The sequence below is a fragment of the Staurois parvus genome, unplaced genomic scaffold (genome assembly GCF_062004578.1).
Source record: "Staurois parvus isolate SC_StPar_1 unplaced genomic scaffold, SC_StPar_1.0 ptg000750l, whole genome shotgun sequence".
Lineage (NCBI taxonomy): Eukaryota > Metazoa > Chordata > Amphibia > Anura > Ranidae > Staurois > Staurois parvus.
The window spans coordinates 1,213,831-1,323,593 of record NW_028318546.1 but is presented as its reverse complement, the minus strand read 5'-3'; the positions used below and the strand labels follow the sequence as shown (position 1 = coordinate 1,323,593).

The window sequence follows — 109,763 nt, the reverse complement described above, 5'->3', positions numbered from 1 at the left end:
GACTCAGGGAAACGCAGGATTCAGGTATAGTATAATAATACAGTTTATTATTAGCCACCCAGATATATATATATATAAACGCACAGTGAACAAACCAACCTTTCACTAATCTTAGTGGGTGCAGGAACACAGGCGTAGTCAGGGCTGGAGAGGTGGAATGGTCAGGCCGGCCGTAGGGTTCTGTAATGACCGTTTGGTGGTACCTCCAGTGGTCCCCAGGACAGGATTCCCCAGGGCGCGGAGTCTAAGGCCCAGTCTGCTTATTCACCAGGGCCCCTGATGGTGGGGATGGACTTGGAGCAGACAGGAACCAGGTCGCGGCCCCTGAGTACACCTGCTAGTGGTAGAGGGATCCGCCAGAGGTATGTGCAGGTATGGCTGGATCCGTGCAGGATGGATGGATGGCAGAGTAGTTAGCGTGGTCAGACGGGCCAAGTCAGCAACATGCGGGCAGCAAGGTACCAAAGGAGCAGGCAGAGAATGGTCAAGGTCACAAGCCGGGTTCAGTAACTCACGGGCAGCGCGGTACAGGGGATCAGGCAGAAGGATGGTCAGGCAAGCCAGGGGTTCAACGGGAGACGGTCAGCAGAGGTCAGGATCAAGCCGGGTCAGCAACGAAGCAGGAACACAAGATACCAGGTACAGAGGCTCATGGGAAAACATACACCAAGGCCCAGATCACAGGCCTGGTCATGCCTTAAATACACCTTTCTGCAATCAGCCCCAGGTTTGGCTGATTGCACGTGTGAGCTTCTGGCTGCTGAGAGCACCCGCTGGTCAGCTCTGGTACTGCAGCCCACATGGCAGATGAGTCCCACCACCAGTGCTGAGTCCATTCCTGACAGTACCCCCCCCCCTCAAGGAGCGGCCTCAGGACGCTCCAGACAGTCCTTAGTGGGCAAAATGTTCCACCGCCCGGGTCAGGTAACTGGCTGAATATCCAACTGCCGGAGAAAACCGGCTGGCTGGGTTTCCTGCTGGTAGACTTCTCTTTGTGTAGGAGAACCCAGGAAGGCAGGTCACTGGGCACAGGATTTCCAGGAGCAGGCTGGGTATCAGTTATTGGCCAGTTTAGCTGGACATCAGGGGCTGGCATGTCGGGCTGTGCAGCGGGCAGAGGCACGTCAGCGGGCACTGAGTCATCTGGCACGACAGTGGGCACCGAGTCACCGGGCATGTCAGCGGGCACCGAGCCATCTAGCAGAACCGCGGGCACAGAGTCACCTGGCAAGTCAACGGGCACCGAGTCACCGGGCATGTCAGCGGGCACCGAGCCATCTAGCAGAACCGCGGGTACCGGGTCACCAAGCTCGACAGCAGGCACCAAATTAACTGGCACAACAGTGGGCACTGAATCAACTGGCACGACAGCGGGCACCAAGTCATCAGGCATCAGGTCATGTGGCTCAACAGCGAGCACTGGGTCCTCAGGCATCAGGTCATCTGGCTCGACAGCAGGCACCGAGTCAACTGGCACGACAGCGGGCACCGAATCATCAGGCATCAAGTCATCAGGCTCGACATCGGGCACCGAGTCAACTAGCACCAAGTCAACTGGCATGACAGCGGGCACCGAGTCAACTGGCACGACAGTGGGCACCGAATCATCAGGCATCAAGTCATTCGGCTCGACAGCGGGCACCGAGTCAACTGGCACCGAGTCGACTGGCACGACAGCGGGCACCGAGGCAACTGGCACCGAGTCGACTGGCACGATGGTACAGCGAGTGGGAGCAGGGTACTGACATGTGGTAGATAGCAGGGTATACTGGGCTGTCACTGGGGGTGCTGTCTGGAATGCAGGAAGAGAGCTTTGAACAGAGGAATGATGAGAAACAGGACTGGTTCGTTGCAAGCTAATTGAGGCTGGATGTAACAAGCCTGACCATGTCTGCAGTAAGGGTTGGACAACGCTCAGCTTACACAAGGCCTGTCTGGTCAAAGATTGCACTGCATTTATACACTTCTTTAGCACATGTGGTGAACATGCTGAATAATGCTCCAAGAAGCAATCCGGATCATCCTCCAACAACCATACCAGTGATATTATTTGACTCACCCTGAATGGAGGAAGGAATTCATCCCTGCTTTCAGGGGTACTAGATGAAGCCAACTCAACACAAGCCTGAATCAATGGTTGCACCTCAGAGAGCTCTAGGACCTGACCTACTAGGGAATGAGCGACCCGTATGCACTCTAGCAGCTGATCCCTGGAATACTCCCGCAGAGTCTGATAGGCATATTCTCTGTCATCAAAGACTAGCATAGACAAATATATAACCTCATCAGGATGCATCCTTCACAACAAGTCAAGATGGCTTCCCTGTGCAGCCACTTCTGGTCAGGAAAGGCCTTGGTGTGATGTCAGGAATCTAGGAATGACCAGAAAGGTGTGGACTGACACAGGGAAACGCAGGTTTCAGGTATAGTATAATAATACAGTTTATTATTAGCCACCCAGATAAATATATAAACGCACAGTGAACAAACCAACCTTCCACTAATCTTAGTAGGTGCAGGAACACAGGCGTAGTCAGGGCTGGAGAGGTGGAATGGTCAGGCCGGCCGTAGGGTTCTGTAATGACCATTTGGTGGTACCTCTAGTGGTCCCCAGGACAGGATTCCCCAGGGCGCGGAGTCTAAGTCCCAGTCTGCTTATTCACCAGGGCCCCTGATGGTGGGGATGGACTTGGAGCAGACAGGAACCAAGTCGCGGCCCCTGAGTACACCTGCTAGTGGTAGAGGGATCCGCCAGAGGTATGTGCAGGTACGGCTGGATCCGTGCAGGATGGATGGATGGCAGAGTAGTTAGCGTGGTCAGACGGGCCAAGTCAGCAACATGCGGGCAGCAAGGTACCAAAGGAGCAGGCAGAGAATGGTCAAGGTCACAAGCCGGGTTCAGTAACTCACGGGCAGCGCGGTACAGGGGATCAGGCAGAAGAATGGTCAGGCAAGCCAGGGGTTCAATGGGAGACGGTCAGCAGAGGTCAGGATCAAGCCGGGTCAGCAACGAAGCAGGAACACAAGATACCAGGTACAGAGGCTCATGGGAAAACATACACCAAGGCCCAGATCACAGGCCTGGTCATGCCTTAAATACACCTTTCTGCAATCAGCCCCAGGTTTGGCTGATTGCACGTGTGAGCTTCTGGCTGCTGAGAGCACCCGCTGGTCAGCTCTGGTATTGCAGCCCACACGGCAGATGAGTCCCACCACCAGTGCTGAGTCCATTCCTGACACAGCACCTGCTATCAACCCATTCATTGCCCAACCTGGAATTGAGGTGGAAACAGCAAATTTAACAACCTTGATTTTTTGGAGCTGTTTTTCACAGATCTGTAGCAATTGATTGTGGGCCAAAGCAATTTATAAGCACAACAATAGATCTTTGCCCACCCAAATTCAACTTTTGCCAGATGATTCACATTGAAACCTATCATGGTTTCTGAATTTAAAACCTATTTGGGCCTAACCCTTAACATGGGCATTACAAAAAAGAGTGAATTGCGGTCATATTATTTCACAGACCCAATTCATCATATGCCCATGTTCTGTGCTGCAATGGCCAAGCATAGATATGGGTCAATAATGTGTTTCATGCATTTTAGTGATAACACGCTCTGTCGTTCTCGGTGTGACCCTAAAAATGATCAGCTCTATGATTCTTCCCTTTCTTTTATGATTTTGATTCTTCCCCTCATAAACTCCTTCACTGAGAAATTCACAGATATGTATACTCCCCAACCAGGGGTGAACTGACCATTTGGAAACTCGTGCACTGCCCGAGGGCCCAGGGTCAGTAGGGGGCCCCATGAGATGCCCCTGGTACCTTTTTCATAGGCTTTTTTGAGTTTGGGCAAGGACACAGGGGCCCCATGATCCCCTATTGCCCAGGGGCCCCATGAGTTGTTAGTCCGCCCCTGTCCTCAGCAAAGCATCTGCATAGACGAGTCCCACATGCATTTTTACAGGCCACCTTACAATAAAGCAATATCTCCACAGCAAACATGCCAGATCTGGGGTCAAAATGTATAAGCTCTGTGAAAGGACAACGAGCTATATATACAATTTTAGCGTTTATGAGGGAAGAGACAGTGAAGTAGAGCCCCCTAAATGCCCAGACTACATGGGGAGCAGTGGCAAGATAGTATGGAATTTGGTGTTATCTTTGTTCTGCAAGGGATACCACTTGTATGTGGACAACTTCTATACAAGCATGCCACTTTTTAGATACTTATACAATCTTGGAATTGGCTGCTGTAGCACCTTGCAACCTAATCGCTGGGGGCTTCCCCCAACGGCTTGTAAATACCCAACTTAGAAAGGGGGAGAAAGCCTGCTTGAGGAATAATGAATTGTTTGCAGTGAGGTGGAAAGACAAACAGGATGTTTTTGTCCTGTCTTCCATTCCGCAGACATGATAGTCCAAATTAGCATGGCATCTTGCGTTGTTGAGAAGCCTCTTTGTGTCCAGGACTATAACCTTAGCATGGGAGGGATGGACTTCAATGAACAAATGATGAAGCTGCATTTAGTTTCCCGCAGACACTGGTACAAAAAGGTGTCTATTAAAATTGGCTATATACAGTATAATGCATTTGTAATTTACAAAGCAACTGGTTGAAGTGGATCCTTACTAAAATTTCAGGTTTTGATCATCACAGTCCTTTTGTATCCAGAAGGTGTTAGATAGTCAGAAAACTGTCCATAACATTTTGAGAGACCCTAAAATCAAAGGCTGGAAAGTTTATGATTACAGTTCTGAAGTTACTAAAAAAGTTTTTAAAAAAATAATAAAGTGAAAAAAGAAGTAAAAAAAAAGTTGTTTTATTGAGTTTATTTTATATTGTTACTGTGTTTTATTATTAATAGTTCTTGTTTGCTTTGCAGGAATGTCAGTCAGCTGTAGCACTGATCTGTTTTTTTTCTCACAGTAACTGGGTGTTGCTCTCAGAATAAATACATCAGTGCTTGCAGCACTGCAGGGGGAGATTTCTCATCTGCAGTTAAAAAGAATATATACTGTATGCCAAAGCATGAGGAGCCTGGGGTGGTCAGTGGGCAGACCGGTCCTATGCTTCTGCATATATTTTTTTTTCACATTGATTGATGAAGAACATTAAATGTATGCCATACATTAGAAGTGGGTGGATGAAAGATGGTTGTTTCCAATGGTGGGAATACCACACCACCAATCCACATCGATCAACGTGAATGGAGTAATCTGTTGTTTACTAAGAAGAGTATGTGAACCACCCATGAGTCAAAGGTTGCCAGGTCCCTTGACTAAATTATAAAGAAACGTGTCTCCCATGGGACTTTAATGCAGTCAGCAACACAACAATATATAAAAAATATAATTTTATTGTACAAAAGTTTAATAAAATCACTCCATAAAAACATCTGCATATGAATACTCTGGTTTTGAACATTTACTTTCATGTAATGTGTACCCCTAAATTATGGGAATGTAGTGAATCATACATATACTGTATGGTATTCTCAGAATCTTTATTAGCCACATATCTTCAACGTGTTTCAATCTATGTATACAATCTTCATCAGGGGAGCAGTAGGGGCATCTGCACTGCAAGAAAAAATTGAACTACCAAAAATCCATGTAATGGTATTCATAATAAACCAAATACATTGATTATAAACTCACACAAAACTCAGAGTGACAGAAGAAAGTCATTCAACATCCACCTTAAAAATCCCAGAGGCCCATGTGGGCTCAACATCACATCCCACAAAGAACAACGATGGCTCTATCACAGCAGTTAGAGCAAAAATTGCCCACAGCAATTTCTGTACAAAAAAAGGAAGAATATATAATAGACAGCAGTCTAAAATAAATAATGGAAGAAAAAAACAGAAGAAAAATCAATATAATAGCAATCTGACCCTATTGGTCAGATTTTATATACCTTCAACCATATGCTGCATCATTGCCATCATGCGTTAAGAATACTATAAATTTCTTTACAGTTGATTGAAAATCTGATTTTATTTTTTGCCACAATTGTTTTTTCTTACACACAGTTGTCACTTTAATGAGATTTTTCTCACACATGCCATGGATATATTTGGAATTACACTCCAAAACACATTCTGCTACTTCTCCTGAATACAGGGACACCACACGTGTGAGACTATTTTGGAAGCCTAGCCACGTACAGGGGCCAAAAACCAATGACCACCTTCACGCTTTCAAAGGGCGTTATTTCCTCATTTCACTCCCTGACACACATAGCTTGAGCTTTTCACACATAGTACAGTATATGATCTCTGGCATGTATAATACAACACTGCCATCTAGAGGCTGAATTGGGAATTTTTTCCCATTAAAAGGCAGTATTGAGAAAGGGGCCACACCCATGTGGGGATGGTAAAACATTCCAAATAAAAGGGCTACAATGTAAGCTGACAGGAGGACTGTATATCTGTCAGTCTATTTCTAAAATTGTAATAGATTGTATGTACAGAATTTTTGTTTAGTAAAAGCACATTAATACACTACAGATGTCTAAACTTCCATGCTTCTAATGCAAAGAACCTTAATAGATACAAAGCAAAACACAGAGACCCTCAACAACTAGTTAGATATTTTCAGTAAGTTTCAGACTGAAACCCCTACATCACAGACATGACTGTCACCAAGTTTTTTCTTGAGTTCTTTTATCTCCCTCATGATCACATACTCAGGTGTACCTTTATCTCCACTGGAAACCAAAGTAATAGCAGAATATACTTATGTATACCCTATGCCTCCATTTTCTGAAAGAACTTTGTGAATGATTCAAATTTTTGTGTTACTATATCATTATCTGTCTTCCAGGGCCACTGATAAGGCAGTACAGCTGGTCCCCCTGTCCGGGCACCCGCCAAGCAGAAGGGATGGCTGTACTACTTTGTGACTCTTGTGGATCCCCCTGCAGCTCTGCTGGCTTTCTTTTCTCTGGCTGTGCTGCAGGGGGATTTGTTCTAATATATGAACACAGTAGTGCTTGTGCATTACTGCCTGCTCAAGTGTCAAGAGGCCATTAAAATCCTTCAAATTACAATTATTCCCATTTAAATAATGTTCACATGGTTACAGTTTTGTAAAGTGTTGTACTTGCAGTGGGGTGCATTTTTGGAAGTGTTTTAAATGTATTACCATTCCTTATTATAGAAGATGAGGTTTTGCTGGAAAAGTACTGGATCTTCTTTTTGCATTGCACTAAAACTGTGAGGCATTAATTTTCTGCTTTGCTGAAACACACCACTTTCCATTACTTACTCTTTGCTGGGCAAACTTATTTTTTTTTCTTTAATACCCTTTTGTAATGCATGAACTCTATAATTAAAAAAATGACACTGTTGACTATGTACATTCCATGAAATGTACACAAATGTTTATTAAAACTATATATTTTTTTCAGAAATACAAAAACAAAAAAAATCCCGAATAAATACAAAAGGTAAAACTGCATTATGTTAATAAATAACAAATATCATTTACACTTGCTTCGACTTTAACACACATTAAAGCGCTTACCGCTTCAACATACTTTTTTGTTGTGTCTTTGATGCTTCTGTGATGCTTTGATGATGCATTGGTGATGCTTTTTTGAAGCTTTATTGAAGCTTGGCAAATGCCCTGTGTGTGTGTTCATTTTCTATTTGTTTTAAAGGGATCCAGTAGAACCCCAGCTCAGTAATACCCCCCAACCAGCAGATCCCCAGCTCTTTAGTACCTCTGTTCAGCAGAACTCCAGCTCATTGGTACCCTCGTTCAGCAGATCCCCAGCTTCTTAGTACCTTCATTCAGCAGATCCCCTGATCAGTAGTACCCCCAGCTCTGCTGATGCCCCACTCAGTAATTCCCTCAGCTTTGCTGATCCTCTGTCACCCAGACCTCTCTCCAGTCTGTGCTCACCTTTCACTATAGGATTTTCATGTTGCACACCACATATGCCGTCTGCTAGTTGCTCCATTTTAGTTCATATTCCGCTCACCTTCCTGCTGCTCCACGCTGCACAGAAGATGTGATATCTGCACGAGGCACTCCCAGAATACAAAATAATAAGGGATCCTCCTGCGCTCATGGGAATAATTGACAAAATACAGCTGCTGTCACTTAGCTGATACCAATAAGTGCAAAATAAAATTAAAAATTAGTGAAGCGCTTGTATCACATGAATACAATCATGTATCTCCATATAGTGTAATTATAAATCAAAGTGACCACTATATATAATAAATGTGTGTTGACTCCCTCTAGTGAAAAGAAAAAATAGTGTCAACCAAAATAGCTAAATAACACACATTAGGAAACTAAATATATAGTGCATAAATCAAATATAATGAACAGAATATATATATACGTGAAAACAGAATATTGGCCACATACAATGGTGTCTAAATTATACATAAATGATATATGCCATAGGTGAACAAGACAATATCAAAGGTGAAAAAAATATTCCATGCATGTGACTGTGCTTTAAGCTGGAACACACACGTGATCTCCACTTCTAAGTGCAAGTACTCTCCTTCAAATGGCAGCAATGCCTGCTCACCTCCCTTCCTCGACCCACACAGGGCCTCAAAGCAGTTACCACCTCAGTGGTGTATTCCTCTGGCAGACTCCTTATTCCTCCTCCTCTCTTATGCAACTCATAAAAAGACAAGAAAGCCTTCCATAGTGTAGTAAATTTAATAGGCAAAGTTCATCAGGGTTCACCCTGATGAAGTCACGACGCACGTGACGCTACGCGTCGGTTTGTCTACTTCCTGGTGACGTATGTCCGGACACAGTGGCCATATTGGATTCCCCCAGGTGCATGCATATCTACCCACAGGCTGGGAAAAACGCTTTTTTATGGAAAGGAGCATGTGAGTGGAAAACTTTGTAATTTTTAACTTTGCCTATTAAATTTACTACACTATGGAAGGCTTTCTTGTCTTTTTATGAGTTGCATAAGAGAGGAGGAGGAATAAGGAGTCTGCCAGAGGAATACACCACTGAGGTGGTAACTGCTTTGAGGCCCTGTGTGGGTCGAGGAAGGGAGGTGAGCAGGCATTGCTGCCATTTGAAGGAGAGTACTTGCACTTAGAAGTGGAGATCACGTGTGTGTTCCAGCTTAAAGCACAGTCACATGCATGGAATATTTTTTTCACCTTTGATATTGTCTTGTTCACCTATGGCATATATCATTTATGTATAATTTAGACACCATTGTATGTGGCCAATATTCTGTTTTCACGTATATATATATTCTGTTCATTATATTTGATTTATGCACTATATATTTAGTTTCCTAATGTGTGTTATTTAGCTATTTTGGTTGACACTATTTTTTCTTTTCACTAGAGGGAGTCAACACACATTTATTATATATAGTGGTCACTTTGATTTATAATTACACTATATGGAGATACATGATTGTATTCATGTGATACAAGCGCTTCCCAGAATACAGTTGTGCTTAAAAGTTTGCATACCCTGGCAGAAATCATGACATTTTGGCATTTATATTGAAAATATGACTGATTTTGCCAAAGAAACTGTATTTTATTTAAGGATAGTGATAACATGAATTAATAACACATAGTTGTTTGGCTCCTTTTTAAATCATAATGATAACAGAAATCACCCAAATGGCCATGATCAAAAGTTTACATACTGTAAAATGTTTGGCCTTGGTAAAGACACACAAGGTGACACACACAGGTTAAAATGGCAATTAAAGGTTAATTTCCCACATTTGTGGCTGTGTCTGTGTATAAATAGTCAGTGATTTTATTAGCTCTCACGTGTGTAGCACTACCCCCTTAGGAGTTGCTGAGTTATTTTTGGGCTCCCTCTTGCCCTGAATCCCTCTGAAAGCCCAACCCCTGCTGACACCACAGTACTCTTCTGACCCTCTGAAAGCCCAACCCCGGTTGACACCACAGTACTCTTCTGACCCTCTGAAAGCCCAACCCCTGCTGACACCACAGTACACTTCTGACCCTCTGAAAGCCCAACCCCTGCTGACACCACAGTACACTTCTGACCCTCTGAAAGCCCAACCCCTGCTGACACCACAGCACTCTTCTGACCCTCTGAAAGCCCAACCCCTGCTGACACCACAGTACTCTTCTGACCCTCTGAAAGCCCAACCCCTGCTGACACCACAGCACTCTTCTGACCAGAGCAAATTATCACCAAAAAAATAGACTGAAACACAGATTAGAGCGAACTGATATGATGTTTATATTAAGCTTGACTGTAATCTCAGTATAACAGCATAAATTGGTATATGTGTACATAATGGCAATTGCCACTCTTTGCAACTCTAGGAAAAGAAAACACATACAGCAAAATCTCAATCAGTGTTGGCAGGCCTGCTATTCAGAAGTTAACCCAAAACCTCAGACCTGGTGTGTTTCTAGTCCCCAGTGAGCAAGAAATAAAAGACAGTTTTATGGCACGATCAGCCATATTTTCAATATCAATTCCAAAATGTCATGATTTCTGTCAGGCTATCTAATTTTTTAGCACAACTGTAAATAAAAATGAACTGAAAGTGACTGCTGATGACATCTCTCAGGTTTACTTGTTGGTTTCCCAGTGTATCCTTGGATATCTCATATCTGCAATACCTCCAAAACAATGCACAGCTAAAGCTGATTAAAAGCCTCTCAAAAGCTGCATGTGCTGTAAGCAAGCTTTGACATTGACTTCTGTGGACGCTTTGGAGATGCTTTGAAGCACCAAGAAAGCGACATGATAATTTTTGAAGGAAAGCAAAGCCAAAGCAACGTGTAAGCAGGACCGATCTGTTGGAGAGATTCCTTCACTTCCTGTCTGGTAAAATGGTTGTCCCCAGGATAAATGAGGGGAAATCTCTCTAACAGCAAGAACCCCTGTCAGCTTTTTATAGTTGTCTTCCACCTGCACTAGTGTGAACTGAGCTTGAGACCTGGGTCGCAATAAAACCTGACAGAAGTTCCATCCTTTCCCCATTCTATACAAAACTAAAAAGAATATACCCTTTAATTTCTTTTGAATTATACCAAAATGAGGAGTCACGGAACAGTTGGGTCTGTGTTTACAGTGTTTGGCATCCCAGCCTTTGAAACACACTGGTCCTTCAAGAACCATTGTGTTCTATAGTTGAGCCTCAGTTTTTTCCAGCATTTAACACTTGTATGCAACAAATCTAGGTCAAGAGCCATAGCAGAAGGGAGGTTGACACATACAAAATGAAACTATAAGATTTTTTTAAAGTGCACCTTTAGTCAGAGAATTAAGTCCTGTTGGATCTCTTCAGGCTGGCTCATTTTGCAGGTATACTGTAGCTATGTAAAACATTGTAAATAAGTACCTATACTATCTAAATTCCAATAATACACCATCTCACTCTACTCTGCACATGCACATGCTCTCTATTTTTAGGTACTGTGCCACATTTGTAGAGACCAATCTGCTGACATCCTAAAGATTTACTGCTCCTCAGGGGCACTGGGCTTCAGCAAAATGGCAGCCTCCGACAAGAAGCAATAGGAACAATGGTGGAGGAAATTTATAGCACACACTAATTATGGTAGCAAAATTATTAATGTGGAATGTATGTTCCTTGCTAAAGAACATTTTTTGTCAACAAACTGCCATGGGTAAAGTTCAACTATTATTTTTTTTTTGTAGGAAAGAATAAGAGTCTTCACAAAACTCGTAATTTCAAGCACAGTATATACACCCTTACAAGTAACACACAATCCATCAATCAACTATGCATTTCATCATTCTTGTAGCATGGATTACAATAGACCGCACCACTGTTGTCTTCACATTGTGATTCAGCATATTGTGTGATATTTACAGGAGGCCAGCTGGGATCTTTCTGAAGAGCTCTATATAGAACCCTGTACTTGCTATGGGACTGATATCTAAATATTCTTTTCAAAAACAGCCAAAGTCGTCTATTTTCAATGATGGCTTCCTGAAAAAAAAAAAGAAATACAGGTAGTTTAGTTATTTTCTTACTTAATCTACTATTCTACTTTATTATTTGATTTCCTAAAGTTTTTTCTTGTAAATAATTCAGTGTTTTAGTGTTTTACTAATGGCTTCTAATAAATGAGGTAAAATTGTGTGACAAATAATCTGTATACTGTGTGTATATATATATATATATATATATATATATATATATACACACGGTATATATAGTATATAGTTAGGTTGCCTGCAATGTGTTAGTTAGACAGTTGGCTTTCCCAAGCTGGGAAGGGGTTAATGTTCTGCACCTCAGTTCTTGGGCTTTTTGGTCCCCGCCTATCCGCACTGTAATATAAATAAGGGGAAGGCTGGGTTCAGGGGCCTTGGCCCACTCAGGAAGATGTTGTCATCACTGTGGTGCTCCCAGGGGTGACTGCTGTGTCCTGCAGTCTGTCAGAATTCTGCAGGAGCCTAGAGAACCACGAAGCCTTGGAAAACACCAGATATGGACTATCACCTTGCTATGCCTGCCTACTATCACCTTGAGGTATGCCTGGGCAGCTTAGTGAGATGGTTGGGAATGTTGTATTAAACTCTTCATATTGAACTGTGTTGCAGAACATTCAATAACATTACATCAACTGTTCTAAGCTTGGTCTGAAGTTACTTTAAAGGGGTACATGATGGTTCGTGGCATATGAAAAAACTAGGATCAGTAAAGCACAAGTGGAGTATGAAGCAAAGACACTACAAAAGGTTTCCTTGACAAAAGGAGCAGGAGGAGACTTGCAGTTGCCGTGGGTGACCCAGAACTGGTGCTTGGTAAAATGCAGCCTGTAATGAAGATCGGTACCTGATGCAGGTGACGGGTCCTCTGGTAGCAATGGGGTTGGTAAACTGGCTCCCGCCCCAGAGGTCAGTTTCCCAAAGTAACCGGGACCAAACCTGTGTTACCTGTGCTAGGAGGCCCGTAACTTGGCCACCTAGTACGGAAGTGAACAAGTTAACAAATGCACACATGAGTTTCGGCTAAGTGCATGGAGGGACCCTATTCTGTCACTGGGTGTGAAGTGGAAGAGGAATGCTAGATGGGTGGAGTGGGCACAGGCTCAGCCGTGTCCTTCCTAAGTGCAACAGTCACAAAGACAAGGTGTGTAGCGACACTAGTTGGAGGACGCATATCACATTGCTACACACAGTGCACAGATCATCTCTAAGCTGGGGAACCATCATAATGTTTGGCTTTCACATGGATGCTGTCCCCTCCTGGTCCTGGTTCCAGTTATTGATGAGTGTGTGCACAGGCCAAAAGGGCAAGTGGCCCAACCCACAACTATATATATATATATACTGTATATATATACACATACAGTATATTTAAATAATTTCACTTCCATACAGCACATACAGGTAAAGAACAAATTGTGAAATATATGAAGAATAGTTGAATAGTACTATACAGCTGGAGCATAGTTTAGTGCATCCACTGTAAACAGAAAACAATGTCTACTTTATGATTCTGTCTACTCATGTCACATCACAGGATAGGTGCTCTCAGTCTGGCTCCAGCCATATTAAAGAAGGGGGTGAATAGCTTTTTTATGCAATGGCTGTGTGGTGCAGGGCCACACTGTAAAAACTTTGGAAGCAGTCTAAAGTTAAGTGTTTACCTATGTGGCTTTTTCATAGCATATGTGAAAAAATCTCCCAAATTGGAACACAGATAGCAACAAAATCTAGACTTGTGCTAGCACTGTCTAAAACTCTAAAACAGTTTAGGCTTTATTTGTAATAGAAAAAAAAATCAGCACTGTGTCTTTACCCTTGTTTAGCTGAAAAATATCATATTTTTTGTATACCACCTTACCTCAACAGCGTAGGATAAAAGAAAGAATATGAGCAATAATACGAATATAGCAATTCTCCAGATGTAAGGAGTGCACAGAAGCTGAAACCAAAGGAGATAAAACAAACATTTAATCAAATACATTTGCGAAAATATAAGCAAAACCCTGTGCTGTGCTAAAATATAAACATCAAGAAAAGCCATATTTCGAGCACTGGATATAGGGGTAAAAGTAATCCTCTGTAATCTGCCAAAAGATTGCAAAAGAAGTAATGTAAAGCTGCTCTATCCATCTGTTAAATGCTATTCAAAATTAGGAAAAAGAGTAACACACTCATGCTACCAGTTTTCCCTAAAGAAAAAGTAAAATGGTGTTTTAAGTCTGATTTTTAACCACTTCGATACTGGGCACTTTCACCCCCTTCCTGCCCGGGCCAATTTTCAGCTTTTACTGCTGTCACAATTTTAATGACAATTACTCAGTCATGCAACACTGTACCCATATGAAAATTGTATCATTTTTTGAGACAAATAGAGCTTTCTTTTGGTGGTATTTAGTTGCAACTGGGTTTTTAAGAGACCCAAAAGTTTTTTAAAGACTGAAATTTTTGAGAAAAAAACTTATTTTAGTTTCTGTTATAGAATTTTGCAAATAAGTACAGTAATCTTTCTTCTTCACTGATGTTCGCTCATGAGGCTGCACTGATGGGCACTGATGAGACTACACTGATGGGCACTGTTGGGCACTGATGAGTCTTCACTGATGGGCACTGATAAGCTGCAATGATGGGCACTGATGAGGTGGCACAGATGGACACTGATGAAGCCTCACTCATGGGCACTGATGAGGCTGCACTGATGGGTGCTGATGAGGCTGTACTAATGGGCACTGATAGGGCTGCACTAATGGGCACTGATAGGGCTGCACTGATGGGCACTGATGAGTCTTCACTCGTATGCACGGATGAGGCGGCACCGATGGGTACTGATAAGCTGCACTGATGGGCACTGATAAAGAGGCACTATTGAGGCAGCACTAATGGATACTGATAAGCTGCACTGATAAGTTGCACCAATCTGCACTGATTGGCACTCATAGGGCTGCATTGATCATCTGGGCACTGATGATCAGTGCCCTGATTATCAGTGCAAACAATGTACTGACAACCTTGCTGGTTATCGGCTCTCCTTTCTCTCACATAGACACAACGCATGAGGAAAGGACTGTCGATAAAACCTGCAAGTCTGTTTACACGTAATCATCTGTGATTGGACACAGCTGCTCACATGGTAAAGGGCCACTGTGATTGATCCTGTACCCTAATCTGTGATCAAAGGACACAGTGGTTACAGAGCACACCCAATGCTCTCCCCAAGGCATGCACGGGAGGTATGATTCTGGGAGGACGTCCATGTATGTCCTCCCAGAATTGGACGACTGGACTGTAGCCATCTTTTGGCTATAGCATGGTCAACAAGTGGTAAAAGTGATTTTTTTTTTTTCAAATAACAAACATGTCTATACTTACCTTCTCTGTGCGTTGGTTTTGCATAGAGCAGCCCGCTCCTCCTCTTCTTGGGTCCCCCGCTGGCGCTCTTGGCTCCTCTCCTTCTCTGAGTGCCCTCATAGCAAGCTGCTTGCTATTTAGCGATGAGTGGCAAAATGATTATCTTGTAATCTTGATTTATGTGTGTCAATTTCATGAGTGATTAAAATAATACTGGAGTATAACACTTACTTGTAATGCATTGTATATGCGTTCAATATCAGCAAAGAGTATGAAGAGACACACACCCAGCTGTATAGGTAGCAGGCAGAAAAATATATCTGCAAAGAAAAAAGCGATAGAGACAGTATACTAGAGATTACATTTAGTGCTGTGGTATACATTATTTTTTTCTCTTGACTCATGCGTTACGTACTCATCATATGGCACTCTGTTTTTAGTTTCTTATTCTGTGTCTTTACTCTCTCTCACCTTTCTGTGCAGTGGTGTATTTAGGTTTCATGCTGCCCTAGGCAACACAAAAATTGGCTCCCCCCACAGACCCTGGCACCGACCAACACCCCCTACCCCACAAAGAGAACCTGACATTGATCAACAGCACCCCAGCCCCACCCCCACCCCCACCCAAGAGAGCTTTCCACTACCACCGCCCCCCATGCACTGGCAACCACATTCCTCACCCCATTAAGAGATAAGACACTCACCTTCACAGCTCTGGACATCCCCAGGAACAAGAGTCAGGCTCTGCATACACCATCAAGCAGCCTGCAGCTCCCACCTGGTCCCGGAGCTGTGTGTGTCTCTTTTTCCATTCCTTCTTTCTGGGGACGGCGCTGACCCCCTGAGAAATACTGCTGCCCCCCTGAAAAATGCCACCCTAGGCAAATGCCTTGTTTGCCTTGTGGTAAATACTCCCCTGTTTCTGTGTGTTAGGTAATGTGCACCTATTTTGGATCATTTGTTACTGTAACCCTTTGAATACATTTTGCCATACAAAAACACAAAAACAATCGTTTCACTGTGGCATCTCTTTACATTTCCTTCTCTAAGATGTTATCTAAAAGCTAAAAAATGGAATGTGTTTTATGGTTAAAATCATTTCAGATGAGCAGATGGGATTCAATAAGTTTTGTACAGGGACTAAATATATCACATGTGCTATTGGATCAGTGTTGGCAGCTTCACTAAAAGACAATGACATTGCTGACCTTGGACAGTGAAAATCTTTTGCTAATATACAGTATGTAGGATAACATTTAAAGCACGGCTTACATTTTACTTACTATACTTTCTTGCCCCTGTTTTTTTATCAAATCCCTGATTTGGAAACTGAAAAACAGCTATTGCCTGTAAAGAAGATTGTGACTACTTACCTCTCCTGCTGCAGACGCTGCCCAACACAACTCCATTAAAGGATGTTCTAAGAGTTTTTTTCTTTTTTACACTGATCAAATTGTGTGGGAAATCCTTCTATTGGAGCATTCTGCTATTGGCAGGATATATAATATCCACAAAACGCATTTGACTCTTAATCACTGAGAGTCCACTATTTTTGGTGAGTTCAGTATATGTTGGTTATCACGAATGGTGTTAATACACTGAAGTTTTCTGCATACGGCACTTTTTTCATTTATTTCTTTGGAGCACATTGGATTTAAGATATCTTAATTTGTTGGAATGGGACTTTTATTTGTTGCACTTTTATTTGGATATTATTTTATATATTATTATATATATTGTTTATTTAAGTTTTGTGCTTTTATTTATTTATATATATAATAATTTTTTTTGCGGTGAGCTTTTTATTTTTATATGATGTATGTGAATTAATTCTGACAATTAATACGTCTCTGTTTAGTGTCACTTTTATGTTTGTGTAGTGCTTTCTATTCTACTTCTTGCAGTTGTATATACATATTAAAGATGCTTTTGAAGTTACAGCAAAAATAAATACTTACAATTGTTATATATTGGTTTTCTGAATGGTTTTCCTTTGGAGAACACAAATGCAACAATTATACAGCTAATTGTGGTTATTGGCCATAAGGTCGTAGTTTCATAATCTTGATATTCTGAAAATTCTTGCATGGTGCTGTTCCCATCTGTGCAAGCACTATATTTATGAAACTGTATTATTGTTTCTCATAAAATATAATAGTTCAATTCCAATAATAAAACATGTGTGCACAAGATATTCTCATTATTTCATTATTTAAAAAAAACATGGTATTTGTAATCCTCTTATGTGTAATAGGGTATTTAGCAGTTGATTGAGGCACAGGAGGCTGTTTACAACTGAAAATTGCACTTTTGGACAAAATTCAGATACAAAAGAATGGTGGTTACAGTCAAGTATGGCCATAAAACAGGTCTAAAGAAGATTCCAATGTTAAATAGAGCCCATAAAGAAAACTGTACACATTGAGATGGCTGTGTCATAGGCAGAGGGTGTGACTGAACTAAGGGGTATGGTTGCCTGTCCACTTTCATAGGAATATGAGCATTGTATATTCCAAGGAGCAGGGCCCTCTAATCCCTCTTGTATTGAACTGTATTGTTACTGTACTGTCTCCCTCCATAATGTAAAGCGCTGAGCAAACTGTCGGTGCTATAGAAGTCCTGTATAATAATATAATAATTGCATATTAGGTACATTAAATATTTCTTGGTTATGAAGGGTACAAGAAGAGAAGAAGTTCTTTGTACAGCTGGTGAGAATTCAGGAGAAATACATTATTATTATCTTGCTTGGGAATCTGCTTGCCTTTTAAAATGTTTTTTCTTTATTCTGTGTGGAATAAGGACCATGTGAGGATTGTAGTATTTTTCTGTCCCCTCTCAGGCTCTAACAAAAAGCAATGATGCATGTCTCCTGGAATAGAAGACCTTTCACAATCACCCCTTTGGTAGTACCTTTCCTGCACCCTTTGTAAGATCCTTTGACTCGTCTGAGAGTGCTGGATGCCTGTTTACCACACCTTGTGTTGTTTCCTCCTTTACCCCCTACATTGCTGCTGAGCCCTGTATTGGCATAAGGGTTGGAAGAGGAAACCACAGTGCATAGCGGAGTACACTGGCCTCTGACAACTTTGGAAGTGTCAACAGCTGAGGAACATGATGGAGACTGCAGCCTGAAATGGTGGGAAGGTAGAAAACACAGGCCAAAAGAGAGGAGAGGATAAGAATTATTTTATTACAGGAGACATGCATGATGATTTTTTAGAGACTGCCATGGTCTCTCTAAAGGGTATGGTGGAACCACAGTGTAGTACATTTAGTGTAGGATATTAATATACAGGTGCTTAACTTGGGAGAAAACAGTAAAGTCTGACAGCTGGTAGAGAACAGGATGAGAAGATAAGAGACTCCACCATAGAACCGGTGGGCGATAGTAACAAGAAAGAGGCTCAAGAATTCCTTAATGTAAGCTGCAGAAACAAGGCAGAGATGGTGAACCTTGCTATAAAGTATATCTTGTACTGTTAAGAAGTGTCCATGAATAGTTGGAAAGTCTTCTTGGTTGATATTAGATTAGTAAAGATTATTTGCTGCTGTTACAGAGGAAACTATGGGGGGGATTTACTAAAACTGATGCACTCAGAATATGGTACAGCTGCACATGGTAGCCAAACAGCTTCTCACTTCAGCTTGCTCAAATGGCAATAAAACCTGTAAGCTGATTGGTTTCAATGCAGAATTGCACCCTCCAGTTTTAATAAATAACCCCCTATGTAAATCTATATCAATGTATGTAAATCGATATCAAGTAAATTATCCCTCAGTCTGACTATGTTATCTTGTATTAGGGACTTTGTGTTAAGTCCCACGTGCTGTAAGATAAGGTTCATTGCAGCCACTCCGAGAACTGCACTGTACTGTATATACAAGATTGTGTACCTAATAGTTAAAGTTCAACTTTATATGTCTAAACAAGCCCCAAATCCAGTTATTATGTGATGCATAATAAATCGTCCTGTACCTTCCCCTACTGAGACAAATTGTTCATCATTTGTATTTCACATGTTCCACCTCTCAGACACTACAACTCACAGTGGGAGGTTATAGAAACAGAGGCAATGCTGTCTAACCCTGGTAGTACCTGTATAGAAATCTAGTTGGTTGGATTTTAAGGTCTGAATTCCAATCTTGATTGGTGTGTATCTTCAATTAACAATGTATGTCACACAGGTTCCCTGTTCTCTAGCACCTCCTTAAAAGAAGGGCTTTGCAAAAAAAACAAAAATTATGCTCACTTAGGTGGGTGCAGTATTGATCAGATGCTGCAGCTGTCCCCCGCCAGCTCTGCACCGAGAACTGAGCGATCAAACACTGCTGATAGCTCAATTCTCCCCATCTGCTTTGAGCAGAGAGCAGTGATTGTCAGTCACCAGCTCTCTGCTCTGCCCCTCTGGCGCTCACTGAAGGGGGCAGGGGCAGCTGGCTCAGGCAGCAGCTTGTTGAGAGGCTGATACAGGTGCCAATCTAGGCCTATGATCAGGATCTTTTCAGAGCCTGGACTGGCTCTGTGAAGTCAGCCAACCGTGGGCCTTAGCCCACTGATGACTGAAAACGGGTCACAGGAGTGTAGTACGAACTGCTTTGGCTATACTTCTCCTTTGATGTATGTTGACGTTGCAAGCATTTAGCACTCAGTGATTCTTAATTTGTAACAAGTAAACTCCATATAGTGCCTGTGGGTACCGTTAGTACAGGCATTTAACAATTTACAGCCACTTCATATGAACATACCTAAAGTTGGATGTGCTGTACCATGGTTGCTGCTGCACCAACACAAAGCCACATGTCTGGATGGCTGTATTTAAAAGCACATTAAAGATGACTGACAGCAAGAGAGGTGGTGAGATCAGCTGTGCTGGAGGTCTGTATGGTGCCAGTTTTGGATATGCCTGTGACAAGCTCACTGTAAAAGAGAGAAATATTGGGTAACGCCTGGAGCACACTAATTGCATATCAAATGTCATCAACAGTTCAGAAGACTATCATTATTCTTTATATCAAATGTAACATGATCTAATTGATTGTATGCCAAGAAAAGGCCAGTATACTTTGTAACTAACAAAAGCTGCTTTGTATTGCTGTTTTCACTAATCTTTGAAGCAATTATCTTTCCTATTGTTTTACAATATATTTTCACAGAACTGCTGCTACATTCATTGTTTAATGACTTTGCAGCATGTGCTAGAAAATTATTGAATTCTAGGAATAACTTATCTGTTCAGCTGCATGGATCAACATTCTCTGCAAGCCTATTGTCTACTGTTCTTATTAAGAAGAGCAAGCACAGTGTGACCTGTTTATGAAGGGTAGTTTAAACTGAATTAAGAAAGCACTGAAAACTTAATAGCTTTATTGAAAGATTCAAGAACAAAAATGTCGTTTTTGATGACCAAAAGAAAAATGTTACCCAAAGCTTAAAGTTGAGCTCCAAACAGATATTAACCCCTTGCCCTCCTGAGGATTTACCCCCCTTAATGACCAGGCCTCTTTTTGCTACTCGGCGCTGCTTAATTTAACTGATAATTGCGCGGTCATGCAATGCTGCACCCAAATGAAATTTATGTCCTTTTTTTCACACATATAGAGCTTTCTTTCAGTGGTATTTGATCACCTGTGCGCTTTTTATTTTTCACGCTATACACAAAAAAAGACCAAAAATTTTGAAGAAAACTGATATTTTTTACTTTCAGCTATAAAAAATGTATAGTAAACTCAAAGTTAGTTATAAATTTAGGCCAAAATGTATTCTGCTACGTGTTTTTGGTAAAAAAAAATCCCAATAAGTGTATATTGATTGCTTTTTGTGAAAGTTATAGCGTCTACAAACTATGGTATAGATACTGCAATTTGCGCCATTTTTTTGCTATACAGCGCTTAGCTAGTTTAGCGGACAATTGCGCGGTCATGCAATACGGTACATAAATGAAATTTACATCCTTTTTTTCCCACAAATTGAGCTTTCTTTCTGTGGTATTTGATCGCCTGTGCGTTTTTTATTTTGCGCTATTAAAAAAAAGGCTGACAATTTTGAGGAAAAAAAACAATATTTTGGACTTTTTGCTATGAAACATGTCCAGTAAAAAAATGTAAAAATCAAATTTAGTCATAAATTTCTGCCAAACTGTATTCTGCGACATGTCTTTGCTAAAAAAAAAACAATACGTGTAAATTAATTGGTTTACGTGAAAGTTATAGCGTTTACAAATGGCGGCAAAGATACTGGGATTTTTAATTTTTTTTACTAATAATGGCGGCGATCAGCGACTTATGGCAGCGATCAACAACTTATGGCGGTGATCAGCGACTTATGGCAGGACTGCGGGACTGCGGCGGACATTCTGACACTGGGGGGGAACTGACTTGGGATCACTGACATCCCCAGTGACACCAATACAGTGATCAGTGCAAAAAAAAAAACTACTGACACTGTACTAATGGCACTGGGGAGGAAGGGGTTAACTTTTTTATTTACTGAAAGGGTTAACTGTGTGAGGGGAGTGTTTTACTAGGGGGCGGGGGATGTACTGCATGGGAACACGCTGATCTGGAGAGATAAACTCTTCTCTCCGGATCAGCATGTCAGGAGCTGACAGGGGACTGACAGAAAGCACGGCTGCAGTGCAGCCGTCCTCTCTGTCAGTGATTTCCGCTAATCGCTGGGACACGGTAGGTAATGACTGGCCGTGACCCGGCGACTGACACCCGCGGTCGCGATCGGCGGGCGCCCCCTACCTGTTTTGCAAACGCACGTTTTAAAACGTGGTTTTGCCTATCAGTGCCTACCTGCCACCATATTTCTACAGTGGCTGGTCAGCAAGAAGTTAAAAGAATGGATAAAATGATGCATTTTTTTTTTGTTTACAAATGTATTTATTAAGGGATAGACTACAAGAACAGCACAGCTTCATGAGGTATAGTATACATCAAGAAAAAGGCACATAAGTAAAAAGCAGTATTATAAAACACAATCATAGAAAAATAAAATTTAAGTACATGAATGAGGTAGGGAGTAAGATATGCAGAACAACTACACAACCAATGAAGATTCAATACCAATCAATCAAAATGATGCATTTTTAAAATAAATAATGTTTTTTAAATGCAACTAGTATAAATACCTAAATTTGACTTTGTATACATTTTGTAATCTCACATACGGCAGCACTGTGAGAGAGGCAGCACCTAAACCAGTTATGTGACCAGCATTTACAGGAGCGGAGAGATGACCTAAGCCTGTCACTGCCCCTTCACTGTCCAATCATAGTCTGGAGACAGAAATGAGAACTAGCTGTGTTGCTGAACTACATTTGAGAAAAGTCCGATCTCCAGGCTGGTTGTATTGCCTGGAAGGGCTGTGTAAACGTTAGGAGTAGATGGCCAGATACAAGTTTTTGACAGCTTACACAATTCCTGTATACAGTAGGTATTTCAACAATTTATTTAGTTGATTGCCTGGAGTTCCACTTTAATTATCAATTTTTGGTTGGGTATTTAGTGAACCAACTAGAAATTTAAATGAACAGAATTAAGCTACAAGAAGAACAGAATATCAACAGTGGTGCAACTGAACACCCATAGGACTGAACTCCACTCCCTTAGGTAGTGCTGCCAGTACTGTACAATAAGATTGCTCTGCCACCTTCCCCTTAAAGCCATTAATTATACAGAGGGAAGAAGCAGACTGCACAGTCACTATAAACACTACTGTCAGCAATGTTTTGCTGTGTCACAAAAAGGAAATGGTAGAAAAAGAAAAAAGGGGGATCATGCTTAAGACCACTTTGTACTGATCCTGGTAAGTGTGAGGCCCCTATGGTGCTTGTTGTATCATGCATGTACCACTGAATTTGCTTTTCTTAAAGTGTTACTAAACCCACAACAGTAAAATCAGTCTGTATATGCAGTAAAGCATATTTGGTATACACACTGTGAAACTTAAGGGGTTAATCCTCTACATTGTGTAAAAAAGACCTGTCTTCTCTGATCCTCCCCTTCTTCCACTGTCCCCCTTTTATCTCTTGATAAAACATATTGTGTGGAGTCTCTCTGCACATGCTCAGTTTGGTGTGTATTGCTAAACAGTTTTTTTTCTTGGGAGAGTGCATGTGATCAGCATATGGCCAATCAGCACTGTCCAGACAGAGGGCAGGAGTTCTACATCCTTCTAGAGCAAAATGAAAACTCCTCCTATAGGCTTTAACCAGTGCTCGGCTGGACACTGATAGAAGTCACAAGACTGCTCTAACTGCTGATGAGAAAATGTATTTAGCAGTTTATATTTACTAAAATAATTGTATTTCCATGTTCTGTGTACTGTGGGAGACCAGATATAGTGAATGCAGGGTCCTGGATTTAGTGACATTTTAAGTGTTCCTTTAGTTAGAAAATCTCAGCTGAAAAAAAGATATGAAATCACAGTTTTTTTTCCCAATGATTCTTCAGAAAATCAGCATGTTGTCTGCAGAAAATAGTATGCAGAGGAATCCAATACATCTGGTACCATGGGACCCTACTAGATCACAAAAAATCTATACATGAGACAAATAGTTTCCACCAGTTAGAAATAAAACTTTTGCAGAGATCTAAATGAAATAGAAGGGTATGGCCACGTAGCCCATATGTTAACAAATATTATTTATATTCTATTCACATGTGAGCATAGAGACTTTGATGCTGTGTTATATAAGCCATTTAGCAGATCATGTCTATGGCTCTCCTTCAGCTAACTCTGCATCCTTGGCCTCACATCAATTCAAAGTATAGCATGGTGTTTCCTTATTTTATGGTAGAATAAAAGATAGCCAGAAAGCAGGACACTTGAGTGCAGCTGACTATCTTAAATATGTATTGCACTACAGGGCAGAGGTAGTAATGTGTATGTTTGATTGACAGAGGGTTAGTTGCCTCAGAAATACTTAGACTGTACATGGTACACAGATTATTACATCTGGTATACACAGATAATTTTATTAACTCTCAAAATGTGTTTTGTCTCTATAGATTCATGCAACAATAGTAATGCTATTGTTTAACCACTTCATGTCTGGACACTTTTACCCCCTTCCTTCCCAGGCCAATTTTCAGCTTTCAGTGCTGTCGCACTTTGAATGACAATATTGCGCGGTCATGCAACACTGTACCCATATGCTTTTTTAGCATTTTTGAGACAGATAAAACTTTATTTTGGTGGTATTTATTCACCACTGGGATTTTTATTTTCTTTGCTATATAAATTAAAAAGTCCCAAAATTTTGAAAAAAGTGTTTTTCTTATAAAATTTTGCAAATAAATAATCTTTCTTCATAAATATTGGCCAAAATGTATTCAGTTATCGTTTTAGTAAACAAAAATAATCCAAATTAGTTTATAACCAAAAAGTATAATTAAAAAAAAAATTTTTTTACATTTTTATTTTATTTTTTATATTATTATTTATGTTTTTTTTTTTTAGATACTGTCACCCTAGCAGTACAGTGTCACCATAGTGACACTGTACTACTTGTTGGGGGTGATGAAGATTTTTTTTTTTTACATTGATTGCTTTTTTTACACTGATTGCTTTTACACCCATAAAGGCTGTAAAAGCAATTATTTCTCTTTCTCTCTGGCTGCATTCTTGCAGAAATACTGTGTGAGCTATGATTGGTCACAGCTTGTCACATGGTACAAGGCTGTTGTGAATAGCCTTGTACCATGTGATCTCTGTGATCATTCACAGATTTCACATGTAGTAAGCAATGATGTCAGAAGTGAAATCTTGCTTACACCTATTCATGTGATCACTGATTGGCCAATCGGTGATCACATTATCGGGACCTCACACAGAGGTCCCGTACAGCGATCGGTGTCCCAGGGAGTGCGCACAATCCAAAATGGATTATGAACGGCAACCCGCCCCTGCACTGCATCCGTCCGGCTGTTTATATACAGCGGCAGGACGGGAAGTGGTTAAATGAAACTGCACTAAACAGCTAAATAGATATGCTGTATGAAATGTGTATGTATTGACTGTTTTATCTGAAAAAGAATTTGTATAGCCAGGAAAATTACTCTGCTTTTTCCTGTTTTAACTTTTCTGTCTGCTGGATCTGTTTCCTGAATAGTGATGCTGATTAATTGTTGTTGCTGTTGATTAATTGTCCATTTAACAAGCTGGATAATATGTAACTTAAGGAGGCTGAATTGCTGAATCAGGAAATAAGTGTGTCACTTGCCTGGAAATGCAGTGTCACAGATTACTGAATGAAAGAATTACAAATCCTTTATCAGGTAAACAACAAACCTGCAATTATGCATTTAAACTGTGTAATTAGTTGTTTATCTACGAGTTCTGCTTTAATTTTTAGAATAAACATACTATACATACCTGCTCTATGCAATGGAACTGGACAGAGGTGACCCGAACCTCCTCTTCTCGGGTCCCCTGCTGGCGCTCCTCCCTTGCAAGTGCAGGCTCAATACTGAGCTATGCTGCCTGCGTTCATAGACATGATCAGTATGGCTTGGCCCCACCTCCTCTTCCAGATCTCAAGATTTGACTGACAACAGTGGGAGCCAATGGCTCCCACTGCCTCAGCAAAGCCTGTGAAAGCAGGGAGAGAAGATAGCCATGGATTGAGTAAAGAACGTATAAAGGGTAAGGGGGGAGGGTGATACTGCTACGTAAATTTTGTACCTTAATGAATGGAATACATTAAGGTAAAAAAATTTTTAGGCTTTAAAACCATTTTAAAGTGGAAGTATTTGCCAATATAAGTCTGTTTAAAAATGTTGCCTCCCTCCTCCCACCTTTGCTGTAAAGCATCTATAAAAGAACATAGTGTGAATCTGTTTTTTTCAGCTTGGGAGTGGTCACTTAATTGCAAAACAATGACTCCCCTATGTCAGTGAGAGACTGCTGCAGCAGTAGGAAGGGAGCGCAAACAACAGAGGGGCAATGGAAGCCAGTGGATAACATCGTGGCATTGTTGAGTGCTTACTGACACAGGGGAGATGCTGTTTCTGGAGCAACTGACAGCACCTGAGCTGAAAAATAGGCTACTCTTTATTATTGCAGCATAGATATGAGGGGGTGGGAGGCAACATTTTTAAGCAGACTTTTATTAGCCTTTGCATTTCCATTTTAATACATGTCTGTTCTTTGAAAATGTACTTTGAGGTATATAGAATATTTTTTCTCAATTAACAAACAGATTGTCATATGATACTTATTATATATGAAATGTTGCTTTTTATAAATGAAAAAAGAAACATGATGACCTTATTTGTAAATGTAAAACATACTTGTTAGGGTTACCAATATTGTAATTCCCACATCTTGGATGAGATACTGATAAAGGCCAACTATCTTCAGTTGCTGAAAAATACAACAGTTGTAAGGTGTTTTTTGTCCTTTTACTGCAAGAGATTAGCAAGTTATAGCGCATTCTAATTATTGGTATGCAGAAAACACAGAATAAAAACTTAAACATAAATCAAATAAGCAATGGTAAAAGTGCTATAGGTTCAGAAAAAGACTCCTAAACCATAGCCCCCACTTTTGCGGGTTCTATAACAGAATTATCAGTGTGTCCTCCACACTATAGCAGGGCAAGCAGCTTTCCTGTGCAAAATCATGTACATATATGTGATTTTCCACCTCCGCCACGTGGGGGGGGGGTCGTTTCTGCTGTGAACTGTCACAGCACAAACCGACCTACAAGTTCTGGCGAAAAGATGCTTGCCGGCACCTGCAGATCATCGGTCAGGGAGGAAGAACAGAGCTGTGTCTATGTTTACCTAGGCACAGCCCTGTTGTTACATGGGGCATTCATGGATCGTGTGTCAATGCAGAGCTGAGAACACGATCCATCACTTCCCATAGTAAAAGTACAACCTAGTGTACACCAAGCACATATCTAAGCACCCACTTAGCCCTTTGATCACCCTAGATGTTAACCCCTTCCCAACCAGTGTCATTAGTACAGCGATTAGTGTATATTTTTAGCACTGATCACTGTATTAGTGTCACTGGTTCCCACAAAGTGTCAGTGTAAAAATGTTCACTGCAATATTGCAGTCCCACTATAAGTTGCTGATCGCCACTATTACTAGTATAAACATTTTTCTTTAAAAATTCCCCTAGTTTGTAGATGCTATAACTTTTTCAAACTAATCAATATACTCTTATTGGGATTTTTTTACCAAAAATATGTAGCTGAATATATTTTGGCCTAAATTTATGATTTTTAAAATTTTTTATTGGATATGTTTTATAACAGAAAATAAAAAATATTGTTTTTTTTTTTCAAAATTGTCAGTCTTTTTTTTTTTATAGCGCAAAAAGTAGAAATTGCAGAGGTGATCAAATACCACCAAAAGAAAGCTCTATTTGTGGGAAAAAAGGACATAAATTTCATTTGGGTACAGCATTGCATGGTCGCGCAATTTTCAGTTAAAGTGATGCAGCGCCGTATCGTAAAAAATGGCCTGGTCAGGAAGGAGGGTAAATCTTCCGGAGCTGAAGTGATTAAAGAGCTTTAGTATAACACTACCCATGGAGATAAACACAAATGAACAATATACACAGACATTTTTTTCTGGCACTGAAGCACTTTTTTTTATAGGGCTCTTTGACACTGTTTTACTCTTTTACAAAAGCACATCTTTAGGAAATTGATTTTGTCTTTAAGAATTTTCATTAATAGCATTTAGCTGATCACACTGCTTATAGAACATTCATATATTATAATGTACAGTTCATTAATCAGCAATACATTATTTCTGCACTATGCATAACAATAAATCTAGAATTACTTACCCAGTAGAGCAGGAGCAGACAAACAAACTGTATCATAGCGTATAGAGTGACATATTTGAAGACAGCAAATGAACTCACAAGAGCCGCTCGACCTTCCCTTTGCAATCAGAAATCAACAAAAGTTATGTCAGAAGTTTATTAAATGCACATGCAAGGATGTAAATTAAAAAAATGGTCAATCAGGTGGTCAGAGTTTTATAAATGCACTGGTTGGGTAATGCCAATTTAAAAAGGAAGCAATTGGGAGACCAATCTCTGGCCTTGAGGACTTTTCTGTGTACAAAGAACTTCCTTAGCTGATATGGATTCTTAAGTGACACAGTGTAGCTACAGATTTTCATTTACAGTGACAGTAGTAGAAGAAATAACACGTGTGTGTGTTGTGTTGTTGGTGGAAAATGAGTAACAGGAATCTGGAGCAGTGGATTGCCATAAAGTTTTGTGTGAAAATTGGCAAAAGTGAAACTTCAGCTCTTTTACAACAGGGTTATGGTGAACATTCCATGAGGAAATCAAGTGTTTTTGAATGGTTTAGCTGGTGTAAGGAGGGGTGGGAAGATGTTCATGATGCAAGAAATGAGCAGCCAAAAACACAAAGGACGTATGCTGTGTACATTGTGTGAACCCTCATATCTTCAGATCAAAAATCGAGTGATGGCAGAAGAATTGAACATGAACATGGAAACACATTCTTACAGAGGATTAGAGAATGATTAAAAGATTTCTGAAAAGATGGTGCCTTGAATCTTCACAGAAGATCAGAAAGAATGTTGTCTTTAAATTTGATCTTTTGAAGAATGCAGTGTTTGACATTTGTTTAGTCTATTCCGGGAATTAAATGGTCACACCTCATATGCCTCTGTGCATTAGATTAATAGCTCAATATAGGGCATTTCATGTCAGAGTATAGGTGCAGGTACTCAGCTACCCTCCACTCCCCTTCTCTCCCTTAGTCACTCTTTTTTCCACCCCCCTCAGCACAATAGTGGGAGTGGCTAAACTTCACTGAATGTTGGGGATAAAGGCTTAGTTCATCTTTTCAGAAAAATTGCTGTAGTTACCTCCGTTGGAGATGAGCTGTCAGTACCAGGGGCGGACTAACCATTTGGAAACTCGGGCACTGTCCGAGGGCCCGGGGTCAGTAGGGGGCCCCATGAGATGCCCCTGGTACCTTTTTCATAGGCTTTTTTGAGTTTGGGCAAGGACAAAGGGGCCCCATGATCCCCTATTGCCCGGGCGCCCCATGCGTTGTCAGTACCCATAAAGCTGGTGCAAATTTGGGAATTTGAAATCCCTGCTTTTCTCCGCTTTCCCTCTGCAGGGCTTCCAGAAAAGATCATATTGACACTCTGTGTCGATGGTGACCAATCAGCTATTACATATTTATTGTGAATACCAATGTACCAATGATCATATAACTAGTTCTTTGCAGTTTTGAATAAAGTGGGGAAAATTAGAACTTTTTTGTCTTGTTTGTACTGCTATCCATGCCTTCGGGTATAGTGATGATTACACAACAATATAACAATACCATCACTGTATACCTTCATTAACCCTACCTCTCTTTACACTGCTGTATACTACCTCTCCTTACACCTTAACTGAAATGCTCTGCTGTTAAGTAGGCTATACTTTTAGTAACATATGCAATAACAAAACAAAAATGTATTCACAAAATGAATTGATAAAATAACAACTTACTTAATAAGCTCAGGAACACACTGAATATTAGTTATTTGTGATGTAAATGGAGAAGCGACAGAAGCCTCTTGTTCAGATAGGGATATACCAGCATGTGCTACTTTTAAAGCCTAAAATATAAACCAATATAAATGTGCAAAGTCAAAATTTGGTAATGTAAGATTTAGCAAACATAAGGATGCAGGAATTAGGCAGGAAGTTCCTTCTGTTGGATTACAAGATGCATAAGAAGCCAGGACCTAATGGTCTAACCAGGCTCTACCTATCTAAAATATCATTTTTAAATTTTCTGGCCCTTTATTATCTTCACATAGTCTTTGAGCCATAAATAAAATGATTATGCACTGTGACTATACTCATTTTATAAAAGAGTTCATTTGACATTCGAAAATGTAGAACTTAGTACACGTAGATATCGTGACTACTTACTTACTGTATATACAGTATTTAGTGTTAGCATACATCTAGTGTAAATGAAACACAAATGATGCTGCGCTACTACCATAAGAATTCTTCACACATAAATGGATAAGTGAAACAGTGCAAAATTAGTGACACAAATAACATAAACACACAATATTAACTATTAACTATTTAATATTGTGTGTTTATGTTATTTGTGTCACTTTGTGTGAAGAATTTTTATGGTAGTAGCGATGCAACATTTGTGTTTCATTTATAATTTTTGTCTATGGGTATATGACTGTATGTAGCAGCTTTACCTTTGTTGGTAGGTATTAGTTTTTAGGTAGGAGCACAGGAGTTTGTCACATTGATAAATCTAGTGTAACAATTGGTAAAAAATGACAAACATACATTGTATTATTTGCACACTTACTCCACAATCGTTGGCTCCATCTCCGCACATAGCAACATAGTAACTGCAAAAGAAAAAGAGTTGCTGGTAAACTATGAATACCACATGAATACATATTTTGTACTTTATCTAAAATGTATTTTTTGTGCTAGATATCACAAGTATTTAGAGTGAGCTTAGGGGCAACATTTGAATCAGAAATTCCAATGACACAGCTGATCACAATGTAAATTTCACAGCATGAGGAAAGAGGAGAGCTGATAATTGGTAAATGCTTTTAAAAAATCAAAGGCAGTCCAGTGCAGCCCCCAGCCCCAACAGTGCCCATCAGTGCAGTCTCAACAGTGTCCATCAGTGCTGCCAGTCAGTATCCATCAGTGCTGCTAGTGTCCATCAGTGCTGCCAGTGTCTATCAGTGTCACCAGTCAGTGTCCATCAATGCCATCAGTCAGTGATGATCAGTGCTGCCAGTCAGTGTCCATCAGTACCTCCAGTTAGTGTCTATCAGTGCCGCCAGTCATTGCCCTTCAGTGCCGCCAGTCAGTGCCACCTATCAGTGACCTTCAATGCCACCAATTGGTGCCCATCAGTGCCGCCTACCAGTACCCATCAGTGCTGCATGTCAATGCAGCCTCATCATTGATGCCTCATCAGTACCCATCAGTGCAGTCTCATCAGTGCACATCAGTGGCCTTTTTTCATTTTTTTTTTAGCAAAAAAGAAAAACCCAGTAATGATTAAATACCACCAAAAGAAATCTCTATATGTCTCAAAAAAATTATCAAAATTTCATATGTGTACAGTGTTGCATGATCAATAGTCATTCAAAGTGTGACAGCACTGAAAGCTGAAAATTGGCCTGGGCAGGAAGGGGGTGAAAGTGTCCTGTAGGCAAGTGGTTAATCCAGAAAATTGATTCTTTTTCTAAGTGCAGGAGATAGATACCTTTTTTATTTCAACACAGGTTTAGCATGTTGCTGCCCACCCACACATCTGTGTGGCAGCAAAAGGGTGGGCTTTAATGCCCACATACTGCACATTTGCATCAATGGGCAGCCAATGTAGCCGTGCTGAAAGCAAACTTAATGTGCATTACCAGCTCAGAAACTGAGCTGTCATAGACAACCCAATAACAATCGGTAATTGGGTGGACCACTGTGAAGAATCACGTGACCACTGTGACAGCCAAATACAGTGGTCACATAATCAAACGCCCTCCTCTCCAGATGTAAAGACCCTATTAAAGGAATGCCGGGGCTGGACAGAAAAGGGATAAAAAACATCAAGTGAAAACAAGCATCCAACATCCTTTTTATGTCTAGAAAAACAATAGGCTGGAACTTACTCCATTTTCTGAAATTCTTCTATGAGATTAGATTTCTGTCCAGGGGACATCCTTGCAAAAATGGCACCATCCAACAAGAGCTATTTTGAAATGAAATAGTAGATATAAAGTGTTAATGCAGACCTCAAACAGTAGTGCAATGTTAGTTTTGTTATTTTTCTAGTCAGGCTACATTATTTGTATGTATGTGTTCATTTATAGAAACATATGAAGCCTATTATGTCTAATACCTTTGGCAGTAGGTTGTAGAAATATTGTGCTATGACTTGATAAGCTTTCCCAGTCATGGCAAAACAGAAGTTGGTCTTTTCATGGTGCTTCTCAATGTCAATTGCCTGGTGGTAGAATGTGAGGAAACTTTATTTACAATTAACAACAAGTTGAATTATATCAATTATGAACAATCAGGTTTGTTATGTTTTGTTTTGTACTTGCTTTGTTTAGTTTCATGCTTGTTTTATAAAGTGTAGATTTTGTTTTCTAGAAGACAAATATTCAATATCTGCTCTAAAGAATTTGAGATGCCCAAAGTGAGGCTGTTCACTTAGCAAAGTGAATGTTAGTGAATAAGCTGAAGCTGTGTTAACTTTAAAGAAAATCTATTTTCACAACATGCACTTTCAATTTATAACATCAGCATTGTAATATCAATATAAACAATAGTTATTTTTGACAATCCAGTATGAGCTTACATGAAAAATCTAATTTCATGTTGCATGTTCTTCCTGTCTGCTGGCCATCACTTTCCACAACTTCCTGGGTTCCCTGCTTTGCAGGTTCCCCAATGCTGTTCACTTTCAGTTTCTAAAGACTACATACCTTGCTGCCTGCAAGCTGTGATTCCTGTACTGACTCCACCTCCTGCAACTCCTCCCCTTAAAACCTATGTAGTTCAAAAGGCAGGCTCTGTGAAATGCTTGACACATCAGTGTCTTTTCAGAGGGCATAGTAAATAGGTGTCACAGAATTAAATATGTAGGGATCTTCACAAAGTAAGTTTACATTTTTTTAAATCATTCAAATTATAACAGTAGACTATAAATAATCGAAATACAATACAGTGATAAATATATGATTTTACATTTTGACCATAGATACACTTTAAATACTCAATCATGTTCTAGAAAAAAAATCCTTAGACATAATTGGTTATTCAAAGACATCTAAAAAGCTAGGGGATAACTCAGCCTGTTGGGCTCCACCTATACCTATAATATATTTTTTTGAGTGACCAGTCCTTCACAGTCAAGATGAGTTTTACACAAGATCATCAAAACTGTCTGTTGATGACCCTAGAATAGAACCAGATCTGATTATTTTTCCCCATACATACTGTATCTATTACAATATTATAAAGAAAATGCTACTTATCTAAACTCGCTGACCAGCTGTTGCCGTTATTCACAAACAGATTTGCATCTTACAAAACAAAGGTAGTTCATTTCAGTCTTTGCCATAAATAGGCCTAACATACTGAAACATAAAAGAGTCAGAGAAGAAACAGACCAAGCTGTCCATTGACTCTGCTCCATTTTGGTGTTTTCTTGTTTTTGTTGTTTTGACTTTTTGTAACCTTTTTGTCTTAGTATAGATCAGGCATCATTAAATGGTGGACCGTGGTCTAGATTTGGACAGAGTCACTGTCCCATCTGGACCGCAGTGGTCACCACTTGGGATTCAGCTCTTTCCCCAAGCCTCCACCACTTTAATTTTCACAGCAGATTGGCAGATTGGCGGGCAGAAGGCACAGTAGCACTGGATAGAGGGTGAGAGCAGGACCTGCCCAAGTTAACTTTTTAAGTTAACTGGCAGGGGATTGCGTCCTAGCAACCAATCACCAGCTTACTAATATGAAAAGTTAGCCCCCTCTCCACCCACTGCTGCTGTGCCTCCTGCCCTCTATTTTGCTGTGTGCCACTGTGAGGTAAGAGAGTTAAGCGACTAGGACACAGCTGTGAAGGATGGGGCGACAGGTAGTGATGTGAAGGGGGCAATGTTAGGACATTACTGTGGGTGTGAAGGTGGGCAGAGGAGGACACTGATATGGGGGGACGGTCAAGAGAAACAAAGGACATTACTGTTGGGGTGAAGAGGAGCAGAAAAGGACATTAATGTGGGGGGTGAAGGGGGCAGAGGAGGAAATTAATGTGGAGGTGAACGGGGGCAGAGTAGGACATTACTGTGGGGGGGCGTGAAGGGGGCAGAGGAGGACATTACTGTATGGGAGTGAAGGGGACAGATGAGGTCTTTACTGTAGTGGAGGGAAGGTGCAGAGGAGGACACTGATGTGGGGGGGTGAAGGGTGACAGAGGAGGACATTACTGTTGGGGGTGAAGGGAGGGAATGGGGGGACATTGCTGTTGGGGTGAAGGGGGAAGAGGAGGGCATTACTGTGGGGGTGGGGTGAAAGGGGCAGAAGAGGACATTACTATGGGGGGGTGAAGAGGGGAGATGAGGACAATGATGTGGGGGACTAAAGGGGGCAGAGGGTAGCATTACTGTAGGTGGTGAAGCAAGGCAGAGCAGGACATTACTGTGGGAGGGGTAAAAGGGAGAAGAGGAGCACATGACTGTGAAGGGTGATGTGCACGGGAGCAGAGGACACTACTTTTGGGGGGTCATTGATGTGAAGGAGGGTTCAGGCAGAGGTGTAATTAGAACCTTCAGGGTCCCGGGGCAAAAAAATGTGAAGGGTCCCCCTGATCCCCGATCAGAGCCCATCCCACTGATCCCAGGGCTCTTTATTCCCATTGTGGGACCCTTTACAGTTCCTGTTGCCTGTTAAGGTCCTGGTCTCGATCTTTGCGACCCTGGTAGTTCCGCCTCTGGTGCCAGTAGTTTTTATGTTTGTTATTTTATTTTTTTTAATTATTTTTGACCATTTTATTTTATTTATTTATTACAATTTTATGTTTTATTATTTTTTTAATTTTTTACTTTTTATGAGCCCCATTGGGGAGGGGGGTTGGTGAAATATCAGGGGTCTACACAGACCTCTGGTCTTTCACCTTTGAGACAAAGAAAGAAGATTAAGGACACAGTCTTAAGACAAATAAGGGGCAAGTAAATATGGCATTTACAGGCCGCTTCCCAGCTCTCCATCCTGACAGTATCCCCCAAAGAAGCCAGTGGGAGGTGAAAGGGGGAAATCTGACAGTGCTGTGGGGGGAAAGGAGGGGCCCGGAGCAGCAGGGGTGGCAAGTAGAGGAACTGATGCCCTCCATTTCCCTCCTGCAGCCTTTGAATGTCTGCAGGATGGAAAGGAGGGGAAGCAGCATTCGGCGACTGCATGGAGGAAACGGTTTCTCTGCATGCCACCGCCCCTTCTATTCAGGTGCACAGGGGGGCCACACAGGCCCCCTGGAGCATGGGGAAGGGTCAGAATTGCAATACTAATGTAATCTTTTCTATTCTAACTGATTCTATTCTATTCCTTTATTTTCTGTTCTATGTTGCTCTGTTTTACTCTATTATTTTCTATTCTATTATTCGATTTTTTTCTATTCTATTCTAATTGATTCTATTTTTTCTATTCTATTCTTTGATTTTCTATTCTAATCTTTTGTATTGTTTTGTATTCTATTCTTTGATTTTCTATTACACTCTTTTCTATTCTATTCTAATGGATTCTATTATTTTCTATTCCTTTATTTTCTATTCTATTTTGTTCTGTTTTACTTTATTTTTTATTATTTTTTCTATTCTATTCTTATATTTTCTATTCTATTATTTTATAATTCTTTATTTTCTGTTCTATTTTATTCTATCCTTGTTTTCAAATTCAAATTGGTTTTTGAATTTGTTTTCGAATTGGAATTTGTTTTCGAATTTAAATCGATTTGACAAATTTTGTTTCGTTATTTCAGATTTGTTTAAATTCGTTACTATTGTAATTCAGAATTCGGATACATCCGAATCTTCAAATAATGGAAATTTGTCCGAATTTTGATTCAGAACAAAACAAACTGCACATGTCTACAATGCCAGGGGGACTGAGGACACTGATTTAGAAGAGGGATTGTAATATAAGAGGAGGGGGCTGTGATGTGAAGGATGTGAGTCATTGCACAAAAGTTAATTTTGAAAGTTCCTCTTGCTAGTTTAAGGTCATTTCCCCATGTTCTTGATCTTTCCTTCATATTAAAAATTCTGCCTTTCTAAACTTATTCAAATTCTTTTTGTATTTAGAGATTTCAATCATGTCAACCTTCCCCATCTTTCCTCTAGGCCAGAGGTTCTCAACCTTATTGAGACCAAGGACAGATACATTCTTCTAATACCTTCTATGCCGCAACAGAAAAAAAAGTCACAAAATTAAAGCATGGCGATACAAAATCCATATTGAAGTACTGGAAAGCTGTAAAAAGGGCTGGATATCAGTGTGGAGAGATTGGGGCTCTGGAGGGGGCTTGGGGACTCTGCAGCAGACTTGGTGACCTCGCAGGAAATGAGGTTTCTGGATGAAATATATTTGGCCTCCTTTTGTCTTTTTTTTACTCCTCTATCTCTCTGATTCCTTTTATCTCCTATATCTCCTGATGTTATCTCCTTTACTATCCTATTTACCTCTTTAGTGAACCATAATGGATTTCTCTTCTGTTAATTCTTACTAATTTGACTGACATATAAACTTGTTGTCTCTATGATGGTAGAGTACACTAATTAGTGGCCCCTGTAGAGAAGCTCCAACCTTTTAATTAATTTTCTAGAAAAACACCCATTCCATTAAAAGTTGTCCTTTTGAAATCTAAAAGTGAGTTTTTGTATATGAAATTTCAGTGCTTGTTCTAATATCAAACCAAAGACAAGTTCCCTCACTTCATTAACTCCAGTTAAGCTTGTTGAAGACACCAATAATTAAAACCCCTCCCTTTATTGTCACATACTTCTATAATGATAGCACTGACACTGCCCATAATCAAATAAATTAAAATTGCATATCATACTAAGCTAGACACATCCCAACATAGATTTAATATTTTGCAATATATTAGAAGATAATTTTTCTTGTATTTGCCCAGTGGCTTGGTACACATTAGGAAATCATCATGTGATATAAAAACGATGCGATGATTAAAAGTCACAGGGGTTGATAGGTGAATAAGTAAATAGGCCGTTCACTATGCAAGAATATTTTCTCTTCGCTTAGTGAATGTAAAAAAAAATTACTTTGCAAAGTATACCCAGTCATGTGCAATTAAAATAAAATAAAACAGTATTTTCACTTCACATGACTTAATGAACGAAGTCAGCAGGGCTTCTTCACCTTCACCAAGCCGAAGGAAAATGCTTTTGAAAAGTTAACAGCCTGTTTGCCTTTAGTAAATCAACCCCATAGTTTTGTATACGTATATTATGTCTGCTTTGCTGTTCTGTAATTTTTTTTAAAAATGTAATTAAACTTTTTTTCTTAAGGAAAAGTGACAATATCTTACTGTATTTTCAATGCTTTCGCCATTACGACCTTCCATTTGTTTCCATGTAATGGAGGCAGGATAGCCTTTCATCGGCTCACATGCTTCAATTAGGATAACTCTACCATTCTTTTGTACAATGCCAGAGTTTTGTGCTACAGTAATTGCTGTTTGAAGATTATCACCTATGGCAGAAATATGAAGTTATTTGGTTTCAGAAAATATTATTATATTTAAAATAAAACTGGTCAAACACAGTAAATCAACAGAAAGAGCAAAACATATATGTAGCGATTGGCTTGATGAGTCGAACATCGAACGAACACACGAATGGTAAGGGCGTTTGGTGGACTATTTGCCCGCCGTATTACGCAATGCGCTATGCTCTGACATTGCATTGTGATTGGCCAAAGCAATGCACATGACCACAGGTCAGGTGCAATGCTTTGGCCAATCACAGCACAATTAGGCTGAGCTAACGGTGACATTACCCATAGCTCTGTGCAGTTGTGTGAGTGCTCAGCGGGTGCGGACGGGTCAGCGGGTGTCAGGTTTTTTTCATTTCAGCAAGTCGGCATTGCCATGCCAATGCTGGACACCATGATTGAGGATGGATTACAATGATGGAACCATTTTTATATATATATATATATATATATATATATATATATAAAGGACTTGCAAAAACTGTTGTTTTTATTAACATTTTACACTTTTTTGGTGAAGGGGTACTATGTACCTTATACTCATTCACATGAGGGATCTGGGGGCCCCCTTGTTAAAAGGGTGTTTCCAGATTCCAATAAGTTGACCCCCGCGGATCCCCGCAGATCCCCACAACATGTTGAGGGCAACCCCCCATGTTGAGGGCATGGGTCCTGGTATGGTTCAAGAGGGGGTGTTCGCTCATCCCCCCCCTTTCTTGACCTGATCAGATCAAGAGTCTGGTATGGATTTTTGAGGGAACCCCACTAATTTTTTCCCCTCATTTTTTGGAGGTGGGGTTCCTCTTAAAAGTCCTACCAGGCCTAAAGGGCTTTCAAGGGGAACCTCACGCACTTTATAAAAAAAATACTGTGGGGTCCCTCCTAACCTTCCTACTGGACCTTAAGGGTCTGGTATGGATTGGGGGGGCATGCTGTTTTTTTAAACTAAAAATGTAATTCAAAAAAAAAAGTCAGTCCTGCTGTAGGAGGTTCTATATATTGTACAGATGTGCAACTTTGCAGGTAGTTTAAGGGGATCCCCCAAGGCATGATATTTAAATGCATTTTTCTTTTCTATTACTTTCAGCAAAGAAAAATGAATGCCTCTTTAAAAATGGTACTGTGGGAATTTGTTTTTCACTGATTCATGTCCCTTAGGGTAGTACCTGAGTCCCCATACCCTTTTATGGCCAATAACTTGCATATAAGCCTTCAAAATGGGCACTTTTCAATTTACAAGTTCGAGTCCCATAGTCCCATAGACTTGCATTAAATTTGAAGTTCACAATTGAACTTTCGTTACATTCAAATGTTCAGCCGCGAACAGGGGGGGTGTTTGGCTCATCACTGCATATATGATAAATGATTTATCATAAAGCAACCATTCACTTTTCAGTAGGCTATGGTTAGACAAATAACAAAATGAATCAGTCCTCCTCAGCAGTGCCACCCATCAGTGCTACCCAGAAGTTGCACCCATCAGTGCCCAGCACTGCCGCCCATCAATACTGCCCATCATTGCCTAGCAGTGCCTCCAATCAGTTCCATCAGTCAGTGCTGCCAGTCAGTGTCATCAGTCAGCTCCAACCATCAGTGTCGCCCATCGATGTCGCCTATCAGTGAACATCAGTGCCGCCTATCAGTGACCATCATTGCTGCATATCAGTGCAGCATCATCAGTGTCTCCTCATCAATGCTCACCAGTGCCGCCTCATCAGTGCCACCTCATCAATGCAACCTATAAGTGCCCATCAGTGCTGCCTATCAGTGCAGCCTCATCAATGCACCTCAGTGAAGGAGAAAAATTACCTGTTTGCAAAATTTTATAACAGAAACAGAGAAACTCTTTTTTTTAATTTTTTGCTCTTTTTTTGTTTATACTGCAAAAAATAAAAAAAACAGTGCCAATTAAATGCCACCAAAAGAAAGCTCTATGTGTGTGAAAAACATGATAAAATTTTCATACGGGTACAGTGTTGCATGACTGCACAATTGTCATTTAAAGTGAGACAGTGCTGAAAGCTGAAAATTGGCCTGGGCACGAAGGAGGTATAAGTGCCTGGTAGGCAATTGATTAAAGTATATATAAATTCATACTATAATATATATATATATATATATATATTTATTTATATATATATATATATATATATATATATATATATATATAACTGCAAAGATTACACATTCTCTAAACATGCCCCCTAGATGAAAGTTATAAAACAACACTGTAAATATCTTATTTTAGATTTTTTTATAGGTAGTCACATGACAGTCTCAGAACGACATTCCTCATTTTTTTTATTTACTAATACTTTAATATTTATAACACTAATCCTATTTACCTAGCACATACTGAATATGCATTGAACATCAGAAATATTTTTGAAACAAGTTCAAAAGGGAATACATACAATTTTAAACATCTTCAAAAAAATAATATATTATGTTTTAGATTTAATTTATTGTTAACTGGTAGGTTGTTTGTGGTAAATCCAGAGAGACATGATACTGCATATACCTGTGATCATCACAGTCCTGATTAAGGCATTGTTCATCTCACATAATACAGGAGCTGTCTCTGGTTTCAAACGATTTTCTAATATCAGAAGACCAATGAAAAGAAGCTCAGACTCTACCTCCTCCCTTGTTAAAAAAAAAAAAGACAAAATAAATATTTTTTTGAATCAAAGTATATGTATATACATGGAGACATTAGTCAATGTCAATAAAACTGAAAAGCACTTTAAAATAAACCCTTATTCACCTCTGTACTTATACACATTGCAGAAAAAATCATTTTCAATGTTCACAGCACAGCCATTAAAATCGTAGTTATTTTCTATGTGTACAGAATATATGCAGTCTACCAGCCCTCTAATGTAAAGAAACCACTGTAGTTTCTAAGCTGTTAGAAATGGACTGATACCAGACTCTAGAATTTATTTGTTGTGATTTTTGAGGAGTTTGATGAATACATGTAATAGAGAGAGGTCAAAGATGGCTTCTTTTAGTCTTAGTTTACACTACTGCGACCTGAAAATTACGCAAATTACAGAGCGACTTTGCCAGGCAACTTGAGTACTACTTCGGAGTGACTTTGAAGCAACTCTGAAACAACTCTGAAGCAACTTTCAGGGAATACCTGGGTAATCTTCCTGTAATGTCGGATCCAAATCACATCAATATAGATGGAGGATCTGACTTAGAGGCGACTTCCATTAAAGTCTATGGGCACAAGTCGAATAGAAGTCGCCTTGAAGTAGTACAGGAACCTTTTCTAAAGTCGGAGTGGCTTCAGTAATTAAGACAGCTCTCATTGGCTAACACAGGATTTCACATGTTATGCAACTTGGTATCTCACATGTCAGATCCCAAGCCATGGCAGTGTGAACCGAGCGTTAAGCTCTTTTAATGCTTGTTAAGAAAATGTAAATAATGTCTAAAGTTTTGGCACGGGTGCACTCGAATGGGTAAACCTTGAGCATAGATGATACTTAGTATCCAGTAATATTTTTTGTTTTAGTAAATATTGTATATATAAATTAGAAATAATTTCCAATCTGAGGAGGCATGGTAATCATAAATAATATTAACACACACTAAAATTAAACTAAATCTATGCACCCAGTGCTGAAACAAGTGTGACTGAAATAATCTTAAGTGAATAAAACCGAAGTCCAAAAATTGTCAGAAAATATAAACATAAATGAACCAAAGTGCAGGAAATATTCCAACTTATAGTATGCCCATGGATTCAAACTATCTTCTTCCACCCACCGACTGTATATACAGTATATCATATTATATATCTCAGCGCACTTTCAGCTTCACATTAAACTCCTCCTACTCCGCTCCTCTCCCTCTTTCCATTGGGGTACCCCAAGGTTCTGTCCTTGAGCCCCTCCTTTACTCTCTCTACACCTCCTCCCTGGGCCAATTGATAACCTCCTATGGCTTCCAATACCACCTTTATGCTGATGACACCCATATCTATCTCTCCACTCCCCAGCTCACCCCCTCAATCTCCTCACGTATCACAAATCTACTAAGTGACATATCAGCATGGATGTCACATCACTACCTTAAACTCAATCTTTCCAAACACAAGTTTGTAATATTTCCTCCCCCTCAATCCCCCACTCATGACTTTACCATTAAGATCAACAGTACAACCATTGGTCCTTCCCCTCATGCCAGGGTGTTAGGTGTCATCCTAGACTTTGACCTCTCCTTTGGGCCCTACATCCAATCACTGGCTAAATCCTGCCACCTCAACCTCCGGAACATTTCCAAAATCTGCCCCTTTCTGACCAATGACACCACAAAACAACTTATCCACGCCTTGGTTATATCCCGCCTTGATTACTGCAACTCCCTCCTCACTGGTCTACTGTTACACAGGTTATCCCCCCTTCAGTCTATTCTGAATGTTGGTGCTAGACTCATACACCTTACCAACCGATCAGTGACTGCTGCCGCTTTCTGCCAGTCTCTTCTTGGCTTCTACTAACCCAATGTATGAAATTCAAAATACTAACCACAGTTTACCACAACACTGTCCATAGCTACATCGTCAACCTCATCCACAGATATTGCCCAAATCGCCCACTCCGCTCCTCCCAAGACATCTTCCTCTCTAGATCTCTCATCACTTCCTCCCTCACTGGCCTCCAGGACTTCTCCAGGGCCTCTCCCATCCTCTGGAACTCCCTACCACAGTATGTCCGGTCAGCCCCCACCCTGTCTGCCTTTGGCGATCTTTGAAAACTCACATTCAGGGAAGCCTACCCCACCTCCACTTAAGAACTGTACTTGAATCACCTCCACCAGATCATCCCCCACAGCTATCATATTTTGTATCACCTCCACCTTCCTTTATATTGTAAGCTCCACGAGAAGGGCCCTCATATTCCTTCTGTACTAAATGTATTGTAATTGTACTGTCTCTCTTATATTGTAAAGCACTGTGCAAACTGTTGGTGCTATATAAATCCTGTATAATAATAATTATATTGTATCTGAGATTTTATATTTAAATATATCATTTAAATTAAAATTAATTGTGATGTTCATTTCAGAATGTGACTCACATAGTTATTCAGCTGGTAGTGTAGACATTATATACCTTAATGTTTGAAATTCTCATAAAACATTACACAATAGCAATAGCAGAAAAACATAATAAATGTTTCAAATTTCAAAATGTCTTACCTTGTGTAACTCTCTGTGCTCAGATCTTTAGTTTGTTGTATTGTCTTAAATGCCAGGCCAATAACTCTGAAACCTTGCAAGGTGTATTGCTGGAGTTCATCATAGAAATCCTCAGGAACTGAAGACAGAATTATATAAAGAAGTTGTGTTTTTTACTTTATTGCTTCACATACTACTTTCAGAACAAAACCTATCAAGTAACTGTGTCCAAATTTAACTTTTCCAATGCATTTTATGACGTATTTGTGTCATAGATAATCCACTCACTCATTCTTAGAAACCAACTACAGTGCTTTACGGAACTACAGTATTTATTCCCTATTGACTTTCCAAATTGGAAAATGTAAAGATCTATTTATCATTGATTCGATGATCAATTTACCTAACCTGTTGTTTGTGAATATACAGTATTTGATCATGTCCATTCTGCCCTTTTATCATAGTGGTTTTCACCCATTATCAAGGGAGATTCACTTTATATTAGCAGAGTGAAAAAAGTCATTAGCCCATATTCACCCACATCTGTTCTTCATTGGGAAAATGATTACTGCACTGTTTACCCTGTATTTATCAATCAGTAAATGTAGATTCATTATGAAATGCATCCAGGATTTGCCCATTTTTTTGCTTTATGATGTTTAAACTATTTCCTGATTTAGAATGCAGGAATGTGTATATTAATGTGCTTCTATCTTAGAAACTGTTGATATTTTTTCTCTATTCAGAGAGCTGAACCTGCATTTTTAATACTCGTTCAACACTTTCATGTTTTTTGTTTTTTTTTTAAATGAAACAAAGGATTCCCCCCACCTTCTTCGGAGTAGGGAGGAGCTCGGATCGACCATGAGTTTATCCTGAACCCAGCTTGTTCGCAGTTTATCAAAATGGGAAAGCTAAGTGTACAGATTTGGCCACTTCACACACATGTCCAAACCTTTGTCCACTGCATCCAGAAATCATTCATTTAAGGAAAATATCCCTACTGCCACTAAATGACAACTTCCAGTCTGCTGGCTTTTTTCACATAGTAAACAGGTAGATATCAGGTGTGATATCATTGACAAAATGTCATCATGACCATATGTAGCCAATGATGTCATCCTGCATCCCAAGCCAGGTTATTGACATTCAGCTACCTGCCCGGAACCTGCCATTTGCATCAAAATTGACACTAGATCTGCATTGTTGGATGATCTGCTTGACATGGTAATTACATCATGGGACATTGTTTATTTATTCATATTTTTTGTAAAATACTTTTTTTTATTAACAATTTCTGTTGTGCTTTTTCAGTTTTTTTGTAAATGAGTAGACCCCAATATCTATATTCATATTTGTGGGAGTACAATTTACAAGTGCACCACTTTATGTTTAAGTTAAGGCATCCTGCAAGGGTGCTATTTAAAGCAATTACGTATTTTTAATGCTGTCCTTTAAGTCACACTGAGCTTGCAAACTTGTATACCATACATAGGTTAGTATATTTTTCTTCCCTTCAGATAATACAGAAATTATGAAATGAGCTTGTGTGTTAGCCTTGAAAATGCCAATGTTACTGTAGACTAAAGGTAATATGCAATGTATCATTTTGCCTAACATATTTTACATTCAATTTCCATTTAAATTTATTACAATTAATATCTTTCAGATAAACACAGCCTAATGTGAAAAAGAACCATTTAGTAAGGATACCCAATAAACCCTATTATGACTGTTTAAAAAAAGTTAAAATTTAGATAACATTGGTACATTTAACTTAATTAATTTTATGAAAATATTAGTAGCTGGTAAGAACTGAATATGCAAATTAATGGGAATTTTATAGCGCAGTTTATCTGTACTGAAAACCTAACAAATATCCAGGCACACATAAAAAACAGGACTATCACTTGAAATCCTGACCCCACCACAAACCCAAGGCAATGTGCATTGGTGTACATTGCTAGGTGAGTATCTCAAAATCCTTTGAGATCCTACTTTATGCTATAGACCTGATTCTGTATACCTGATTCTGGATGGCAAAACCTTATCACCATTTCCGGGGCCCCTTTCAGGAAAACTAGATGTTCCCCACTTCCAATAACCTGTGATACTACAGACATGCGTTGTAGGCTGGAGGAGAATGGAAACTGTTGTAGGATGGCAAGGCCATCTACTGGAAGCTGGGAAGAAAAAAAAATGCATGTATACAAAATTATATCACAATGTGACAGTGGCCACTATTAAATACAGTTTTGTTACAGTCATACATGTGAGTGAGGGCAGAAAAAAGAACAAGTGGACCATCAAGTCTGACACAATTGTTTATTTGTTTATATATTTATATGTGTTTTTGCCTCTTTTTGTTTTGTTTTTTTTTTCCTTTTTTTTGTCTGAATAATAATTTGTTTGTCCTAAGCATGTTTGAATCCACTTACCGTTGACCGACTCACTACCTGCTGAAAGTCTATTCCAAGCATCAGCTACTCTTTCGGTAAAATAATACTTTATAAAATTAGTTTTGAACTTTCCTCCTGCTGGTTTGAGTTTTTTTCTTGCTGAGTTTTGTGTTCTTGATATTGACATCATATTGAAAATACTACCCTCCTGAACCTTATTCACCCCCTTGATGTACATATTTAAAGGTTTCCTTCATGTTGCCCTTTCTCTGCATGCTGTACATTTAACTGTCAATTAATTGTAAGGATCGCAAAAGCATCTCAAACTGATGTCAAATTGAAAGCCTAACTCTAGGTTTCATTTCAAATAGTTCACTTGGGCAGAAAAGCCTTGAAGCCAGAGAAACAAGTCCAAAGGGCATTTGGTGTTTAATGCGCTATATTACTTACTGAACCGATAGTTTGTTGTGGCTTTACGATAAGATAGTGTTTCCTTGTAACCTCCTCACAACTGTCCACTTGGCAAGACTCATCTATTTCCTGTAAAAAAATATATTTTTATTTCTTAAATTATAAATAAATCACATTAATTCTAGAATATCAATGAAATGATTTATCATTTCTGAGTATTTAATCATTGTTGTCATAGAAATAAAATATTTAACATTAAAGTATTGTTTAGTAATTTTACCCAGTTTGTTCCTTCAAACATTTTCAGATCCAGGGGATCACCTTGAATCTTCCCATCAAGAATAATCAGTGAGTGACAACAGGCCATTGCCCCTAGAAGTGGACTCCAGGGCAAACTATTACCACCTGTAAACACGTGAACTTTCTGAAATCTAAGCAACAAAGTTTATCAGATGCAGTAGGTAGACACTGAGTTTTTTACATAACATTATGCTGTTATTTATTCAAAATAATGCTTTCCAGGGTTAGCATTGAAGTTTCTTCTTGCTAGTTTGAAGTCATTCCCTATGATCTTCATATTAAAAACACTGCTCTTCTGAACGTACCACTTTCCTTCTTTCCCTTTTTTTCCTTAACACTGCACATATTAAGTTCCTGCAGTCTCCCCTGAATTTTTTTAGCTATCCCTTGCACCATTTTTGTTCTCCTTCTCTGGACTCCTTCTATCGTATCAATATAATTTTGTGAGGTCTCCAGAAGTAGACACAGAGGTGGATTTACTAAATACTGAGAGTGCAAAACCTGGCGCAGCTGTGTATGGTAGCCAATCAGCTTGCAACTTCAGCTTGTTTAATTAATCTTTGCCAAAAAAAACCTGGAAGCTGATTGGTTTCTACACAGAGCTGCAAAAGATTTTGCACTCTACAGCTTTAATAAATCAACCCCACAGAATCAGAACCTGCTTCCTACTGCTAGTGATGCCTTAAGTGATTTAATCCAGAATTCTTTTTGCTTTCTCCAGTGCCTGGCCGCACTCATTTTGTAATTATTTGTAATAAGCACCCCCAGATATTTTCATTCTGTAGCTCTGACTGAATTTAACCCCAATTTTATGTATTTAGAAAATATAAATGTAAGTGTGGACTGCTTTGACCAATTTTTCCAGTACTGCAAAATCACATCCCATGTTACAAGAACCTCCAGAAATATCAACCCTGTTACACATCTTTGTGCCATCAGCAAAAATGCATACTTTACCTACCAAACCTTCAGGCATATCAAAATACAACATGACCTAGTACATAGCCATGTGGTACACCACTAGAGACTAGTTTTGATGGAAACTCTTTTACTTTCAGAACCTGGATAACCTTCTGGTGGCACTATGGTTTCCAGAGTGGACGGTTGCAGTTCCAGTGGCCACCAGCACCTGTCTCCCAGCAGCCAGCAGATCCCATAATCAGTCTTCACCTGATGCTGGCTGCTAGGAGAGTATTTAGGCCTGCCTCTATATTTCCCTGGTGCGTCAGTATTTGCCATGCTAGCCAGACACTACTTGATAATTTATCCTAACCCTGCTCCTGATCTTGCTCTTGCCATGCATCCTGTAGCCTGCTGCCTTGTATGTGCTCCCTTGTTCCTGATCCCAGTGCTTGTTCCCCCCTGCCTTGCATCACTGTTATTACCCTGTTCCCCACATTGTATATATTGTATATAGTTAGTTTGCTAGTTAGGCTTTCTAGTACTTAGTTAGGCTTTATTGTGTATTTTGTCATTTGGTTATGGTTCTCTTGCATGTTCACATTTGCTGTGTATCCTGTTTGCTGATGTTTTAAGGTGTTTTGTTTCACTGTTAATGGACTTACTTAAATCATATATAGTCTGGTCTCAGTTTCCTAAGTGTAGCTACGCAGATCTTCCCATCACTGCAGTCGGTATCCCTGACATATACAATCATACTCTGATATCTATCCTTTAGCTAACAGTGCATCCACTGAACCAGCCAAAGGTTATAATTTTTATGAGATCCTTATAAGGAAGTACAATAAACTGTATAAAATGGTTAAAAAAATCTTAGCCTGTAAACACAGCATATTGTGTAAGATAGTGTAAAACAAAATAGAGGTACTTAAGTTGTGGACAAATAATATAGCTTACTGTATATGAAACTGCTTACCTGCTTTCACTGGAAGGAACAACACCCCACAAGTCAAGCCCATCTTCTGTTAAAGTACCAGTCTAAAGATAAAACAATGGATAAAGAAATAGACTTATCACGGTCCCCTAATACTGCTGATTTATCAATTATTAATAATATATTAAGTTTGTTTCTTAAGGAATTATAAGATAACTTATTGAGAATAAAAAAGAAGAAAGAGGAACTACTTACGTGTAAACTAACAGTGTGACTTTGAGATGGTGATCACTCAAGTCTATTTCTTCTGCACATTAAAGGCTCATGTACACTGCAGCTACTAAACTGACATTCAGGAGCTGTTCAGCATTGTTTTCAGCAGCCCCTGAACTCTCCCTAATGTTTTCCTATGTGTCCATGTGCACATAGTCGTTTATGGTCATTTACATGCAGTTGAGTTTACAGTCGTTTTTTTGAACGCACCAAACTTCAGGAGTAGATTTTACCAGCGCCTCAAATGCCCAAATGCTTGTAAATGCGTGTAAATGCTTGTAAACGCATTTGTAAGTGTTTGCTTTTAGAAGCATTTTTTAACTGTTCCATATCCAGATGCTGTCCAGAGCCTTTTTTCATCATCAGATGTATGCAAAGCATTTTCCATCTATTCAAATGGACCTAGTACACCAGCGCAGTCAGTTGCAGGTTTTGCAGCAAGGAAAAAATGGTAGAACGTGCTGCATTATGCTCATGATGGGATCCATAGTGAATACAACTAGAAAAGATAGGTAATCTCAACACATACTGCTCTCTCTGCTTCTGCACTCTCTATTTTTCTCAAAATGTCTGAAATTGTTAATTATTTACTATTTTTCAGTGCATTCTGGGCATTTGGGAAGGTCTCCTGAGGTTATCTTTTAAAAACACTTCTAAACGCAAACGCTTCTAAACGTGCATAAACACAGTATGCAAACGCAGCTAAACTGACGTTTTTAACCTACATTTTCCAGCAGTCAGTTTCCATCGTTCAGAAGAGTTTTCCAAACGCCCCGTGTACATGAGCCTTTATGGCATAAAATCTTAATTTACATATGGCAGAATTCTATGTAAGGATTAATGCAAACAAATGTACATGGTAATGTTCAGCATTTAAATTCATGTATAAGATCCCATTGCCAGAAAGACATATTTGAAAGGAATACCATATTATTGTGCAGCCGCAACTCTTCTATAGTATGCCATAAGCAGATACAAGTCTGCCCTCACAATACTATATATACAGTTTATTACATTTATTCTCCCTTTTTAACAATACTTTATGAACCACTGAGTGTGAATAAGATATAATATCTATGGAGTGTGACAGGAATAGCACTGTCGAAGAGTGGGTTTTCAGTTCTGCATTTTTCCCAGTTTTAGGCTTTGTTCACATCTACGAATACGACCAAGCCCAAGCACATTTCCGCAAGTTTTTCAAGCAATTTTGTGCACATTGCTGATAAACATAGATGTGCACCTAGCCTTATAGCCTGTACATTAACTGATCTAACATTGTAACAAAATAAGATGTGTCCTAATTGGTTATATTACTGACTCCAGCAATCCTTCATTTTAAATCACCAGTCAGGGAAAATGTATTTGATAACATTTACAGTAAATAAAATGCCAGCTGTGTATGCCTATGACATTTCATAACTGTAAAAAAAGATATAGATATTGAAAATTATATTTTAAAGGTGAAGCACAAATAATAATTTTGTTAACACGCAACATACCTATATTAACCTTAAGTCTGTCTTGAAATTAACATGTTACTCAGTACGCCCAAAATGAGGGTGAGATTGAGAACATCAATACTGTCAACCAAAAAAAGTGCTTTTCATTCCACAGCAGGGGCGGACTGACAACTCATGGGGCCCCCAGGCAATAGGGGATCATAGGGCCCCTGTGTCCTTGCCCAAACTCAAAAAAGCCTATGAAAAAGGTACCAGGGGCATCTCATGGGGCCCCTTACTGACCCCGGGCCCTCTGACAGTGCCTGAGTTTCCAAATGGTCAGTCCGCCCCTGTTCCACAGTACTGTCATCCTATCAAGTTTCCAACTGTTGAGGCTGGAAAGAAGGTTGTATAGATGGGCTTATAAAAAGAAGAGTCACAGGGAGGACCTTACTGAATGTAACTAGTAAGCTGTCTGAAGCCAGAAAGTTGATACATTATGTATGAGTGTGGGTGTCACCATTAAACTTTACAAAGTGGCAGGGGTATGTAAATCGCAAGACCAGATGATCAGAATTACATATATTTTGGCAGGGAAAACATCTCATATATATGTTGATACATTGGGGATTGATTTACCAAAACTGGAGAGTGCAAAATCAGGTTCAGCTGTGCATGGAAACCAACCAGCTTCCAGTTTTTTTTTTTTTGTCAAACTTAATTGAACAAGCTGAAGTTAGAAGCTGATTGGCTAACATGCACAACTGCACTAGATTTTACACTTTCCACTTTTAGTAAATCAACCACGTTTTGTTATTACCAATTTATTGTTCCTTTTACAACCCATTTGGCTAGATCAGGAGAGGGTTTCATTTCATTGGTTGCTGATTGTTCTCAGGAAAATTGATGAGCCAAATCCTGCAGCAGATGTACAAACCATCATCCCTTCCCATGTACTTTTCAATAAGCATGGATGATTATTTGAATTATTGTTCAAATCATCACATTTGACCATCTTTCCATGTCTTTTGCTGATTAGAATGTTGGCAGTATTTTAACATGGGATTACAGGAAATTAAGTCAGCTGCTCATAGAAGATATTACTTTGTTAACCTTCGCAAATTCATTTCTTATAAGCTCTTTAGTAAATGTAATGGTAAATGTTACTACATATCTTCAATATGGCCCATTGTGTAGTTTAATTCTCAGGCCCTTTACCATGATTGGTTCTTTTAAATATATACAGCATTTTTGATACTACTATGGTTTTGTCAGCCTCAAATTCAACACAATTTGCAAGCAACTGTAACCGATTACAACCACTTTTCAATGGCTAAAAAAACACAAGAGAATAAAGTGTTACTAAACCCACAACAGTAAAATCAGTCTGTATATGCAGTAAACTATGCTTGATATACTCACTGTGGAACCGAAGGGGTTAATCTTCTGCATAAGACACATTGTGTGGAGACACTCTGCACATGGTCAGTTTGGTGTGTATTGCTAGAGAGGTTTTTTTTTTCTTGGGAGAGTGCATGCGATAAGAATAGGGCCAATCAGCACTGTTCAGACAGAGGTCAGGGGTTCTGTATCCTCCTAGAGCAGAAAGAAAACTCCTCCTACAAGCTTTAACATGTGCTCTGCTGAAAACTGATAGAAGTCACACGACTGCTCTAACTGCTGATGAGAAAAGGTATTTAGCAGTTTATATTTATTAAAATAATTGCATTTCCATGTTCTGTGTACTGTGGGAGACCAGTTAGAGTGAATGCAGGGTCCTGGGAGACCAGTTAGAGTGAATGCAGGGTCCTGGGTTTAGTAACACTTTAAGGTAATCTACTACAAAAACATAACCAAAATCAGAAGACTTTATTGGTGATAGGTTGCCTTTATCAATTTGTTTTTGATCGACAGTGCTTCAGACTGCCTAAGAACTGCTATGTCCACCCAAGAAAAGTTGAAAGGGAAAAGAAATGATTTTAGTGGTGTTATAACTATTTTTTTTTTCATTTGTTCTTACTTTATCAAAACAAACCAGGTTTATTCTCCCACACACATTGATCCTTTGGGGGCTGATGCAAAATATATTTTTCTTTTTAAGCCGCTTCTGGGCATATATGATGCCTGTTGCCACTGCAGCAGGAAGTACAGGAGGAATGGCAACTGTGATGACAATGAGTGACTTGACAACAATATCCCTTGCAGATGCCTAGAGCATAGAAAATTCAAAACAAAGAGAAATTAGTAAATACAAATGATATTGACAACAACACTGATATGGATTTTTAGCAACAGTAGTAAGTATCTTAAATTGTGGTCCTGTAATAAACACAGCCAACACTCCAGATTTTTCTAAATTTAAAAATCCTAGATGTTTCGAGACAGAAGTAGATTACTAAACAACAACAAAATCTCAAAGACAAATCTTCATAACCACTTGCCCTCCTGAGGATTTACCCCCCTTCCTGACCAGGTCATTTTTTGCGTTACGGCGCTGCGTTACTTTAACTTACAATTGTGTGGTCATGCAACGCTGCACCCAAATGAAATTTACATCCTTTTTTTCCCACAAATTGAGCTTTCTTTTGGTCTTTGATCACCTGTGTGCTTTTTATTTTTTGTGCTATAAAAAAAAAGACTGACAATTTTGAGAAATAAACTATTTTTTAGACTTTTTGCTATTAAACATATCCAGTAAAAAATTTTTAAAAAATCGCATTTCATCCTAAACTTATGCCAAAATGTATTCTGCTACGTCTTTGCTAAAAAAAAATCCCAATACATGTAAATTAATTGGTTTATATTAAAGTTATAGTGTTTACAAATGGCGGTATAGATACTTGATTTAAAAAATTTTTTTTACTAGTAATGGCAGCGATTAGCGATTTAGAGTGGGACTGCAGGACTTGCTTCAGGCATTCTGATACTCGGGGGAACTGACTTGGTGTCAGTGGCATCCCCAATGACATCAATACAGTGATCAGTGCTAAAAAAAAGCACTGACACAGTACTAATGACACTGGGCAGGAAGGGGTTAACATGAGGGGCGATCAAAGGGTTAACTGTATGCTGGGAGTGTTTTACTAGGGAGCAGTGTGTTGGTGCTTCACTGTAAGCACACTGCTCTGGATGGCTGCTTTGGGACCCAGTGATTGACAGCCATGGCCCCAAATGGCGGCGCGGGTAGGGCGCACACGCGGCATGCACGTGCTCCCTACTCGGAAATACAAAATCAAATATATATATACGTGATTTTGTGCACCCCTGACGCCCTGTAGCAGTATATCTGCTATAGGGCGGGCGGGATGTGGTTCATAACAGTACATACGAGAGACCAGACAGGAGATTAGAATGTGCTATATTTTTTTTTTCTGATAGCTTTAAAGGCATCATTAGAGTTCTGTCATAGATGTGGATATGCTAATGACAATACAGGCAGAGTTAAGAGGTAATAAAAGCTCATAGTTATCAAAAATACATTATACCTGCACCCTAATTGCATTTTTTGATTTTGAGACATTAATCTGCCGACTGACAGTGTGACCAAAAAACATGTTGCTTTATCTTTTATCATGCTCCAGTCAGTCCCTGAAAGGAGGTGTCTAAAAGGTGGCTGGGGAGGTGACAAATGTGCAGGAGGCCTGAATAGATTGTTTGTTCCCTCAAGGGAGGGTTCCAGTCTCCTGGGGGCTGTTTCCCCTGAGAGATAGCCAGAGAAACAAGAAGTCACATTGTGGGCCTCAGCAGCTGCTGGACTGAGGGCCTGAGGAAGATTGCTTGAGGATTACCTTTGCTGGAGGACATTCACTAAAATCCTGGGTCTGGAGAAGGATCTTGTTATCTCCCTCACTAAAGACTTACCTGCGGATGATGGATGGCAGACAGCTTCTGGGACACTATGAGTAAAGACCTTTTTGGGGACTGATAGCAGTGTGAGTGCTATAAAGGACCTAAGTGCCAGAAGTGTCCTACAGCGGCTTTTCTGACTATTCCCTGCTACCTCCAGAAAAGCTGCTGTTGAAGGTGCTCCAGAAAAGCTGCTATTGTCCTCCTACTGTTGTTACTGATCATTTTAGAGTATCTTGTGACCCTAAACCCCTCTCCTGTTAAAGTTTTTTCAGCAATAAATATAAAAAGACATTCCCTAGACTGAGCCTGAATTATCAGTGTGTGTGGGGCTATGCTTGTGTGACTGGCAGTCTCTGAAATATTTGGGAGAACCTGGGCAAATTCTCAGCAGCCCCTTTGGGGGTGAGAACTACACATGTTTTATGTGGTATGCATTCATCTTAGTCTGTATAACAATTATATTTTCTGTGAGAAATATTTATACAGTGTAAATAAATTGCAAGATTTGAAATACAGAAATGTTCATGTCCTCATTCACTTACCTCTTTAACTACAAAAACTACCACAGAGTATATGAATCCAATAATAGCTATAAAAACAAGGCACATCAAGAACCTAAATGCATCTCTATACAGCTTGAAATTCATAGGTTTGGGGTACAGAATGGATCGCACCATATCTCCTTTAGCTGTGTTAAAACCTGGATGAGAAAGAACAGTATAAGTAATGATAAACAAGCAACACTGTCATTCGTTACACTGTTAGAAAATAAATAGGGAGTCTAATCTCCCAAGAGTATAGAAAAAAGCTGCATTCAATTCTCTACTGCATGTAAACATTTTTAATACTAAATAGATTAACACCAGGTTGTTGCAGTAACACAACATGATAATGCAAGTTACTTGTTCCAACTCACTTTCCCAATTTACCGAAATTGCAGCGACCGATAATACATGGTATAACACCACCGTGTGTTGTGCTGCAGGAGTGATTTTTTTGTCCTCTGTGGTGTATTAGCAACTCACTCAAATAAATAGGCTGCCTTAATGAAATGCTCATTAAGGCATGTGTGTTATATACACCACGATAAAACGTCTCAATGTGAATGAGCTCTAAGACACTCTCCTATTTAGGCAGATCTTGAGTTTTAAATAGAAAAGCTGTGATTGTGCTAGGCCCTGCCACTGTGTGAGTATAGGCAGAAGACACACAGGGTTCTCAAAGATACAACTTGGGGGGCTCCATAGTGTTGTGTCTGAGTGGAGAAGACTGGGTTTTCAGTTTTCTCTGGGTTTTGTAATCCCAGATCAGGGTCCAGAGTCTGAACGTTTCAGGGTCTTGGGTGGGTAGAAGGCTTCAATCCTGTGTCAAGGTCTTACTGGAAACCTGAAGGCTGTGTGAGTGTGCAAGTGTGCTCCATCTAGGAGACAGGTCTGCTCTGTTTAGGGGATAGGTGTGCTCCACTCAAAATCAGGAGGTCTAAGGTTAGGAGACAAGAGGGCTTAAGAAGGGCGCCAGGAGATCCCCTTCTGAGAGGCCAGTGCATAAGCATATGTAGCATTGTGTTGCAACTAAAGTCTCAGAGCCAAGGGAACCCAGAGAGCCAAGAGAAATGGCAAAGATGGTCTGAGGGGCCAATTAAAAGACAGGTACAAAGGTTTGGGGCCTAAGCAACAGTGCTGCTGAAGAAAGAGCCAGGTGTCTCAGTGTTATTTTGACTGTGTCTGGTTTTTATGAAGAAACCCAATGCATGGGCAACTGCCTTTCTGTGGAGTGTTCTTTTTTTTTAATAAAAGTGGGTTGACAAGACCTAAAACTGACTTCCTGACTAGTGTGGTCTCACTGGAAACACTCAACATCATGGATATTATACCCTTGAAATTACAAAGCACACAGGAATAGGATTTCAGGCAAAAGCTAGGTAAATAAGATACAAGCTGCTACATTATGGATATGGCAAAGCATTGGTGATAACAAAGATAAGTTGTATGAGCTTAAAAACAGGTTTGTTGTAATTTATTTTAATTCCCTGGTATCATAAATGATTTGGCACATTATTAGAAACTGGAATTGGAAGGCACCGGTGCATACGCTCTGAAAGAACGGCATACCCGGGCCATTCCTTCAGAGCCCTGTGCCACAGCTGAGACTCCTAAGTGCAGGAGTGGCATCATCGTGGCTCAACCAATCAAGTCGAGAGAGCCTGCAAACCCAGAAGGAAGACTGGGTGAAGATGGATGCCCTGTCAGTGGTGACAGGCAAGTCTTTCATAATGTGCTAGTGCGATGCATACTAGCGCATTATGCTATTATTTTGCATTTGTTCTTTTTTATTACCGCTTTAATAATCAGAAGTGAATATGCTAACATAAGGCAGAGATTTGTTATCAGAGATGAGACTTATGGCAGCCATAGTTAATTGTAGCTTTGGCTAAAGGAAGGGATATTCAAGAAAATACAATTGACTTTAACATCCTATAACTAATTATTTGAAAAAAAAAAAAAAAGCTTTAGAGCTCCAAGAGCTTATATTTTTTCAGTTAACACCTAAAATGCATCACTTTGACACCACTTTTTTGCCTATGAAGATTTAGTTATCAGCAAGTTTAATATCTACGTATTTTAAGGGGACTCTGTTATGTCGGTACAATAGTTCAAAAAGTTAAATGTTTAAAAGGTTAAGTGTCCAAACATAGCCACTCAATCAAAAAAAGAAATGGAGAACTAGACTGACTGAATATGCAGTAATTAAAAAAACTACTAGTAAAGCTACTAATAATTTTGTATTTTTTGTGAGTTGTAAAACTTCAAAGAGGGAAGGTACTTTGGATAATATATTACTAAAGAATGAAGCTTTGCAGATTTCACAGGTTATTGCTTTAGGAGCATCAGTTTACAATGACTATAATGCTTTAAATATATTTATGTATGATTATTACCTTTATATACCTTAAAACAGTTACTTTGCATTTGCTTTTCAAGTGAATGAGCACTTGGTTATTCGAATGTAGGGGCTAAGGGATAGTCACACCTTCAGTATTTTCAGAGGGTAAGTCCACTGATGGATATATCTCTTAGTTGAAAGAAAAATGCGTGCCGCAAGGTGTTGGTAATATATCTGCCTTTATGGATTGTTGGATTATTTATCAATAAAATGAACATCAGGAATTTAAACTTTCATCTTTTAGCATAAGCTTTCTGAATATTTACAATCCCATTTCTAAACATCCCATAAAGTGTATGAGTCAAACTTGTTTTAGGGTGTGGCTTGCCTGTACTCTTTCCTGCTATGCATGGAGCAGTAAAACAATTCTTACTTAATGTGAACTTTATCTGGCCTAAAAAGTGTCTGAGATATAAAATATTCTTGAAGTACAAGTATCTCTTCAAGCCATGATTTAGACCTGTCCCTTTCTGACACAAATACTTGCCCCCAACTGTCAGATGCAAAAGTCTCTAGAGCCCACTGAGGTTTTACAAATTGACCTCTACATAACAGGGGGTGGGCATTAAGGTCTTGTAGAGAAGTCATCACCCTGTGCATAGTTCAACCTAAGATCCAAGGGCCTTCACTAGGACAAAGAGATTTATTTACCTATTCCTGACCTAAGGTAGTTGAGGGATAGATGCCCACGTTAAACTGGGCAGTGTCAGCAAGCACTGATAAATTTGAGTATAACTGTATGACAAATACTTAAAGTGATACTAAACCTAAAAATGTTTTTTACTTTAATGCATTGTTTGCATTAAGGTAAAAAAAAGTTTTCAGTTTCCCTGTGTGAAGGGGAAGAGAGTGAAGAAGAGATCAGTGCTGTGCATAGTTCCATCTATTCTCCCCTCTCTTCCTCTTCACACAGGGACTCGAACAACAGCAGGAGCCATTGGCTTTTGCTGCTGTCAATCAAATGCAATGAAGAGGAAGTGGGTGGTGGGAATAGATCCTGCTGGGTGTATCTACGGAGTGCAGCTCCGTATACACACAGGTTGGGAGCAAGCATGCACCATGTGCCCCCTAGCAAATGGTTTGCTTAGAGGACACACAAAAAAGAGGAGGACCAAGATGGCTGGCAGGGGACCCAAGAAAATGAGGATCAGGGCTGCTCTGTGCAATACTATTGCACAGAGCAGGTGAGTATAACATGTTTGTTATTTTAATTTTTTTAAAAATCAGACTTTAGTAACACTTTATGTTTTATATATAAGTACATATAATGTATTTTTTAAACTTTTTTAGTACAGACTGCAAAATATGCAAAAATTAATTTTACAACAAACAAATTAATTAAACAAATAAATATGTTTAACCACTTCAGCTCCGGAAGGTTTTACCCCCTTCATGACCAGCGCTACTTTAAATGGCAATTGCGCAGTCATGCAACACTGCACCCACATGAAATCATTATATCAGTTTTTTTCACACAAATAGAACTTTCTTTTGATGGTATTTGATCACCACTGGTTTTTTTTATTTTTTATTATAAACAAATAAAAACTGAATATTCTGGAAAAAACCCACAATTTTTTTACTTTCTCCTATAAAATATATCCAAATAAACATAAAATAAACACATTTCTTTACAAATATAGGCCAAATTGTATTCTGCTACATGTTCCTGGTAAAAAAAAAATCCCAGAAGGTGTATATTAATTGCTTTGTATGAAAGTTAAAGCGCCTAAAAAAATGAGATATATACTGGAATTTTTATTTCTTTTTTTTTAATACTAGTGATCAGTGACTTACAGTGGGACAGGCGGAAGGCAATCTGACACTAACTGTCACTGGATGGGAACTTACTAAATGACACTGAGATCTTCAGTGACACTAATACAATGATCAGTGCTAATACTATACACTGTCACTGTATTAATGACACTGACTGGGAAGGGGCTAACATCTAGGGGCAACCAAAGAGTTAACTGTGTCTAACAATGTTTACTGTGTGTATTATATGCTGTTTTTACTAAGTAATGTGCCGGTTTTTACTCCCTGCTTTGCCCTGAGTTTTTTTTACCATTCCCTCAGCTGACCAGCGTGTTCCGGCCATAAATAATTGTATTCTATTTTGTATGATTTGCCTGTGTATTGTACACTGTACTCAGTGTGCACATGGCACTTATATTTTTTTCAATAAGTCTGCATTCTTTCAAATCATGATAGAAATTAGCCTGCCTATGTTACACCCATGTTACCATAAAAGCACAATTATAATATTAATGTGATACCTACATAATCGTGTATAAAAGACTTTCAATTGTGCCAAATAAACAGAACAGTTATTTAGAAAGAGTTGAGTGTATCTTTTTGTGTCTGTTCCCTGCTGCAGTAATTATTGTTAATTTGGAACCACCAATCAATATGAGGATAGGAGTTGCCTATCTATAAAATGTCAGTATTAATGTCCAGGGCAACTGGGACCTGCTGATCTGCTTGTGCTGTAGCGAATGATAGCAGAGCGGGGTCGCGGGCGCTCGCACACGCCCCTTACCCAGAAGAGCCGGATCACATGTAGGCAGCGCCAAGCAGCTCATTATTATTGTATTATTTTAATGGTATCTGAAAGTTCTAGTATTACACAGAGACACACTGTCATCTTCAGTCTGCAGTGGCTTGCGAAGGCTGAAAGCTTATTTTGTGAATTGAGTCTACCGCCTGCTTGTCCCTACTATGTCATAGTTTACGAGGTATACATACTGTATGTTGTAGTGTTGTCAAAGGGATTCTGAAGCACCACACCCCTAAAATGTACTATCCAGTTTTAAATCTAAATGCCAAACTGGCACAATTGGACTCCTCTAATTGGGGATCGGAACTGTCAGTCACAATCAGTTCTAAGAGGTTCTAAGAGGTGCACAGTGTCAGCTGCTACCTGTCATCATACATTAACCTCTTCATGCCAGACGTACGCAAATGTGTGGCCTCCCGGCGTCTGGGCCTAGACGCCAATCGGCTGCACATTTGCGTTCTATTAAGGAAAAACTTATGTGTCGAGAGCGTACGCCTTGCGCGCTCCCAGCACACATGTCCAGTACTCACGGAAAGGTCCCGATCTCCTCTTTCGATCAGGACCTTTCCCGATCATGTGACCGCTGTAACGATGCATCACAATGGTCACATGATCCCTAAACCCCGCCCGTCCCGCCTCCCGGCTTCTGAAACTCTTAAAGGGCCGGGAGGCACCGGCGTGAAGGGGTTAACATTCTTTCAGCATTGGGCATTATGTAGGGTAATTATACCCATGTAAGCACTATTAAAAGTACTGTAGGCACTCCAGTAACATTGTTGCCTTTTAGGCTAGGTCAGGTTCACTTTAAAGCAGGCTTCAGCCAAAACCTTTCTAATTTGAGTTGTTGGGAGCATATATTCAACTTACTCCATTTGGTTTGGGAAATTTAGAATATAGAAAGAATATTTCTTTCATAGAAAGGACTGTAGGTATACTAACATTACAACTTGGTTATATTATGTGGCTATTCAGCTGCAACAATACTTAGTGGATGTCTTATTTTAAATGTCTCCCTCCACCCACACAAACTACTTTGTAGATCACCCAGAACGAACCAGTTTGTAGTACGACTGCTGTGACAGGAGTAGAACCAGATGGTGTAGCCTGTATGACCTCAGTTCCACAATATAGCACATGTCTCTTGTAATCTTCCCCACTATGGACTTTCCATGGGAGGCAATCCGTAGCATTGTCAAGTGGAGTTTTTGTGACTGGGATGCTTTCTCCTAAAAAATACCATTTGTGTTAAAATGAGTTACAAAACAGCTTCCTTTAATTCACATTTTAATGTAATCAAATATTTTTAACAAATCAGAAGAGACAATTTCTCTTATTCACACATACAAGATTTAGGCTGGGCCACTGGGTGTGTACATATAGACCACAGTAAATGCTGGAATTACCCTACTTAATTATGTTAATCTGTAAATGATTTCAAGGCTTTTAAACACTTCTAACCATCTGCCTGTACTGGTTTTCTCTGCAAAATCAGCTGTTGACAGTGACAGTTTCAGAAAACAATGCCATTATAATCTGCATGAATACATCTTTATTACCTGTTAGCATGCCTTCATTGACAATGCAGCTGCCTCTCAGCAGAATGCAGTCACATGGAAGAAAAAACCTTTTTCCCGTAAGAACAATCAGATCTCCAGGAACCAAGTGCCTTGATTCTATATCTTCATTACCTAGAATAAAGCACACCAGAAGAAGAAATAAACATGTATTATCTTCAAATACCTAAAGACAAAATTATATTTTAGCTGATGATAAAAGTATTTTACAAAAATATATATGTCTATGGCTGGTTCCAGTTTACATGTTTTAACTAAATGCAGGAGACCATCAGAAAGCCATAATCATAGAGAAATAGCTGTATATGGTAGTTGATAAATTAGATATACTGTAGCACTGATTTTTGTCAATCCTTGCTCTTTTTGTTGATTGTTCTGCCCTGTTTCAAAGTGGACCCATGATCAAAAGTGGAAATGGATTAAAAATATATTAGAAAGTCCAAATGAGTTAACTTTTCTCAAGACAATGTGGCTCCAAGCTTCCACTCAATGTCTGAGTATAGAAATGAAAATCTTGTTTCTTGCATTTGTGATTAAATGATGTGTTTCTATTCTAAGCAGGCAAGTCCACACTTTACTTGTATGCCCAGTATTAACACTAGAGATGAGCGAATTATTCAAAAATTCGATTCGGCTGATTCGCCGAATTTGAGGAAGAAATTCGATTCGATGCAAATTAATTCGCTACGAATTTAACTTATTAAAAGGGTTTCTAGGCTTCAGAGAGCCTTTAAATTAGTGCAGAACACTGTACCTTTAATTTAAATGCCCTTGGAGATGAGGAAGGACAAGGAGAAGGAGAAGGATGAGAAGAAGGAGAAGGAGAAGGATGAGAAGAAGGAGAAGGATGAGAAGAAGGAGAAGGAGAAGGATGAGAAGAAGGAGAAGGATGAGAAGAAGGAGAAGGAGAAGGATGAGAAGAAGGAGAAGGAGAAGGATGAGAAGATGGAGAAGGAGAAGGATGAGAAGAAGGAGAAGGAGAAGGATGAGAAGAAGGAGAAGGATGAGAAGAAGGAGAAGGAGAAGGATGAGAAGAAGGAGAAGGAGAAGGATGAGAAGAAGGAGAAGGATGAGAAGAAGGAGAAGGATGAGAAGAAGGAGAAGGAGAAGGATGAGAAGAAGGAGAAGGATGAGAAGAAGGATGAGAAGAAGGATGAGAAGAAGGAGAAGGATGAGAAGAAGGATGAGAAGAAGGAGAAGGATGAGAAGAAGAAGGATGAGAAGAAGAAGAAGGATGATAAGAAGGAGAAGGATGAGAAGAAGGAGAAGGATGAGAAGAAGGATGAGAAGAAGGAGAAGGATGAGAAGAAGGATGAGAAGAAGGAGAAGGATGAGAAGAAGGAGAAGGAGAAGGATGAGAAGAAGGAGAAGGAGAAGGATGAGAAGATGGAGAAGGATGAGAAGAAGGAGAAGGAGAAGGATGAGAAGAAGGAGTTTCAACTTCTGTATGGAGGGAATGTCACAGAACTGTCAGAAATAGCCTATTTCTGACAGTTCTGTGACATTCACTCTATACAGCGGTTTCAACCGCTGTATGGAGGGAATGTCACAGAACTGTCAGAAATAGCCTATTTCTGACAGTTCTGTGACATTCCCTCCATACAGCGGTTGAAACATTGTATCTATTTGTTTCCATAAATGGAAACAAATAGATACAATGTTTCAACCGCTGTATGGAGGGAATGTCACAGAACTGTCAGAAATAGCGGAGCTCTGCAGATACACTTAGCGGAGCTCTGCAGATAGATACAGCGGTTGAAACATAGGCTATGTTTCAACCGCTGTATGGAGTGAATGTCTCAGAACTGTCAGAAATAGGCTATACAGCGGTTGAAACATTGTATCTATTTGTTTCCATTTATGGAAACAAATAGATACAATGTTTCAACCGCTGTATGGAGGGAATGTCACAGAACTGTCAGAAATAGGCTATTTCTGACAGTTCTGTGACATTCCCTCCATACAGCGGTTGAAACATTGTATCTATTTGTTTCCATTTATGGAAACAAATAGATACAATGTTTCAACCGCTGTATGGAGTGAATGTCACAGAACTGTCAGAAATAGGCTATTTCTGACAGTTCTGTGACATTCCCTCCATACAGCGGTTGAAACCGCTGTATGGAGTGAATGTCACAGAACTGTCAGAAATAGGCTATTTCTGACAGTTCTGTGACATTCCCTCCATACAGCGGTTGAAACCGCTGTATGGAGTGAATGTCACAGAACTGTCAGAAATAGGCTATTTCTGACAGTTCTGTGACATTCACTCCATACAGCGGTTGAAACATTGTATCTATTTGTTTCCATAAATGGAAACAAATAGATACAATGTTTCAACCGCTGTATGGAGGGAATGTCACAGAACTGTCAGAAATAGGCTATTTCTGACAGTTCTGTGACATTCCCTCCATACAGCGGTTGAAACCGCTGTGACATTCACTCCATACAGCGGTTTCAACCGCTGTATGGAGTGAATGTCACAGAACTGTCAGAAATAGGCTATTTCTGACAGTTCTGTGACATTCACTCCATACAGCGGTTGAAACATTGTATCTATTTGTTTCCATAAATGGAAACAAATAGATACAATGTTTCAACCGCTGTATGGAGGGAATGTCACAGAACTGTCAGAAATAGCGGAGCTCTGCAGATACACTTAGCGGAGCTCTGCAGATACACTTTTTGCCGGCTTGGAATTCTTCTTATTTTCATCCTACTTCTTCTTCTTCTTCTTCATCCTCATCCTCATCCTCTTCTTCTTCTTCTGAGGATGAGGATGAGGATGAAGAAGAAGAAGAAGAAGTAGGATGAAAATAAGAAGAATTCCAAGCCGGCAAAAAGTGTATCTGCAGAGCTCCTCTAAGTGTATCTGCAGAATAGAGGAGCTCTGCAGATACACTTTTTGCCGGCTTGGAATTCTTCTTATTTTCATCCTACTTCTTCTTCTTCTTCTTCTTCATCCTCATCCTCAGAAGAAGAAGAAGAGGATGAGGATGAAGAGGAAGAAGAAGAAGAAGAAGAAGAAGAAGAAGAAGAAGAAGTAGGATGAAAATAAGAAGAATTCCAAGGCGGCAAAAAGTGTATCTGCAGAGCTCCTCTAAGTGTATCTGCAGAATAGAGGAGCTCTGCAGATACACTTTTTGCCGGCTTGGAATTCTTATTTTCATCCTACTTCTTCTTCTTCTTCTTCTTCATCCTCATCCTCAGAAGAAGAAGAAGAGGATGAGGATGAAGAGGAAGAAGAAGAAGTAGGATGAAAATAAGAAGAATTCCAAGCCGGCAAAAAGTGTATCTGCAGAGCTCCTCTATTCTGCAGATACACTTAGAGGAGCTCTGCAGATACACTTTTTGCCGGCTTGGAATTCTTCTTATTTTCATCCTACTTCTTCTTCTTCTTCATCCTCATCCTCAGAAGAAGAAGAAGAGGATGAGGATGAAGAGGAAGAAGAAGAAGAAGTAGGATGAAAATAAGAAGAATTCCAAGCCGGCAAAAAGTGTATCTGCAGAGCTCCTCTAAGTGTATCTGCAGAATAGAGGAGCTCTGCAGATACACTTTTTGCCAGCTTGGAATTCTTCTTATTTTCATCCTACTTCTTCTTCTTCTTCATCCTCATCCTCAGAAGAAGAAGAAGAGGATGAGGATGAGGATGAAGAGGAAGAAGAAGAAGAAGTAGGATGAAAATAAGAAGAATTCCAAGCCGGCAAAAAGTGTATCTGCAGAGCTCCTCTATTCTGCAGATACACTTAGAGGAGCTCTGCAGATACACTTTTTGCCGGCTTGGAATTCTTCTTATTTTCATCCTTCTTCTTCTTCTTCTTCATCCTCATCCTCTTCTTCTTCTTCTGAGGATGAGGATGAAGAAGAAGAAGAAGAAGAAGTAGGATGAAAATAAGAATAATTCCAAACCGGCAAAAAGTGTATCTGCAGAGTTCCTCTATTTCTGACAGTTCTCTGACTTTCACATTTACAGCGGTTGAAACATTGTATCTGTTTCCGAATAAAAACATCTGTATCCTAAATGGAAACAAATAGATACAATGTTTCAACCGCTGTACATGTGAAGGAACTGTCAGAGAACTGTCAGAAATAGCGGAGCTCTCTGCAGGGACACTTTTGCCGGCTGATCGGGAAAAATCCGATTCGCGCACCCGAAGTAGGCTAATATTCGGATTCGACGCGAATCAAATTTTTCCTGAAATTCTAATCGAATTCCACTTTGCCTGGTTTGATTCGCTCATCTCTAATTAACACTTACAAATGGAAAAAGCACACCAAACCAAAAGATGCTAGTCTAATCTTTTGTGGCACTAAGCAGAGAAACTACTGAAAGGTCAGTCTTGAGACACTTCCAATGGCTCTCCTGTACTTAATAATATGAAAACTCAGATGACCAAGGTTGCAAGGTAAAGCATACGCAAGACCTGCAACAACCCTTAACCACTTTTCAGCACAGCTCTGCAAGTGTTATCAACACTCTTTCGTAAACTACATTGTCCCTAAAGTACTAATGCATGAGGAGGTAAAGGGGAAGAGAAGCCTAGGCTGTGAGCACAGTCCATACAGCACAGGTAGCAAAGGCAATCATTTTGAACCTAACCAGCTTTCCTAATATTTTACCATGACATACAAAGTATAATGAACAGATACAAGAGCACAGTTTTGGGAACATAAATTGTTCCATTTGAGCTTGCTTTTAATTTAAAATAATTGAATGTTAGAAATATAAATAAAAAAATAAAGCGCTAAGGACACTAAAGCTTAGTTTACACATGTGGCAGCCTTTGCCACTCCCCAGAAAGCAATCTGCTATGGATCGCTTTTTAGACATATTTTACAGGTGGTGAGAAAGCGATACATGACCAAATTATTACAGGTTCCACACTAAAAACACTAGCAGAAGTATGTATATATACATGCAATATATATAATAAAATATACTGGCCACTTGCTGCACCCACAGTTTGATATTCCATAGAAATATTGAAAAGCAAATCATTAAACACATTGAAAAGTGTGTTGATACCATTGGTTCCTGAAATTATACTTTTACACTAAGATACAGTACAGTGAATGTTTGGTGAACACCAGACTCATTGCTTCAGAAATATACCACGTAGAGAAGACCTGGGCAAATTGCTGGCCACATCCAGCCCTTTGGCTGTCCCTGCCTGGCCCTCAATGCCTCCACTGTCACAGGCTCAGAGAGGCACGCTGACAGATGTCTATGTAGCTTCATGAACTAAAGAAGCTAATTGGTACAGCCAGAAGGCTCTGTTCTGGCTGGAGAGCATAGTCTAGGACACGTCCTGGCGCTCACCTGCCACTCTGCTATCCAGCCAAGTTCTTACTGTGTTATATCCTGCATGCTGTGAAACCCAGGAGCCATGCACCTGTTCTTTACTTCAGGACAGGATCTGCAGAAATTATCATTGTACTGATCTCAGGCTCTCTCCTTCCAGTCACAGTGCTGTACAGAGGGTATTTGGCAGGCGGTATGGAGGTTTTGTATTGCCTACTCTCTGCCTGATTTAATCATTTAATGCACTACCACTCTGCAATCAATTGCAGACAGTTGTGGTGCAGCCCCACTGCATTCAGTGAGCAAGTTTGACAAGCAGTGCCATAGTTCAGCTGTACCATGGCCCAGCCACCTATTTTTACCACCTGCTAACTGCCCCTATGAAAAAGACCTATTTCATGAGCAGTTGTACCTATCATTCCTAGAGCCAGGTTTCATTTTATATATGTTTAAGTACTTACAGACCTTCCAAGTTCAAATAATATTGAGAAGAATTAAGTTAGGCCCTCCACAACAGTCCCGGTTTTTCATGCGGCCCCATGGGAAAATCAATTACTTACCTCTGCCTTAGAGTTTTACTTACTCTCATCACTGGTGTGCACAGTGACCACTGAACTGTTATTGGATTCTACCAGCCGATGTAGTTTCACAGATTGCTATTCAGAAACAGAAGAAAATAGACAACTGATTAAAGCTAAGATTTCCCAAAGCCTGTTAAATGCAGGTCAGTAACAAAGGCTGATTTTGCCACATGTCGAACCCCAAAATAATCTTTAAATGGTATGTATGTAGTGGGGTATTTTTTGGCACACAGCAATTACAGACCACCAGGGTTTTTTCAAAAAAATGTAATACACTTCTTCCAAAATATTACTAAAAAACATGTTTTTCAATATCACAAAGATAAAACAGGTTTCTAAAGATTTCCCACTACATACAGTACATACCATTTTGTACAAATAAACATCCTCCCAAATATAATCCCTTTTGGAAGAACAGGTATACTGCAACAGGTTAATAGCTAACATAAGCAGTCAGGAATCTAAGCCATTTAAATTCTGATATACTGTACAGTTAGCACTCATTCTGTTGATTGCATGAGATTAGATGAGAATTTAATTTAATTGCAACATATACACATGTTAGTTAAATTATGCTAATTTATAATACATATGGGCAGCACAGTGGCTAAATGGTTAGCACTTCAACCTAGCAGCACTAGGGTCATTGGTTTGAATCCCAAGCATGGCACCACCGGCCTGGAGTTTACATGTTCTCCCTGTGCCTGTGTGGATTTCCCCCCACACTCCAAGGACATGCTGTTAGGTTAATTGGATCCTGTCTAAATTGGCCCTAGTATGTGTATGTATGAATGTGAGTTAGGGACCTTAGATTGTATACCCCTTGAGGGTTAGGGACTGATGTGAATGTACAATATATATGTAAAGTGCTGAGTAAATTGGCAGGACTATATAAGTACCTATAGTAAAAATAAATATGAGATACTGTATTTATAACGTGTATTTGTGACCCCTGTGTCTGCAATTCTGTGCAGCCAACTAAAACAGATTTATGTAGATTATTATTTAGATGCGACAGATTTTCTCAAAAGAGATGCTCAATAAGGAAGGAGTTAGGGACCAGCTTATTCTGTTGTAGAGTAATGGAAGGAATTCATGAAATAAGCTACCCAACGGCTGTTTTATTCCTATAAGCCTGCAACACTGAATCGCAACTGTGTGCATGTGGTGCTCATGGTTGCAGGGGATTGTGGTGTGGCTTTATATAGGTGTGGCTTTATATACCTGAATGTGTCGCATTCAACAGCTGTACTGCCCACCAAATGTGGAGAGGATACTTCCATATTGGGCACACGTCACAGAAAATCAGGATTCTCACCCCATAACCCCATGCAAAGTAAACATGCAATCCCTATTTAATCCCACCAAGTGAAAGGAGATTTACCAATTCAAGTAAAAGAGAGCCCTGTTCACTTTGACCACAGGCCCTGTGTAAGAGGAACCTGCTGCCACTCTGTATTTAGTGAATTGGTAGTTAGTGTTTTAGACTACATGTTGTCAGATCAGTAATATACGAAAGAAATGTAATATGTACCCAGTAAGAGAGTAATGGGCTCCACTGAATCATGGGTAAAATAGATTTTATATTACACTGCTATCTTTACAGAGGGATGCAAGGCTTCTTTGTTAACAGGTTTGCCACTACAGATATTGTTATTAATGATATGCCATGCTAAATAATGAAAAAAAATACCATTCTTAGATCATAGACAGTCAGAATGATGGATAGCACAGTGATCACAATAATCACTATAGAATATTCAATATATCCTTCTGCTAGCCACAGGCTGAGGCTTCCAGCTTGAAAGAAATAGAATGGATTTAAAACCTGAAAAAAAATAAAATAAAACAGTATTTAAAACAATAAAAAAACTGGTTTTATATTAGTTGTAATTTCAGAGATACAGTAATAAGGGATATTAGTGTATAGAAAAATCTCCCCCCCAATGTTAAGAGTATTATGGGAATTGCAAAGCGGGTACCTGGGAGAAACTGTTTCCTTTCTGATTGTGTCTCTTTAATTGAAAGTCTGTATCAGATTTTCTCATCAAACTTAAGCTGACCATACACTGATAGATTTTTATTGCTCATTCTGTGGGCTGAATGGATAAAGTCTACAAAATACCTTCATCTACGCTATACAGTGAGGATAAACAAACCCCCTACTGAGCTACTGTATTCTGACATCTGGCAGCTATGGCTGTCAATATATCTGTACAGTGCCTGCATCTGATTGGATGCAGCTAGTTTCCCAGACAATTTTCAGCCCGACTCCTTAAATTTTTCATTGGAAGGACATTAGGGATGAGTGGGCCAACAGGGTTACACTTGAATTGGATTTCAGATGATTCATCACCTCCACCCTATTTCTTGGAAATAAGGAGATTGGAGGTGTTCTTTAATCCAGCCAAAGAAAAATTGGCAAGGCTAACAACGCTGCTTGGGATTTCAGTGCAGAAGAGTAACTGTGATGTCTGTTCAGACAGAAAATCTTATTACGTGGATGTACTCTTAAATGCTGATGCTTCTTTGCATCAGCATTTGCCTTCACATTTGCTGATAACTGTATTCCCAAACATGAAAGTTCCACAATCAGGAGCATTGATGTTTATAAGTGTGTGGCCATGTACAGCTATTCACTTGTATGTATTCACTTGTATGGCAGGCTGAACATAGCTCCTTCTGCTCCCTGGGTAAAAAAATTACCAGTATCTTACTCCCAGTGTTTTTTAGGCATTTCACCATCTATGGTATGTGCATGAGGCCTAAGGAGACAAAGCATGTTATTATTGTTGTTTTTCCCAGACATACAGGTGAAACTCGAAAAATTAGAATATCGTGCAAAAGTTCATTTATTTCAGTAATGCAACTTAAAAGGTGAAACTAATATATGAGATAGACTCATTACATGCAAACCAAGATAGTTCAAGTCGTGGTTTGTCATAATTGTGAAGATTATGGCTTACAGCTCATGAAAACCCCAAATCCACAATCTCAGAAAATTAGAATATTACATGCATTCAATAAAACAAGGATTGTACATAGAACAATATCGGACCTCTGAAAAGTATAAGCATGCATATATACTCAGTACTTGGTTTGGGCCCCTTTTGCAGCAATTACTGCCTCAATGCGGCGTGGCATGGAAGCTATCAACCTGTGGCACTGCTGAGGTGTTATGGAAGACCAGGATGCTTCAATAGGGGCCTTCAGCTCTTCTGTATTGTTCAGTCTCATGTCTCTCATCTTTCTCTTGGCAATACCCCATAAATTCTCTATGGGGTTCAGGTCAGGCGAGTTTGCTGGCCAATCAAGCACAGTAATCCCACGGTCATTGAACTAGGTTTTGGTGCTTTTGGCAGTGTGGGCAGATGCCAAGTCCTGCTGGAAAATGAAGTCAGCATCCCCATAAAGCTCGTCTGCAGAAGGAAGCATGAAGTGCTCCAAAATCTCCTGGTAGACGGCTGCTTTGACCTTGGACTTAATGAAGCACAGTGGACCAACACCAACAGATGACATGGCTCCCCAAATCAACACAGACTGTGGAAACTTAACACTGGACTTCAAGCATCTTGCAGTGTGTGCCTCTCCATTCTTCCTCCATACTCTGGGTCCTTGGTTTCCAAATGAGATGCAAAAGTTGCTCTCATTAGAAAAGAGGTCTTTGGACCACTGAGCAACAGACCAGGTCTGTTTTTCTTTAGCCTAGGTAAGACGTTTCTGACCTTGTTTGTTGTATAGGAGCGGCTCGACAAGAGGAATACGACATTTGAAGCCCATGTCCAGGATCCGTTTGTGTGTGGTGGCTCTTGATGCACTGACTTCAGCCTCAGTCCACTCTTTGTGAAAGTCCCCAACACTTTTGAATGGCCTTTTCCTGACAATCCTCTCCAGGCTGCGGTCATCCCTGCTGCTTGTGCACCTTTTTCTTCCACACTTTTCCCTTCCACATAACTTTCTATTAATGTACTTTGATACAGCACTTTGGGAACATCTAACTTCTTTTGCAATTACCTTTTGAGGCTTTCCCTCCTTATGGAGGGTGTCAATGATGGTTTTCTGCACAACTGTCAGGTCAGCAGTCTTTCCCATGATTGTGATTCCTACGGAACCAGACAGAGACCATTTAAAGGCTCAGGAACCCTTTGCAGGTGTTATGGCTTAATTAGCTGATTAGAGTGGGACATTTTGAGCCTAGAATATTGCACCTTTTCACAATATTCTAATTTTCTGGATTTGGGGTTTTCATGAGCTGTAAGCCATAATCATCACAATTATGACAAATCAGGGCTTGAACTATCTTGCTTTGCATGTAATGAGTCTATCTCATATATTAGTTTCACCTTTTAAGTTGCATTACTGAAATAAATGAACTTTTGCACGATATTCTAAATTTTGAGTTTCACCTGTACACTGTGATAGCATGTGTATGCCTCCTATATATACTACTATAAGGCACTATTGAGTAAACAATAATAATAACCTCTTTAAAGAGTAGCTTCCATACTGGTACAATTTCAACTTCAATAGCATTTGGTCCACAAACAGTCCTCCTGCAAAGGAAAGTTCAGAATGACTTAAAGTGTACACGCAAATTACTGCTAACCTAAAGCCCAAATAGACTTTAACATTTAAACCAGCTAAATATATTGCAGGTGCATAAAAAAGTGTTCTTACAGTTCTCTTTATAATATAACCACAACCTGAATAGAAAAGTCAGTCTACCTGCCAGTATGCTGCATAAAAGAACTCTTTGCGGAAGCACAGCCTCTTAGTCAGGGTCCATCACATCCCCTTCTGAGTCACACCTATAACTTGGCAGTTAGAAAAGCTCATGCTTCCTGCCAAATTGAAAGCTCTACCTCTGTGTTGTAAGCTCTGCAGAGAAGTCACTGCTTCCACACAGAGAACAAGGGCCTTTGTTTGCTTTTCCACCTTTTTTTTTAAAGAAAAACTGAAAAATATTTTTGTTGTGATGCATGTGAAAAGTATTTAACTGCTTGCCGGCAAAGCAGCTCTCCTGCACCCAATAATGTACCCAGTACGTGATCCAGTTCTTAGTTAGGGGCAGTCATGCTCATGTGATTAGACACAGCACTAGCCTATCAGTGGGTTCTGGTCAATTACTGGTGGCCGGGAGACACTGATCGGTGAAAAAGAGGATAGGAGAGAGCTCTGTGTATGTAAACAACACAGAGCTCTGTCCTGACAGCGGGGATTAGACTATTTACTATCACAGTCTTGCTCTAAGTCTCTGATCACCACCGTTACTAGTATAAAAAATAAATAAATACAAATTCAAGTATATATAACGTAGTTTGTAGACGCAATAACTTTCATGCAAACCAATCAATATACACTTATTGGGATTTTTAACCAAAAATATGTAGCAGGATACATTTTAGCCTAAATTTATGAAGAAATTCGATTTTTTATTTTTAATATCATGTTTTATAACAAAAAGTAATTTTTTTTCTAAATCTTTCAGTCTTTTTTTCATTTATATAATAAAAAATAAAGAAAAAAAACAGTGGTGATCTAATACTACCAAAAGAAAGCTGTGTAAAAAAATTAAATACATTTCATTTGTGTACAATGTGGCAATTATTACTTGAAGTAAAGCAGTGCCAAATAGAAAAAATAACATGGTCAGGAAGGGGGTAAAATCTTCCAGAGGGCAAGTGATTAAATGATTAAAACTGTATGTTCAGTTTAGCTTCAAATAACAAGGTACTCAAGCTAAACATTCGCATGTATATATAAAGGTATTGTTTTAAAAGTTTCCTGTGAAAGCTTATTGTTCTGTGCTAATCCTGTCTTTCATGTTTACACATCCTTTAAGGTAGCATGTTTATTTTCAGACCTGAAATGTTATGTTAACTTGAAACACTCACATATGGAAATCATTTAGTAAGATCATAAATTATGTATGATATTGACTTTTAGTAATCAGCTTTCAATGTGCAGTCCTGAAAGTGTGGTTATGCCCAATACCTGTAAGCAAGATGACCTTTCATCCATGAAGGATAGATGAACATTCAGGACATAGTGCTCAAGCTCCTAATTAGGATTGCATAATGACAGCCTTGTAAAAATCCTTCCTAAAACTCAGAATCTGACAATAATGTGCTCATTTATTCACACCTGGTGACGTGAATGCAATAAACTAAGGAATGTAGATAATCTGGAGAATTCTCATTAGCAAATATAGATAGAGGGAAACTTTCCATCAGCCGAGGAGCCAAAACTCTAGCTTCCTTTTCAACCACAGGCTAAAAGGACATGCAGGGACCTCATGTTCAATAACAAGAGAAAAATCCCAGTTTGTCTAAAAATGCTCATAGATATGAGATGATTGTTGAATAATTCATCTGATTTTGGATAAAACAGAATACAATTGTATGCTTATAGGCACTGTTCAGACAATACATCACATGACTACCCGATCTTAGGTAAGAATTGATCAAACAGGTTCAGGGGCGGACTGACAACTCATGGGGCCCCCGGGCAATAGGGGATCATGGGGCCCCTGTGTCCTTGCCCAAACTCAAAAAAGCCTATGAAAAAGGTACCAGGGGCATCTCATGAAGCCCCCTACTGACCCCGAGCCCTCGGACAGTGCCCGAGTTTCCAAATGGTCAGTCCGCCCCTGAACAGGTTAGATTTTGAGACTCATTTCCCTGAGTTAAGGCTAATGCGGTTCATAAATATCATGGTATAAATCATGGAGTTCAAACAGCCATCTCAATGACCTACAGGAATATTACAGTTTTTAGTACATTCCAGTGGTTTAAACAGATATAGTACTTTGTATACAGGATTATGGGAGGAATAGCAGTGTTTAGTAGGATAGCAGAGAAATAGATTTCTCAGGAGAAAGGTCATTTGCAATCTTGCTACCATCATCTTACTTGCACCATCCCCTACAAATCAGGATTTATAGGAATATCCTCAAAATTAAAGCAGTTCTACAGGCATTTTTTAAAATAAAAACCATGTTATACTTAGCTGCTCTGTGCAATCATATTGCAAAAAGCGACCACATACCTCCTCTTCTGGGTTCCCCCTCTTCTGTGTCTGCCGCATAACAAGCCACTTGCTATGGGGGCACTCATACAGGCTTGCTCCTTGGCTGGGCCATGTGCATCCATAGACACACAAAGCAAGGATATGCCCTGCATTCCCCTGTTCCCTCCTCACAGGATTTGACTGACAGTTCCCACTGATCTCAGTAGGGTTTATTGAGAGCAGGGAGAGAGGAGAAGAGACTTGCAGCTGGACACAGCCCTGGGTCAATAGAGGACTCAGGTAAGCAAGTGTCAAATTATTTTTTACCTATGTATTAAGGTAAAAAAAGAACAAACATTTTAGCTTTATAACCACTTTAAATATCTCTGCTGAACAATTTCTGTAAGTATATTTGGTTTAAAGTGATTGCAAACCTTCATTTTTTATTTTTTTTAAATAACAAACATATACTTACCTGCTGTATGTAATGGTTGCACAGAGCAGCCCCGGTCCTCTTCTTGGTGTTCCACCATAGGAAGCCACTTCCTATCGTGGCACACCTACATGCTCTCTCCCGAGCCAGCAGTCTATAAGACACACAGAGCATGGCACAGCCCAACCCTCTGCTCCCTCCCCACTGGCTGTGATGGACAGCAGTGGGAATGTCTTAGCCATTAAGGTGAGAGAGAACAGAGAGAGCCTCTGCTCTCATGCACATCGCTGGATCAAGATCCGACCCAGGTACCTAAACGAGAGGCTGGGGAGCAGGGGCGGACTGACATGGGGCCCCTACTGACCCCGGGCCCTCGGGCAGTGCCTGAGTTTCCAAATGGTCAGTCCGCCCGTGCTGGGGAGATACATGAAGAAGGCTTCTTACCTGCATGGCATGCATAGAATGCATGAAGGAAAAAAACCTTCTGCCTTTACAATCACTTTAATCTGTAGGGGTCAAGCAGCTAGTATACAGATGGCATCTGTCTATTTCTGTAAATTGTCTTCTATCTGCTACTAATAAATAATAGTTTCTGCCTTTCTTGAGCAATACATGGATCAGATAAATAAGCATCAGTCAGTGTCTCAACTGCATGGCTGGATAAGTAGGGCTGTGGCATATGTATATTTATCTTGTAATAGGTTCAAGTGTATGTATAGCCATTTTTTTAGTTTTCTACAGAACAGGCAGGTGTGAACACCTAAATGTTTTTTGCTGTTTGTATCTCACTGGATAGGTTTCTCTTTACTTCCTGACCTGTAGAAGCATCTAGAAATAATAGGAAATCTCACTAATGTTAGGGGCATTACTGTCTTAGACAGTTGTCCCATTTGTCCCTATTTAATATTTCACCTTCAACTCTGGCAAAGAGAGAGGGTGAATCTTTCCAGTGGGGACACAGACAGCAATTTAAAATGTTTCTCTCCTCTATCCAAAAATAGTTTTGCCTTTACATACACTTAAAGGGTAACTCCACTTTCGTGGGGAAAAAAATAACACATAAAAAATAATATAACATATACAATTGGGAGTAATATTGTAACTGTGTTATTAACCACTTGCCTACCGGACACTTATACCCCCTTCCTTACCAGGCCAATTTTCAGCTTTCAGCGCTGTCGCACGTTGAATGACAATTACGCAGTTATGCAACATTGTACCCATATGAAATTTTTATCATTTTTTTCTCACAAACAGAGCTTTCTTTTAGTGGCATTTACTCACTGCTGGGTGTTGTATTTTTTTGTGCTATAAACAAAAAAAGAGCAAAAAATTTGAAAAAAAAGTTTCTTTGTTTCTATTATAACATTTTTCAAACAGGTAATTTTTCTCCTTCACTGATGTGCGTTGATGAGGCTGCACTGATAGGCAGCACTGATGGGCACTGATAGGCAGCACTGATGAGCACTGATAGGCAGCAGTGATGGGCACTGATAGGCAGCACGGATAGGTGGCACGGATAGGTGGCACGGATAGGCGGCACTGATAGGCGGCACTGTTAGGCGACACTGATAGGTGGGACTAATAGGTGGCACTGATAGGAGGCACTGATGAGCTGGCACTGATGATGAGTACTGATAGTTGACACTGACAGGCGGCACTGACTGGCAGCACTGCTGGGCACTGACTGGCAGCACTGCTCGGCAATTACTGGCAGCACTGCTGGGTGGTAATTACTGGCAGCACTGCTGGGCTGCACTGATGGGTGACACTGGTGGGCACTGATGGGCACAGGTGGGTAGCTTTGGTGGGCACTGTTGGGCACAGGTGGGTGGCACAGGTGGGCACAGGTGGGTGGCACTGCTGGGCATAGGTGGGTGGCACTGCTGGGCACTTGTGGGCGGTACTGCTGGGCACTTGTAGGAGGCACTGGTGGGTGGCACTTCTGGGCACCGATCAGGCATCCCCTGCAACATAAATGTCATTTTTGGTGAGACACTCCCAATAGGAAATCACGTCTAAGGGCCTGGTTATACCGGTATGATTTCAGATGCGGTTTGGGAATTGAAATCACCCCTGAAATCGCATCTAATGAATGTGAATGCAGTGCAATTTCTAAAGTAGTTCTCACACAATTTTTTCTGTAGTTTTTTTGCAATTTCACATACATAGAATATGATGGAAATTGCAGTACAAATTGCAAGAAATCATTGAAAATCTTCACAAGTAGCAATAAGTCCTCAGAATTCACACCTGAAATTGCACACAAATAACGTGATTTTAATTCACAGTGGTGTGACCAGTGACTAAAGGGATGCAGACCCTGTAATTTTCCTCATTAAAGCTCTGCAGGTGCAGCAGCTGATTGATGATTATAAAACCACTCCCAGTAGAGTTAAGGTAAGAATCTGCAACAAAGTTTGTTAAAATCATTGCAATGTATATTGATCACCCACAGGGGAATGTTTTTTCTCAACAAAAGTGGAGTTACTCTTTAGAATTAATCCACATTTCACATTTAATACTTTTAGTCAGCGTTAGGATGCTCATTTTAATTCTCAGTAACATAAAGAAGGATGTACACAAATGCTGTATTGGAAGAAAACAAGTTCATACCTTACTTCCTGTTCCTTTATACTCAGACCTAATCCAAACCTTGAATGGATCTGTGAACAAGTGTAGGCATCTTCCAGCACTCTGGATCAGTTTAAGAAGAGAAACATTAGAAACAGTTCTGTAGACATTGCACATACCTATTACACATGAGACATGTCTAAAGCTACAGTACATATGATGCTGTGTATGGTAAAGTAGTATATGTTTGCATAAGACCTTCAAACCAAAGCATTTATGGGTGCTCAATATATTTTTAACAAAAATAAATTTTGTTCAAGCATGGATTCCTAACTCAAAAAATTACCTGCTATTGTTCTCAATCTTCTCCAATTTTTTTTTTGAATGCTGTGACCCAACTTCTTGTTAGAGGGTGGCAACGTGTGTGATGGTCCCACTGTATATAGGAACTTAGCCACCCTCTCTAGAGACTATAGACTATGGGATTTGTAGTTTACATAGAGCAGTGCAGATGTGCAAAGCTTGTTCCAAACAACCAGAACTGGGGGGAGGAAGAGGTTTGGGAACTAACACTGGATGTTACAAGGAGGCATTAAAAATAGATTACTGGGCTATTAGAAAGTGAACGTGTATGGGTTACTGGGGCACAGAGGAGAGAACAAGAGATATAGGCAATACTTCACATGAACTTTTGACCCATTTGTATTGTGATATGCTGATATCATGTCTCACAAGTATCTGAAATTGCTAATATACTTTGGGGCTGATTTACTAAAACTGGAGAGTGCAAAATTTGGCGCAGCTCTGCAAAGAAACCAATCAGCTTCCAGTTTTTTTAATTGAAAAAGCTGAAGTGGGAAGCTGATTGGCTACCATGCACAGCTGCACCAGATTTTGCACTCTCCAGTTTTAGTAAATCAACCCCATTGTGTTACTATTTTAACGCCCCTTGTGCAACCCAACTAAATTTGACTTAGTAAATAAACCCCTTTGTGCACCAGATTTTGCACTCTTCGGTTTAGTAAATCAACCCCATTATGTTGTTACTAATTTAACACTCCTTGTACAACCCAACTAAATTTGGCTTAGTAAATAAACTCCCTTGTGCACCAGATTTTGCACTCTCCAGTTTTAGTAAATCAACCCCCTTGTGTTGTTACTAATTTAACACTCCTTGTACAACCCAACTAAATTTGGCTTAAGAAATAAACCCATTTGTGTACTGCTCATGCCATCATTTCAGCTGTAATATTTTCCTTTTGTGGACATTTTTAAATACATTTAAAAGTAACTTCTGGCGTTGTAACTTTTTTACAATGTTCATATTCATCTACTGTAAACTAACAGTTAACAGTTGTTTCATTTGTTTGAGACTTCAGAGGGTTTTGTAAGTTTAATAATGTGTCACACTCTGTATTGCTATGATTGGCCAAAGACAAAGTCGCAAAAACATCAAAGTTGTAAGTAAGTTGCATCGAAGTTGCAAGCAAATGTTTGAAATTACATAGGGACATAACAAATGAATCCGAATCTTCAAAAATAAATTCCAAAAATGTGAATAGATTTGGAACAAGAAATATATGAAACAAATCAGAATATGTGAAACCAATTCCAAAAACAATTCATTCTAACATAGCAAATATGACAGAACAAAATATTTACCTAGGTGGATGCAGCATCGGTAGGTGGATGCAGCATCTCTCCCCCATCGGTTCTAAGGGTGAGAACTCAGCGATCACATGACTGCTGATCGCTGTGTTCTCACAACTGCTGTGAGCAGAGAGCGGGACTGTCAATCACCGCTGTCTGCTCTACCCCCTCCAGCTGTGGAGGGGGAGGGAGCGGGTGGCTCAGGCTCTCAACGGATTACTAGTGCCGCTCCAGACTCTGGGTGGATTCTGACTTTAAAGTTGGGATCTTTCTCCAGCCAGAACTGGCTGAGTGACATCAGTCAACAGCAGGCTTCAGCGCACTCTCAAAAGGGTCACAGGAGTGCAGAACAAACTGCACTCCTGTGAAGCACAGGAGGAGTACAGCCAAAAGAGCTTTGGCTGTACTCCTCTAAGGACGCTGACAATCACCGGGGTTAAATTACAGCAAGTTTTCACTACTAAAATACAGCATCACTTCATAACATAACATAACATACCCAGCTTTCTGAAATCTTTTTTCTTTATGTAACCAGACATACTTGATTTTCTGCACCCAAATACATCTAACCTGTTAGAACAAAAGAACACAACATGAAAAAAATAATGCAATAATAAACTTCCTGTTAAAAAAGAAAAAAAATGTGTACTTAATAGAAGCACACATAAAGTAAACACACAAATGCACATACACTATATTTTGTATTATATAGTACATGGTATTCTTAATGCCTATGGGTTTACTGACATTTTTCAGCTTTGTAGACTGTTTATAAAGTGGTCAGTATTGAACTATCAATCTTTGGCTATTTTTTCACCACTGGAAATATGTTAAGAATTTGCCAAATTTTATATTGTATGTTTAAAGGATTAACTGACTAAGCTGTATTCAATGCTGTCCTTCAGCGTCCAAATTTTTTCATTGCTACCCAGATCTCATTGACATTGACTGTATTTATAATATACACATATCGTACATATATATGCAACAAAATCTAAAAACTATCCTTTTGTTTCTCTAATATGATTTTTCCTTATTTAGTGTATGTCAGGTGAAATCCAAACACAGAATGGCAACTGCTTTACAGATGCTTAAGATTTATTTAAAAAAAAAAAACTTGCTATTAAACGTATTAAGTAAAGCAATATGAAGAGTGTTCTAAATGTACAATGTACCATGTAGCAAAGTGCTACATATAACCTTATTATTTAATTTGCCAAGTGCATTTCATATGTTTTACTTGATTAACCTCCCTATCCATAATGGTGTTCTCAAACAAGGCTTTAGCTGTTCTCAACCACAGCTTCATTCTAAAATGGCATAAGGTATAATCAGCTGCAGGAAGCCCCATCAGTGTTTTTTGTGAAACCACTAGCTGTTTGCAGTGTGCAGCACCCAGCTCTTAGCAAACAAGTTGAACTGATTAGCTCCCGGGCTTTTGATATCACTACAAGAGCACTTTGTTGTGCAATTTATCACATTGAATCTGCATTGTGTTTCACCTCACATAATTAAGATTTCCTGTGAGCTCTGGCATCCATCATGGAGCAATGCAGAGAAGATCCAGCACAGCCCTGGCACCCCCTGCACCAGCAACAGATCACTGCAATAGTGATGTATTGCTTGTTTGTGAAGGCTCTCATTTATACAGGTCATGGTATAGCTAATAGTATGCTGCTGCCTTTGTTCATGTTTGCAGACGGATATAGTGGACAAATACTTCTCTGGAGAGGATCCTGTATCTGATCAGTGACAAGGACTACTCACAGGAACATCCATAAGTAGGTACTGTCACGATTGCAAGATCGCTGCCACCAACATGTGACAATCTCACGATCGCTGCCACCAATATGTCACGATCGTGGCGTCAGACCTCAGACCTTCTCACCAAACTCGTGACCGAAGGATCGGCCGATCCAGACCGCGATGTGACGTGCGTAACAATGCCACACCTAGCTGCACCCTACACACCGATTTTCCAACTAATGGATTTCAATCTGTGCCTGCAGCCTGGATGCGCTTGTTACTGGGTCAAATTAATTACGCAACTGACCCTTACACTGCCACCACCCCTTTTTCTACAGAGAAAGGGGTAACTCTCTTTATCAAATATACACTGTAATGGTTGAAAAGTCATCTGTCCAATACGGTCACCACAGGCCGATTGGGCAGAGGATAAAACAAACACAGTAGCATCTCTTTAGAGGCAGGAATTCGTAAATTGCAATTAAGCTCTTTAGAAACAATTTAACACTTTCAGAAAGAAAGATTTATTACTAAAAGAGTCAAACAGGTGCAATAAAATATTTACAGAAAAAGATGTAACTAAGATATATATATATACATACAAAGAACCATAGCACAGCAAAGAGATATCAGAGAGGAAGTTAGAGGGTTAAGTTACTTGCCAATTAAGCCTTAAGCAGATCCAAGTTTCAGAGCAAAGGGTCTCCCCAGGTGGTATATTGATGTTACAATTGGGAAATGTCTTCAACTTAACTTTTTAGGCCTGCTAGCCTGTGTTTTAAAGTCCCCCAGCAGGGGGGTGGCTCTGAGTAACTGACCAATACTCTGTTTAGGGAGGGATCGGCGGGCGAACTCTGAATTAGAACCAACATCTTCATAATCCATGATATGAAACATAGGGGCAAACTGACCTGAGGAATGCTCATTTAATTCTGTCACCTAAGCTGCTAGGTCTTATGAGGTTAAAATCTCCTCAACTCCTGGGAAAAGCTGCCTTATCCTGGTTACAAAGTGAGAAATTACACAGGTCCTTGGGCAGCTAGTCTCTGTCTCTCCTGGGGGGCTTTGTAGCTTTGGGCCCCCTGCTGCTCTACCTGCGAGTGACACTTTTAACACACACACATCTGTCACTGTGCCTCTCAGGAAGGGAGGGGGATGGAGAATGAGAAATGAGAGACACAATATATACTCCGTACCAAGATGGAGGTGCCTACAAAATGGCTGAACTGCATACTTCACTGTGTTTTGCGCAGTTTTTGCGACAGGTACTATTATTATAGAACTGTGTACAGCCAGTGTTAAGTCTGCCCTCTACCCAATAGAAATACACAGTGGAAGAGGATCTGGACTGCTAGGAATGCTGGTATGAACAGATGAATGTGGGAGGTGTAGTTCTTTGCAAATTGATCAGGCTTGGTAGACTGAGAAAAGACTAAGCACTGGTCCCATGTTCACTGAGCACTAGTCCTATATCACTGAAGCTGAGCAGAGGAATAGGAGGAATGTTGTGGTTTCAGAGCTGAGGACAAGGAGAGTGTGGAGGACATTCAGAGGGACAGAGTGTGTTTCAGGCTGGCAGCAGACTGTTCAACACCACACGAGAGAGGAGCAGTGCCAGACATCCTGGAACACTGGAGAGTGCCACAGATTCTGACAGAGCCCACTACCTGATCAAGGGGAATGACACCAATAACACTGACCGATTGTGCTGCCAACAGTAAACAGAGGGAGATCACCTTCTACCACAAGAGCTACTGAGAGGATACTGGCCAGACCCCACTACACGTAGACAAAACAACATAGGAACAGTATTGCTTGCAGGCATCACAGTGCTAGTGCCTTTATCAGTGTTTGAGTGGACATTATCCTGAGCACTTCGACATAAGAGCTGGGCCCCAAAAAGATGGCCAGCAGAGGAAAGAGAGTATATTAGAGACTGCTGAACTATTATGGAGGTGTAACTCTCTTTAGTTAGGACTGCCCCAAAATAGGGTTTAGGTGACGTTGTCTTTGTCAGGTTTTTTTTAGAGTATATTTGTTACTGATGTTCACCTGTTTGCAGTATATTTCTTACTATTGTTTAACTGATTGCTGTGTCATTACTGTTCATATCTCTTTTGCCACAGGGTTACTGCATTTACATCTGCAATAAATATTCCCCACCAAGCCAAGTGTATCAGAATGAATAGTGCTATTTCTAGAGTCGTGGGCACAGGAGCAGGGGACCAAATACAGCCAGCCGCATCTTTGGGGGTAAGTGCTACACATACATTAGCAGCTCCTTCAGAGGAAAGAATTACATACGTTAAAATAGCATTAAGAGACAGATAGTAGGGAATGTATCTTTTTCTACGTTTTTCCTTTAAAAAGTGCATATATGATATAGTAAACTAGAACAAGCTGCAAAAATGAAAAAAATTAAAAAAAATTGCCTTATAAGAAAATGCTATGAAGTAGTTAAGCTACAAGATTTCTCAAGACCTGTCCCTTAAGCTTCACACTGTAGTCATTCATTCAGAAATACAATGCTGGGAAAATGTCCATGACTTCCAGATTAACTGTGTTTGTGTCCCAATTCAGCAGAGATTATATTTGGCAAGGACTTTTATATTGATTTACGTCTCACGTGGCAATGCAGCAAGTGTGCTAGTTAAGATGTTATGGCTAGTTATAATGATACTCATTTACTGCTTCATCAGCAATGGAAATCTAAAGTATAATTCAGGCAAATTTTTCTTTTTTCAATTTCAATAAATTTGCATAGAATGGAGAGGGATTAGAACAACTGTCATCTTTTTACTGCTGCCTGTTCCCAAGATAGGGAAATTCAACCTCTCTGATTGTCTTTTTTACACTGATCTCTGGGAGGGAAAGCGAAAGAAAATCCCAAATTTGGGTTGTCAGCAGGACAGGTGATAAGCGGAAATCTTCCAATGGCGCACTAGTTTTGGTCACAATCAGGGATTCCCTCACTGTGGAGGAAACTCCCCCCACTTCTTGTTTTGACAGTGGGACAGGGCGTGAAGGGAAATGGCCACAATGGAAAAAAGCAGGGTTATAACACACCCTAAGGCTCAGTTCACACCTGTGCATTGTATGTGCAGTTTAGGTGCGTTAAAAAAATTCCTGTTTGCTTCATCTTTGCTGCGCTTTCATCAAAGCACACATTCTTTTAGAGTTCAATGATAACATACCTACAACATATGTATAAATGCACCTAAAACACAATGCACAAAAAACGCACGCCCAGATGTGAACCATGCATTACTCTATCCAATATGAAAAAAAAAAGTTGCTGCAGATATTGGGTCTGGGAACTTCATTATGTCCATGGATAAAAGAGATTTTAACAACTAGGACACAATGGGTTAAACTTTATCATCCATTGTTTCTAATACTGGTGTTCCTCAGGGCTGCATACTAGGTCCACTTGTATCATTTGAAGATGATACGGCAATAGTGGAGTTGATATATCTTGACAATAACAGGGGGTCTAAATGCTGAGTGATGTTTAGTTAATGATTTTCATCCTGATACAAATAACACAAAATAGATAATTGTAATGTATTGTAATTGTATTTGTAATGTAATGTAATTGGTTTAAAAGATGAATAGACCATGCTATCTTATATAATATTGTGGAGGAGGTAGAATTGTATTTGTAATGTAATGTAATTGGTTTAAAAGGTGAATAGACCATGCTAGTTTATATAATATTGTGGAGGAGGTAGAATGAGTTGTTTGTTTACATATTTAGGCATTCATAAATTGGAGGGCTTGACCAGGAGTACAAAAATTAAATTTTTGGTCAAGAATGCGCAGCAGTGCCTTTTTTTCAGAGGATTTTATGGCACAACAAGCTTTGAGAATTAATGTTACCACTATATGATAGAGAGCATTTTGATATATTGCTGTACATATCGGTATTCTATTTGTACTAGAGCTAAGAGGAAATATTTGCAAAGGTTGTTTAAAACAGTACGATGGGTTATTGGGTCTCTATTTTCAAATACGGAAGATCTATCTATGGCTCAATATCTATATGAGTCATCTTCACAAATGGACTGCAAATATTATCAAAGATGTTACATGCTCTGGCTATATTGTGCACTGCACACTCTTAGACAGACTTACAATGATACGGGCTCAGACTAACATGCTGTGAAATACTTTTTTTCCGAGAGCTGTACATGAATTGACAAAGCAAGGTTAGTTATAATTGAGGGATTCTTAATGGAAAAATAATTAAAGAGGTGCACTAGTTGTTGGGTTTAGAATGTACTGTTTCTGTGTGCGCTATGCATAGGATCATGACATTAAACTAAATGTTCACTGTTTTACCACACCAATAAGTAAAGTATCTTATCAATCCTATGTCGCACCCTCCTAGTTACACTAGGTGGACCTAGATCCCTAATGGTTAGGTGCAATAGCCACAGCGGTCAAATTCGTGTCAGGGCTGAGAGATTCTGCAGGCCAGCTCCTGTGGAACTTCCCCCTGGTCTGAGACTTTCATAGGAGGGCCTTGGAGGCAGTGATTGGATCTGAGGAGTGGTAGGCTGCACCGTTGAGGGACCTCAGTCAATCCCCAGCAGGCGGCTTGTCAAGGGGCTGGAATCCCTAAAAGGTGTCAGAGTCTGCTCAGCAGGGGGAGTTGGAGTTGGATAGTGGGAGAGGAGTGACAAGCAGAAAGATGTTAGGCTGGAGGAAGAAGGCTGCCAGGAGGCCTGCTGGGATTGGGCCTGCCTGCGAGCCTGGAGCTGGAAAGGTGGAAACCTCAGAACTCACTGTTCCCCTAAGAGAGGACTACCTATGTGGCAAGGAAGGAGCAGCTCAGCTGATAGGCCTGTTGGCAGCAGCCATTGCATAAGCTGAACAGAGGAGGATCTGGCTGAGTACACCTGCACCCCCTGGGCGGATAGCAGAAGAAGCACTCTGGAGGGAAACCAGATTAGCCCTCTGTTAGTGACGGTGCACCTTATTTAAGGAAACAGGAGCCAGATCCCCTGCTTAGGAAGAAAGCCCTTCAGACTGCTGGGTGAAGAGGAATTCATCTAGATTTCTGGTCGTACAAATGGAGCTGCTAGCTAGCACTCCAACAGAGACTGTGTGTCAGAAAGAAGAAACCGTGAATAGTTCAGGAAGTTGAGCTCAGATTTCAGTTCCTTGGGGAGTCCTATACACCCCTTTACCCTATCCAAGTTTAATCCCCTCAATAAAACAACGCTTAAAGCCTGATTACTGTCTGTGGATGAAAGTTGTGTGGTAAATGCTAACTGACTGGAGGTGCAGGACTATAGGGGGACCCAAAATTCATCAGCGATCCCTAAGGGGGTAGTGCTACACCTATTTACATTTTCTGATTTCACCTTTGATTTGTTTGTTATGTATGACATATTGCAGCCTACAGAAAAATATACATATACAATATCTGTGCCATATGTACTTCATAGAGGTGGTGTACTATAGACAAAGAAAAAAACAATACTTTTTATAATATTACTTTCATTTCTGGCGTTATGACTGATTTGTTAACAAGGCAGTTATTATCCATAGCAGTATACTGTAGTGAATCTGTTTCGGAAATATAGGTCCACTGAACACTTTTTCTGCAGCATTGTTTAAATTCATCCTGTGGGAAAAAATAATATTGGTCATTAAAGAAAAAAAAGAAGACGCAAAACAGAGAAAATTAGATTGTAGTGTAGGAGTAGACAGACATGTTTTCATTTCATTTTGAATGCATTCGTAATGTAAATATTTCATTTCAGTCTTGTTCTTTTTTGGTATTTGTTTCATTTCTGCACAATTCGTTTCGTATATTAGATAACCTGGGTAGATTTAAAAAGATAAGTCTTTATTCTATGTTAAGTGGGTTAGCTGGTTGTTAAGGAGTGAGTGGCCATCACGTCCTTAGCCAGTTCCCGCCTGGCCAATAGCAAATTGACAGCCGAGTGGGATTTTCATCAATCCGGGTAGGCATCATATGATGTCCTCCCGGATCACGCCACATGCGCACCTTTGGGGGGCCAAGCTGCAGCGAGATCTGATGATAGATCTGTGTACCGGCCCGTTGCTAGTACCATGTGACTATTGTGACCAATCACAGCAGGTCACATGGCAATTGTAAACAATGGATGACTTCCTTTCAAGCCATCCATTGTATAATATTGTGTTGCTAGCTGTGATTGGTCACAGTGATCACATGGTAAAGACTGAGCCAATTGCAGCCCATCTGTGTCATGTGATTAGCTGTGACCAATCACAGCTAATCACAACAAAAAAAACCTGAATTAATTTATTAATTTTAGTTAAATGCTTGCTTATAGCAATGAAATTCTTTGCTATAGGCAATCAGAATGTGTAAAAAAAATACTGATCACTTCCCCAGAGTAGCATAATATTACTACGGTAACTTTATACTACTCTTTATGACAAAAATTGCAACTTCAAAAAACTCACCAAGCCTCTTACTGAATACCTCAGACTGTCTTCTTTCCAAAAAGGGGTAATTTGAGGTACATCTGTACTGTCCTTGGCCTCAAGAAATTAGATCAGCTGCCAGTACATCATCATTGATCAATTATCAGATATATGCTATAGCTTGTGGACTCTATAACTTTCCTACACACTAAATAATAAATACTGATTTGGGTTTTTTTTACCAAAGAAATGTACCTGAATTCATTTTGGCATAAATTTATGAAGAACAGTTATTTATTGCAAAATTGTATAACAGAAATGAAATGAAGAAAAACGTGTTTTTTTCAAAATTTTCTCTTTTTTCATTTTTTAGCAAAAAACAAAAACCCCAGTGGTGATTAAATACCACTAAAAGAAAGCTCTGTTTGTGTGAACAAAATGATACATTTTAGTTTGGGTACAGTTTTGCATACCTGTGCAATTGTCATTCAAAGTGCGAGAGTGCTGAAAGCTGAAAATTGGCCTGGGCAGGAAGGGGGTAAAAGTGCCCGGTATTGAAGTGGTTAACAACCATGATTTATGTAAACAAAACAAATGCCATTTAAAAAAATGGCCTAGGGCCGGATATGAATTTTGGAGGGGACCATGCCAATTTTTTTTTATATTGGAGAGGGATTCTAATCGAAGGGCCTGGTATGGATTTGGCGCGACACACATGCTATGTTTTTTTTTTTTAACCTGCACTTGTTTTGTTAACTTTCTGCTGTCAGCAGGGAATCCCACTGACAGCATATAAGTCATGGCTGTTAAAGACATGATGGTGATATGCTCCTAAACACGCAGCTGTTCACAATGAATTTGTTATGTATCGAACAAAAATGTGACATCATTTGATTGAAACGAATATGTCCCTTTTTTTTTTTATAACTATTTCTTGATTTGTTGCTTTTCCTTTCTATGTCCATTTGGAAACTGGGATGCGTTTCCAAATGGACATGTGAAAAGCAAATTAAAATGAATCACACATGTCTAGGAATAGACTATGTTCACTGTGAAAAGTGAATTTTCACTTTTAATAGTGAATTTTCATTAAGCTTAGAGAACAAGGTGAAACTGTATTTACTTTTGTCCAATCATGTGCAAGTAAAATAAGAAACAAAACAACAGTGTGGTATATTTCTCATCTATGCAACAGAAAAATTCACCTAACATCTGCTCATTTGTTGATCAAGATTTGATGCTCAGCATTAAAGTGTTACTAAACCCAGGACCCTGCATTCACTATATCGGGTCTCCCACAGTACGCACAACAATTATTTTAATAAATATAAACTGCTAAATACCTTTTCTCATCAGCAGTTAGAGCAGTCTTGTGACTTCAGCTGACCACTGGTTAAAGCTTGTAGGAGTTTTCTTTCTGCTCTAGGAAGATGCAAAACCCCTGACCTCTATCTGGACAGTGCTGATTGTCCCTGTACTGATCACATGCACTCTCTCAAGAAAAAAAAAAACTATCTAGCAATACACACTAAACTGAGCATGTGCAGAAGGGATATGGGTTCAGTCTGTCTTATCATGTGGACATCTGAACAAGAGGAGGAGCAGAGAAGACAGGATCAAACAGCCTTTTTACACAATTCAGAGGATTAACCCCTTAGGTTCCACAGTGAGTATAACAAGCATGCTTTACTGCATATACAGACTGATTTAACTGTTGTAGGTTTAATAACACTTTAACTCTTTTTATCATAGTGGGGTTTTTGCTCATTTTGCATCCAATATTCGCCAGGTGATAATGCATCAAACAACATTCACCCAACATCTGTTTTTCAGTGGGAAAAAGCACTTTATCATACTATTCTATTCAATACAGTGAAGAATGTGTATTTCAAGGTGCTTCTTTTCTTTGAAGCTGTAGATTTTTCATCTAAGGATAGTGCTCAACCAGTGTTTTTTTAAGATATCACATTCATAATATATTTTTAAAAACTTCTTTGTGCCATGGACAAACTTGCACAGAGTATCATTATTGCATTACCTATTGCGGGCTTTCTCAACATTTTTACTCCGGAGGAACTCTTAAAGATAGTTTTCAGACATCAGGGAACCCCTACTAATAACAATTCATCAGGAATTAGTGGGAAAAATGCCTCTTATACTGGTGGCTAGTGGGAAGAACCCAGCCTTCACAATTTAGGTCAGAATGGCACTTACAGGTAGATAAACAAATCATTGGTGACATGCCACTAGCTCTGCCAAGTGGCATTGGCCTGAGAATTATGCAGGCAACATCACATGGGAGGTCAATCAGGCACAGCTCAAGGAACCCCTGGACACCTGTGGCGGAACCCTGGGGTTCCACAGAACCCAGGTTGAGAATGACTGATCTATCATTCTATTTTATTTGGAGATATTACTGTGAGTGCAAGCAATAGTGTGTATCTGAAGCAGTTGAAGGTTCCTGGGGTATTCTGCAAGATATATGCAGGTATGGGCAGTCACCTTTGTCTACCTACTTATAATTCACATAACCAGTTTAACAGCTTAGAATAACTGGTTTGATTTTCTTTTCTCAGTTGTATGGGTATGCATATCCAACTTTATGAGTAAAGCACAGATTTAAATAAAGTTATTGTCATCCCTGTAACATGTACCCTTAAGACATCCGTCTAGGCTTTGAACCATTTTTCTTGAGCCTTTCTGCCTGCCATAATGCATGAAAAGCATATTAATAATTCCAAAACTTGTATTTCAATTTTAACATGATGATAACTAAAGGAAATTTTGGGGAGGAGATGTAGGGGAGGTTAGTGTAGAGGCCTAGGGCACCCATTGCACATTGCTCCTTGGTTTCCAACAAGAGATTATCTGCTTTACAAATATGGTTCTTGCACAGTGGAGTCCATGAGCACTGCTTTGCAGGTGCTGTGGAAAATCTCAAGGTTTCCATAAACATATATGAGGATGACTGCTTTAATCTACATGTCACAGTGTGATGTTCTGAGACCAGCATCATGCCAGTCAGAATTTGTAAGGGGTATGGCCTGAAAGGGACCTTTCTGCATATACGGTGGGATTGCTCTTAAATAAAACCATTCTGGGCACATAAATTGGTCAATATTCTTTACCGGATTACCCTCTACTAGTACCGTTCCATGCCACCTATATCTCTGTGGGCAACTTTAAAAGATCCTTATAGCCTCATCTTTTAAATTCAGAGAAAAGTTTAATGCTCTTTGAATTGAAAATTTCCTTTGGTCTCATCAGTAATGGACTGGATAAAGTATAGGATATTAGAGAAGAGGAATAGTGATCTATATATAATGATAAATAAAAAGTATAATATATCAGCATCATGGATTGAGTTTGCATCCTCTGTGTAAACAACTGTTTATTTAGATCCAAGGAGGTTTCTGTCTAATGATTATTCAGGTAAGGTTTCCAACTGGATATAGAAACCAAGGAATTGTTTCTGTCTGTTCTATGTGTTTTCATTTCATTGAATTGTATTTGTGTGTTTTTCCATTTCTTGTTTGTTATTCTGACATTATACGCATTGTTATATGAGTAGAGAGCTAAATAAAGATTTAATTTTAAAAATTACCTGGAGAAGCCACGTTTGCAAATGCAGCAATGGAGGTAAGTGTAACTTACAACTTTACTTTGCCGCCCCACATCTACAAAAACATTGTTTGTGGAGTACTCCATTCCTGTGGCTTCTGGACCTGAGATCTGTGACTTGATTATCCATTACTATTGCGCTATGTACTGTCATTCTGATAACTATAAAAAACACATAATACAATCACAAACCACTTACTGTTGCTCTAAGAAACACGACATTAGCCTCTTCCAGAGTACATGGTATGCAACAAGCCCAGACATTCCAGTCGGGTTTCCAATAGAATAGAAGCCAAAGCAATCCTAAAGTAAACACTTGTCCAGCAATGCATAATACTTTCTTCCACTTAACTGTTCTGTACCCAAATATTTCCTGTATAAATTAAAAAATAAAATTTTAGTTCTATCTATTAAAAATATTTCATACATAGTGTTCAATAATAATAAACATTCATGACAAATATATAACGATATAAAATACTGTACAACATGTAAGAGATCCATGTAAAATATTTAAAAAAAACAAAAACGGCTGAAGCTCTGTTAAATGGAAAGATTGTCAATTGTGCCAACAATGATTGTTGCTTGTTGCCACACATTTTATAGCTGAAAAGCAGAAAATCACCGAGGTCTTGAACAAAGCATCTTTCCCTATGGGAAACTCAAAGTCCAGGTGAATCTTTGCATGGTGTATGAGAAATTGTCAGCAATAGTAAATAACAAGAGTACCAAAAAAACACAACCTGCCTACAAAGTTCAGTGTATCACTTTTTGTAAATCTTAAATTATTTGTCAAGAAGATGTGACAGAAGATCATGCCATCAACTTACCAACCGGCCTAGCCTCCCAGCCCTTCTCCCTTCCCACTATCTCCTTCCCTCCTGCACCCAGTCCCCTATTATCTTACTTTGTCTTACCTGTGATCTCCAAGCCACCCCCTCGTCACTTAGCACCCTGCCACGCTTTTCTGCCCCCTAATGCTAGCTACAGAGTGCAATCCTACCATTCCTACAAAACCAGACAACACATTTTCATTACTGTGCATAGTTAATTACAAGTTAAACAAGTAGGAATGAATGTTGCAATACAACATGTTTTAATCTTTACCAATGAATGAATAAATGTCAAAATGTACTTCTGTCTCCTACCAGTCTTGTCTCCTATTTTGTCTAACACAAGTTCTGTCTGCCACCTGCCTTAACCTCTTGCCTGTCTGACTACACTTCTTCCTCTATATTTGGTACCACATTTGGTTGTCTGCTGTTTCTCTGCCTGCCTATCTAAGCCCTTGCATCTCTCTAACACTGTGCATGTCTGTTGTTGGCTGTTGCCTCCAGCAATACAGAGGGTCTATGGAATTCCCTGACAAGATCACTTTTTCCAATTCCTTGGCTCTGCATATGCCGTAATGCCCATGAATAATTTTTTCTAAAAAATGAAAATGCGTGTTGTTTAACCTTTTTTTGCATTAAAGGATTTGCAGCACCATCTAACTGTGTTTTGAATATGTTCACATTTTGCAGAGGTGATCAAATATTAACAAAAGAAAGCTCTATTTGTGGGAAATAGAACATAAATGTCATTTAGGTACAGCATTGCATGACCGCACAATTGTCAGTTATATAACCGCAGTGCTGTATCACAAAAAATGGCCTGGTCAAAAAGAGAAAATCTTCCGGAGTTGAAGTGGTTAAAAAGTTTGTAAATCCTATGTAATTAAAGCTGAATTCCAGGAATTCATGAACTTTGCAAAAAGTGTAGACACACTATTAGTTAAGTCCAGTTAGGTGCATTTCACATCCAGGACTTATTCCTATTACTTATATGAAACAGTTCCCAGAGGATAGACTCTGGCTGTGAGAAGAGAAATGCACACAGAGTAGCTATGCCCATCCCTCCCCTCTGCTGCCCATTCACAGAAGCCTTTGTATTTTGTGAATTTTCATAATACAAAGGTTTCTGTGAATGGGCAGAAGGGAGGGGAGGGGCAGGCATAGCAGTTTCACCGACTCTGCTCTTGAAAGAACTGAGACCACAGTGAGCAGCATCAGAGATCTGGAAGCTATCCTCCTGAAGCACAATAAATCAGTCAAACGTGAATAACAGAGAAAAGTCTATGAGGCGGCAAGCACCTTATTAGACTTAACTTATGGTGTTTCTGCAGTTTTTATAAAATAGCTGAATTTATGGAATTCAGCTTTAAGCTTGCATGTGCTTTGCCTACTCGGGTATTTTTTTGGTCATTTTACCTTTTTAATGTGCTATATTCCACCTGGAAATCCTTCCAGTCACAGCACTTTCTGAAGCAAGGTGAAAACACTCAGAAATAGTATTATAGACCCACTCTGGATTTCATTTATTGAGATTGACTACAAGTAACTGTGCTGACACAGAGCATGGCCGAAGTCTCTCAGCATTTTCAGCATGCCTAAAAATGCCATTCAGTACTTGTCACATCATCGGCACTGACTCTGGCCTTATAGAACAAAGAAAGCTTGACAGTGATCAAAAGAAAAATGAACTTGAAGGTTAAAGTCTTTTAAAAGAAATTTGCATGTGTAATGCCAAGATTATAAGGCTACATATGATAGATGTTAGAGGCAATGATGCTTTGCATCTTTTCCAATATAAAAGCATTAAGGCTCAACTCAAGCTAGAACATTATTTTAAGTTTCAGACAGAACAGAGAAGTCTAGACATTAACAACCGTACCTGACAGAGGTTCTAAACCTCTCCTAATATTTTTGTGTTTGCTATTTATGTACCTGTTGAGGCATTTCCCTCAACATCCTAGTCTATCTGGCCCCTTTAAACTGAAAAGAAGTGATAGGAAATCTTCACAGCAAGGATATAATGAAGAGATTAGGCAGGGCAGTAACTAGTACTGTGTTTGCAGAAACACATCAACAAATAAAGCTGAAACCTTAGTCTGTGTAGCTAATCACATTACTAAAGCTGCATTTTTCTCACCATAATATTAGTCTGCACAAGGAACTATATCAGCTAAATAGTGCTGAGTTTTGGCAGTTTTGGTAGGTAGCCCCAGGGGGGTCAATGCTGACTCACAATGCTACCATATTCTTTTACATGGGAAATCCAAATGGTTTCATCTTTTATGTCACTGAGATTTCTTTTGAGCTTCAGAAATCACTCACAAACAAGGCAGGACTGGTCCAGTTCACTACAACAGTGTTTTAAGAAAAATAAATTAAAGTGATTTCCCAAAAAATACATTAGATTCTGTAGATGAGCATTGCCAGTTATTGCATGTACACAGTGCAGGTGAGTTCAATGCTATAAAAAATTTTTGGTAAATCTGTAAAAATGTCTCTGTGATATAATTCCTGTATATGCAAACTCAGCTCAGTCGTAAGATATTAATGGATTAAAAAGTAACCGGACAAATTTTCCTACTTTTGAAAATTTGGCCTTAAGCACTCCTCTGCGATGTGTGACAGCTGCATTTGTGTAGAATCATTGTAACCGGAAAGCTTGGTCAATAGTATTTTGGGGTAAAATATAGGGTGTGAAATGGTAACATGACAACTATAAATGGTGCAAAGACAATATAGCTATAACGTAAGCATGCTCTATACCAGGCCTTAGTTATATGTAGCTTGAAGAGTCAAATAGGTCGCTATCCTGCGTGGAACACTCACATATCTTGTATAATTATTTTATTGAAAGTTATTATATTATACAGTATAGAGCAAGAATACTTCTAATATGTCTCTTTCACCCATACCTAACTACTTCCTCTTTGTTTATTAATATTAGCCACCTCAAAGCCCTGGAAACCTGTTAAGGCACATATAATGCAAATGTCACAGCACATTTAAGGTCCCCATCTCTAATGTATTCAAAGGATAAATTAATTTTTTTTTTTTTTCCATAAAAGTTTATTTAGAAGTGACAACATGTTACAGGAAAATATAAAGAAATGCACAGACAGCATCAATCAGGTCATAGATACAGCTTAAACCAAAATACAGGAAGAAACAACATGGTAGAGTGCGACACTGTGGATAACAGAAGCATGGCAAATTACGGCAGAGATAGGCCTGTAGTACTCCAGGTTCAAAAATGTACAATAGAGAAGGTAATAACAGCTTACTTCCACCAAGTGAATATTGGCGTACTGGCCTATGCATGGAGGAAATGAACCTTCAGAGCCTAAACCAAAAGCAGTGCGCTATCATGAGGCCAAATGAGCATCGCAGTATAAGAGAAGATGTCATGAGTACCATTGACTATCCTAGAAGATATAAGCTAACCATACACCAAGTAATCCTGGATAAAATGAAGACTAAGCCTGATCGAAGACTAAGAGGTTGTCGAGAAAGAAAAGAAAAAAGGGGAATAGAAAGAAAGAAAAGGATAAGAAAAGGAAAAGAATGGGAGTCATAGTAGAGAGAGAGAAGAGAAAGAGGGGAAAAAAAAAAATAATAAAAAAATAAAAAGGGGGGGGGGGGGGGGAGAGGAGGGGGAGAGGGAGAAGGGGGGATAAGAGGCCAAAAAAAAAAAAAAGGGGGAAGCAAGGGAAGCGAAAGGTCCGGGCTGCGAAGTGTGTGTCAACAGTGTTAATGGAGATCATAAATGAGAGTGTCAAGAATTTAAACACTCACCAAAGCTAAGCAGGCAAATATAAATTACCGGAAAGGAGGTCATTACCACGCAGATTATGAAAGAACCAAGGGCATAACCAGAGGTAGGGCTGAGCTCAATCAGGTATCCCGACCCATGAGAGATCCGAATTCAGGGGTAGTTACAAAGTGGGTCCAGCAAGCCCAAACATGTGAGTATTTAGTTGGCATGTCAAGTGCAGTCGCAATCAGTTCCTCCATTTCCGCCACTTTGCTTATTCGATTGAGCCAATCGCGTATAGTTGGGGGGTGAGTGGAGCCCCATAGCACAGGAAGACAGAGTCGGGCCGCGTTGATCATATGCATCGCTAGGGACTTGAAATATTGACTCCTAGGAATGGGGGTATGATGAAGCAATAGCTGAGCAGCAGAGAAAACTATGGGCAAAGTGGTCACTGAAGTCACCAACCGGTGGACCTCCAGCCAGAATGGTTGAATAAGTGGACAGGACCACCAAATATGCAAGAAAGAGCCATCAGGTGTCCCACATCTCCAGCATACATCAGGGACAGAAGAGTTAAACCGATGAAGTCTGGAGGGAGTACGATACCATCTAGTGGCTAATTTGTAGCCATTTTCCTGCGTCAAAACATTATTCGAGCAGGAGTGGGAGTACATAAAAATGCGGTCCCAATCCGACTCCGATAAATCCGTCTTTAGGTCTCTGTTCCACGCACGGCAAGAGGGGAAAGAAGTGCAAGTCCTGCTGTCCCCTAGGAGAGGATAAATCTCAGAGATCAAATGCGTCCGCGGTTCGGATTTAGAGCATAAGGATTCAAATGGAGTAACAGGGCGAGTCCAATTATGGCGGGATTTATGGAAAAGCAGGAAGTGTCTAATCTGAAGAAAGGCCCAGAGAGGGAATTCGCGGATATTCAAGCTAACCTTCAGCTCCTGTAATGTTTTCACCTTGCCGGAGTGAAGAAAATGTTTTACTAGAATCTGATCGTGTGGCCAGTAATTTGATAAAAAATCCTTGTGCAACCCTGGGGGAAAATCTGGATTCAGGCGGAGCGACGTCAAGGGACTAGGAGAGTCTGAAACGGACGACGTTTTACAAGCCTTGCGGAAAACTTCTAACGTGGGACCTATCAAAGGATGGGAGAGGTGAACCTGAGGTGTGTGTTTCGGCAATAGCCAAGGGATCGATGGTAGGGGAGTGGGCGAAAAAGCCTTCTCCAAAAGGACCCAGTCTTTGGAAGCAGAATGAATGTGCCAGTCGACTATGCGGGAAAGATGACATGCCCAGTAATAGCGGTGTAGGTCAGGGAGCCCAATGCCCCCGCTGAGTTTGGGACGAGTTAGCTGAGAGAACGAGACCCGCGGACGCTTGTGATTCCATAAAAAGAATGAACATAGTTTCTTACAAGAAGCAAAGAATGTCATTGGAAGTAGAATTGGCAAAGTTTGGAAGAGATAGAGGAGACGCGGAAGTATATTCATTTTAATAATTGCAGCCCTACCAAACCAAGAGAAGCAAGGGCGATGCCACTTGTTTAGGTCTTCCTGTATGACTTTGAAAACCGGTACGAAATTTTTGGCATAAAGGTCGTCCAGATTACGGGTGAGATGTATACCAAGATATGGAAGGGCATCCCTCACCCACTGAAATGGAAAATGAGATTCACAGAAGGAGACGAGATCAGTGGGAAGGGTTATGTTGAGGGCGAATGACTTTGAAAAATTAATTTTCAGGTTCGACAAAAAGCGGAAAAAAGCAAAGTCTTTCAGCAAACTCGGTAGAGTGGTGCGAGGGTCAGCCAAAAAAAGAAGGATATCATCCGCATAAGCAGCAATTTTGTATTCTTTGTCTGCTATCCTGATCCCCTTAATATCTGGATTAGCGCGAAGTTGTCTCAAAAGAGGTTCAAGGGAAATGACGAACAAAAGCGGGGATAGGGGGCAACCCTGACGAGTGCCATTTCCAAGGCGAAAAGGGTTTGATAAGTGTCCATTAACGCGAACTTGAGCTGTAGGGCCCGAGTATAGGGTCATAATAAAGTTCAGCATTTTCTCGCCCAGGCCCAAAGCTACCAGCGATCCCCGCAAATAATCCCAAGCAATCCTGTCAAAGGCCTTCTCAGCGTCCAATGAAAGGAAGAAGGCCGGAGAGTTTGATTTGCAAAGCCAGTGTTGGAGATTAAGGGCCTTGATAGTGTTGTCCCTTGCTTCTCTACCAGGGATAAATCCCACCTGATCCAAGTTAATGAGGGAGGGGAGCAAAGGGAGAAGTCGGTTAGCAAGCATCTTTGCAAACAACTTAATATCCACATTTAGCAGGGAGATGGGTCTGTAATTAGACACCTGAGAGATATCTTTACCGCTTTTGGGGATGACGGAAATGTGTGCTTCCAACAGCCTATGATGTGGCCTAGGGGACTGAGAAAGAGTATTGAAAGCGGAAAAAAATGGAGTACTCAGAATGTCCAGAAAGGATTTATAATAAGCCGCAGACAAGCCGTCAGGACCCGGACTTTTGCCCGCTTTCAACTGCCGTACTGCGCACTGCAATTCGCTTAAGGTCAGATCTTGGTCCAGCGATAAAACCGTCTCCTCAGAGAGAGCGTTTGGACCATGAAGACGAAGAAATTCAGAGATTAGGGACACTCTAGGCCTGTCAATGTGCATCGGGGGACGTTCTGGTGGAAGATTATAAAGGGACTTATAAAAATGTTCGAACTGAGAGGCAATATCAGGATTGGATGTGGCCATCACACCCCCAGGGCCTCTTATTTTATGTATAGTCATATGGGAACGTTTTTCCCGAAGAGCCCGAGCTAGAAACCTCCCGCTTTTATTGGCAAACTCATAATAAAGCTTGTGGGAGAGGATGAATCTTTTCTTGACCACTTTGCCCAGCTCAGTGAGAAGTCGCAAGTGAGCATTTGTGAGTTCCGAAAGAGTCGACGCAGCCAGAGTCTGTTTATGTGCCCTCTCCAAAGAGCGTATCCTATCTGTAAGTAGCTGCAAACGTTGCTGTCTGTCTTTCTTACGTCTCGTTGCTGCCGCTATAAGGCAACCCCGGATAACACATTTATGAGCCTCCCACTGCGTAAGGGGGGAGGTATCCGAAGAGCCATTTAAAGAGAAATATTCACGCAGATCAGAGCGAATGTCTTGTTCTATAGCACAGTCTGCTAGAAGCGAGGCGTCTAAGCGCCATAGCTTCGAGCGAGCAAATTTCTCCGGGAGCCGCAAGGTTACGGTTATGGGGTGGTGATCGGAGAGGACCATCGGCTCTATAGAAGCAGCATGTAGAAATGGGAGGTCCGATTGTGACAGAAAAAGGTAATCAATCCTAGAATACTTATTGTGCGGCGGAGAAAAGAACGTGTAATCCTTAACAGTGGGGTGGAGTGTGCGCCAGGAGTCATGTAATTGCAAGTGTTGCAACTGCAAATGTATCTGCCTAAGGGCCTTAAAAGGCAAAAACGAACTGCCGGAGGAGTCTAGCAATGGGTTTAATGGGACATTCAAGTCCCCCCCCAGTATCAGCATACCTGATTGAAACTCAGCCAAAGTAGCAGCAGTCATACGCATGAACGAGACCTGTTTGGTATTGGGAGCATAAATGTTGGCAAGTGTGATGGGTCTGTTGGAAAAAGAGCCCTTTACAAACAGATATCTGCCCTCCGGGTCAGCAAGGGAATCCTGTAGCACGAATGGAAGATGTCTGGCAAACAGGATAGCCACTCCTTTCGATTTAGCCAGTGGATTGGTGGCATGAAGAACAGTAGGGTATCTGAAGTTAAAAAGCTTGGGTATGGAGTCCCTGCGAAAATGCGTTTCCTGGAGGAGGAGTATATCCGCCCTTTGCTTATGCGCGTAAGAAAGCAACATAGATCGCTTTTCGGGAGTGTTCAAACCCTGAACATTGAGCGAAAGAATTTTTAAGGACAGCAGTCCCGCGTTAGAGGCGGGAGAAAGCATGACTGTCGAGCTTGTTCGCGGAAGCCTGATGACACAACTGCAAATGTGCAGGGAGGGAGGAGAAAAGAGAAAAAAAAAAAAAAAATGGGGGGGGGTGGAGTAGGAGAAGAGGGAGAGAAGTAAGGGGGGGGGTAGAGAGCGAGAAAAAAAAAAAAAAAAAAAAAAAAAAGAGAAGGAGAAAGAGAACTCCCAAGAGAGAGAAAAAAAAAAAAAAAAAAAGAGAGGGAGGAAAGGGGGGGAAAGTACTACACGGCTCGGGGAGAAGACCAGCTAGTCCACGTATGAAAGGAGAAGTACAGAAAGAAGGAGGAAAAACAGAAAAAGAAAAAAATTAGAGCCAAAGAGAGAGAAAAAAAAAAAAAAAGGGGGGGGGGGGGTGAGAAAAACGAGAGAGAAGAAAAAGTAGAGGAGAGAAAACTAATAATAGTAGCCTAATGTAGGAGGTCAGTGAAAGCTCACAGAGCTCACTGTGTGGGGAACGAAGTAAGCGTTGAGCCAAGAGTGAAGCAACCGCCGGCCGGTCGCCTTGTAAAGTGCATAATCAAAAAGACAAAACTAAAGGAGGGTGAGTGTTGAAAAAGGGGGGGCTCAAGCAAGGCATGTAATACTGTGTACAGTAAAGGCCAAGCTAAAAGGGAAAAGACCTTGGACAACCCCAAGAGGTGATAAGCCAGGAGGCGTATGCGGGTGCCCGCGGCGGGCACGCTGGCAAAAAGGGGCAACAGTGACGGGATAATAGGTCACAGATATTCCATTATACGGATTGAGAAGATATCGAGGGGCTAACCAATCCTGCACGAGGACAGGGCAAATTATATCCGTATAAGAACAGAACCTACAGGCAGGATATGTAAAACAGTAGATCTGTGAGAGGCCGTAAGGAGTAATACAGGCTTATCAATTAAAGAAGCAATAATACAACATAACATATGAACAAATGCCATACAGGAAAAACAAATTTCAATTTTCAATACAAAAACTGAGGTCAGGAGAGAACCCTAGAAAACAGTATACCCCAGCTTCAGGCATCCGTACTACTCAGGATCCCCAGACTCAGTGCCAGAACTGTTACCCCGTGGAGACGAGCTCATCTAATTATAGCAAAATATGGAACGGATTCTACCAAAACCCCTGTGACACCCACGAGAATGAGCAGCACCTCTCCCATAACCAATGCTGAAAGGAGGGGGGGGCACACCCCCAGGACTGGGGGGAAGCATAGAGCCCCAAGACAGCCGTAAGCGCTTACATAAAAGCAGGTCACAGGGGAGTACACCAACCGGCTCCGTGAGGCCTCAAACAAAGTGCGCAGAGGTGATGGTCATTCACGCGGCATTGTTCAGAATGTAACAGGGCTCCCATCAATCCCCTGGCAGCAGCAATGTGAGGTAGATCCCTCTCCCCCTCGTCCCACCCCCCTCCCCCTAAATAACAACTGCCCCTCATCAAAATCTCGTATCTAGTGCAGAACTCAAAAAGGATATCAAAAGTAACCACGGGTATCATATAGAGCACGTGTCCGAAGCAGGAGCAGAGGCAACTCCCTCCGGTCAAATAGACCCCAAAAGGCTGCAAAAATCCTTCAGATGAAGCCGGGTCGCGGCCTGGGCTTGCAGTGCAGTACAAACTGGAAGGAGCCGGCCTTCCCGAGAGCTTTCATCAAACCGGAACAAGAGGAGCTTAAGACAGGAAGTGAACCGGGCACCCGGAAGGAGATAGAGACCCCTGCCGTGGGAGCAAGACCATTCTTCTTCAGTAGGCAATATACTGCGTGGAGATAGCTCCACGATGCAATAGGCGCAGAGATCCAGAGCAAGAGCAGTAGGCTTGTTAGAGCAAGGAGAATCCGCAAACCAATGGGGTGTATACAGGATGTCGATCTTGAACAAGTCTCCTGACCTGTACGCTAATAAATATCACCCCAAAACCTGGGGAGGTGGCATATCACATGGATGACTAAAGCCTGCGGGAGCGACTGTAACGAGGCAACAGTAACCGTTGGGGCAAACCAGTAGAGCCCTACTCAAAGCAAAAGTAGCTGGCCAATCACAAATCAACAGGAAAACTGGAAAAACGGAGGCTGAGAGCCTGCTGGTGTAGCGGATCATTGGTTCTCGTGCCGAGGCTTCCTGTGCGCCGGGGAGGCCGTGGGACTGGAAGTGTCCATAGAGGCCCCTGCAGAGAATCGTGGAGGTGTCGAAGGGACCATCCGGCGCCGTCGCTGAGCAGGGTTAGGCCCGCCCGTTGCACCATCTTCAGCTCTCAGATCTGGGGCACGTGGCAACCTCATAGACCCGTTCCAATCGGGTAAGGCAATCGGAGGAATATCCAAAGCAGAGCAAAAAGATGGCAGTTCATCAGGAACACGTAGGTTGAAATTACGGCCATTCACTTGAGCAGAAAGGCAGAACGGAAACCGCCATCTATAGGGGATGTTGCGCGTGCGGAGAGTATCCAATAGGGGGCGCAGCGCCCGCCTTTGTTGCAGGGTCAGATTGGATAGGTCCTGATATAGCTGTATCTCCGCCCCCTCATAAGCAAGATGTCTTCTCCCCCTGGCGCATTTGAGGATATCCTCTTTAAGCGGGTAACTTTCAAGACAGCAAATTACGTCCCTGGGAGGGTCTGTGTCTCCCCCCCTAGGACGGGTTGCCCGGTGTACATGTTCAATAACAATCATGGTTGAAGGTGGGCGACCTAGGAGGTCATTAAAGATAGCTATTACCGCTTTAGGGACATCACAAGGTTCCACTGATTCAAGAAGGCCCCGGACCCTAATGTTGCGTCTGCGTCCACGATTGTCTAAGTCCTCAATGTGTCTATAAAAATCTCGAATGGTCGACACGTGCAGCGCTGATTGTTGTTGTAAATCAGAAATTGCCGCCTGATTCTGCCTGGTATCCAGCTCCACCCGCTCCACCCTTGTGCCCATAGAGCGGATGTCATCTCTCAATTCAGTGAGGGCAGAGGTTAATGTGGTGGTTAAGGTGGTCTTTATATCAGCTGCCACAGCCTGGAGGTCCCTTAATGATAGGGAATGTGTAGCACGTGAGGAATGTGAGGAATCCAGCTGTGGCACTGTGTCCAGCACAGCATATTCGGCTGTGCTTGCAGAGCCTGTGTCAGAGACTGCAGAGGGAGGGGGAGAGGGGGAGGGAGCTGGAGAGGGAGAGGGCTGCGGCCCGTCTTTCAGCTGGGAGCGGAAGAGCTCCTTTATATGCCTCCCCTGAGTGTTCTGACCCCGCGGGGACCGCGATCTGGCCCCAGAGGGTGCCCTGTCGGTCTTCCCCATAGCAGAGGGGAGATGTCTCACCCGTCAATGCAGAGCGGCAGCAAGGTAGGAACCGGTCGGCGGGAGCTCCGTGATTACGCGGCCATCTTCACTCGCGGCTCGGCCACGCCCCCGATAAATTAATTTTTATCTGAGAAGCCAACATTGTTCTACCAGTCACTGCAGCTAAAAAAACAGTACCATCTATTACCATTCATCACTGCTGGCAGAGGGCAGGTGCAGGTTTTTTTCCTGCTCCAGATCCCTGTTGTTCCATTAAATTCTTGAGGTGAATATGGGTATGGACAAAGTGGATGTTATTTTCCTTATCTTTCAGCTCAGCAATTTCTGTGGAGCTACTCTGCTCCAAACCTGGTATCAATGTCCAGACAAGTCAGGCAGTGATTCTCATGACTTTTGCAGGACATATTTACATTCATTCAGTCTATTCATTTTTTTGCAGAGATCTGTAGGGTACTGTTGATTTTTTTTAGATTACTTAAATTTACATTTATCCTTTAAGCTTTTAAGTCCCCAAAACTTTATCTATGTCTAGTCATATAAAAAGAGAAGCTCCAAATCCTTTAGGTGCCTGGCCATGGTTCAGCATGTCCCTCTTTAGAGAAAGGTGAACCTTTTGAACTGTTTGTTAACAGTATTGCAAAGAGGTTGAATAGTTATGAAACAGTTGCGTACGGTATTTTACTTTAAGTCCTTAGGTCTTTTTAAAGTAGTTTGGCAGCCTAGCAGTAATGTACTATTATGTTGTGAAACTATGGGATCAAATCATTGACTATGATGATCATTATTTTTCTATCATGACTGTTATCTTCAGCTAAGAGTGCTAAAAATAGGAAATGCTGCCTAACCCGACGCAAGGCATAGGACAGTTACAAAACGTATACGTAATTCTGAAATGTTATTCTTTAAATTAGCTCCCCAGGCTGTATATAAAATACAATTGGGACACTACTTAACTTACCCAAGTCTGCCCTCAGATGACCCTCTTGGGTGCCTATTCCATTAGTGAATAACAATTATCAGAAACTGCATCCAGGTCAGTTGACCCAGTGGCAGACATAGTGTAAGGGACCGCCCGGCGACACCACTAGCACTCCACTAATTAGGCATCCCCAGCGCACGGAGTCTAAGTCCCAGAGTACTTGTTCACCAGGGCCCCTGATGGTGGGGATGGACTTGGAGTACCCCGGGACCAGGTCGTGCCTACTGAGGATACCCGCCAGTGGTAGGGGTGTTCGCCAGGGGCTCCCACGGGAGAGAGCCTGATATGAGAAGGCCTGGAGACCCCGTTGAGAGGGATGGATGGTTGGATGGCTGAGCAAGTGCAAAGTCAGGCAAGCCGGGTCGGTAACGATGGGGACGGTGTGGTACAAAGCAGCGGGCAGAGAATAGTCGGGTCACACGCCAGGTCAGCAACAGTAAGTCAGGTCCAATAGGGGGCATCCAGGAGAGAGGTCAGGCAAAGCAAGGGTCTGGGCAGGAGAATACAGCAGTGGTCAGCAACTCACTAAAAACAGGTTCAGGATACAGGATGCAGGATAAGACCAGAAGGCACCGAATGACAGCTCAGGGTCGTTTAAATATCGCGCCCTGCGCTGCCATTGGTGCCCAGCGGGCGGCCACGGCATCTACTGCGCATGCGCAAACTCGAACGCCGCGCCGACCTGGACCTAGTGCCCGCGTCCCTGCACAGGGTGGCGCACTGCGCATGCGCCGGGACCATCGCTGCGGGGATCGTGGAGATCCCTGACACATAGTCAGCAAGAGACCCCTTTGCATAAATACTTTTTTAGGCCCACCCCAAGACTCACACACACATAAAAAATACCTGTTCTAATGGCAAGTAACACATGCATGATAGGTCACTGAATTATTTGAGAAAATTCTCATTTCAAGTAAAAAAGAAAAAAATGTTCCACACCACAATGACAATTATGTTTATAAATTGATCTTGTTTTATGAGAAAGTTGCCATGGGTAAAAATAAGTAATCTATCTTAGTGAATTAATGTGATTGTAAAGCTTATTTTTTATTAAAATAATAAACGTGTTATACTTAACTGTAGGCCTGAACCTCCTCTTCTCTGGTTCCCCATGGGCACTCTGGGCTCCTCATTTTCTCGGGGCACCGCTATAGGAAGCCACTTCCTATGGGGGTACATCTGGGGGCTCGTTCCTATGCCTGTCTGTGTGCATCTATTGACACACACAGCACAACTCAGCCCCATCGCACCTCCTACTTCCCACATCTTATTATTGCTACCAAAGTGGTGAGCATCCCCACTGACTAATAACATTGAGCAACCAAAGCTTGACTTACTCTGATATTTGCATAATGGAGTGTACTGGGTGTGGAGGCTTTCTGAAGATGCCTGTATTATCTAATGATATGAGCATACTGTATATATGCAGAAACCTGGCAACGTTTAATAAGCATTTATATCTTTCCAGGTTCATCTGGAAGTCTTATACAACTTCTGATTGTGGCTCCAGTAGCTAGTGTAGTGGTTATACTTCTAGGGCCCTTTTAAACCAGTATTCAGTCATGATCCATCTGTCAGTTTCTATATGGATCCAGACTGAACCACAATGTATGGCCCCTTTCTGTCTGTCCCTTTTTTATCCATCTGTTTTTAGATGAAAAACAGACAGCATTGCATGTCTATGGGCTAACAGTAGTAAATGAATGGGCATCTGTTTACATTTGTTTAAAAGATAAACTCACTTTAAAAAAAAATAAAAAAAAGTCCATATGTTTACGGGACACAGCCGATGACATATCACTACAACGGCCCTTTGCCAGTGTCATGTGACCACTGTGACCAATCAGGTGGATTGTATACAATGGATGGCTTCCTGTCATGCCATTCATTGTATACAATTGTGTTGTTAGTTGCGATTGATCAAAGCAGTCACATGGTACAGACAGGGTCAATCACAGCCCATCTGTATCATGTGATCAGCTTTGCCCAAACACAGCTAATCACATCAACAGACTGAATGGATTAGTTTCATTCAGTAACAATGATTGCAAATATCAATGAAATACATTGGTATTAGCAATCATAAAGTGTAAAAAAAAAATCCTGATCACTTGCCCAGAGTAGCTCAGTGTGACTATGGTAACATTGTATTGCTTTGGTCACAGTGTGTTAAAAAAAAATTGTAGAAAAAAGGAAAAAAAATGTAATAACAAATAAAAAAATAATAGAAAAATTTGAAAAAAATTTAAATAAAATTATTATTTTTAGTTTTTTTTACATACTGTCACCAATCTGTGTCCCTGATCACCGTCACACCAGTTATATAATCATGCTCTACTGAACTGGTGATAATATGTAAAAAATTAAAAAAGTTTATATTTTTTTTTCTTAATTTCTACATTTTCCAAAAAATTGTAACAAAAAATTACAACCTCCAAAAAACTCACCATGCCTCTTACTAAATACCTTGGACAGTCTATTTTCCAAAAAATGGGTAATTTGGGGGTATTTGTACTATGCTGGCGTTTTCGGGCCTCAAGAAATGAGATTGGCCGTCAGTACATTAATTGATCGATTGTCAGATATAAATACAATGGTTTGTGGACTCTATAACTTTCCTACAGACTAAATAATATACACTAATTTGGGGTATTTTCAATAAAGAAATGTAGCAGACTACATTTTGACCTAAATTTATGAAGAAATGTTATTTATTTGCAAAATTGTATAACAAAAACAAAGAAAGTTTTTTTCAAAAGTTTCAGGTTTTTTTTTTATTTAGCAAAAAATAATAAACTCAGTGGTGATTAAATACCGCCAAAAGAAAGCTCTATTTGTGTGAAAAAATTATAGCTTTTTTTGTGGGTACAGTGTTGCATGACCGCGCAATTGTCATTCAAAGTGCAACAACACTGAAAGCTGAACATTGGCCTGTTCAGGAAGGGGGTAAAAGTGCCTGGTATTTAAGTGGTTAAATTGCAGCTTGAAAAAGAAGAAGGAAGAGGGGCACCAGACTAAGTGCAGCATTAAATATACAATTTATTAGTAAATATGACAATTAGCAACTCACAGGAAGTAAAAAAGAAATTAGTATGTCATCAAACGTAGTCCGGGTTCCCAGGAGGCAATGGAGAACAAGTGGTATCCATGCGTCTGATTTTGGCTGGAAGGGTATCCTGGAGTGGCCAGCCGCTGAAGGGAGCCAGTGTGGAATGCAAATGGCACCTGGGCGGACGTGATGTCAGCGTAGGAGCGTGATGATGTGGATGGGTGGTAACGTAATTTCGAAGCGAAGCTTCTTCCTCAGACCTCTGCACTTAGTCCAGCGCCTCTCTTCCTTCTTCTTTTTCACATACAGAGTTCAGCTTTGCTCTAAGGGTGCTGCCACTGATGCCGCCGTTTGCAAATATATTGTCATTGTGAACACTAACGGTCCCCCACATGGACTTTTTGATGGATCATATGGACTTTCATGTAGCTTAATTATACCTCTCAAGTGCCAAATTTGTATATATTAAATGTCAGCTTGGCAGACCAGGAAAAGGTTGGTGAGCTTGAGAACCTTCCTCCTGAACCATACCAGGAGGCCACATGCCCTCAAAATGGGGGGGTGCATCTTACCAGGGGGGACACCTTGTCCAGATGTTGATGAGGACAAGGGCCTATTTCCCACTACCCTGGCTTAACGGTTGTAGTGGTCTGTAGGTGAGGGCTTATAGAAATCTGGAACCCCCCTTTAACCATAAGGGGCCCTAAGACCCCCCCCCCCCCATTAATTCACAAAAAATGTCACATGCAAATATGAACACAACACAGAATACAAATATCTATTAATGTACATCAGGAATCATGTCATCCAGTGATGTAGGTCCACATCAATCACAATAAATGACAGCTACTAACCCACACAAAACAAAGCACAAACCCATCACCTGTGGACTTCCGTCACTTGCCAGCACCAAATAACAGCTCCCCCACCACTGAATGGAAAAAAAAAGGGTCACGGTCATCAGCTGATGTCACTGGATGACCCCACCCCCTTGCAACACCATTGACTAAATATGGACATGTCTATATATGGCCAATGATGTACCCAAGTGACCCCCCCCCCAACCTTGTTTTCTTCAGCAGTGGACATTTTTAGTGAGCTTCCTGATTACGCCACATGGCAAAAAATGTAGAGGCTGCTTATGGTTGTTTTATCCGGCCAAATCCCTATGTCTTTTCCAGTTTCCGGTGTTTGGAATGCATGCCGAGGTCCAGGAAGTGGAACAGTGGTGCACAGGTACTGAGTGTATTGGTGCCGAGATATTGGGCACCACGTTTTGCAAGTGTATTGTTTACGTTATTTTGGTTCATGGCATTTGGAAATTTAGTGTGGGGTGTTTATGGGGAATGTAAGTGCCCACTTAGTTTCACTTTCACAACTAGGAGCACCGCTAGGTGCTCTTAACGACTTCCATACTTTTACCCCTTCCTGACCAGGCCAATATTCAGGTTTCAGTGCTGTCACAATTTGAATGACAATTGCACGGTCATACAACATTGTACCCAAACTAAAATTTTATCATTTTCTTCACACAACTAGAGCTTTCTTTTGGTGGTATTTAATCACCACTGAGGTTTTTATTTTTTGCTAAATTAACAAAAAAAGACCAAAAATTAAAAAATAAAAAGTTTTTCTTTGTTTCTGTTATAAAAGTTTGCAAATAAATAATTGTTCTTCAGAAATTTAGGCCAAGATGTATTCTGCTACATGTCTTTGGTGAAAATAACCCAAATTAGTATTTATTATTTAGTCTGTAGGAAAGTGATAGAGTTCAAAAACTATGGGATATATCTGATAATTGATCAATCCTGAAGTACTGACAGCCAATCTAATTTCTTGTGGTCCGAAAATGTCAGAACAGTACAGATATCCCCCAAATGACTCCTTTTTGCAAAGTAGACAGATGTATTTCATAACAGGCATGGTGAGTTTTTTTAAGTTGTAGTTTTTTTGTTATAATTTTTTGGAAAATAAAGAAATTAAAAAAATGATTTTCACTATTTTTTTTTTACATACTGTCACCAGTGCAGTACAGCATCACCATATAACTGGCATGGCGTTGATCAGGGACACTGACTGGTGACAGTACGAAAAAAATTTTATTTTTTTTATTTTTTATTACACTTTTTTTCTTTTTTTAAAGATTTTTTTTTCATATTTCACTTTGACCAAAGTAATATAATGTTACCATAGTAACATTGTACTACTTTGGGGAAGTGATCAGTATCATTCAAGGGTTTTTTTTTTAGAGTAGCTGTGATTTGGCAATGGCTAATCACATGCCACAGCTGGCCTGTGATTGGCCCATCTTGCACATGTGATCGCTGTGACCATTCACAGCTAGAGACACTTGTATACAATGGATGGCATGAAAGGAAGCCATCCATTGTATACAACTGTCATGTGACATGCTATGATTGGTCACAGCAGGTCACATGGTACTGGCAACAGGGTCGGTACACAGATCTGTCATCTGCTGTGTTCAGTGTACATGGCCGGTGACAGATCGCGCCGCAGGCGGCCCTGTGGGCATGTGCAATGCGTGCTCTGGAAAGGACATCATGTGGCCACATGAGGGATGAGCTGTTCGCCTGGCCGTCATCTGGCTATAGGCAGGGCGGCAATAGGTTAAAGGGGCAGCTGCAAAAAAATTGCACTGCCCTGCTCTTAATGGGGCAGCTACAAAAATATTGCAAATCACCTACAGTATATGGTGCAGGTGTACATAAGGTTTCACTTTTTGTAATATGTGAATGGTATTATGGTTCTGCACAGGCAGACATTTTTCTTGGAGGAAAGGCGCCATATCTCGTATTTTCTTTTTTCTTTTTTCTTTTTATATGGTTTTATTTGATTCATGATATTTGGAGAGTGTAATCGCTCAGCTGATGAAGTCACATGACAGTGATGCAATGCGTTGGGTGTAAGCGGAGGCAGATGACTCAGAAATAAGGAAGTACATGCTGTGATTTCCTGTTCTGTAAAGCAAGTTGTTTTATCTTGAATGTAAGTGCAACATTTTAATAAATATCGGAAGTTTTATTGATTTACTACACTATATGAGGCGTATTTTCTTTTGGGCGAGGCAACTGTTACCAACCTAAACAGTGGAAGCCTTAAGGTTACCTTAACATCTACCAAAGGAGAGGAGTGGACAGTGCCTAGTGGTTGAAAGAGATAGTGATTAACAATGGAGATATTTCAATAAATACGCAGTTTAACATTCATTGGAGTTGAGAGTTTTGAGAGCACAGAGGTGGCACTATTATGCATAAAATGCAAGTGAAGCATGAATCTCCATTTTGTGGTGTCAGATCACGCAATATTTGGAATTGAATGAACTTTATATGTTACATATATTTATATTTATTCATTTATATTATTTATTTATTTATGAGCTCTTTGTTATGAATTTAGTCACTGTGATTGTTCAGTATTTGATGGGTTGATGTTCATTTTATTATTCACAATTTTCTGCTAGCAGTGCTACATCAAACAACATCAATATTTAGAGCCCACTTATAGTTTCACTTTCATTTTCTTTAAAATGGTTGTAAAGGCTCAAGGCTTTTTAAAAAACCTGTGTGTAGCAGCCCTCCAGCCCCCAAATACTTTTGTGAGCCCCATCACAATCCAGCCACATGCAAAAGAGCCTCTGCTACCTGGGGACTCTCCCTCCTTTTTGGCTGAGACAGCAGTGGGAGCTGTCAATCAAAGCCAGTGAGCCAATGAGGATAGAGAGGGGGTGGGGCTGAGCCACAGTTCTGTGTGTGAACAGACATGCAGAGCAGTGGCTCGGAAGCGAGCCTGCTAGGGTGCCCCCATAGCAAGCAGCTTGTTGTGGGGGCACTTGGCAGGAGAGAGGGGCCAGTAGCACTGTCAGGGGACCCAAGTAGAAGAGAATTGCAGCTACTGTGTGAAAAACCACTGCACAGAGCAGGTAAGTATAACGTGTTTGTTAATTTAAAAAAAATCCCTTAAATATCACTTTAAGTTCCTGAAGTCTCTCTTGGTATGCTTTATCCTTCAGACAATTCACAGTTTCTATTGCCCATCTCTGGACTCGTTCTATTTTATCAATATCTTTTTGCAAGTGAGATCTCCAGAACTAGACACAATATAATCAAA

General features: G+C 40.3%; 1 protein-coding gene across 1 annotated transcript; it reads right to left on the bottom strand.

Annotated features, from left to right (window-relative positions):
* Positions 1-11,756: 11,756 nt before the first annotated feature.
* LOC149445014 (putative cation-transporting ATPase 13A4) lies at positions 11,757-101,244 on the bottom strand. The gene is made up of 30 exons (XM_089654290.1): positions 101,038-101,244; positions 89,939-90,112; positions 85,199-85,327; positions 78,449-78,519; positions 76,342-76,422; positions 70,768-70,837; positions 67,978-68,112; positions 66,287-66,359; positions 60,383-60,514; positions 59,882-60,052; positions 53,866-54,023; positions 51,495-51,683; positions 47,805-47,866; positions 45,909-46,059; positions 45,668-45,757; positions 44,845-45,001; positions 42,840-42,957; positions 40,147-40,271; positions 37,441-37,604; positions 32,236-32,340; positions 32,006-32,085; positions 30,682-30,724; positions 29,844-29,953; positions 28,143-28,239; positions 26,627-26,699; positions 20,075-20,246; positions 17,284-17,438; positions 15,557-15,645; positions 13,839-13,919; positions 11,757-11,972 (listed from the first exon to the last, which is right to left on the bottom strand). The coding sequence occupies exons 1-30, from the start codon at positions 101,242-101,244 to the stop codon at positions 11,757-11,759; spliced, it is 3,678 nt and encodes a 1,225-aa protein (XP_089510416.1).
* Between the last annotated feature and the right edge of the window lie 8,519 nt (positions 101,245-109,763).

Bases quoted from the DNA above. Each gene is read 5' to 3' on its own strand.
- LOC149445014 (XM_089654290.1), bottom strand. From the start codon at position 101,244: ATGGGCACAAGGGTGGAGCGGGTGGAGCTGGATACCAGGCAGAATCAG. The intron at 20,247-26,626 runs GTATGTTTTACA...TCTCTTTTACAG, and splicing joins AATATTGGTAACCCTAACAA to TGAGCTTGTCACAGGCATAT. The intron at 17,439-20,074 runs GTATGTTCATAT...TCATAAATATAG, and splicing joins TACAGCACATCCAACTTTAG to TGCTTGCACAGATGGGAACA.